The 144,179-nt window shown below is 33.9% G+C and overlaps 11 protein-coding genes across 16 annotated transcripts; 4 read left to right on the forward strand and 7 right to left on the reverse strand.

Annotated features, from left to right (window-relative positions):
• Nucleotides 1-9,117: 9,117 nt before the first annotated feature.
• On the forward strand, nucleotides 9,118-11,929 carry LOC113496750. The gene is made up of 3 exons (XM_026876072.1): nucleotides 9,118-10,154; nucleotides 10,518-10,592; nucleotides 11,558-11,929. The coding sequence occupies exons 1-3, from the start codon at nucleotides 10,041-10,043 to the stop codon at nucleotides 11,849-11,851; spliced, it is 483 nt and encodes a 160-aa protein (XP_026731873.1). The 5' UTR covers nucleotides 9,118-10,040; the 3' UTR covers nucleotides 11,852-11,929.
• Nucleotides 11,930-14,051: 2,122 nt separating this feature from the next.
• Nucleotides 14,052-18,009, forward strand: LOC113496489 (annexin A7-like). Its single transcript, XM_026875725.1, has 5 exons — nucleotides 14,052-14,180; nucleotides 15,660-15,953; nucleotides 16,322-16,533; nucleotides 16,961-17,110; nucleotides 17,770-18,009. Exons 1-5 carry the CDS (start codon nucleotides 14,171-14,173, stop codon nucleotides 17,854-17,856), a joined length of 753 nt encoding a protein of 250 aa, XP_026731526.1. The 5' UTR covers nucleotides 14,052-14,170; the 3' UTR covers nucleotides 17,857-18,009.
• Nucleotides 18,010-19,577: 1,568 nt separating this feature from the next.
• Nucleotides 19,578-46,789, reverse strand: LOC113496490 (solute carrier family 46 member 3-like). The gene is made up of 8 exons (XM_026875726.1): nucleotides 46,400-46,789; nucleotides 35,614-36,545; nucleotides 26,294-26,453; nucleotides 21,613-21,714; nucleotides 20,948-21,085; nucleotides 20,786-20,869; nucleotides 20,202-20,358; nucleotides 19,578-19,852 (listed from the first exon to the last, which is right to left on the reverse strand). The coding sequence occupies exons 2-8, from the start codon at nucleotides 36,526-36,528 to the stop codon at nucleotides 19,606-19,608; spliced, it is 1,803 nt and encodes a 600-aa protein (XP_026731527.1). The 5' UTR covers nucleotides 36,529-36,545; nucleotides 46,400-46,789; the 3' UTR covers nucleotides 19,578-19,605.
• Nucleotides 46,790-48,034: 1,245 nt separating this feature from the next.
• LOC113496423 (angiotensin-converting enzyme-like) lies at nucleotides 48,035-60,290 on the reverse strand. 2 transcript variants are annotated; one of them, XM_026875623.1, is made up of 12 exons: nucleotides 59,982-60,290; nucleotides 58,834-59,247; nucleotides 58,328-58,489; nucleotides 57,691-57,793; nucleotides 57,003-57,338; nucleotides 56,551-56,797; nucleotides 55,576-55,709; nucleotides 55,100-55,222; nucleotides 53,740-53,977; nucleotides 50,808-50,906; nucleotides 49,826-49,948; nucleotides 48,035-48,678 (listed from the first exon to the last, which is right to left on the reverse strand). In XM_026875623.1, the coding sequence occupies exons 1-12, from the start codon at nucleotides 59,991-59,993 to the stop codon at nucleotides 48,303-48,305; spliced, it is 2,367 nt and encodes a 788-aa protein (XP_026731424.1). In that variant the 5' UTR covers nucleotides 59,994-60,290; the 3' UTR covers nucleotides 48,035-48,302. The 2 variants fall into 2 exon arrangements, with proteins under 2 accessions (XP_026731424.1, XP_026731425.1); XM_026875624.1 differs by lacking the exon at nucleotides 55,100-55,222.
• A 429-nt stretch (nucleotides 60,291-60,719) lies between these two features.
• On the reverse strand, nucleotides 60,720-77,770 carry LOC113496425 (glutathione S-transferase D7-like). Of its 5 annotated transcripts, XM_026875626.1 has the most exons (7): nucleotides 66,121-66,683; nucleotides 65,471-65,583; nucleotides 64,559-64,736; nucleotides 62,914-62,972; nucleotides 62,023-62,164; nucleotides 61,436-61,600; nucleotides 60,720-60,964 (listed from the first exon to the last, which is right to left on the reverse strand). In XM_026875626.1, the coding sequence occupies exons 2-7, from the start codon at nucleotides 65,512-65,514 to the stop codon at nucleotides 60,824-60,826; spliced, it is 729 nt and encodes a 242-aa protein (XP_026731427.1). In that variant the 5' UTR covers nucleotides 65,515-65,583; nucleotides 66,121-66,683; the 3' UTR covers nucleotides 60,720-60,823. The 5 variants fall into 5 exon arrangements, with proteins under 5 accessions (XP_026731427.1, XP_026731431.1, XP_026731430.1 ...); XM_026875630.1 differs by lacking the exons at nucleotides 65,471-65,583; nucleotides 66,121-66,683 and adding an exon at nucleotides 77,681-77,770; XM_026875629.1 differs by lacking the exons at nucleotides 65,471-65,583; nucleotides 66,121-66,683 and adding an exon at nucleotides 77,668-77,768.
• LOC113496424 lies at nucleotides 73,544-75,358 on the reverse strand. Its single transcript, XM_026875625.1, has 5 exons — nucleotides 74,792-75,358; nucleotides 74,407-74,703; nucleotides 74,215-74,330; nucleotides 74,032-74,110; nucleotides 73,544-73,856 (listed from the first exon to the last, which is right to left on the reverse strand). The coding sequence occupies exons 2-5, from the start codon at nucleotides 74,701-74,703 to the stop codon at nucleotides 73,560-73,562; spliced, it is 789 nt and encodes a 262-aa protein (XP_026731426.1). The 5' UTR covers nucleotides 74,792-75,358; the 3' UTR covers nucleotides 73,544-73,559.
• Nucleotides 77,771-78,641: 871 nt separating the features above from the next.
• LOC113496760 lies at nucleotides 78,642-84,268 on the forward strand. Its single transcript, XM_026876082.1, has 11 exons — nucleotides 78,642-78,763; nucleotides 78,985-79,332; nucleotides 79,424-79,846; nucleotides 79,951-80,302; nucleotides 80,376-82,436; nucleotides 82,511-82,587; nucleotides 82,660-82,830; nucleotides 82,913-83,054; nucleotides 83,149-83,345; nucleotides 83,560-83,679; nucleotides 84,007-84,268. The coding sequence occupies exons 1-11, from the start codon at nucleotides 78,674-78,676 to the stop codon at nucleotides 84,187-84,189; spliced, it is 4,164 nt and encodes a 1,387-aa protein (XP_026731883.1). The 5' UTR covers nucleotides 78,642-78,673; the 3' UTR covers nucleotides 84,190-84,268.
• Nucleotides 84,269-84,503: 235 nt separating this feature from the next.
• Nucleotides 84,504-87,245, reverse strand: LOC113496822 (chymotrypsin-1-like). The gene is made up of 5 exons (XM_026876184.1): nucleotides 87,139-87,245; nucleotides 86,905-87,061; nucleotides 85,812-86,055; nucleotides 85,136-85,282; nucleotides 84,504-84,908 (listed from the first exon to the last, which is right to left on the reverse strand). Exons 1-5 carry the CDS (start codon nucleotides 87,197-87,199, stop codon nucleotides 84,723-84,725), a joined length of 795 nt encoding a protein of 264 aa, XP_026731985.1. The 5' UTR covers nucleotides 87,200-87,245; the 3' UTR covers nucleotides 84,504-84,722.
• A 946-nt stretch (nucleotides 87,246-88,191) lies between these two features.
• LOC113496526 (DNA helicase MCM9) lies at nucleotides 88,192-97,004 on the forward strand. The gene is given in 18 exon segments (XM_026875771.1): nucleotides 88,192-88,386; nucleotides 88,466-88,598; nucleotides 88,779-88,954; nucleotides 89,071-89,151; nucleotides 89,418-89,552; nucleotides 89,913-90,125; nucleotides 90,357-90,688; nucleotides 91,517-91,788; nucleotides 91,990-92,219; nucleotides 92,494-92,600; nucleotides 92,832-93,051; nucleotides 93,397-93,553; nucleotides 93,885-93,994; nucleotides 94,378-94,524; nucleotides 94,777-94,901; nucleotides 95,071-95,200; nucleotides 95,348-95,493; nucleotides 95,734-97,004. Coding segments are annotated over 18 exon segments (4,005 nt in total). The 5' UTR covers nucleotides 88,192-88,323; the 3' UTR covers nucleotides 96,962-97,004.
• Nucleotides 97,005-97,243: 239 nt separating this feature from the next.
• LOC113496525 (uncharacterized protein C6orf203 homolog) lies at nucleotides 97,244-98,514 on the reverse strand. Its single transcript, XM_026875770.1, has 4 exons — nucleotides 98,261-98,514; nucleotides 97,978-98,117; nucleotides 97,798-97,870; nucleotides 97,244-97,561 (listed from the first exon to the last, which is right to left on the reverse strand). Exons 1-4 carry the CDS (start codon nucleotides 98,432-98,434, stop codon nucleotides 97,364-97,366), a joined length of 585 nt encoding a protein of 194 aa, XP_026731571.1. The 5' UTR covers nucleotides 98,435-98,514; the 3' UTR covers nucleotides 97,244-97,363.
• A 37,555-nt stretch (nucleotides 98,515-136,069) lies between these two features.
• Nucleotides 136,070-139,451, reverse strand: LOC113496910. Its single transcript, XM_026876299.1, has 2 exons — nucleotides 139,171-139,451; nucleotides 136,070-136,259 (listed from the first exon to the last, which is right to left on the reverse strand). The coding sequence occupies exons 1-2, from the start codon at nucleotides 139,360-139,362 to the stop codon at nucleotides 136,104-136,106; spliced, it is 348 nt and encodes a 115-aa protein (XP_026732100.1). The 5' UTR covers nucleotides 139,363-139,451; the 3' UTR covers nucleotides 136,070-136,103.
• Between the last annotated feature and the right edge of the window lie 4,728 nt (nucleotides 139,452-144,179).

Consider the following 144,179-nt stretch of genomic DNA (forward strand, 5'->3'; position numbering starts at 1 on the left):
GATCTTCAATCAATTAAAGCTGCTAACAATATTCAGACACCAATTCTCTTTATTTATTGTCTTGCTATGATGAATTCTACATTTTCTTGATCTCCACTTTTTAAGTAAGTATGTATGTAACCTCTTCACTTCGAACACTTTATACTTATTTTTAAAACTTTTATTATGTTTACTTAAATTAAAACTGGTTTAAAGAGAATAGCTTTAAGATTTAATGCACTTAGTTTATTTATTTGCACTGGTATAGGTATTACTTTTGTATCTATTACATAAGTGTTAATCTATTATTAATATTTAAACTCAATTCGATTTGAATAAATAATATCACGAGGACATTAACTTAAAAATAGACTATTAAGGGGCACTTTCACCAGTATAATTTCTAATTTCGTTTTTTAAAACGCTCTTATGTTAAAACTTTCAATACATTGAGCTCGTATTTACGTTGGTCAGATGTTTTTGCCTTTGCCTCCCGTTTATACCGTTGGAATGCAAATTGAAGCACTGAATTGAGTTCAGAGAGCAATCGAGATTAGCTTCGACTGATGGCCTGAAATCCGATCCAAGTCTTAAAAGTAAAACGTCCTTTCTATTATTTATTTTCTTAAATTGGATTGATGTATGAAGTAAGATATAGTATAAGATTAGTTAAATTATTTATACATTAACGTATACACACTATGTTTATAAACTGGATCGGAGCTAATGCATATACGCTCCTATGACATTTTCTAGGGTAGGATTTGATGTCGATTTTTACCCTTTTTTGATATATTTAAGGAAATATTAAAAAAAAAATACAATTTGCAAATACTATTACGGTTTTGTATTGGAGGCAATGCAAGTCCCTGATTCTGAAAACTCAAAGATTTTATAAATATAGACGCCATGTAACTACGATTCGGAAAAGACAGGTACAGTCAAAAACTTGAAACTAAAAAACTTAAGGAGATTTACGTTGCCTCATGTGGATGAAAACAGATTCAATAAAAGTACATCTAAAAACTTCTTCGTGTATTATTCTGTCCCGAAATAAAACAATATTGACACAACCAAAAATCTTCAAGACATCTGTCAAAATGTTTTCAGAACGAGTCGCACAATGAATGTATTAAAATGAATATTGTTGTGAATTGATCTGAACAGATTGCAAGTTTCGGATAATTTGCTATTTTCCTAGCGCTTATTGCGTATGGTACGATTAAAAATATTTTGTCGAGTATTGACAGTTAAATGTAATTAGGTAAGTGGAGATTTTTACAATGATTTTTGTTAGCAAATCTCATTAACCCACTTTAGCTTCTAAAAGCTAATAATGAAATTGTAGAAGCGAGACCTCGCTTTACGCTGAGCAGATAGTCTTTTTTTCAATAGCAACAGCTCTGTTTTATAATTAGCAACAGGCATTATTTTTCTTTTTATTTAATCACTTTGTCACTGATTATTGACTAAATTTCTCTACCTAAAATTGTTGGCAATTGCATCTTTATGGTGAAACATTAAATCCACTGTCCACAGCGGAGTGGTTGAGGCCATTACGCCAAACCCACTGAGCGCGAAGAGTCACGGGTTCGATCCCCGAGCAGGACAAGCATTTTTGTGATCCACGAATGCTTATCCTGAGTGGGTGTCTTTGTTCACGTGACTTGAACGTTTTTGAAACCCCCGCGACACAAGAATTAAACTTTATGCGGTTATTATATTAAAGCCTTTATGCGGAGAACGTTTAAAATATAACATTAACATTTAAATTTTTCTTTGTTTTCTTTTCATCAGGTTTCTAAGTACGCCTCTCAGTAAATGAATAGTGAATATAATCAATTACGATAAGAATTCAAACTAAAAAAATGTGGTAAGTAAATATTGCTCTGATGAATTATGTTTTGTAGATAACACATATGTATCGTGTATCTTACCTCTGGCATTAACTAATTTAAAGTTCAACGACCTTCAATTATCTCACAAGGAACGCTCTTTGGAGTAAGGCCGTACCCACATAGATACAGAGTTCATAATATTATCTACGTCTTTATATGTAATGTCAATCCTACTACTATTATAAAGGCGAAAGTTTGTAAGTATGGATGTATGGATGTTTGTTACTCTTTCACGTAAAAACTACTGAATGGATTTGAATGGAACTTTACCACAATATAGCTTATACATCAGAATAACACATAGGCTACAATTTTTGAGGTTTCTAATGTGAGGTCGTAAAAAAACACATTTTTTGCGCTTACATTGCAAACGCTGACTGAATCCTACAAGATAGATAGAAGGCAGATAGATAGATAGAAGGCAGGTATAAATTATAACTTATATCTTCTAACCACGCGGACGAAGTCGCGGGCAACAGCTAGTGTAAATATATTTGTACTAAACATCTTTCACATCCTGTCTTAATGAAGTGAAGTCGCTATGACATTGACTCAGTCACGTCCATAGAGGCCGAACAATACCTTGAGAACCGTTATGACGTCATGCGGTAGGTAAACCTTGTATATTCCCCTACCGTCAGTCGATCAGTCCGCACTGAAGGCTGCCCTACAAAAGGAAAGAACAGTGTCACTTGATGCAGAAACTCTTTGGAATCCTCCTATCCTACTGATATCCCAATAATATTATAAACGCGAAAGTTTGTTTCTGTCTGTCTCTTTCATGCAAAAACCACTGAACGGTTTTAGACGTAACTTGGTACCTACACAGATAGATATATAGACTAGAGAACCTAAATTAACAAAAACATAGGATTTCTATCTCGATTTTATGTTCCCGTAGGGAATAGTCTTAAATACATAACCAACAAAATAATTTCAGAACGCTTACCCAAAAATAATTGAAATAACCCGGTAAAATTTATAAGATTGAAACTAAACTACCCAAGTCATAAAACTAACAATAACAGTTATTCTTGGAAATATAAAATACGAGTAGAAGTATACAGCGATACTGTAAATGAATAATATGTAAACAATAGCCAACTGGTCACGGACGATTCTATTTTGAAGTTTTATGCGTTTGTAATCATTCTTTGTCGTGTTCTAGATGAAAATTGGATACAAATTCACTATTTAGGCTTGTAAACCTATTTTAGAATGACTTAGTAATAGTAATTTAAACTATTTAGTTGATAATACGACTTGATTCTTCGACTTCCTAGACGTAGTTACTTACATATTAGTGCATCGAAGAAGGCAAATGTTAAACGTTTTACAACTGACTTAAAAAAGAGGAAGATCTATTTTAATAAAATTCCTTTGTCGAAAATAGGTACAACTTTGTTCGGATACCACATCTTCTTAAATCTTTTATAATAATCTTTAAACCGTACATCAAGCGTAGACGTATTTTTCAATGCTCCCGCCAAAGTCGCCCGTCATGAATTCTCCCTTTCATTTCCCGCCGATTTAAATTTTTTTTCTGTTCTTTTATTTATTTTTTTAAATATCCAGACAGCCTCATTTGCTCACGCACGCGAATTAGTCAAATGACCTTCTAAAATAATTACATTTCATATCGCGCCTTACACTATATTCGCTGTATTTGGTATTTTTTGTTTGTTACCTCGGTACTTCGGTCTAGGTAGAACAATTTTGCTGATTAAAACGTCAAATATCTGTCAATTGGTTCCAAAACAAAACAATGTTTTGCTGAATATGTTTTATTTTTTATTTTCAGTCGTTCTTTTGCTTGTTGTTAAAATAATAATATTAATTTTATTAAATATCTTTGATTATAAAATATCTTTTACTTATTTAAATTAAATTGAGTCAAGAATGAAACGGATACAAATTGATATTAATTGATTTATACAATACTAATTCAAAGTAATGACACAATCACTATATCCAGCAACTCCAATAACCACGTGATTGCTATCATACATCTACAATCTACATACATTGTATTACAATTGGTTCAAATTCCAAATCCGGCTCAATATAAATTGGATAGCGTAATAATTGTGTACCTAGTTACTTGGCAGGAAGCATTGATGACTGGTCATAGCAAACTCTTGGTTTAATGATAATAGAATCATCCCTAAATACTAAAACACAACTAAGAAATATTTATGAATGCATCTCACTTACACCTTGAAGTGAAATGTAGCATGAGACTATAAGATGACTTTAATAATGGTCTTTCAATATTCGTCATATTTAAATTAATTTAAGATGATATTACTAATCGTTCTTCTATCTGTCCCACTGATCCAAAAGTCGCTTAGTTTATTATTCAGTCTAAAGTCATGCTATCTCCAAGTAAGGTAAAGTTATGTGGACTGTAATTCCAAATAGACACTTAAAAAGGTCTGTACGCATAATTTTGTCCGTCGGTATCCTTGTCCATTGAAGTGGACAGAAGTTATGAAGCACAGAAAAAGAGACATATTTACTAATAGAGTAGTATGAACGGAGAGGAGCGGAGGTTTTAGGCAATTTTTTTCTTCTGTTCTCGTTTATGTACAACCAGTATGGTTTAGTGCAGATCTCATCAGAGTCAAAATCGCCCGTAGCATTGAAACGTGGCCCTTGAATAATTCTCATTGGTGCTGGTTTCATAACGATGTTTTCCTTTATTGGTATTGGAAGATAAAATTGTAAAACGCAAGTGAATTTAAAAATCATTGATTTTTGTCGGGATTAGACCTCAAGGCTGTCACTGTTCCACTCCTATTGGTTAGTATGTCCCCATTTCTCTGCTCCGAACTCACTGCACTTTAATGGACTGGCAGCCTCAATCTGTATATTTTTTTTAGCTTGTATTCATTAATTTTTTTTTGTTATTATTGCAGCTGCATATGCAATCTCATTTGTCAAGTACTCAGCTGTGCTTTGGGTGTTGTATGTATTTTAGGTATCGTCGTAGGAGTAATGTGGTGTGTTGGATGGTTGTTCAACTGTAAGTATAAACTTTTTCTCTTGGTGAATTTGGAGGGTCTACCACCACCTCTTAATGCAATATTATCGTATTATTGGAAGCAAGTACCTTATTGTACCTTCGCACCTTCTATACCAATATGTTTTTTTACTAATTGCGGTGGTAGGCTCTCTGTCAAAACACAGAAATCTAAATAATAAGAAATCGAAATGCTTTCCAGTTTGACCGCAATAGATTGTGCCACAGTCTGATGGTTATTAATTTCTCTTTCAGTCGCTGATAACGAAATACCACAGTAAATAAAGTTCAGTTGCCTCCGAAAGGTGTATTAAGAAAAAATGGAATTTACAAAGCTCAGACATTGGTTTTGAACATAACGGCTGCTTATATACCAAGTAAATTGATACGGATTTATTTAATTTAATTTATAAATAGTGTTTAGATGTTTGATTTCATTAGTATTTATAAACCATCGCTATTATCATCAACTTTATCAAAAAATCGTGGTTTAGGTTTGAAGGCATGCAAATTTTTGTTTACTTATTATTTAGATTTCTGTTTTTTTTATATATTTGAAGAAAGTTCATCAGATCATTGTGAGCCTATCACTATCTCTTGTAGCAAGACTGCTACGAAAACATTACGGCATACTTAGCTGCGAAGTCAGTGTACCTCCTTAAAAACTGTAGATCTCAATTTAAGAAGTGGTGAACCCTCTGGCCAGGTCTGTCCCGGCATATGAGCAAGGGTTCTCCCTACCACTCTACCAGTTTTGTGCAACCATAAAAATATAACTTTAAGGCATTGTGGTACACTCCTCTGAACTTCGATGCTATTCCAAAAAGTCTTTCTCGGCACATTTACTATTAAGAAAGTTCATGAATTAATTCCATCTCCATTATAAAACTTATCTGATGACGGTTTATTCACACCTACACTGGAAAGTTTATTTTTGAACTGAACCGGTGGAAGGATTGCGAGCCGAATGCCGCTCCAGCCGGTTAAGGACTCTGGCTGGTTCCCGATCCCAATAAATAGGCGTTAGTAAACCGTTGTCAAATAATTATAAAAGTTTGTTCAATTATTCGAAAAAAATATCTAGTTACTTAGCAACAATATAAATCAATATAATTTTTGCAGGACGCAGAAATTCTATTTAGATTATAAGTCTAAGTTATCTGAATACTAAGAACAGATCTAAAAGATTTATGGAAGCGCTACATCACTGTCAAGATTATACTCCGCGGATATTTTCTTTCAAAAGAAAATGCCAAAAATATACACACTACCGTTGTTATAGTTTTTCTTGGCGTCATGATTTTCAGCAATAAAACTCAAGACTATTTGATGTCCGGATTTGAAACCTATTCATGTGTATTTTTTCTGTCAACCATAGTCAAGTTGCATATTGGGTACTTTCCTATAGAATCATCAAGATTTTATTTCTTATATGTAAAACCACATTATGGATACTTAGATAAGGCAAAACTTTAGCCGTTAGTGGATTGTCTTATACCTTGTAAATAGTTTTATTGAATGTCACGTGAGTCGTTTAGGTTTAAATGAATAAAATGTTATAATATTCTTACACGTTTTTTATTTTACTTAATCTAAATCCATGATGTTATCGAAAGATTAGCAGAATCTTTTCCGATGAAATGTGTGAAAAGTCTTTCAAGGGGAACGTTTTCTCAACTTCCGATATTGGTCAAACTGTTCTTGTACCACTTAAATTTATGGTGACAAGAGAAGTAGTAATAAAAGCAGAGGTATATAATTTCAGTTCTAGTAGTTCAGTTCAAACAATAGGAACGGAACAAGCGATTTGAATATTTCTGAGTGGATAAATTCCAAGTCAAGTCCAAAGTAGTTTCCTTCACCTTTCTTCCAAGTACTTACAAATGTGCCAAATACTCTTTCACTGTCTTATAAATTTTAGTCCAGACCCAGGAAGGACTGGAGACTGTTATTGAATAAGATATTAATTACTACCGTTGGTTGATGGTGAGTTTGATTTGAAGGTAACAGGCGTCGAAGTATAACACTGAATTGTCTACTGCCTGCTCGTTATCTAAGCTATCGCATCATTTGACGTTAGTAATTAGGTCAGTTGGTTGGCACGATACCAGAATAGATACCATATTTCATATTTTAACTCAAAGTTATGGGTCCTAATCTGATTGTTAAATTTTCGTCATTGGTATTACCGACGTTTAATTCTCTGCCAAAAATATGTTACCCTTGACGCAATTGCTATACCTATCTACTATTATTCGCTCAACCCAGCACTTTTTAAAGGCGGACAGCGGTGATTCAGGTCCAGAAGCATCTGCCAGGGACCATCACACATCCTTAGAACAGTCAGGACTCTCCAAGGCACCTCAAATTGAATGAATGTAATAATAATATCATAATTTGGTCTGTATATTAATGTTAAATAGAAGCGTCTCCTTGACAAACTATAAAATATTATACCTGCCTTTTCCCATGGAAATAAAATTGTTAGATGACACGCCAGTTTAAAAAATGCCAACACCAGAAAGGCTAGAGCTTATGTGATTTAAGTAATTTATTCGCTGAATTTGGGATACTAGCTGCAAAAGTTACTTCACTATTTATTTCTGTCAATTACTTATTGACTACAGCACTACCAAAGTCAGTGTTAAAGTTGTCAAAAGTGATAGTCCTCATAGTAAAAGTAGCCAAGTTAGATATTCGTGCGGTCATTTCTCAAGAAAACAACCAATCGTTCTTTACAGAACTAGGAGAAATGTTAACATGGAATAGGCTAGATATTACTAATCAGTTTTCTTTGCAGATTTCGCTATATATGCAATCTGAAGTTTAATCGCTCCAAGCCCGAAATATGTGGTTAGTGATATTTTAAATAGGTTTGAATGTCTTAGAATGTCACCATGCTAAGCTAGCTATTTCAATCCAATGTTGTAAACCGGTTGAGATACAGTTTTTTTTGCCTGAATCATCCTTACGGAATATGACTCTTTGATAATTATATGTTACTGTCGTCAAATCGTCTCGAAACCTATTGATGACTAATATAAATTGTCTTACACACTCAAATCTGTTGGAAACTGAAAGGGTAAGGTTGATGGCAAAAGACCATGAGCATGGGAAAAATTAAAATGGTTAAAGTAAATAATATAAAATAGGTCTCGCAAACTAATTTTACTATCATTTCAGCATATGTCCTAATCATATATGCGGAATATATATTGTTACTGCAATTGTTATAACCATAGCTATTGCTGTTGTTTTGTATTTCGTCATTTAAATACTTTTCGGTTTGTATAATTTATTAAAATTCTAAGTTGCCTCCGCTTCCTAAATACGTACTATTATCGTCCAATCTTTTGTTTTAGAAAGAGAGGGCAAGTGTGAAAACTGAGAGTTCTTGATATTGAAAACCGATGTGGTGTTGAAAGGGTATTAATTGACACAAAGACATTGACTTCGGTATGAGGAGGCTCCGATTTGCCGACCACATCTCGTGAACTCCAGAAAATGTTCTAAGAACTGATTACGACAGACTTTAGGGTACGATTTCTGCGACTTGGTCTAGGATAAAATTAATAACAAACTCAGCAGAATGCAGGGACGAGAAAGATGGGCATTTAATATAGAATGTTGATGATTATAACGTATTGACCTTTTTTTTAAGTTACATTAAGAAAATGGTCTTATTCAAATCTAATTGACGAATATTGTTCTGAATACTGTAATTATAATCTAAATATAAATAATCTCGTACTTACATGTTTTCATTTCATTTTTACCACCACGTCCTTGCAGATTATTGCAGCTGGGAAAGAAAGACACTGCTGTACGCCTTCCAGTACTCTGTCTCGCTTCTTTCAATGTGCTAATATTAACTTAAACAGATAGTGGTTGAGGGTAAGGTTGTGTCATTAATCATCATATAGAATTCTTAAAAAACTTAATAACAATCAATCACAAGCTTTCCAGTTGTGAAAATCAAAATTACTATTATACGACAAGAAATATTACTTACATTAATTTTAAAAACAAAAATTTCTGGGTCTGTCCATCATAATCAATTACTGATTATGATGGACAGACCCAGAAATTCATTTTTATTCATTCACGTCACAGCCATAAGATTATTAAAATTGATAAAAAGTCGGAGTTAACGACTACAATCCATTTTATTATATTAAAAAAAGAAAACACGGTCCCACTGTCATTAATCAACAGACTTTCAAGTAGTAAAGACAATGTTTTACATCAAAGATTTTCAATCTATAAAAAAGAATAAGGTATTCAGTGTCACCGACAAAAACTCGTTCAGTGTTATTTTGTCAAGAAATTCAGTAGAGAAAACTACTTCAAAATACTCCATAGCCGTTGCAGCAAAACCGTTGATACGCTTTGCAACAGTATTCGGATCACAATTGATCAAATACAAAAAGGGCAAAATAGCGAAACTGAATTTGCCAAGCAAGTTGTATTCATTATTATTTTTAATGTTTTACATAATTCTAGCCGCCGTGATAATCAGACCAGCAAGTTGGCGATATACAAATTCTGATGCTCCATTAAATATCTTGACGAAAACTTACGGAATTGTGAACATAGCAGAAGCTATCTACACAGTCTTTTCCGTAGCTATCCTTAACCCTGAATATTATGTCAAATTGTTCAACAAACTTAATTGTCTCGATGAACATTACGGTGCCTCTAAATTACTCTTTACTAGAAGACGAATAATCTCTTCAATAATGATCGTTTTTCCAATACTGCAAGTGCTCTCCACAATATGGCTAAGAAAATTTAACTGGCAAAATATAGGAGCGCATGTTTCATTTTTCCTCATCATGCTGCAAGGCTGGATCTTACTCTTTTTAGTTTTAAGTATTTATATCAAGCATTTAATGTTGAATGAGATTTTAATGAAGAGGATTGAAAGTACAATATCGAAAGAAAAGAAGATCGTAATTCAAGATTCACTGAGTGTTGCGCTTATAAAAGTAAGTATGCGCCATCTACATTTTAGCCGATTCAAACACTTGGAATATCTCTGCTATACTTAAGTGATCTAATATAATTGTGTGTGATAATCAGCAAACCGCATAGTTTTTATTGAAACTATTAATCAAAGTTGTTAATTACAGACTATTTGCATGCCCTCGGCCATAAAAAAGGAAGTAAAACATTACTCTTGGTTTGAACTCATGCAAATGTATGATAAATTGGGAGACTGTATTCACCTCTTCAATAATATTTACTGCGGTCAGGTAATTAAAACAATGATTAAAGTTTAATTTGATACGGAGACTTTTATTATGTACGAACGCGAAATTCAATAATATTAATTGTACAAAGAGAAATGAAGGAAGGTCGTAATAATGTTATTAATATAAATTGTTGAAAGCTGGTTTCGAATAATTTAAAATTTATACATTCAATATCATTGGTTAATGATATAGATTCGTGCCACAAAAAATATTTACGCGTAAAAACCAACAATTATTGAAAAGGCTATTTAATAATGATTCAGATCTATACCTACTTCTTTAAGATCAATGACGATAAATGTTTCAGATGACTATTAATTTACAGACTCATCAGAATCGCCTATAATTGGATGTTTCTTTCAGGTATTCATCATGTATAATTCATGGTTATTATGCACAATGCTGTTAATTTGTCGATCATTATCGCCTTCAATTAAGGTAATGTTATAATGTCACGTAATATGACTGACTGCACAAATAGCGTAGTGGTTGGGGTCACTATGCTTAGCCCATGTGGGTCTCGCGTTCGACCCTAGCTGAGGAAAATTATGGGTGTGATCAACGAATGTTTGTTTTGAGTCTGGTATCTTTAGCTTATCTTACGACTTGAATGTTTCTGACTGCGGAAAATGTTTATATTATATTCTCAAGTCACTTTATAATCCTTAAGAGATTAACAATTTAATTTTGCATTGTTTTCAGTATTCCGAAGTTTATCTCAGCGATTTATTTATGTATTCATCTTTAAACTTTCGGCCCATATTTTTGGCAAGCATGTGTGAAATGTTCATACGAGAAAGAAAAAGAACTTTATTGTTATTGCAACATGTTCTATTATCGCCTGGCAGAGGTATTTTATTTTTTCTAATAAAGTACAGATGTCTTTTAATAGCTATTGAACCAGCACGTCCTTAATATTAACCATAAAACGATCGAAATCGATGAAATAAATAGGAAATTTTGAATTGAACGTTTACTACGAATATGAGCTCTAAAAGCAAAACTGGGGCGAGCCACAGTTACCCATTGAGTAAATCAAAATCTGGGATCAGTTGTACTATAAATACCTAAAATCCAAGAAAAAAACTGTTTTGATGAAAAAGAGTAGTTCTATGTATTGTTTCAATAATTAGAGAAGACAGTGGTAGAAGTTAAAACCTACTTTACCTAAAGTAAATTTGAGTCAAGTTCAAGTTCAGATACAGAGATTTACGTACACATTTATGACAACAACAAAAGTCACTTAACCATTATTAGATCATTATTAGTATTTTTTGTTATAGCGACAACAACTCCTAAAAATATACCATAGATAGTTATTCCACTCTATCTTCGGAAAAAACAAAATTCTAGCTATGCCTGAAAGTGCTGGACGCCCAAACGGACAGACAGCGATGTCTTAGAAATGGAGTTCCGATTTTACCCTCTTTGTACGAACCCCAAAAAGAAAACATAAAAATATTCAATATCCCTTTTTCAATATCAGCGAAAGTTTACAACATGTACTATTATTTCCAGATGCTGCGTACGTCAGCCAAGTGCAAACTATGATAATGTTGGTTACTTCGCGTAAACTTGAAATATCGGCAAACGTGTTTACAGTAAATGTGCCGACAGTTATGAACTTTGCTGGTCGAATTATATCTTACACTGTGTTAATGATCCAGTACTTCTATAACCGCGTGTTTATGCAATAAAAGTTTGGAAAAAGTGTTTTTTTTTATGTTATGTTCATTAGACTTCATCAGATTTGATTTCATAATTTGAGTCACTTCAAAAAAAATTGTTATGGTTACAATAAAAATGACGACTTCGTAAGTAGTTTTGGTTCTTCAGATAGGTTGAGCGTAAGGTCCATTCACTGTAATATGGTCAAATTAACTTTGTGGGACTAAAGAAAAAATACCTTGAAAAAAAAGTAGTCCCTACTTTCTACAATTATTGATCACAGATCTCAAATGAGACCAGAAAACAAAAGCTAAGTAAAAATAAAAAGTTCAAATATTCCAAGTCCGCTGACTCATACTTTCCATACCTACCTATAAACAACAAACTTTAATCTTGTTCAAGACATACACTAGAGGCACATATGAGAATTTCATTGGTATTTAAATTTATTTCCAAGCAGAAGTACCTAACATCGTAGTGTGTCTGTATTTCCTCGGGGAGATATGAAATCCCAGACAAAAATATGAAGTCTCCGTTTGCTTCACATAAATGCAACATTGTCCAACTATGTACACGAGATTGCTCTTTTGTGTATCATGTTTTTATTATGAAACCAGCTTATGCCCTCGAGTTTTGAGGGAGATTTAAAGTTCTGGCTGCTGAAGTTTCGAATTGGAAAGTAAGTGAGATGCAAAGTTCATTTTGTTTTACTATTCTTATTCAAAATCCTTTGGTTCTTACGTTTCCATATTTCTAACATATTCGCTACTGGAACTGATTTCTTCAGTCGATTTATTCTCATTTATTCCCAATAAGAAATATCTTATTAACCTAGTTTTCGTAAATAAACGTCATAATAAATCCCCAAATCAGCGTATGGGAAGAAATCTACTCGACCCACGTCAAGATCATAGCAAGCCATCAAACAACGAACATACGCCTATTACCACCACCGCAGACAGAATAAGTTTCTCCATTTACGATCAGAATAGCACCAAATATTCATTTTCCCATCATGAAACTGTTTTATACAATTCATATGCATCAGCGCCCTCTGTCTTGCTACGTAGGAACTTTTTATGACCCATATTCAAACATTGTTCATGGTTCTCAGTCCTACAAGATTTTCAATGGGATTCAGATAGATTGCGCTGCTAATCCTTCAAAAAATGCCCGGTACATTTTTTTTTTCAATTGGATACAGGTTGGTATGTGTTTCTTATAATATCTACTAAAGCCAAAACAACTTAACCGTCACAATATGGATAATATAATCTTTAGACGATTAACACGTCATTTCTTTTTGAGATTCAGTTATGGTGAAACAATTGAAACAAAGAAAGTTAATCATTTCAGGTGATTAACATTTGCATCTATTTAGCACTTAGTGAGTAATAAATGTTTTTGTTGTTGATAATGTTTAAAACTGTGACGATGTATGAGTAATCGTTGACGTAGTTGAAATGGATGCGTGTTACAAGATTATAGAGCCACGATACTGATTGTGATTTGTGACGTCACAGCACTGTGGTGTGATACAAGTGTTATTATTTGAATCACCTTCAAATCTATTAAAGATATCTAGAAAATAAATCTACAACTTGCTTTTTTAACTTTTTGTAGTTTATTGCATAAGTAATAACGACATGACGCACGATGTATCCCTTATAGTCAGTACATTTTATATTGTAGACACTAGAATCAGCTTATTTATATTGGAACAGTGATAAAGAAGGATGAAATTCATTTTAATTGTTAAGATAAGAATACTTTACATCACACCTGAATAGACATAATTAAATCTTATTACTAAAGTATCAAATATGAGCACCATACCACCTTCCCAACGCAAGTACGTAGATGTACCACAGGGAAGTATTTTTGGTCCAATGCAATTTTTTTATTATAATTACTGCTAATAATGATAATAGAGGAATCATTAGTTTTAATAAACGAGCACAAAAAGTTTATTTTTTTTAACGTGTATTTGTGTAGAAAACCTGGCAAATAAATGATTAAACATTCCTGTCACAACAATGATTCGGTATTAAAATATAAGAGTATGATGTTGAAGCAGATTTGTGTTTTTTATTCTCAAAAAACCATGACGTAAGTACTTGTTTGCATTCCAGTAGGTACTTTATATTATCTGTGAGCCCGCGTCCCTAATCCCCTCCATGCATCCGCCATTTTGAATTGAACGGTAAAGATCGTGCCGTTCCATTCATTCTCTGTGTTTATTTTGTTTCCTACTCGTCTACGCCCGGCCACGCCAGTCGAGAACAGTGCTTGCTAGACATTCCACGTTACTTTATTGTGAATTGTATTTTTGGAAAACGATAGTGAATATGGCTGGATGTAAGTATTACTTAAGCTACTATTATTTGTTTTTAAGTACTTAAGGAGTCTAGCGTTAAATTGCGAGTTTCAGTTGTTTTAAGATGAGAATGATGCTAAAACAACACGTGAGAAAAATACCGGTCGGTAAAAATAAAACACTGATATTATTTTTTGTTGGATAGTCTTCTATGCACCTAGCTATACATAATAGTCTTTGGCTAACGTTATACCTAAAAAAACTATTATTATCGATTGATATTCTATAGTAGATACTTATAGACATCAAAATCGCACGCTTCTTGGTAAAATTAATTATACGCTAAGTAATGTTAATGAGGCCTTACTTAACTATTGTCTAATTGTCACGTAAAGTTACTACTCGTGATTATTATACCATTCATTAACAAAGGAATGTTGAACGAATCTGTCTAAACCATGCAATATCATCGCGGTGTTGATGCGCAGTGAAACTCAGGTATAAAGGGTACTGACCTTGTGTTAACCCTAGCCACTTCTTTATTGTAAACCCATGGGCATTTTAGGGTTACTACAAATAACGGTCAAAATTTCTCGGTCATCAAGTATTGGTTTATTATTTGCAAATTCTTGATTGTCTACCTTTATTTTATCTACGCCATCATAACTATCTAGGAGCGATGGAATTTTTCCAGATTTAATAGTAGGCGATTTCTCTTTGTGACGCTTCGTCGAGTTTCCTAAAATGTTATGTCTAATGAGGGTATATAGAAAGTCGCCAGTCACCTCATAGATGATAATAAACATTTGCCGTTTGTTTCACTGTTAGCTTGTCACTTGTTCAAGTTGTATTAATCCTTAGTTATTAAACTAGACAAAGAGACACAATCATTATTATTTCACTAATATTTTACTTAGTGAATCATTCAACCCTAGTATGACTGGTTTTAGTATTGCACAATGTTAGATTTGTATAGTAAGTACCTCAATTGTTTTCTAACAAAACTTAAGTAGTGGTCCCTACGTAAACGAATGTTCTGAGGATGTCGATGAGTGCTTATAATAGTAACAATCAAACAAGAAATCCATGCAATAATATCCAATGTTGCAGGGTATAGATTAACTCTTATCAAAAACACTAGACCAATGTGACGCACTATCTATATTGTGTACAATTAGATACATAATCATGTGTATTTGTTGCTCTCATTTACATGACACCATCATTGTAACGTTTATCTTACTTGCAACCTTCATTTCTCTTGCGGAAATGGTATTGAACAATGTGCAAATATTATATGAATATTTACCTATGCTTTTGTCCGTTAGGCTGATTTGAAGAACATTAAAAATATGCGACACGGTTAGCTCTGATGTTGCTCAGTTCTATACGTGTCGGTCCATCGTCCACCAAAACAATTCGAAGGTCATTAGCGCGAACTACAAATTAATGACATTAAACATTACTAAATTGAATCTGACTCCCATGACTAAATAATATTTTACGTCTTCGAATTCCAGATCCGTACGGCAACCCGCAGCAGTACCCACCTCCTCAGGGTCAACCCATCTATCCGCAGCTGTATAACCCTGTAAATGCCGGTGCTCCCCCACCGGGGCAACCTGGTTTCCCACCGCAGTTCCAGCCACAGTATCAGCCAGGTTTTGGCTATCCCTACCAGCCGGGGCAACCAGGACAACCGCCGTCTGCTATGTCGTACCCTAATGTGCAACCCACAGCTCCTCCTGGACCTGGCTTTGGATATAATCCAGCTCCTGGATACCCAACTGTTTCTCCAACTCAAGTTTATCAATGTAAGTTTATATTGCCATTTATGCAATTACCAAGATCATAAACTTCTTATTTTATAATCCAGATTGTAATGACAGAACTCATTAATACGTAGAATACTGTCAAGGAAAAATACTATCGTATATATCAACAAAAGGCTTCCGAGACTGATCTAATTGGATGAAATAAGATAACTTCTGGTCATAGACAAAATCTATTAGAAACAACCGATTATTTTTGCAGACAGCCAAATGTTTTTTGTTCCCGATATTCGCACTAATCGCATCCAATGTAAAACGAAAACATGTGTTCTATTATTACGTCGACTGATAAATGAGTGGCGCCGTTGAATTATCGAGCTAAATTAATATAAACTTTTTTCTATTTCTAGCACCCGTCGAATGGATTCCTACGACTCCAAATGACGCGGCTGCCTATACTGAGAGGGCAGTAGTCGCTGGTTACGAAGGTCACGATGGCAGCCCACTTTGGGTGATCAGGGCTCGGTACGATGGAGACTTGATTCCCGGAAAGCTGGCTATTAAGCACAGAGCTGCTTACGTACCTTGGGGAGGAAAGGAAAATCCGGTGAACAATATTGAGGTTTGTGTTTCAAATTCATGATTATTTGATGCATAGTTTGCTACAATTGCGATTAGCTGTATGACCTCGTTATTGGTTTGCGTAGCACAATGGAATTTAAAAGTGTGTTTTATTTCTGTCACTTCAAAAATACTAACTAATCGTTCTCAAGTCAGACTAGTAGCCGAACTTTGTGCGTTACAACATAACAAACATCGATCGTAACGGTTGCCCCCACTCATAATTATTTCGAAGTAGATGGTTGATAAAAAATCAAGATGAACGCAGAGACACTAGTCAACATACGGTTCTGACCGTAAACTCGATCGTGTCCAAACAGAAATAAATGTTGCCATGTATTTAGTAGCTGACACTTCCAGTTTACATAAGGACAGAGATTGCTCTTATTCGTTTCAAACTAAGTTTATCATAACATTTTCTAATTCAGATATGCTGCGCTCATCCTCAAAGCATCTGTTGGGTTCAAAGCAGTGATGGTCATGTACCTCCCAATGCGGTACGCGGTGGCAACACATCTTCTGGCGAACCCCTGTACATTGGCAGGGTTAAGGAACAAAGGTCCCTGACACCTGGCAAGGTAAGAATCCTATGAAGTATTGCTTTTTATTAACAGGTGCTAAAACTTTTAGACCCAAGATGCAAGAGTGGTAAAGGGAAGCACCACTTCTTATTACTGAAAGAGGAAGGAAGACTACCAATCTCGGTTCTGAATATATAAAAATCAACTTTATTAGAGAACCGATGTTGAGTTGATATTATCATGTAATGTCGCATCTACGTGATCATAATAATTCCGAACTCTTCTATAATGGTAGTACAGTCCTTTTTAGTGCCATCTGATGAAGAAAGTCCAAGAAGATTTCCTGGACTTTCTTCATCTTACGGAAGGCATTTTTTTTTGCACGAGTCTTACAGTTCTAATTAATGGAATGCTTTCTCGTTGCCTTTCCACTAAGAGGCCAAGCCAAAATTTTGCAGACTACCGCGAAGAAATAGTTCATACCTATACCAGCCAAAGAGCTCTGTTTGCTTTGTTATAGTTTTAACCACCACGTCTAAGAGAACTCGCCCATAATTTCCCTTTCATACAAAACAAAGTAAATTGATATTGCTCAATCCGTTCAGCAGCTATCCTATCATGCCACAGACAAACAGGAAAAATGACAAACTTATTATTTCTTTTAGATTGGGGATTAAAAATCATAATATTTTACCCTTTCTTTATCGTCTTTTCAGGTCCACCCAAGTCACAAGGCGCTGTACATTTCTTTCGCTGGAAAGGAAGTACCGCACAAGGTATACGAGATCATGTGCACAGCGTAAACATTTACTTTAGTCATTCTACTAGGTTTTAAGTATTAAATTTGTGTCAAGACTGCATTGTCGATAGACAATAAAAAGGTCTGAATTTCGTCGCAAAAATATTGTATTGTGAATGTTATTATGAAATAATCATTCGGTGTCTGAAATCTCGAATATTTTTGTTATATTTTTATAGTTTTCCCTATGAGGTATTATTATTATAATATTCCATGTTTTATACATTTTGCATTTAAAGTTTTCTAAAATATACTCGGTCTACTGTATAAAATAAATTCACTTTTATAGAAGCCTTAATTTTTTTATTGCATAAACGGACTCCTTCTTTTCGCATGGTTGAAATAGATACAACTTGGTGGTGGAAACGAAACAATGAAACAAAACAATAATTTTAAAAAATATTTCTTTATTTTCTTCAAATAAGTACTCACACATAATATTAATATAACATCTAGGTACATTAACTTAATCTTAATATATAAATCACTTTATTAGGTACGCATAATTTTGTACGAATTTTATGCACAAACATTTTGTATTTTTGGACCATGTCATTTATGTATTTATAATATATATATGTACTAACTACTAAATAATAAGAAATGCTATTGATGTGAATATTACTCCATTAATTTGTACAAATTACGATGGCTATTTCAAATGGAAAGCTAAGACGTCCTTAACAAAATTCATAGACAGTATTTTAGACTATTCTACGCATATTCAACTTCAAACAACCAAATTCATCTCACAATCAAATAAAAATTGCGAATTCGTAATTCTTCAGTCAAACCTGTTAAAATGGTAACATAACAATACACCTTTCATACAATATATAGACGAATGTTGGGAGTTCAGAATAAGTTTAAAATAATTATAATCAGATAGTAAGAAAGTTAGAAATTTTGATAGAAACAACGGACGGATACAAGTAGGGTTCCATAGCCAAAAGACTGATCATAAATCCCTAAATATTTCTAAGAAAAACAGATTAACAGCGTTAAACACTCAAATGAAGTCTAAAAATTGCAAATTCATGTGTCATATGCGATCAGCTTAACATAAAAACATCGTCAACCAAATTTTAATATCACAAGGAACTTAAATGCTACATATTACAATGAGACGTATCTCTAGGAAGAATTTGTGGGAACATCAAACTTTCTAACATTAGACGCGCTTAGGCATCGATGCCAGACTTCTTTCTCCATAATGCTGTAGGAGAATCAAGCAGCGAAATGTTGCCAGACTTCTCGTTGGACTACGTGATCACTGGGGAATCTTCACACATACATTGTTGCATAACATAATAACTACATTAACATTCTCGTCGGATAGTATTATAAAAGTACAAGAGTGTCCTCGTAGAAACCATTTGGCACTCTATATGTCACACTTAATCCCATTCACAAGGCAGATAATAGGTCTAGTTATAATAGTCAGCCTATTTGCAACCAAAACAATCAGAGTTTTACGTACTATTGTGATATGGTTGTATAAGGCTTCTTAATTCTATAGTCACTACCAATAGAAACATCAAGAAGGCTCTCTCACGCTTGTATTCAAATTAAGTTAGTACTTTTCAAGTATTGTCAATTTATTTCTCTCTGTGTAGAATGTGAGCTGCCGACACGTGGGTTTCTTCGCGATGTTTTCCTTCACCGTTAAGTTTTCTTAAATACTTATTACATACAGACATAATTATGTTTGTAAATTACATTCTTTTCCCATTAAAATATTTACATTAATATTCTAGTGTTGTACCTTACTATTGTTTACCATGCTTTCTATGAATCCCATTTCGATTTGCGACTGTGTAACACTATCGTTTATATTATTGTCTTCCGTTGTGTTTTGTTTTTGAGGTTTCTTCTCCGTTTCGTCAGTCTCATAAGCTACATTTTCAATACCAGTTTTTTCTGAGGCTTCTTTTGCTTTGAGTTCAGCCTCCTTTTCTAAATTTGCTTGAATGTGCTTTTTGTTGGCAAGGTATAACCACCTGGAATGGGAAAGGTCTCAGTCAAATTCATAAGTCCAAATTGGGTATATGACAAATAAGTGTAATAAGTCAGATCAATAGGAGGGTTTTCTTAGCGCGTAAAAAAACCTAAGCTATTATACTACGTTGCAATTTTGTGAATACTTTTAAGAAAGTTTTACAGGCAGGTACGGTATTAGCTCCTAAGCTATAAAGCTTTTTTATTCTTTATCACCAATTTTATTTATTTTTTCAGTCAAATACCCTATAGCTTTGTTTCTGAAATGGTTATTCCGTATAGACACCCAAGTCACTCAAATTCTGCAAAAATTGTTAACACGGTTAACAACTTAAGGTTCAAATTACTTACAAGAATATAACAACAGCGGGCATGGTCAGTCCTCCACCGAGAAGGAAGAAGGCTCCAGGGAAGGTCTTGATAGTAGCAGTATACAATGTCGTATACATGGGTGCGTAAATTAATGGCATCATTGCTTCAGCCACGCCGAAGAAAGAATTGACTTTACCTGTAATTTATAAAGAAAGCAATTAGTTGGTTAAAAATTCGCTACCTATTATCAAATATTTGACAGCCCGGACAGCTAAGGGTTATCAGTCGCAAAACCACCGTCCGCTACGTGCCGCGGGTTTGATCCTCGCGTAGGACAAGCATTAGTGGGATCCACGAATTCGTACTCTGAGTCTGGGTGTCTGTGTGCATATGACTGGAATATTAGTAAATATTAAATATTTGTGTGAAAACGTTTAAAATAACATTTTTCACTTTTCTAGACAAACGTTTGGCTTTGGAATTTAAATTAATGACTCTACTGCTTCATGATTCTCATCATTAACCAAAAGTATTATGTTATGAATTCATTAAGATAGATGCCATGAACTCCACTATAACTTTGATTAGATTCAATAGATGGCGATACCAGCACTAATTCTTACCTAACTCATGTCTGTCCACCAATTTGGAGACCATTGACCTCATCGCGATGAACGAAGTTCCATTAAATATTTCAATCAGTGGAGCTGAAAATGAGAAAAATAGTTCCAAAGGTTACAACAATATTCAGACTTAGACGGTAAAGTAGTGAAAAAAATACAGACCTATGTATATTTGCCATGTCTTCGTAGAGAAGGCATACATAAAACCGGCTAATATTTTGCTGGTGCATGATATGACACCGATGATGGCGTCGTCGAACTTCAACAGGTGGCTGAACACTCCCACCGAGAATAAAGTGCCTGGAAACAATAGGAATTTGAAGATCATTATTAAAGTATAGATACTAGGCAACAATAGAACGTTAAATTTGATGATAAATACCAAAATTCGGAAAACCAGAACGAATGAAATGAAAAATCAATTATCTGGCTACTCACACAAGAATTTCACAGTGAATTTTAATCGAATTATCATTAATTATTCTGGGACAAATTCTTAATTAAAATAGGCAGACGAAATTTTATTGTTTTTCACGATGGGGCTACAACATGCAAAGTACTTAATTTCTTTAGTTCTCAGCCTCTTTTACTTAGGTTTTGAAACATCATTAATATCATCATACAAACTCACACAGACATGATTCTTATGTGCTTTTTGAAAAGGGTCAAAATTTTTTTGTTGATTTAAAGGAAGGAGGTTTGTATATAGGCCGGTGTTTTGAGGTTCTATCTTATCAGGGAGTTAATACCTCGTGGACGAATCGCTTTTAATACTTACAGGATTGTAACTGCTATCACGAAGAACAAACCAATTAAATAATATTTACCTACTAATGAAGTACACATGGCGTAAGTAGAGAACATGCTGAAATCCACTTCATTCCAGTTGAACCGGTACCTCGTGAAGAGGTACAGCACTGACATTTCACCTGAAACCAGAATATAAATAAGGAATTAGATAAATTGTACTGTTTAGAATTTCTCCGGGCTGTGTGCGAAACAGCTTCTAGCTTACCTATTAGGTTTCAATTATGCTTAAAAGGTTGGCTTATTATAATTAAGTTTTTAAAACACTTGAAAATGAGGTTTTCAATTAAACTAGTATTTTTGTTTATGAATGTACACTGATTATTAGATTACTTATTTGATTGGAAAAGCTGACATTTGCTCCCAAAAATTTCGATTACTTCAGTAGTTTGATTTTTTTTGCAAACCTCATCTCATTCGAATGTACTGATCAGCTTAGTGATATTCTGATTCCAATCTGTATTAAAACACAAAGACTACTTGAAATCATGAACTTTGTAACCATCTGAATGTTCCACGAGCAAGGTAATAATTTCTTGTTATTGTTTGTGACTTTTATCATGTCACATAATCTAATAAAATAATCACATAATATGTAACTATTTTCTGAATAAAACATGGAGTTACATAACGAAAAGAATCGATTACCTATTGAAGCTTAATGAGGTGCAATTAAATAATGTGACTTAGAATCATTTAAGAAATGCGGAATGGAATGAAACTGGTGTAATTTATGTTTCTATACAACTGTGATTAAATGCAGAAAAAATAATAAAATAATGTTATTAATTACTGAAGTAATATGTTAAAGCTGAGTCATTGTTGCTTAGTAGATATAGGACTGCAAGGCAGGACTGTTGCCTACAGAAATGTAATCTCATCTGTGCCTTTGATATAGTTTCTTGAATAGAATGTTAATGATATGACAAGATAGCGCAATTTACTGCTTGTGATGGCATCATGCTGCTACAACTTCAGCACGAGTGTCATCTTTGTACGCGCAGTGTCGTCCACCTCGTTTTCATAAAATACTTTTAAAGAGGCCGGATACAGGTAGTACAACTCTGGTCGCCTCTAAGTCCGGTTTGGAAATCCGCCCGTCATTAGGGCAGAAGCAATTATTCAAAGGATTATTACCGGGTCAGAAAAAAAGTTAAACGGCAGATCTTTGGTCTCCTTTTTACCATTCCTAACGATGAACAATGACGGGCATGTGTGGCGAGCTAGTCCCAACAAAAAGACCTAAGTACTTGATAAAATGGAGTGCTATTCTATGCGGCTGCGTAGCAACAACTATAGTTGAATGGCCAATTAAGGTTGAACAATCAGTGTTGTTGCAAACATTAACCAGTTTGTGTTCTTTATTCAAATAAGACAAAGAAGTAAAAAATAAAGATTGCAATAAAAAAGGACACTTACGACTCGGTGCACATTTTTTTCAGAAACGCAATTGCCTTTATTAACAACAAGGTTGATTATAGTACAACCTTGGTTTAAAAAATATATGGAACTTAATGTCATTTTAATAATATTGTCATCAGTCTTGTCAATAAAACAACTGAAGGATTTCATACAAATGAAAAAGGTCTATTACCTAAGTACATTGACAAGAGCAATTTGTTCTTGTTGCTGTGTTTTTAATTGTTTATTGGTCTGTCAGACGGGCCTGTTGGTCTAGTGGTTAGCGACCCTGACTGCTATATCGTAGGTTGTGGGTTCGATTCCCGCCCATGAAAAATGTTTGTGTGATGAGCACGATCATTTGTTCTGTGTCTGGGTGTAAGTTATCTATAATATGTATGTATTTAGAAATATATAAGTAAGTTTATCAGTTGTCTGGTTACCATAACACAAGCTCTGCTTAGTTTGGAATCAGATTGGGAACCGTAGCTATGGAAACCGTGTGTGAGTTGTCCCAGGATATATTATATTATTATTATATTAATAAGGTTCTTAATAAGGTGTATGCCGGTCATACTAATCGGCAGTAAAAAAAATGCGCCCGCACTAAGAAATTAAATTATTGTGTCGCGGGGGTTTCACAAACATTCAAGTCACACGCACATAGTACTAGGGCAAGCATTCGCGATAACACAAACGTTTGTCCTACGCAAGGATCGAACCCGTCCCACGTTGCGCTCAGTTGCTTTGGCGTGAACTATGTGCATGTGACTTGAATGTTTGTGAAATCTCCCACGACACAAGGACTAAATACTTAAGAGTGGGAATCGTTCAAAATACAGACTAAGTTAGTTTAAAAAGAACTGATTAGCCAACTTTTGTTTGCAGACACATGACTTTACTGCTGTTTATTTTAGACGATGTGTTTCTTTTGTTTATTTTTCCTATTTGTCAATTCACACCTATTCTTATCGAGGACCTACTTCAAACAAAGGTAACTTACATAATGATTACAGTGGCCTACTTATACAATGTTTACTAATATCGGTCGTGTCATGCTTTAGGAAGCAACAGTCATCTGTTTTTACATTTCCGTAACGAGAAATTCTTTAGAAACCAAACAAACAAAGAATAGTTTTAACTCACTTATTAGTTCCCATATTAGATACAGTACTAAATGGAAGTACGCACTTTGACTGCGGCTAGTATTAGCAGTTCGAAAGCGAAACTAAGAGAAAGTTGTGGCATAACTAACGCGTAACTGCAACCAATGGAAACGTCAGTTCATTGCCAAGGGCATACTGTAAAGACATAAATTTGATGCGAGATTGTTTTGCTAAAGATACTTTCACTGATGTATTGTGGATACTAGGTACTGACTGACTGATATGAAGACTGATTCGAAATAAAGATATATTTGAAGTTTTCAATGACCTTTCCTGATTTAAAGTATACTTAAATACTGTATTTTTAAGCCCAATTTTTACAATTTCACAAAAATTATCCTAAAATAATTAAAGTAATGGATTTATTGAACCTTTCGACCAATTATTTTTTAATATTGTTTTAAAAACGATTTAATCCTTGTTTCACAAACATTTAACTACAAGTTACATGCACAAACACACCCAGAATCGGGACAAGCATTCGTGGATCACACAAATGCTTGTCCTTCGCGGGGATCGAACACACGACACGTCGCCTTCAGTGGGTTAGGCATAGTCCCAATACGGATTATAAGAACTTCATAATTGTGGTGTAATTATATGTCAGTATTTTTATATAATCCCTATCAACATTTAAGTTCAAATTCCAAGATACTCGTAGCAATCATGTTCTAGATACAGTCACTATAAAAACTAACTACAGTTGTATACGCTGAACAAGTTCAAATGAATATAAATACTTTGAACTTTAGAACAAGGAAGAAAATAGTTATAACCTGAACTTGAACTAACTAGAATTAACGGTAAAAAAAGTAAAAAAGAACTTATTGGTAACAGACAAAACTTCATTTGTCTGTTTCCGTTATTGAAGCGGGACGATGCACGACACTGCTCATAGCGGTGTCTCCCTTCCACAACGGCCTTGGATCTGCATTAAGTTATCATAGTACGTGCATAAAACTGGTTTCAAAGTTAAAAATAGATTTTCAGAGTGGACGGTAAAGATAAAAGTAAATAAATATGAAGCCGGCATACTTTGTATGAGCAGTTTTGCAGCAATTGGATTAACTAAATTTGGTAACAAATGAAAACAATCATAATTTGCATATAATACAATTAATTTAATTACCAATCAAGAGTTCAACTAAATCCAAATTATTATGATTTTTGAATTGATAAAATCCGTGTCAATGTTACTTGCAATCTACGTGATTAATGTTGTTAAACCTTATGCAAATTAGAAAATAAGGTGAGACTTCATAACAATTATAGTAGAAACAGTCAAGGGGGCTGCTTACACAGCCCGTACTGTTGTTGTGGATTTAATATTATATACGTATTTTATTGCAGGGATAGCCGAAAGAACTGTACCCGACGTGACGGGTTTGTCACTAAAATTCGTGTCAAACGCTTGTCTCGAGTCTTGTACTCTTTGTGCATGTGACTCGAATGCTTGTGAAACCCCCGCGACACAGAGAATAAATTTCTTAGTGAGGGAGTCGTTGAAAAAATAAACCTACATGTTAAGTTTCGCGGATTTTTCATGCCGTCTTTGTGCAATACCAGAGAAAAAGAGGATAATAACGTTTTTAATGTCACCATTGCCATTCAAATTTTATCAAAATCGGTCCACCCGTTTTTATGGTTGAAACATTGTATATCAGCCTATATCATCAGGTTCAAACAAACAAGAAAAGTGAGTGTATAAAGACGTCGGAAAAATGCTAATGTTCATGTACGACTTCCTTCAGTTCGTGTGGTTTTTGTACAAAATGCTGGAAAAATATTAAGCCATAGTTGTGGTTTTTAACACAACTTTGATAAATTACTAGAAGAGTTGGTTTCCTCACGATGCTTTCCTCCACCATTTTTAATAAGTGGTAACACGCACATCAATTCGAAAAGACCATTGCAATTAGTAAGACCCTACAACCTTTGTAATGTCCTAGTAATGTAGACAGTCCTAATGGAATGGAATCTAAAATGATATTTCTATAGATTCCATAGGGATAACATTTTAAAGTGCAGCTATCTAGTTCTCTACCTTTATTTATACGTATAGTACTCTTGGCTTTCATTGAATTGTGATTCAAATCTATACCAACGTAACAAAACCAAATTTCACTTTACTCACCATAAATAGGTCCAATGATAACACACATGACGACCACCAACATGATAACTCGAAGTCGCCTGTTGTTCGGACCTCGTTTGAAAGCCACCATCAGCGTCTCCTTCACATATCGGGTGTCGAAGAATGTTCGGAGACGCTCACAGCAGTTTTCTGGCGGTTTCTGAAAGTGTACGAGATATCTTGTTACTTTAAATAGGTAAAGTAACTTAACGCTATACTGTTTTATGGGCCTAAACAATAAAATCGGTGAAATGCGAGTGGAAACGGCGCCACAAAAAAAAGGTAAAAAGAAACATGCAGAAAAATTATTATTCCATTTTTATGAACCTACCAACCCTTGTTTATCCTCAATCATTATTGCTTGTTCGAGACAACAAAAACATCATATCTTTAAAAATTGAACTTTCTAGCAATCCGGTTCACGGTGTAAACTGGTAACAGACGGATAAAGGGTAGCCTTTTAACCTGTTGGGTATAAAACCTTGAAATTACAAATATGTATCTAGTTGTGACCTAATTATCACCATCTATCAAGCTTGTTGTATCGCAGTTGGGCAGGCAAGAAAACGTTTCACATCCACGACTGTAACGTTTTTTAAACCATTATTTTAAAATGTACAATTTAGTGATGAGATCTGCTACAGACTTTAAGTGTCCTACGACATATCTGTATCTATTTAATTCTCTTGTGCGACCACAGGTAGAATATGCCAGCATGATTTGGGATCCCTTCTATGCAAAGTACGACCATGCAATTGAAAGAGTGCAGCGTAAGTTTCTGCGATCAACTCTATTTAAATGTCGTCTAAAAGCCCTTACATACAATGAGTCCCTAAAAAAATTTAACTGTCTTACTCTACACTCGAGACGACTGTTACTTCAGGCTATGATGCTCTATGACCTTATTAGCAATAAGTATGATTGCACAGAAATTGTTAACGCCTTATATTATATTGTACCCAGAACTGTTATAAGACGAGAAGCGCGTGCCTACCCACTATTTGCTACGACTACTAGTCATACTAACGCGGGAGAGCGAGCGCCCCTCTGTAAAATAGTCAAGAATTTTAATAAATTTTTCATTAATATAGATATCTTTGCCTCTAATCGGAACGAATTTAAAAATAATGTTATACAAACACTACGTCATCAGCAACAAATAATATAAACATCTGTGAATCTTTTTGTAAACACTTAGATTTAAGAATTCACTAGTTTTAAGATTCGAATAGGTTTAACTATACATTTTAAGGTAATATGTGGAAACGCCGTGGATTGTACATTTATTTAAGTTGTTATGTATCTAGCAAGTAAGACAAATTGTACAATTGTTTGTTTTCCCTAATAAAATAAAATAAAATAAAATTATTTGATGCTAAATCTGGCCAGAAATTAAAGAATATCAATGCGTACAGATCATCACAAAGATATCCTCTAGTGAACAAAACGTACCAAACATGATACTTAAAAACTTGACTTTCCTGTTGGACTAGTGGTTAGCGGCCCTGACTGATATAATATGTACCTACCGAAGGTCGCGGGTTCGATTCCCACCCAGGACAAATATTTTAGTGCTGAACACGATTATTTTTTTCGCATCTGGGTATAATTCTATGAGTATGCTTTTCAATTATCCAGTACTTATAATACAAAATTGAATGGAAATTATGAATGTTCGACACAACTTGATAGCTTACCAAATTTTATCACTCAATAATTTTGGGAGCAATATTTGTTCGTCCTGGTGGGAGATCAGTAAAAAATATTAGTGCCCACATGTTTCAAATCTAAATAAAAGTGTTTTATATATACGGAAATAACGTAGTTTCAACTACATGAAAATGTCAAATGAAAGGACACACGACTTTAATATTTTTAGTTACGCAAACAATTTGTTGAAGTAACTGAAAAATAGTAGCATAAAAATATATTTCCTCATTTATTTTCCTTTGTTTAACATTCTCACATATATTATAAAAAATAACAATAATTTATTCCTGAGAAAGTATTTTATCATAATTATAATGTGTTATCGCTATTGGACAACAATCGATGTTCACAGGAACTTTCCATACAGCGAAAGAGAAAGCAGTGACTATTTGAAAGTCAACTATAAATGAGGAAAGACGATTAGTGCTTGGAACTTAGTCTTCAGTAAAAGGATCTTATTTTATCTTTCAAAATCAAATCAAAATCAAAAGTTTTTTTATTTCAAGTAGGCCGTTTTCCAGGCACTTTCAAAACGTTAAGGTGATGACTCTAGTTGCACGGTTCCAAAGTGTCACTCTTATGGTGAAGAACCGGCAAGAAACTCCATAAGTTACTCTTTTTAAAAGTAAATGTATACAATATAATTTTTACAAATATTATGTTTATGCAAGAACAGCGTAAAATAGTAAAATAAAACCAACAACGGAAGGATTTATGGCCTTTTTAAGTTTGACCATATACTGTATGGTGACTATTAAACCTTCATAAAAATATAGGAATCTATTTAGGAAATAAATGTCGGCTTATGACAAGTCAAACTCGCGTATTCTTCTCAGATATTTATTTGATCTTATTTTTGGGAGTTTTTGATAGAGGTAACAGAAATACACAATATGTAAATTTATGTTCTAATTAAATATTAAGCTTTCACTTATTATTTTCTACCAAATAGAGAAAAAATATAAAATAGTAAATAGGTATTAATGAACAATCTGATTAAATTAAATATATCAAAATAACTCGAATCGGTTCTAATAAACAAATGGAGTATTTTTCGGATACTTGATATAAAATTATTAAGCTATTTTATCTATTTGCAAAGAAAAAATCGAATAACTAAGTATTATTTCTAAGTATTACGTCTTTAACAGTATACAGACAACAATAATTATATTTTCTGCACAAGTTTATAATGCCACAGTTTATAATTCTGTACAATCTAGATGTCTTCAAGGATGTGGAAAAAAACTAACAAGTGCCTTCGTTCTCCTCCTTTCAAGTTTACGACTGTCAGTTTAATTCTATATTAACACGACACTAGACTGTGTGTGTATGTAGTCATTCATTGTTACTATAGAGTAAGATTTGCATCTTTTTCTTTTAAAACAGTTGATATAAAACCTGGTGACAGAGTTTAAGTCGGTAAATTTTTCTAAATTTATACAAAGAACACACAGAACTGAATCATCACGCAAACGCAATGTGGTTGCGCTATATCCAGGGTGGGAATCGAACCAACGACCTCTGGTATAGCAGTCAGGGCTAACAACCACTAGACGACTTAAAGCTTCAAGGACGTTAGTGGCGTTCGTCCTTCAATCTACGGCTCAAACCCCGATATGAATTTGCACGTAGACCATTTGAAAAGAAGTACTCATTTCTAGAATGAAATTATCTGGTATCAGAGACATGGCGTTAGTAACGTTGTTTTATTAAGAACACCTATGTGTACATTGTATATCCTAGTAAACATTGACCTAAACAGATCAGGTAGGTTCTAAGAAAAAATATATAAATGTATCTGTTACACCCGTATGCAAGTTGTTAATAACATTGTAATGACTTGCGTAAAAACTAACCAGTATTTTTATAAAGTCTTGAACATAGTTCAGACCAATTGGTTTGAAACAGTTGTGAATTTAGAATTAAGATTGGTAAATATGTAATTACGGATTTTGAAATCTACATTCTGTTTGTCTATCAGGCTCAAAGTCACGCTACGTCTACCATTAGTTTATGTATGTGTATGTGTATCATGTACGCATGTTAATATATATAAACAAAATTAATAACTTTCTTTTTAAATTTTTCTGTTCATCGTAAAGTATTTTCTAGTCTTTCTAAGAAATTGCCAGCCGAAGGTCCTTCCTTGCATTGGAGTGTGACACCAATTTGGGTCAAGTTGACGAACTTTTTGTACTGTTACGCACGAATAATCTATTTTAGTCATTGAACTTGAAAAATGTTACATAATTACGATACGCCCATTTCACGGTCACTTCATCAATAATTCTTATTATTTTTATTTAATTTATTATACAACATTGCATGCAAAAAGTTTGGTTAAAAATGGCTTGTTTTTTTGTCGTGCTTATGCGGAAGGCTTCGTTAAAAGGGTCAGTTAATATGACGTGGTCACTGCAAAAAGTAATTTGGCTAATGAAATAGAATTGCGAAAGTTGGTTTTACAAGGTCCCCGTCTAAGTAACCTTTATCTGTAAGGTTTGAATTGTAATTAGCGTGTTTTTATTTTGCATGTATAATGCTATGATACTTTGATTATCTTAACTAAACTTAGCTCATAACATGTACATTGATTGAATTAAAATTTCAATAACAATATATTTTGAGTACATACTAACACTACTTCTTATTGCTTTTCGACACAGCATAAAACCATTTTATGCATATACATTTTATGCATATAATTAATTAATTAATAATCATAAATATTAGAATGTAATATTTACGGCTTCATAAAAAACTTTTAAAGCAAAACCCATAGTCAAGTCCTTAAACATTCGAAGTACAAGCACAGCAAAAAACGATCAATTCAAGGCAACACAAATCCAAACATCCTAAAACAATTACAATGAAAAATAACCCCATTTAAGAACTATTCACTTCTGCCATTAAGCCGTATTGTAATCCGAGAAATCCCTTCACTAGCCTATTTTCTGTGGCCATGTAAACAAGTGCATGTGTATCTCAATTGCTCATACAATCACTCTACATGAACATTACATAATCTTCAATGACATACACGCGTGGAATTCAATTTATTCATTCAATCACGTGTTATTTAATACTAGCAGTTTTATATGCGTTGCAATGCCACGATAAAAAATGTTTTAGTAGCACTTGTTTGGAGTTTTTGATAGGGGCTACAGCCGGCTCTCGGAGTAATATTTTTGTAGTTGTGGAGTAACAGCGCATTATATTACGTAGAGCAGATTCTCTTTTTCACATGTGCAATAATATAGCTTTAAAAGGTGGTAGTCCCTAAAAATCCTATCGGATTGTCGTTACATGAACCTGACATTTTTTCATCACAATCTGATGGTTTGAATTGGATTTGTTTAAATGGGTGAATTTCAACAGGTCCAATAAAATCTTCATTTCCGTGGATTTTTTATTCTTCAACTTTAGAACAAGAAAAAATAGTGTTTACTCAAGTTTTAGATCAGATATGCAGTTTTGCTTAATATCTAGCAGATAGCTTAAAAAACTAACGAGATACACAAGATTGAAAATTCCGTGCCACGGCGATGAAACATGCGTCCATAGCAATGAAATGTTATTATAGTGTACAAGAATATTTAAATGATAAAGTTAAAAATTGAAACAAAAATAAATACTATTAATTTGTACGCAATAATAATAGAACATAATATGTAAAAATCCAGTAACACATGGTAGTATTTTTAAAATATAACTATAAATAGATACATCCCTGTCCAGTGGCGATGAAAACATAAGTCACGGAAATGAAACACGTGGCCACGGCAATGAAAGGAAACTGTTTTACAGGGCACGGCGATGAGGTTTTTTTCATTTCCGTGTATTTTTTTTCATTACCATAGCAAATTTTGTCCACGGAAACCACGGCAATGAAAGCACGGCGATGAAAATCAAGGGATATAATTCAATTTACTAAAAAACTGGTAATAATTCACAGTAGTGAACACTTTACAAATAAACTAAATGCCATTTGCATTGTATTGAATGCTCAATCGAGATTAAAAACTTATTGAAATAGAAGTTAGACCTATCCACGGCGATGAAAGAAAAAATGTCCAGTACCGAAAAAATCTAATACTTTTAATTATAGCTCGAAAACGCAGGCACGTACACACGTCGTTCCTTGTCGAGCCTTTCGACGTTACTTATATGCAACATTTAACGCATAACGGGAGCGACGCAAAACGTTAGAATATGCAATATTCTCAAATATGTTTAGGACATGGCGATGAAAGGTCGTTCTGGGACAAACGGTTTTTTATTAACCATACGTTGTATTGTTTAAATATTTGAATAAATGTATTCCGAGACAATACTTTAACTATTCACGAATCAAATAAAACTAAGTTTTAATATAAATAACGATACATTTTTGATCAATGATGTATTTAATACATCAAGGTGACGTGTGGACAAGCACGGCGATGAAAGATTATGTGGTTTAACTTTTTTTTTTGGAAAACCTATTAATTCTATTAACAAAATATTTAGTGCTACAGATAGATTTTTAAGTCATCTACCTAAAAAAAATGATAGAACATTATAACAATGCTTTTTAGTACCGATTTCATCGATGCCACGCAATTTTTGGGTCCGGGAAATTCACCCAAATACATGAGAACAAACTCGAAATTTAAATTTAGAATACTTGCTTTTCCTATTTTTCATATCTCTTTTTGGTGGGATTACGATATATGTAAAAAAAATTTTTTTTTTGTTTAAATTTCCTTCATTTTTACGCATATATTTCACATCAATCTGTCATGCATTTATTTGAATACGTAACATGTTGTGGCTTAAAACATGTGTTGCAAAAATCGTAAGCTTACACCACACAAAAGTGAAGGGGAGATTATATGGATGGAGCTTCGATGAAAGGATTGCAAAGTTGCGGTTGGTCCTTAAAGGCGAGACAAGAGGAATGGCTGTTAAATAATTAATTTTAAACGTAAATTATTAAAAAATGTTTCTTTTTCAGTTTGCTTACGCATATTTTTGTCGGGATCGCCCGAATAATTTTTGGAGTTCGTATATCTGCCTAAAAATTTCAAAAAATTAAGGCCGTTATTTTTTTTCGTTAAGAAATGTAACTCGGCTTTACTATACTAAGAAGTCAGAATACGTTCCATAACAAATAGTATGCATTATTAATAAAAAACATATTTATAAGTTGTTGATAACTAATCTATATCTATATCTATACTAATATATAAAGCTGAAGAGTTTGTTTGTTTGTTTGTTTGTTTGAACGCGCTAATCTCAGGAACTACTGGTTCAAATCGAAACATTATTTTTGTGTTCAATAGATCATTCATAGAGGAAGGTTTTAGGCTATAAACCATCACGCTGCGACTAATAGGAGCGAGGATACAATGGAAAATGTGGAAAAAACAGGGTAGATAATATAAATCATAACTTATATATTCTAACCACGGGAACGAAGTCGCGGGCAACAGCTAGTTTTATAATAAAACTCAATCTATTAGTTTCTGCAATAATATAGTTTAGTCAATTAGTTACTTTAGTTTGTCAGTCTTTTTTATGTCTATGGACAGACTATGCAGATATTAATGTATCAAAATCTTGTTTCTGAATATTCTGTCAAAAAGATGTTGTACAAAAAGACCAACCATTTTGCTACCCCGTGACTCATACGACCATCGTCAAAGTTATTTATCGTGACGTCGGAACATAGAAGTTATTAAAATAACAACTCTATAATATGTTACAGTAATTGTATTTTTTCAAGACTAAATTTAAGCCTCAATTTTCCTGAACCAAATTTTCCCAGGCTCGTTTAACATTTACAAGAGCGTATAACATTTTGTTCAAGCGGAAAATTACATCTATGAAAAAGGTAAGTAAGGTTAAGTATAAAGGTTATATTAAAAATAAAATCTCAAGTACTTCCCCGCAAAATTGACAGCACTCTGAGGCAGTGTTTTGTTTATGTCAAGTAGGGCAAAGGTGGAGGTAAACCGCATCAAAGATTACTTAGGTTAAACATAATTGTAGTAAGAATCCTTGAAGATTCTCAATTTATGCGATAGATTATCTTACAGACGAAAATAACAAGATTCGCATTGTACGGAAGAGATGCTAGTGGGTTTCCTGGTAGGAAGTTGTCAAAATTAATTGCCTGAGTTGAAAAGGTTAAATCGTATACAATATTTGCATGCTTAATGACATTAACCCGGCAAAAAATGTACTTTGCTTTTTAAATATTCTTTTTATCATTTCAATGGTGTTTGCTTTAGGGTACCGTATCAAAAGGTATAAATGGAACACCTAGACTCTATTGCCTGTCCAACCGTCTTTTACTGGGTGCATATTTTATAAACCATGGTTCTCGTATATATGATAGGATATTATAATATTCACACATGCTATATTTGCTATAGCAACAAATAACAAAATTTATCGTCATTTTGATGCGTTACTGAATTTTTTTGTTTATATTTAGGCATTTTGAACGTTTTTTATTTACTTACGTATCCTTAACTGCATATGAAAGGTGGTTTAGGCATTTTTCAGGTTGAATTATATTTCAATTATTATTACAAGTAGGTGTATAATACCATTTCAGCACTAAGGTTAAGCTTTCAAATAAAAATAATTATTAAATATTTTAAAGGTGACATTTCTACAATCGTTGTGACCAATAGAAAATATAGTAGGAACACTTTGTTTTGTTTCGATATTTGGCATGACTTTTCAATCGAGGGTTTGGGGGTAGTAGGATTGAATTGTGGAATTGATCTTTTTATGTTACCATCGGTAGAAAAAAAGTTTTTGGTCCAGAAATCCTGTTGTTCACACATCCTGTTAGGCTAAGTTAAATTGCATACTAAATATATGAGATAAACTAACAGATCAATGTCAAATAAGGCAAGGCATAATTGCTTTTGTAAACATTTCGTGATTCCCAAAATGACATTGTCACCATTGATAATAACAAATGTTAATGTGTGTTGTAACTTAAATTTCAAAATCTCACAGCACGAAGTAACGAATGCAAATTCTACTATAATTAAATCCCGTTAAGAATTCATAAAATAGTCATTTGCATAAAAAAAAAGATAATTAAAGTGTAGTAACAAATTAAATTAATGAAAATGAAGGTTATTCAAAAGCTGTTAAATAATTTCATTATATAACAATCGATAATGATGGAGGCCAAGAAGGTCCTTGCTGTTGAAGTGGAAATTTTGTTATCGAACAAGCATTCAGTTACTAATAAGTCCATTCATGATAACAATGTCTCATTTATCTCAAAGTGCGAAGGCATTATCCACGAGTAGAATTATTCAAATTAAGCGCACTGTAATCTATAATTAGTTGCAAACATCAATTGGACCGTAAACGTCTATCTTATCGATCCAGTAATTACGATAACTGCACAAAGCGTCTTGTTTCGTTCAATGAACCATTTAATCCACTTACCGCCAAGGTGTCTAATTTAAACTGATGAGGATCTTACCGGACGCGATAAATATTGACAGTCGTTATTCAATGAATAGTCGTGTAAAATAAAACATGTCATCACGATTATGGTAATTAAATGTCTAATATAAGTGATTTATACTCACCACTGAAGGATCCTGCTTCTTCACTTCCTTGATGCGGACAAATCCATAGATGAAGCTTAATACGTACAGCGTCGCACTAACTGAGAACACACCGTATAAGCCGATCTTTCGCACCAATATCCCACTGAGAGCTGCACCGACGGGCACTCCTACAGAGTGGAACAGATTCACTATCCCTATCCGCAACGTCCTTTGTTCCTCTGTCGTTATATCCGCTATGTAACTGAACACCCCCATGAACATTGTAAACCAACCACCCGTCATGGCTGGAAATATTGCTTCCGTAACTGCCGCCACTTCCACTGGTAGTTCATAGAAGAAATACGTATTCACAATCAGACCTATACTCGTTAAGAATTCTCCAACGATTGGTAGCAGCATACAAACTTTCCTCTGTCCGACTCTATCACTATACGCTCCAAGAAATATCAATATTCCACAAGGTAGAAATGATTGTAACACAGTTTTCCATCCAGTAACTGATGCTACTAGCGTTTGCACTGCTTCTTCTTCTGCCGTATAGTTTGCTGTTTCTCTTCGAGTCAAGGCATCACATATGTGGTGGTCAAACTGAAGGTTTACTCGGCACGCTTTCTCCAAGTAAAGATTTTGTGTTGCTAATACAGACAGGACTGAGGGCATTACATAACAAGCTAAAATAGGTTCTACCGTAATAAGAGAGATCATACGTCTCAGTTTTTGAAAATGACTTAGTCCTTCCCAAGGATCTTCTTCGTTCTTCTCAATTTTCGCTTCATGTTCTTTATCCAACTTTATATTAGTCATATTGTCGAGTTCTTTAACTTTACTAAAACTATTCTTAATTACATTAGTTCCGTTTAAGTCACCACCATTAACATTAAGAGTTTTATCAGTAGTTTTGTTATTCTCCGCATTTTTGCTATCCACAGCCATGACTACGTCACGCGTATCTGAAACAGAAACATTAATTATTTTTTACCTTTACGACCAGACCAATCGATAGAGAAACACGATTTGATTTTTACAGCATCCCATTAAATTTATGACAATTTACGTCTGTTTAGGAGCGAATATCGCGGTTTTCTCATTGGGCTTTTGTGCGTTTGATTGGTATATGAACTACCGGACGCGGTAATCATTTCATGATTGCCTACATGCTTAACGTAATCGTCTCCAACTGTTGAGCTAAACTTTTCCTAGGTAACAATTGTTTATAATTCTGTTGCATCCTTCTCATGAGACGTCATAGAGGACGGTAACGTGAGCGCAGTCGATAAAATATTGTGTAGGAATCATTGTTTATTAAACTTTGACAGAACTGTCCACGTTTGGATATTCGACTGACACGGTATGACACGGAATTTCTGATCAATTGAAAGAACAAAATTTTTAACAATACAATTCAATTTAACGGTTGGGTACTGTTAATTGTGTTACGGAAATACTTTTTTTGATCCTTACTACTACTGCATTTTTTGTTACGAATTAAAAAGCAATTATTTATTTGCTGTAGAATGATTAACTTGGCTTTGATTTAAATGAGTTTTGATTGAAATTACAGTTTTCCAAAAATCGTTTTTATAATATTTTCATCCTATTCAATGTTACTTGCGCAAACAAAGAAATTAAGAGTCCTGCGTGTCACGCGACCTGGATTTTATTATTGCAATCCTTAGCCCCAACAAGTTGAGTATCGTACGATGCTACAATTGGTATACCTGTTGTTAATACTAACAGTAACTCCATTAATAAAAACTAACATTTGCTTGGAGCAAATACAAAATATTTATCATCATAAATAAATTGCACTTGTATACACAAAATGTTTTCATTATAATCTTTATAGAATACCGTTAATGGCCTCATAGGTTGATGTTCTATTGCCTTTTTGTATTCAATTTTAAAGCTGATTCCAGTTAACAAATAGGACATGACTTATGCACAATACATTTGTGAATTCAAAGTCTGACTACTAAATAAATTGGTACTATAATTCCGGTCCATTCACAATGGATATAGGGAATAGACGCCACATTTATTCATTCATACTGTAGCAAAGAACAGAAATGCAGTCATGACGAAGATACACACCTATGAACACAAGCCTATGAAATGTGTTCTTTCCAATGTCTTTTTATCTTTTATGATAAATTATTATTAATTTTTAACACAATAATGAATTATATTCTAACAAAGATCCAATATCGTTGACTTTTAATCGTTGTTTTATTTAACAATGACCATTTTTTTTATTACAGTTCAATGCAGTTCTATTAAAGAAATAAAATAATAAAAATGACTAACGAACCGTAAACAAAAGATAATATTCAATTTGTATCAATACTTCATTGTTATTTTTGTACTTCAATTAAATAATTAAAGTAAACAATTATTCAACATTTCTAACATTATATCAACTTAAAAGTCAAGAATTAAATTCCGTCTCGAAGGACCAAGATTTTGACTGTTGGTCCTTTATGTACCATTACGGATTCAATAATGATAAAATGCACATTTTGTCTGTCAGACTGATACGAGTTTTTGTCATGTACTCGACAATACACCGGGGCCGTAACAAAAAGTCGACGGTGTCATCACACTGACCTTGTTCTGCTGATTCCGCATCCACAATCAAGGTTGTGGTGACACTGGGTAGAATTTAAAATTTCAAGTGTAACCTATTACATCACAGTAAGGACCAGTAATCATCTCTTACGTTGTCCTTTGTGACATATTCTGCAATACAGCGTCTACACATTCTATTTACATAAAATTAAACATATGACGTGTGTTTACGTTCATGGCACAGTATATTCATAAATCATCCGGAGTACAAAAACGAATCTCAACTTTTTTCTTGTTTTGTTTTGTAACAAATTTATAAGATACAATTAAAATGTAAGGTACTTATAATATTTAATAATGATTAGATAATTAGGAAAACCCATCCTAATTTCCACGACGAACGCGACAAAAAACGTAGGTACTACGAAATTCTTTGCAATTTTTTTACAAGTCCTTGAATACGCGTTAATGATTTTAATTTTACCTTTTTATATAGAATAAATAAAAACCTGACCTTTAAATGTCCTTCCCCGATTGAAGGACTGTTCTAATCAAAGATTTTGTATCACCATTTCTTAAAATTGGTGACTCAAATCGAAAGCCGACTCATAAGTTCATAACTTTTCATTGGTTCCCATGTTTTGCTCTCCATGAAGTCATTACTACCATATTTAAAAAAAAAAAACTCTTAACAGCAATTACCGGCCATTATGACAAAACTGTATTTTTTCTCAGTAAGATTTATTTACTTTTAGTAATACATTTTGTGTAGTCGAGTAGGTTAAGCATATTATAGTAATTTAAATTTTACACTTTTCGATTTATAAAAGTGTTATTTACTTCCGTATACAATTTTACTAACCAAAAATTTTATTTGAAAAATGCTTTTTTTATTACATTTAATTATACTAAGAGCCTGAATAAGTGTCCATTTTGCCGAGTCCGTTAGCTGAAAGACTCTGTCAGGATACGGGATTCAAATGTATGTGAAAACCTTGCGACACAGATATTATTCCTCAGTGTGAGATTTTATCAATCTAAAAATATTGTATCAAATGTATTTAACTGACGAGTCGAAGTCAAGTCACCTGTTGAATGTTGTCATACCTAGATATTAAAAGTTTTCCATTCGTGACTACGCCACTAGGCTTTTACGATTTGTCAGTATTAAACAGACATGCTGACAGACAGCGGTTGCTTAGCAATAGGCTGAGATTTTTCAATTCTAGGCTCTTAAAGAAATTCGGCTTAAAACCTTGCAATGGCAAGAAACTTGCCATTGAAATGAGCTAATAATAAAAACTTCTTCTTTTCGTGCGGTTGATTTACAATCTGCTTTCAGAATAGTTAAAACGTCAGAAGCCTGTAACTTGGCTGTGGACACATCCTTGTAAAACTCAAGTGTGCTAATTTCAAAGCTATGTTTAAGTTACCCTTTATACCCAGTTATCATTACTAAGTAATACGCACATGATTTCAAAAAGATTATGTTGCTTACTGGGATTCGAACCTAGACCCTTTGACTTAGCAGTCCAACCACCATACCACTAGACCGTCCCTGCTGTAGAAACTGATATGTTTATTCCCTTAACTGCCTCTCGGAAGCAAACACTGTTCTTAATGGGCATGATTATGCTTTCGTCAAGTGAACAAATTTCACAATTACCGGATAACGTGGGACCTTAATATGACCTGATGAAGTACACACTTCACATTGAATGAACGGCTAAAATTTGCCGTTTCCGTTAATGCTGATGACGTGGTTAACATTGCTATGCGCTAACCAACCCATCAAGCATAGCAAATATGCTGGCCACGGTAAATTAGTACCAACTAGCTTGTTGCCTTACCGATTAGTGTTTATAAATAGCTTCGGTAGCCGCAAATAGTTCAAGATATGAGAGCAGTTCGCAACCCCTTTTTTTGTCCAGTGGAAATTCTCATGGACTTCCTTCGCCCTGGGGAAGGCGAAGGGGTGTGCCGGACTCCTACCGGCTAAAACCACAGGATTGTTTCCCCATTCTCTTTAGTCGGAGGCCAAGCGGGAGTGCTTTTGCAAACTACTGCGAACAAAGTTTGCAACCCTGGATTTATCACTTATGGTTATTCGAAAGTGGTTAGGTACATGAAGTATATATTTACTACAAATTCAATGAATATTGAGATTTTCTACGCTTCGCATCTGTGAAAAAACCTGAACAAGAATGTATTGTGTTCAGTCTGATTCTAGAGGTTCGTAAAATAAACTCGAAAAAACAACGAAAAGAAACGAAATCCATCTCATTATAACAGAATTTGTTGCTACAGCGCAACATAATATATGTAAAAATGAATTGACTGTATAGCTATTACCGTTCATGAGATACGGAGGGAAAGAGAGCGAACCTAAACACTAAACACGCTAACCAAATTTTGGATGTTCAAACTATCTACTTTTGCATAAAAAAAAATCATCTAGATCAATGTTGTTTAGCGTTTTCAAATTTAAGTTTTGAATTAAGTATTACATGTTGCTTGTGTTCCTATTTCCCTTTGAGGTATTGTATTGTCCTAAAATATGTTAAAATTTTCATAAATTCTTCAGATATAAAATTAATGGTTTTCAGTTTGAAAAATAAATGGTTTTCCCAAGTTTAAGTTTTGATACACAAGTGTCAATTAATTTACAGTAGAATACAGGTTAAGGAAAATCCGCGTCGTCAATTGTACGACATATTGAATGATCATCATCAACATCTTTGGCAAATAATAAAAAAAGCGCTGTTTACGTGCGTTTTGTTACAATTGGTCAAAGTTTACGTGCTTGCGTCGTACGGAAAAGCGTTTAAAACATTGTTGCGTTACAATGATGTTTTGCAATCGAATCCGCTGAAATACGAAACCGTGAAGTATGCGTTTTCCGTGAGATCTTCAGTTTGCGATGAAAAAACGTACTTGATGTTTGAATATAGATTGTTGACAGTAATGCATTATTCAGTTGTTTTTCACACGCTTTGTTTTTACTTCAGAGTCTGTCGTTAAGGGTTTTCATTATACATGATGGTCTATTTATATAACGTGTTTCGCAAGGCACGTTAAGTTGTGGGTGCCAAAAGCTATTTACAAGTCTTTCACAGTCGGTACGAGGAATCAGATGTAAGTTAAGTAGCTTATCTAGCTTTGTTCCTTGGGTTGACGAAACGTTTCCATTTTTTGTGAAAAGTGACTTGTCAGTAAAATTTTAGCATAAATCTTACTTTATGACAGTAAAATGTAAATTATTTGTCTTTGTTGTGATCAAGATATTAACATTTAAAGAAAGATAGGCGTTTATGATGCCGCAACTATTATTCTAAAAGAACAGACCATTAAATGATTTTTTTGCTTTCTTTTTAGATCCTTTCAAATCATTTTAGGTCATCTTTATGCTGAAGTTATTGTTTTTGTCTAGCTGCGTATCCTAAGTTTAAAAACTGAACTCTATTGCTGTGTTTTGCTGTCTCTTCGTCTTTTTGTCCGTCTTCACCAGACTGAATCTCATGAACTTAGATAGCTAGGCAGTAAATTTTTCACAAGTGTGTATTTTTTCTGCTGCTATAACAAGTAATAAATCATAATTTTGAGTTAAACTAGTTACATTAATTGACTTTGAATTATTGAACGTCTACTTTTTTGAAATATAAAGCTTTGTTTAATTTTCGGTAAGAGTATATTAGAGTGAGTCAAAGGCAGTTTACGTTTAATTTATGTAAATATTAACGAATCACTAAAAAGCTAAAATACATTAAGAAATACACAGACTTTAAAAACATAAGAAAAGGACAGTATGACAAATGACAGTAAGTAAATATACCATAGCAGTGTAATATATATATATAGGCGGACAGAGAGAAACTTATTAGTACTTCATTTTTTACCTGTGGGTACGGTACCCTAAAAAATATACTAAAGCTTTGTGCATAAAATTCCTATTCATATCAATTCGGGTAAGTACCTTAACGCGAAGTAAATAAAAAGTTAATTAACAAACATGCGAAATAAATGATGACATTAACAAATGGAAAAAGGGTTACAGGGCATACAAATAAACCCACTTTTTGTACTGAAATACGTAACGTAACGACAAGAAGCGCATTAAGACAGGGAGTTAAATATCAGGCGAGTTGCGGATATAATAAATTGCGGATTTGTGTAACTATGGGATCAAAACTGATTTGTCACTGCACACAAATAAATCTGCTCTTTTATAAAGTCGAGGAGGGGAGGACTGAGAAGTGCTTTTGAAAATGTATCCAACAAGAATCCGCCTAAATAATCCCTAAAAGTAGGTTCCACCCTAATGAACTCTCGAACACTCCCGAAGGAACTCCTCAAAAATCCCGAAAAACTAGGTTGCTAAGTTAGTATGAAACTTCGTCCCTTTAAAGATATTCATTGAAAATACTGGAAAATCATTCATTTAGGGACTTACAGGGGTATACCGTTACCATACTGGATTATGCTAAAAAATAAAGCGAAAATCAAACTCTATACTAGCGGAGCCGCAGGTGACTGCAATTATTAAAATAAAACGTTCTCACAATAGAAAAACTCTGGTCTTAAATGCAGACATGTTGCAGGAGCTGATGGTATCTTTTTTAATGGTGGTTCGACCTTGCGAGGCCTGTCATTCTATTGTTGCCTAACTTAACATACCATCAAGTTATTGTTCGGAATAATTACTGGCCGGATGATATAGTACTAGTTATTCAAAGAACTGAGCGCTGGAGTGCTTTGTGCATGCACTCCCACTTAGCTACTGGTGTATTTTGTTTCGTTGAACTTTGAATAGTATCTATGAATGACATGTTTCAAATAATAAATCCGTTCAGCCAATTTTGTGGCAATTTTTTTTTCAAAATTTTAATACGTAAATTAGTTTGGCCATTTTAAAATATGTTTCTGTGGAAATCAAAAATATAGAAAAATAAACACTGATTATACTCAAAAATGACATAATTTTATGAAAATATTAGTTTTATCCACGTCCCGTTGTTACGCCTACGATATATCAACTTATTTTGCTAACATTCTATAGAATTTAGTTCTATTCGTAGCCGTTATTAATCCACAATTTTATCTAGTTAAGAAAATTGTCTCGATTGAATGTAGTTTACGCTGTTACGCATTGTTGTGTGACCACATCGATTAACCCTAAATAGCAAACATCGCGTTTTTCTGTGAGTATTTTCTGGTTTCTGCCGGTACTCAAAATGGGATGGTTTAAAGATGATTCAAAAATCCAAATCATGAGATTGATAATTCCGTGTACATAGGTTATAGAAAACCTATATTATTGTATTTGAATATGTTCCTTACCCAAACCGTTAACTGTTGCTTAACCCCGATGAGTCATTGGTCTAAAGAAAACAAACAAAATTGCTAGTCACTTGCCCATACATAGTCATTATTATCACAGATTTATTGTCACTTGGTGACACAAGCATCTCATTAACTCGTTCCAAGCCGTCGATTTTTAACCATTCGTATTAAATTCTTTACTATTAAAATATAATGACTTCATCATCTGAAGTTTCCCATTACATGATTTTTGGTGCGAAGAAATGCATTTCCAGGTTCTATGATTCGTAGATAGCCGTAATCGCGCACCTGGGATTTCAAAACTTAGTTATGACTAACCATTGCTCACGACTCCAATTTTTAAATTTTAATTAATTTATTTTCTGGTTTGATGTCCTACTAATAACCTTTTACCCTTTCACGCAAAAACCACTAAGCGGATTTAAATGAAACTTGGTAGATAGTTTTTATCCCGATTTTATTTTCCCAAGGGATCATCTCATTTTATTTGTAGCGAGCGGGCCCTCAGTCAACAGCTAGTCATCATGAATTAGAAACCTTGATCTACTAGAGACAACAAATGTAGAAGACACAACCCTGTAATCGGTTAAAAATCTGACAAACAATAAAATAGTCACACCATTCAAAACAAGTTGATGTTTGAACTAAAATAGTGAATGTGTTTAATGTATTTTTATCTCAATTCGCATACTGGCCGTGACTGATCGTCAGCTGTTATTATATTCTAGGCCCAAAGGTGTCTAGAAAGGATCGCTAGCGTGTCTTACGTGAACGTTTTCGAGAGTATTAGGTCATTTGTTAAGTGTAGAGAATGGAAAACTGGTGTGCAATCGTTAACAATCTGGCTTGTAAGAACTGAGAGATCGGCTAGACGTAAAACCTTTTAAGCAACAACTCTTTAGAGTCTCTATCATAGGCAACAAAACAAATATTTTTGTATTCGAATATTGCTTTTATTTCCATTTTTTATCTCTAAGGTTTTTTTGACAATTGCCTTATATTCTAATCCTTGTAAGGCGGGGGTTTCACAAACATTCAAGTGAGATGCGCTAAGTCCCCCAACTTTAGAACCGTTCGTGAATTTCATCAGTGATCGCGAGAGTCGAACCCATGACATGTCGCGCACATTGAGTTCGGCGTGGTGACCTATACCACTCGGCTATACGTGCAGCCAGTTATGCGGTATCACCGATAAATATACATACAACTATCTACTATTCTCGACGTTGTTGGCGCATGGATGCGTGGTGTTTCTGTACATCTTGTATTTTAATGCCTCTCAGTATAAATTATTATTTTTATATTCTTTTCCGTATCCAAAGTTTAAGGCTCCGTTCCTATCACTTCTCTTGTCACCAGGCTTTATCTCATGAACTTTGGTAGGTTTGGACAGGTGTAATTTTTACAGAAGTTTTTACTGCAGGCAATGTAAGGCAATTTTTGGGATGGTCTTAAATGTGATGGAGGGTCATTTACTTTTGCAAATTATTTTTCCAAAGCCTATTTGGTACGGAACTCAATGTCCCGAGTGTGAGTAGCCGAGTAACCGATAAATTTGCATAAAATCAGCTTTTCAATATCTATGTATTATGGTAAGACAAAAAAAAAAACGAGAGCGCCTTCCCTTTTTGGCAACCAGTTGGTTTTTTTTTTTTTGTAACTTGCATACCGAACTGCATTATAATATGTTAATATTTTTAATAGTATCTTAGTAACTGATAATACTACCTTATTACATTGCCCATTTCACGTAATTATGTGAAAATATTTCTCACGTAGTTTCTATTAATATTGCGAATGGCGTTTGTATAGTAAACAAATAGGCGATAAAATAAACATAGTTCAAGTACTTTATAAAGAAAATATTTTGCACACAGAACTGTGTATGTGTTAAGTAAATGAATACGTTTAAACTTCTGAACGGAACAACCTTCATATATTTGTGCGTATGTCACTAAACTTCTCCTAAACCGCTAGACCGATTTCTATGGTATTTTTGGTGCACGTTTGGGTAGCGCCCTGAATGTTATTTTCACAAATCAGCCCGCTAGAATGAAGATCGCCGGATCAGCTAGTTTTGTATTGGATCTTAAATTTAATTCGAATGCGTAACCAATGAATCTCAAGCTTTCACAATTAATTGCTTTGGAAATTAACATATGAGCAGATTTGGCAACCAACTGATATATAAACGTTTAACGAAATCACAACTCCTTTAAAACGTTATAAGTATTTTTTTATGAATTTACTTTCAAGTTCAAAAGAAATTGATAATCTTTGAAGGTTTAATATCTACTTTTAGAAAAATTAATATGTAATGATTTCAGTTATTATTCCAACTTATATAATATCAAGAATTAAATTATTCTAGAATGTAATTTTATCAAGATATAATGATGATAACATGTCAAAATTAAGAATAATTTAAAACAATGAAGCAATAACATAAATAAAAATCTTTGTTACCTACAATTTGCCATTTTGTGAGCAAACAATTGAAAGAAAATAATCATTGACTGTATTGCGAAAACTGGAAGAGTGGAGAATGACAAGAAAATCTAAATCTAAAAGGATAATACAAAAAAAATATATCGGCTCATAAGTGATTCAACAAACACATGTTTTTTATCAGTAAGTCAAATGTAGGTATCTCATAAAATAATTGTAGTAAAATTTGCTAAAAATCTTATTTCATTGTTGTTGTTAGTATATTTAATTATTACGTGTATGTATCTAAACGTATACCAACAAAATTTTACCGTTGCCGAGTAATAAAACTGCATTTCAGGGAAATTGGTTTCTCATGTTACGGCCTGACATTAAATCATAAAAAATAGTATTTCTCAATTGAATTTTACATTATTTTTAATGAATTAAAAGAAGAACTAATTAAACTTACCTTTTCTGTAATTAAAACTTATTCACAACCATGTATCATCACTTCACTTAGGCTTCATTTGCTGCCTTAGTTTCATTTATTAGAATTTACCAAAAAAAATATAAATTAAAACGCTTTTGATTAAAAAATCTAAAATAGCATTTAAATATTATTTGGGGATTCTATTAGGAACGTTCAGACGCAATGTTCGATTTTTGAATATACGATTCGCGCGCGAACTCCTGCGCAGCGCTCCTAGTCGCGCGCGTTCGGCACAAGCGGTAACAGTTAGGTGATTGCAGTTAGTTCACACCGGCTCACATTCTTAACCATTTCGACAAGTCGGCTACGAGCGGATGTCCACAGCCAGTCGCAGACATCGTTGGCCGTCAATAGCAATCATTGCTTATACGAACTCGAGGAACGATCGATTGTTTAATATCAAGTCTTGCAACAATAACTTCATTCAATAAATTCGGAAAAGTTCGATTCCGGGTACGAAAACAATTAAGAGGGTTCCGTGAGCCGGGTAGATATGTACTAGTTCAGGTTATAAGATTATTTAATACAGTTTGGTCATAAAAATCTTTGGGCCATGACCTGTGTGCATGAGGTTACATTCACATTTTTATTTGTAACTTGAATGGCGCAGGTTCTCACAGCTCTGACATTATATATAATGGACATAATATTGAATCTACGCTGACAAGCAATTTAAACATTAATTACATCTCAGAATGCAACTAGTCCATGCATTTGATAATGCATTAAGTATCTAGTATGCCTAGACACGAAATGAATATTCAACATGATCTAAATGGATTGTGGAAAGGATAATACTCGTAGGTAGGTGAAAGCACAAAACGCCAAAGTAAATAAACAGTCAAATAGGCATCATTTTAACCGATCTCTTTTATATTGAAAATAGAATAAGTTTAATATTCACGAAACCCTACGAGAGCAGTCCATAGAAAATCTCGTACTTTTCGGGACAGCATACTTCTCAAGCATCATTAACTAAGTAACTAAATAAGGCTGTTAGATAAACTGTCGTTAAAATCTATCCATTATTGATAAACGTTCATCACTTACCAACACTGATCGCTGCACGGGAACTGCACTCACCTTGCTTTGAAACATTTACGGTATAGGAAATTAAAGCTGTTGATAATTACGTCCATATAACCCAAACTATACGAACAGACCATGACATATTATTGTGCTGTGACCGTGTCCCTGCTAAGTGAATTGTTATTTGATAACAAGTCACATGGCTCCACTCTATTTAATGTTTAAGGACATTGAGAAGTATTTTGAACCTATATTCGTCTAGCTGGCTAATTATTAATCAATTTTAGTCATTGATACTGAAGCCTTTCGAAAAGTCAGAATGTAATTTTGATCTCAGGCGGCCAGTGGAAGGTAATAAAGACAAAAAAAATGAATCAGTCACAGGCAGTCGACTTAAATAAGTTATTGAATAGATCCCTTGTAGTCCACTTTAAATCCCAGTCCCAGCTTATAGGCTTTCATTAATCATACTGATACTTTGCAGATTTTTGATATATTTAAAGGCAAAGAACAAAAAATCTGAAAAGGCTAGAACAGCTATTTTCCCATAAATTTTGTGCAGTTCAAGAGGATAAATAAAAGACGATCAACGATGATAAATCAATAAAGTTTATTCGTAATAACATACCCATGGCAATTAGAACTTATTTATAAACAATAATTCAAAACTTTCACACAAATATATTTACCTTATTATGTAATCAAATCATAACTTGTTTATAATCACTGTCACGATAACTGCTAAATAATTGTTTATCTTATCTCTATTGGTCCTGTCCTAGATTTCTGCAATACTTTCACTTATAAAATAAACATTAGTGTAATCACATTCAGATTTATTCTAGCTTACTATTCAAACCTTATCTTCACTAATCCCATCTACTTCGTTGCTCTTACCTTGTGGCAATTCGTTTGTCACTATGTCCAAAGAGCCATTTTTACTTAGACCGCAAACGGAAAACACTTTGCTGCCAACATCGTGTTTCTTAACACAGTATAGGACTATAATAAGAATTGTCAATAACACTACTATGGCACCCACAATGATTGGCGCGCTCTGGTCCATGTCACCTTCGCCTATAACAGCCATTTTGACATTCTCTTCTTTAAGGAATTTTTGTAGTTCGGCGAAATATTGGAGAATACCATCTGTGGATAGTTCTGTTTCACCAGTGATCGCGTGCAGGACTGTTCTCCAATCCTCGCTTGCGCCGAGAGCCATGCCGTCACTGAAAAGACAAAAGGAAGATATTAATCCTTACACATGATGTTAAATTTAGTTTAACCTGGCTAATTTCAAATCTTTTTTCTTCTTTTCTTTTCTTCTATCTTTTAAAAAAAATGCCTGAAAGTAAAATTGCAGATAGAAGGAATACATTAAAAAAATGAAAAAGCTATCGCCGGGGACCAAATGCTTTAGAATTCATTCCATTTGGTATTTCTATGTTTAAAAATGACCCGAAGGAATAGAGGAAAATAAATTTAAATGATAGTAAAGTCTATAGGATATCATAACTGAATTCTTAGTCGTATCGGCAGTTAACAGTGAAACCTTCGCGAGCAATAAACATCAAAGATCAAGATCGTGCTTAAAATAAATAGTGAAGGGTAATTTGCTCATGGACGCAGTTACTACAGTAAAGTTACAGTAGTCTTTTTTACAACTGGCAACCAACCTGAACGATTATAGGTTTATGGACATTTATTGAAGAAAGAACTCACATTGAGAAAGAACAGTAAGGGAAAAAATCCCTTTAGACTTTGTAAAACTTGCAAAATCTATACTAATATATAAAGCTGAAGAGTTTGTTTGAACGCGCGAATCTCAGGAACTACTGGTTCAAATTATTTTTGTGTTGTATAGACTATTCAGTGAGGAAGGTTTTAGGCTATATACTATCACGCTGCGACTAATAGGAGCGAAGATACAATGGATAATGTGGAAAAAACGGGGAAAATTATTCATCTCGAGGGCTTCCGTTCAAAAATTCCTAACTTATATCTTCTAACCACGCGGACGCGGACGCGAACCCATATACATAAACTAAATTACAACAAAAGTAGAATGATAGAAATAAATTATTAATAATTGATATAAATCAGAAAACAAAGAAACATGAACCGGAAAATTTTGGCCAGCCGTGACAAAACTTTGACTAAACTGGAGACAAAAAAAGAAAAGCTGTTCTAACAGACGTAAGTTCGTAAATGACTAATCCCGGTAGCTAATCATCGAACACAATGAGAGTTCAATTGCTCGGATTGTATGACAATTTTATGTGAACCTAATTAGTACCATCAGCGTCAATCCATGTATCTTCTTAGCTAACAAAGAGCCACTATAAATTTTCCCATGCATATTAATTGACCAGATACCTTAGAAGTTTTCCTGCTTCCTTAACTCCATAGATAGAACATTCGTGAAGAGGTCCCGTGTGGTTCGCTCTCTTGCAAAGCGATAACAGGATTTGGAATTCCAAAACATGCGATATCAGGTATCTGAAAACATAAATATTTATATTTCCGCGTTCATCCGTGTGCAAATGAAAAACAAAGAAGGTTTCAGTCGCTTATCGGCTTACTGGTGTTTAATAGCGTGGGTTTAGATTCACGTAAATCATTTTTGCTAATGTGGGAACTTAGATTGTCAAGTTGAAGTGGGAGGGTGTAGGGGGCAGAAGTGCTGAATGGTCAGGTGGGACAGATGGGTTACCGAATGGGTATATTTTGAATGGACCCTGAATGAATTTGCGAGGTCAACCGAATAGATTCATGTAGTAATGGCCAGAGACGCACACGGAGCCCTGAAATTATGTAAAACGATAATGCTTTTTTAACCTATTAGATACTGTACTACATAGGTTGAACAAGCATTCTCACTTTATTATTCAATTAATGTAAGATTTGAGTACCTTGACATAATAAAAGACTAACCGTAGTATCAGATTGGCACGGCTAAAGCTGTCAGATTACGACAGTCTCATTCTACCTCGTGTACTCTCATAGCCAACATTCAAGTCTCATGCTCAAGACTTCCCACTGCCATTTTTGGAAGCTTGATCTACAGGCCAAGTAAAAACTTGGAGATATAAAATTAAAACCAAACCATAACATCACTCTTTCAAAAGAATGTATTTTACATTCATTATGGAAAACAATGTTTCTAACCCTCTACAAGGTTAGGAATTACGTTAATATAACAGACTGGATATACCACAAGTTCTATAACATTTTAGATATAAGGAGCCATTGTGTACTGCATAAACCTAAGCAGCTGACTCATTCATTTTCTTCCCGTAAGCCGTGGCGCCTCATTAATACTTTCACCGTTACTATAGTCATGCATAATTCAACTTACGTAATGTACTGGACGTGTGACACTACATGGTACTTCGCAGCCGGATCTAGGTCAGTCTCGTTCCTTGGAACCGGTGGAGAAACTCCTGTTTCTTTCATCCTGAAATAAAGTGGCGAGGTAAATTATTTTGTACATTTTTATGGACATTACTATCGGTAGTTTTCAATAAGATTTGGCTACTACTGAATCGAAATTCCACCCCTAGAAGCAAAGATTCCTGCGCTCAATCCTTCATAGCTTGTAGTCATGCTGACAAAACGGCTCAAAATTTTTAATCGAACTTTTTTGCGCAAAGGAAGTCATCTTATGACCTCTCCCGCTTTGGGTGGAGCGGTACGAAGTGTAATTTGTAAGACTAACATGGCTAAACCCATACATGTTCCTTCTTTTGCCTTTTGGGTACCGGAGCATTGGTAACCCTTTCGGAAAACTCCGTTACCTATATCTAATGTACTTAACTATAATTTATTCAATAAAAAATACAGTAAAGCTAAGTACATAACAGGATTTAATACAACAAAAACGAATTTCCATAACTTTAAGGAGTACACAGGTTCAATCACCTTGTATTGTTGATCAAGCTTTATAATTTTGATACTTAATAAACACAGCTGATCATTCATTATTTGTTACAACTAACTGTTCAAGTAGAATGCAAACATATAGTACAATAGACCACACATTAATACTTATAAATATATGCAAAATCATCTTTACTGTGAAGACATAAGGTTGAATCTTTTAATCTATTGTAAAGACTCATGTGGGGTTCATTGTATAAAAGCACATATTTAATCCTCATTGCTAACTTGAAATATATGTGGAAATATATGTAAGGATATAGAACGCGAAGGTTATTGACATAGAAACAGGAGTACGCAATGATGCCATGCTAAGATAAGTGAATAAACAGGTAAATACACAGTTATTTTGTGGCTTTAAATAGACGGTTCAAGTCACATGAATTGAATAGCTAATGGCCAATCACTGCAAAGATGTACGAGTAATCATTACCATAGTTCAGACTAGGAACTCATTACTGGAAGATTCGAAGTATGGATTGTAGGAGCTCGTGTTTTTTTTTTAATAGGTTTTGTGTAAAATGTATGTTTAAGTCAAAACTTGTAACATAAATAAAACCATTTCGTATACTACATGTACAACTTTCGTGGCATCAGTAAAATTATTGTGGCAGTTAATCGTAGATTGATCTGATAACGCTAAAACTGCTGTTTGAACTCAGTTTCATCAACGCAATCCCTTAATTTCCAGAAGGATAAACTTAATATTTTAAATTTTATTAAAGTCAAAGTAACAACGCAAGGTAAATTTATGACAAAGCTGACATTTCGATTTCAATATAAAAATTTGGCATCATAATTATTGTGTAAACGTATTGAAGTATCGAAAACATTTCCGTGATTTTAAATAAAAATTACTTAACACCTTAACGTAATGAAGCAATCTTAAACTGGGTCAAAAAATATTTAAATGAACCTTAAAACAAGTATTCGAGAACATTTTAAGCAAGCATTCATTATGTCGAAGAGAATTAAATTGACAAGATACTCGTACATTTATATTGAAATCTTCATTTATGGTAATGACATTACGTTTACTATTATTTGATACAAGGTAAATATGGTCATGTATCTGTTTACTCGTCGATAAAATAATAGACCTTTTTGCCAAGTAAATTTCGTCAATCGTTAGATTGCATAGAAAACGTTTGAGGATAAAAGGTCAAATTAACCTAATAAAAAAAGACAAACGAAATATTATCTCCATAAGGACATCGGATGCAGTGGCGGATTTTCAAGGTGTAAGCTGTAAAGCTTTTGCCGCCCTTGCCTTTACGATACGTCAAACTGTCATATCCCAGTCAATATAGAAGATTACTAAACGGATTCACGGAACGTACAATGACGAATGATAAGTGAGAAGAGAAAGTCGTCGGCAAAGTTTGTAACAGACTTATTATATATCTGTAAAACATTAGAAAACAGTCAACATGGTAGCAAAAAAAAATCAGTTCCTCAAATTTACCCCCCACCCCCCAAATCTGTCGCTCTAGGCTCAAGCCAGCTGATAAATCCACCACTGATAGGACGGAGTTCGGTGATACCGACGTTTAAGTTAAGGCAATTTCTATATCGTAATTGGCTAGCAAATAAAGTCATGTGCCTATATAGAAAACAGCAATACGTAATGTAGTGAGGACACATCTTAAAGGCTCAGACTCAATGTCATTACAAAATAAATGATCTAACAGCGAGTTGACAGATCCATGTAAATCTCTCTTGGGTCTTGATTTGCAATGATTCGAGTTAACCTAACGGTATTTTATTTATCGAAACACAAAATGATTTATCTATTCAATCAACGGCTAGACCGTAGCAAGAACTCAAAACGTCAGTTTAATTACGTCCATGGATCAAGACAAGTAACTAAGTTTATAAATATTCATAGCATTGAATCTAGTGACTTGATAATGAAGTGCCAAATTGGCGATTAGTAATTGAAGGGTGCCCGAGGCTTACAAGAAGCCGCATAGCATTAAAAGCCGATATCCCATCTGAATGCATAAGTGACCAATTGAAACCGACTGGTTCTTCAATTAAATTAACTTAATTTTTCCATTTGCTTTTCATCAACATAAACTAAAGACGTAAAAGCATTTAACTTATCTCTTTTGAATGTAATGGTAAAGTTCACATTTGATGGAAAATCTTTTAAGAGTGAATAGCGATAGTGGTAGAATCATGTAAAAAACCTAGCTGTGAAATGTGATAAATAATAGCGAAACTGTATGAAATCTAATGTATTTGACAAATATTCGTGCGGCATAAAAATATTTCGTAAATTTTAGGATTCATTTACTTAATAAAGCTTGAAAGTCTGCGATTAAATATACTTTTTTTTATATATTTACCTCAAATCCCACCAATGTTGGTTCCAATTCTCCAAACTGCTGTTCCCAAAAACATCCCACCGCCACTTATCCAGGACATACGCGAAGGCCATCAGCGGGAACTTCTCCAAGGCGACCCAAAGCAGATGGTTCAAAGTCACCTCGGGACCAGTCTCAACCTTCACCAAGTTCAGGGTCTTCAAGTGCTCGGGCGAGGTTAACTGAACGGCAACGATGTCGGAGATTGCATCGTGAAACGCTGATAAATACGAATCTCATTAATATTAATAAACTACACTTCACGCACGATTGACAGCGCTTCAGCTTATTTTATGTCATTATGTGGTTGTAGACTACGTAAGATATAATCATTCTCGTGATATTTTAATCAATCGATTCTGTTATTGCGTTTTTGAATATAAGTTTAATCGCGATGGCGCTACCTGAATCAGACAGTAGAGTTTGGTAAGATCAAGTGAAATGAGATTCACCCAAACATTCAGTAATATGATAAATCATTTTGCTGTATGTTTGGGTCGTGAAGACGTTAAAGTTAAGCTTCTGATCTGCAACCACACAGCAAAGGTGTTACATCCAGGTTTCTAATTTTATTCATTCGTAATAGGAAGTCTATAGTAAACATGATTTGAAATAAGATTAGATTACGTGTTTATTGTATTGATCTGAAACTATTTGAGACCGTGACTCGAGCAGTCAAAGCACTAATTTATATCGATCTATTTAAGTCTGTAGTGACTATACATATTTTTTGCTATTTCGGAATAAACCGCTTGATTTAAATGTCGTGTACATAATATATGTACATTTAAGACGTCCCGTCCAGAGCCTTAAGTTTTTTCACTGGAATAATCGCAGTTTTTTTTTTGTCACGCCTTTTTGTATCACCTCTCTGTTTCCAACGCAATAATTGTTCAGATTATGTTATATAATCTAAGCTTCACAAGCGTCGTTGCAACAAAGCAATCCGTTTCACTTTTCAACTCTTACTTTAAGTTTGAGGCGATAAACAGCAATCAACTGATCCAATACGTTTTCTCTCGATACTAACAGTCATAAACCGGGGGAAATTATAAATGTTTTCATATCCGATGGAATATCCAGTACCCAATCAAAATTATGCATGAAATATTTTAGCCTTGTCTTAGAGCCCAAACATATATCTTTTTGGTCTAGGGACAAGCTATTACCAGACTTAACATAATAGATGAAAGTAGGAACGTAGCTATTCGCATTTTTTTATCAGTCAAATGTTTTTAGACGATTTCGCATCCAAAAGTACATTATCAATTCAATCCCAATTTGCAAAAGACGATAGATAGAATTTAGAATCCAAATAATTTAATAAAAAAAAATTAAGTACCGAATTGTGACCGGATTATGGAGGTAGGCCTTCGACCTACTACAAGAGACCTGACAACGTCAATCGGCATAGGAAGGGCCTTTGTGACAGCCGGCTGGGCACTGCGTTGATTACTGCTATTCGCTGCGATTTAAATACCCGAGTAAGTGAATTTGATAACGTAAAATTAAATTTTGAAGTCGAGACTTCAAATACCTATTCATCATCATCATCTGCTCTATCCCAATTATAATAGAAGATATACGATGTCCGTTAAGAAATATTTGTAACTTATGCAAAGTTTTACACACAGCATCCTTTTGACAATTTTCCTCAAGTATATCTGACTTCAATGGCAATAGGTGGCTTCAAAAGCGTCTTAGTTCCATGCTACGTACTATATACGATTTGATTTATAAAGTCGATTCAAAGCATGAAGCCTAGGATTCCGTCTCAGCTTGTGAGCTCTCAGTGCTTGAATATAATGAACAAATTACCTGGATTCGGCCCATCCCTGTATAACGGGGGAAGATTCCTGTAGTGTTTGAAATATTGGACGTGTCCCAAAAGTCTGGCGGCTCGCGACAGGCCAACAACCACATCCGTCACCTTCTCACCACACCACTTTATCCTTGAAAAATATGAATGTCGTTCAGAATTATTTAGCATAAAACCAACACAAGTACCGCAGTGCTTAAGGTATTGATTTGAAAATCACTTCAAGACTTAGCAGTAATTATTATATTCATTTAGTTTTTTGGGGACCGAAAAATATCTTTGACCAAAATGCATGGACATCACTCAATAGTAGGAAAAACGAACTTGTATGAAAACGTGATTAACAAAATAAACTAATTGGAAAATACTAATGCAAGCTGATAAAGAAAACATTCAACAAACTAGAGTGTGTGTTGAAATCACGTACACCGAAAAGAGAATAAATACTCTTTAATCATAATAACATGGTAGGTATCACAGTTCTCTTTGTAGCGAACAAATGAAGGTCGGATTAAACATAAGAGTCGTCTATAAGAACGCACGTTAAAGAAAAAGCAAAACAAAGGTTAATGGCTTAATAACAAGAAATAATCTCACCGAATCCAAGATCGGTTTCTTAGAATCTCATAGTAACAGTAACAAATCATTTAAATAATGACAAATATAAAGCGATGATTCCAAGTAACTGGAAGTTTGAATATGAAAATGCTATTTGAAAGTGGAAACATTTATGGACAAATTATCTTAAAGAAGTTTCATTAGCAGAAGTATTTTATTTAAAGAAAAGCAACATGATGACAGAAAGACAATGGAAATTCACTTTCCTCTGTCATAAGTGACATGACTATGGCTTAACATTCCAATACATTTGAAATATTCGTCAGCATTAGAAACCGGTGAAATGTAACTTAACTACAAGCCAGGAGTATAAATTAACTCATTTCGAAGCAGAAAATTTAAAAAATATAATTTACTTGTAACTAACTCCATCGCACATGTCGTGACTGGACGGCAAGCAATTGGCGGTAGTCATTGTTTCTTTAATGTCCTGATAAGAATCCTTCGCACTTTCAAAACCAAGTGATTGGTGGAATTCGTCAACTGCATCAAACAAGTCCTTTGAGTGTATAGTCTCATTTGCTGGTAGCTTTGGCCTCATATGGTCAGCATATGCGACTACTTTTGGATATATAGATTGCCATTCCTGAGCCCACAGATTTCCTGAAACGTGAGTAACGTTTAAAATTTGATGACGCTGTTGTTTGAAAAGATATTAAATTTACTAATCGTAATGTGAATGATGCAGCTAACGACAACAATGAAAAGCAATAAACTGATAAACTACCATAAAATATGATCATAAACGTTACGTTATGAACAGATTGCTAAGTTGTATCAATCAGGCGTCACTAGTTTCATAACTCACCTAATATATGGGCTGGAATCATTTTGTCATTGCTTTTTAGAATATCCTTGTATATAATTTTCAACTTTGCTCTTACATAGTCGTGCAATAAATCATAGAATGGCTTGATTTCCTGCCATATCCTATCTACAGTTTCAACGAAATCGTCATCTTCAAAAGCATATCGCCACATATCACCGGCATCAGTAAAGTTTTCAGATTCTGCCACTCTATTCATTCTAACCACATAATCTTTGAATATGGGACGTATTTTCTTTCCGGTCGTATCGCGATAAACTTTCCAATAATACGCCAATTCCTTTGTATCGTTGCTTGTTTTAAAGATCGTTATTACGTCTGGAAAAAATGTTTCTATTGTTTACAGAAAATTCGATTACGGTTCATGTTTGTACGTAATGATACAAACATCGGTGTTTATATGCAAAATAAAAATAGTGTCACAAGGTATTGAAATTGTATGCAAACATATATGACACCGTGAACATGAGCAATAAAAAATGAAACTATAAACTTAAACAATTATAAATCCCACGACTAATGAATGATAATAACTCATAAAAAATGGATAAGGACTCGTTTTTTTAAATAATCTATTAAGTTCGAAGAAAGAAATTTGAGATTTAGTAAGAATGTTCCTTAAAAGTGTCATTCAATTTGTTTATAATAAAAATAAATAATACTGACTGACCACTCATCGTTCGTACCGAATCTTCCGAGTTGCATGATGTGTTATATGCACAAACTGTCACACGACTCCAAATTCTCTGCATTGTATCAATTTCTTCTCTTTGCTGAAATTAAAAAACGTTTGCCATTTTACTTATAATTCTCAATAAACATTAATATGGTTCCACGATTGGAGTTAAATTTATGTGGCAAAATTGAACCTTATTAATCTTATTTTTAATAACTGGAAGTCATAAAAGTAAACAACGAAACATAATAACAAAACATCCGAAGAGCAATTCCATAAAACGTTCTCATAGTAAGAATCATTCAGCATCGTAGTATTGTGACTGACTCACATTTAAATCAAAGCCACAGAAGATGCCTCATTGAGATTTCTATTCTTTGAAACTATAAATATCAGCATTATCACATTACGTGATATTATTATAATAAGTTAACTTTGTTGATACAAGATGCTTGCTACTTGCTACAAGATAATTCACTACAATAATATGTATTGCATTCAGTTACTCGTAATCCGACTACAAATCGATACTTGTAAAATTTTGGATATAATATCTAAATTAGTAACTAGTATTATATTATTGTTGTGTTTCTAATTTGATGGTCACTACAATATTGTTTAATACAAATACCTTGCTTTGCGGCATCTGCACATTGGTCCCTCGTTCTTTTATTATTCTTATCTTCCTCTTCATTTTCGGATCATTCATAATCTGTTCGTCATTCAAGTATTTCTTTTTCAATATGTTCCAATATTGCTTTTTTATTTCATCCTCTTCTGCAGCTATTCGAACCTGTAATATATGGAGAGATATGTTGAAATGATATGAAATATACATATTTGAACACTAGAATTTTCCGAACAAAGAGAATATTATAGAGCCTATTTGAAAGAAGACGTATGTATGTGTATCATTAGCATCACACTGAGGTTACCAATCTACTTACGTAAATCTATCTTTAAATCATTTTACATTAGAGCTTTCCCAAAACGAATTGTTATGTAAGTGAAAACATTTATCATACTCAATTTATAGGCTATTGTTAGCAGCGATGATTCGCATCATTTCAATAGTCCGATGAAACGATCAAAACATGCGAGCAGGCTAACTGCATATATGTGTCAAAAATATCTTACCATTTTGTTCTTCTTAGCTTCATTGTTTATATCAGTGACGTAGGACCACAAAGCATCTTGTGAAGTTTTGCAAACATCCAAACTTAATTTATCCATTTCGTCCATAAAAACGTCAAGAGTAGTATTAACCTTATCTAATTCTTCTAATTGATATTTAAAAGTTTCGACTATATCATTGGTCTTTATAATTAAGGTATTAGGATCTAGTACTGTTCTCATAGCGTCATCTAAAAACTTTTTCTCTTTTCCTTCATCGACATCCGTTTCTATTTCATGACCGCTTTCCTCCGATTGTTCAATAGTTTTATTGGCCTTTGGAGTTTTCTCATCTGCAGACATATCTGACGTGGGATTCGGAGGAAACTGGACGGCTAATGATGACATTGATGCTATTATTAGAACGCATGTTAATCGCTGTAACAACAAACCCGTAATTATTGTGTATCTTCTAACAGGTGCATTGTTTAACAATACAAGCGCCAGTGTGTTAAACAACACTTCTTTGAAGACAGGATGTGTGAATGATGCAATGCTATTTAGTACATAGTTAGTGGCAAGCTTTCAGGCCAATGTTAGATATAATAGACGTGCTAGATAACGCGTGAGAGCAATTTAACAATAGACGAAGTGCAGCAGGTTAGTTGAATAATGGTCATATCCTTTGCCTCCTTTGCTTATCATATAAGGTTGCCTTATTGTCTCTTAGATTATAGATCACATCTGTATCAGCAACTCCAACAAATGAATATTATTTTTATCATTTTTATTACCACTTCCTCTAAATTGCGGTTAGTAACTATCGTTCCCCTTTGGTATCAATCAAATAAAAAGTTCGGTCACCTCTAAGTGATGACACAAAAAGTCTACGGTAGATAAGATGAGCTCATCCAGATAATCTTAAGTTCTACATTCCAACCATTATGACTACAACCTACTTATCAATTAAGAACAGCTTACTTTGACTTATCAGGAGGATATTATGTTGTAAACTAGTAGTGCACTATAAACGGAAGTTTTAATGGCAATCAACTACCTGCGTTATCACGATTTGAACACACTGCGGAGTTAGAACAAAATAAAACAAATCCTTAGATTTTCTGAATCGATTAAGTAAAAAATAATAATGTACAGCACAGAAAAATACCTACTATGAATATCATCGTGTTAATAAAACAATCCACAGCTGTGTCAACTTGTACAACACATATCAACCGCAGCACTGCACCCACCACATTTTCAGTTCAAGACTTAGTTGTAGAATGTTGAAGCTATCGTGTTTCGCGAACCAGCGCTAGGAGGCGACAAGACGAACACGGCACACTCTCTGTTTCACTTGTTGCCCGTTGTTTGTGAATACTGCGATGTGTTTGATCGTTTTGTGGTGGATTTTTCAAATTGGAACAATCGAACGGCTGTTTTGTTTTGAAAACGTACAACGGTAGGAGCGCGGCGCGCGACCCGCTTGCATGCGCTGGGGCATTGTTATGCCTCAAATAGAAATGCCTACCTCAATTCAATAGCTCCACGGTACGTTCTCGTGCGACCGGACGTCGGACGCTCCGCGCTAACACCTTATTATCCTCGTTTGTTGTCGTACGGCAACAGCATTCATTAATTATCGTGACATATTAGCCGCAGCTCAGGAGAAATGTTACTGATCAAGGTTCAATCTAACCATGAGAACTAGAAATGCTCTTGTAATGTACATACATAAAAAGACTTTATTTTTATTTAACCTCAAGCATTTTACATTTTATTTGTATATTTTTAAATGATTATAACAAAATAATCAATTTTGATTGTATTAAACATGGAACAAACTAAATTTCAAATCGAATGTCTACTCTCGCATCATTACAAAACAAGGATAAAAGAAAACTCTCAAACAGTTACATAATATCTTTATAATGTTAATAAACAAACAATAAAACAACGAATAATAAAACCTGTGTTTCCGTGATATTTAATGTAATCGATACTAATATCTACGTTACTCTTTCTTTAAGAAAGATGCTAAGATCTGTGCTCCAGCGACATCAATTTCTTGATAGCCATAAGGTTCCAACGCCTTCTTGGTCCGCTCGAACCATTTCGAGACGTTTTCATGGGCGCTGTAGTCGTAGCCAAACGCCTGCAAAGAAATAGACAATTAAGCTTATTAGACTCGCGTAAATTTTGCTAACAAATGTTTTTTTTCCCAAATCAGATCATCAGTAGTTCATCCAGTCCGACTCGAGATGCCGACGTCGCATCAGCTCATGATTAAGAACTGCAATTATGACCGATACTAGTCGGGCAATCCCGATAATTACGCCTTAATAAACCATTGTTAAATAAATAATTAAATTAAGTGTATCATATGATTTCTATTGCAATAATCTTAGCTCCTTGATGCTTGTGTCAGTCCTTTATTCTGTATGTGACTCTTTAACTTAGTAATTGAGTAATTACTCATAAGTAAAAGAGTATTAAATGAGTAATTCTCGAATTTTCTTTAAAAAAGTAATTTCTTTGTGTCTTTACTTATTTTCCAATTTCCGAGATTACACCACAATATCGCATCACTCATCTGAACTGTAACATTTACGATTGTTTTTCTTACCTCTAAATTAGTCATGGTGACAACTATAGAAATGTCTGCTATAGTCAAGTTGTCCCCAGCAACAAATGCTCGACCATCCAGGAATGCATCTAGCCATCCCAAAGCCTCGTTTAACTTATTAGCACTTTCCTCGTTATATTCTTCACCACGAAACAGCATAGGCATCTGTAACAGACACAATTGTGAAAGGCTGGAAATCTTTAATTGACTATCTGCCACCTAATTAAGACAAAGAGATAAGCTGTATTCCTACTGGCTAAAAGGGTTATGACTAAAAAAGTCAGGATCATTGGCGCATTTCATAGACAGATTTTCAATACATGACCCCAAAAATACTGTGTGGAGTAACTAGAAGATTGACAAAAAAAAACGAATTATTCCGTCGTGCACTAGGATTTCTCTCAAAATAGTGAAGCATTCCACATAAAAAAAAAAAGATAAATTTCCAGAAAAATATCGGATACTACTTATTTTATCACTTAAATAATAAATGAAGATGATGCAATTAGTTGAAATTTCGTATGACATTACTTAAGTAGTCTTTTTGGAGTATCCAATATTTCTTATAAATGTTGTTATAAACTTACGTATAATCCTATGTATCTGGCATACAGGGTTCCAAGATCAAAGTTAAGTCGCTGATCAACAATGGCGCGTTGACGAGGATTCTTAGGGTATAGAGAGTCGTCGCGACCGTATGCGTTGACCAAGTATGCTAAGATTGCGCGACTGAAATAAAAAAAATACGAAAATTTTACTATCATCTTCAACCGGCCAGGCAAGTCCAGGCCCCTGAGTAGCGCTGAGCATGCGAGAGCGTTCCAGTGGCTCTGGCTCAGGCAGTTCAAGGGGCCCGGAGTGTTTTTAGTCAGTGGGAGTCCAACATATACTCATACGTCGTGCCCTCGGCGTGGGTTGAAGTAATTAGAGTTCCAGGTCTCGGCCATACCTGGACATTACAGAACCGCCCCGGGATATTTTTAGTCTGTGTCAGTTCGACTGTTCCCCATGCGCCGTGCGTGACAATGAAAAGACACAAGACTAGGAGGATTAAAATTTTCTTTATTTCATGCTACGATTTAAAACATGTTGAAGCTTGAGTTTGTCATATTATATTATTCTCATGTACCTCGTGAATTTTGTACACACAGCTGTCCTACAGTAAAGGTACTTAGCAGAGTCAATACTAAACTGCCATAACCACTACGTCATGAGCATTCAAATTTATCGATAGTAGTACCTATTTTGTATATTAATTTCTTGAAAGAATAAAATAATACATAGGATACACGAAAACGATTATTGCCGAAAAGTATGTATTTAAAACAAAGCTATGTATATAATATTTACGCTAATCAATAAATAGAAGACTTCATAACTTATCAAAAAAAAAGTATTATGATGATTAAAACTTAACTTATAGAAATAATCATGACCAAGTAGTATTTCGTTTATTTATTTCAAGGATCTAAGCTTACCTCTCCCATAAAATAAACCCGCTGTCATCCATAGTCGGTATTGTGTGTTGCGGATTCATCTATAAATAACAAAACTAAATATAAGTACAAAGTTAACCAGCCATAAATATATTTGGATACAGCCAGCATTTTATGTGTTTTAGTCGCAGGCCACATGAAAATGTTAACCCTGAAATGATTTATTGGTAAGACAAATAAAAATGAGTTAGTAGCACGCGATGTTGACAATCTTATTTCTTTCTGCAGTATTGCAATTCGTTTTTAGGTTTGACATAACGTCGTTCGTAACGTCAGGAACAGAATGATGTATTAAAAATTAAATAAATTTAAATTTCAACATGTTTTTATCAAGCTCTTTTGTTTGATTTCTCGCACTTAGATAGAATCAAAGTATTCGTCTTGACTAACCAAACGAATGTAAGCACGATTGGGTTGTATCATTTCTAAGTGGCTCCGATGGACCGATGTTCATATGATTTAACACTGGATCTCGAATATTCCAGATCCAGCATCAGATCAGCTTCATGTATTATAAGATTTTGCAACGTTTGATTAAGTCATAAGGGTATATCAATGTAAATAAAAGCTTGAAATTAATATGCTTGTGTAAAGTATATCAACAGAGGTTTGAAATGAAAATATATTGAAGCAAAAAAAGGTTGATTGCTGTATGGCATTTTCTTTGCAACTGTGTAGGTAAGCGATACTATAATTATACCTTACATAATGACAATCATGTCATATATACTCGCGTGCGATATCCAGCAACAATTTACTCTCATTACTACAATATAATTAAATAACACAATGGGATCTACCTATTGTTGTTCGTTAATAGTCAATGAGTTATTTCACACGACGCCGCAACGTACAATAGAATAGATTTCGCATCACAGTATCATATTAATGATGTGAGTCAAGATCCAATATAATAACTATTTAATGTTTCTTAAGCTGACGAATAACAAGACACATGGTAAGTCATTTGAATTATTAGTTGATGTGATAAATTTAGCACTGGAATATCCAACTGCAAATATTAAGTGGTGTAGATCAGAAATTAATATAATTACGCAACCTTTAGATGTTCATCACTGATAATATCTTTGGTGGGCAATGCCAGAATATTTTGTAAAGGTTCATAGCTCTTGTATAAAAAAAAATATTAGCGAAGCATGACTTGTGGCCGGCGGAGCCCTGAATTTGTTCGACCTCAAAACTCAGTTTGGAAAAACTGAACATTTTTTGGCCTACCTTCCTCAACCAATACAACAAGTTTTAATAAATACGACATGAACAGAAGTCAAGCTGCACCTCGGATCGCACTTTGGGCTCAACGCGAAAAGAGAGACATTTGATGATTTTCCAACCCAAAAAAAAGCCTTCAGAGAGCGAGAGTACAACCGCCTCATCCATTTCGCTTTCCCAATGCTTATCTTTTTTAAGCTCTAGTAAATGATGAAGCTCTCTACCTTCATGACAGCAAGAAAGTAAATTGCGATAATTGATGCAAAAGAAATACTTCAACCCTAAAGCTTGCTAAGTGTTTGTTTGCTTGCTAAGTAAGTGAACACTTAAATGTACCAGTTTTAATTTGGCATAGTAAATCCAGCGCGTTACATATTTAATACCACCTCCTATTTACCTTAAGGAATTCCGGTGTCATATGCTGCCCTTCCATGATGTTCGTCACGACCAGATCTAGATCGATCCCCAAGACTCTGGCGACCATCATCACGGAGCGGCATGGTGGCGAAGGCGGCAAGTAATACAACTTGATCGGTTGAGTCGGCATCTTGCTTTTAGATCGAGCGGCCGCGTTGCTGTTAAACATTTTGAAAGGTAAATTAAAATTATAATTTAACGATGTCTTTGTTTCGGGTCTGTGGATGTAAACACTGTTGGGTAATATTTATGTTTTGGAAGCCAGATGCATAGTGTGTTATACTACCAGCTTTAAAATAGTATTAGTCCAGTCTAAACAGACAAAAAAATATTTCTTACTCGCCTACAAATCGAAAAATGATCCCACGGGAACATACAATCCAGCTAAAAACTATCCCACGTGTAAAATGTACTCTATTTGTCTGTCTTTTACCAAAGGTTTTTTCGACCTTACTGGAATAACACCTTTACTTACAATAATTAAATGGGAACAGTAATATTAAAATTAAGAGATATTATAAAACAATAATCACATTTTCATTTGGCAAAATTATTTTTGACTTTGAATATTAAATTTCAATGCTAATTGCATACAGTAAACAAAAAGGTGCACTTTGAAGTCTGAAACCCTTTGACCTTTCATGCGAATACTCAAACATTTAATTTGTTACCTGCAGTGAATAATTACTTTGCATTTTTATTATAATGTACAAGTACTCGTAATAACATAATATATTATGTTAAAAAAGTATAATAATTAGTGGATTTTTTTTATTAGTTGTGCAATAGAATATAATTAAGACATATATGTGTGATCTTAGACTGCAGCTAAAATTATTATTCACTCATGTTAATTTCCCACACCGGAACAAGAGTAGATATTTAAACTTACCTAATAATTAAACACAAAACGATTGAATTTATAAGCCATCCCATTGTGAAAAAAATGTTATACAAACGTCTTGTATATTGGTGGCTTAATGCTAATGTAATCAATTATAACACCTAAAGAACAAAAAAAAGTCAATCAAACATAAATCCAAGTACGATTTTGTCACTTTTTTGGTTGCATACAAATAAATTTCGCCATAATCCCTAACCTCGTAAATTCATTTTTATTATTTGTTGTTGTGGCGGCAAATGAAAATTCCCACGGGCAGACTTTCCGCAAAAGTAATCAGTTTTTACCCTAACCCTAGAAACTTCGGTATTTAATCTACAGTATGGCAAAATAATGAGGAAATTAATTCAATTTTAAATCATGACCAAATCATCAAAAATTAAATAAAGAAATTAGGTAACAATCATTTAAAAGCCTTACAGACTGTTTGAGCAAGTAAATAAAACTGCATGTAGAATATAAATAAAAAAACAAAAGGAAAAAAACTAAATTTTGTAACGATAGATAATAGATGATCAAAATTAAGTATAAACAAGTATTAATAAACAACACTAAGTACAAAATAGTATGTGAATAATTAAGAAACAGCATTTTTATCTAACCAAAACAGCATGTGAAACTGCAGAACGACAAAAACTTACTTCGCTTTTTGAATTTTTTCGATAACAGTTTTGTCCATGCATTGGCCCAGTTTGATTCTCTATGTTTCACTTTCTACGAAATAATTCAACTACAATTCAAAAAAAACAAAACACGAACGAGTTTAATAAAGGAGTAAAAGATGAGCTTAATACCGTTGAGAGATTGATAAATTGAGCTTGTTATTAATATGAACGTCGAAATTTCAAACAAACCCAACGAGACCAATCCACCAGTCCGTTCACAGAAACACTGATTTATAACAAGTCTGTTATGATTGTGAATTAAAACTGTTATGGCTATGGATGCCATAGTAACGTGGGGCGGTCCCAGTATAACCACGAGTCATGGTGACCATCAAAGTGCGGTTCGACATGATGGATACTTATGCCACGGTATATGAAATTATGGCGTTGTTACCTGTAATCAGCGAACTATAATGATTTTGGAATAAAAATAATATTTGTGCAAATTATGGAAAATACTGCTCTTACTTAACAAGAGACTTTCGTATACGATAATTGTTTTTATTCTCTTGGCTAAAGAAACATTGAATTTGTTTAAAAACTTCTCCTGATTTCGATTTTTATACTTATTATTATTATTTAATTTTTTGGTATTTTTTTTTTTTTATAAAATCAGTAATATTACAGATAAACAAAAGTGTAATTCAGCATTTAATCCAAGTACCTAATAGGATTACTTAGATTAAAAGTTAAATCTTTAATCGACCTCTTCATCATCCGTACTCATTTTATAACATCATCAAAAAGGTTGAATCTAAAAGTATGAACATTATCCAATCTATTTCCTCTGATTCACAGTACAAGTACATATGACACACACTAAGTGTAGCTACAGACTGTATATTTATACGACGTCTACTTAAAAGTTTATCTGATAGTGCAGGTAACTATGACTCATCTTCATTAGCTGTTCAGTCAAGCTTAAGACTGATCCATGAAAACAATGGCTTAAAACAAAGGACGATCCTCTCTGCAAGTCGCTAATGACAAGCGATTGTGAACCTTATTTCTTGTTAACAAGGTTTATGTTACTAATAATCTTATTATTGAAAAGTTTATCTTTATGGTGATACTGTCATCCTAACCCTAGACGATGTTCGTCAAAGGACTTGTTCATGACGTACTTAAAACGCTTAAAAGTATTGTTAGTTCAAAAACAAATTTGAGGCCCTTCCAAATTCACCAGGAATCCTACTACTATCTCATGAAGAAATATTGTGGCAGTTATAGAAAAGAGACGGTGTTCTGCGATGTGTAGTGCCATGTTGCTTACACACATACAACAGTTTTATTAAAATAAGTAGTGGTTGGGGTATTCGCATGTTTTAGTTCAGATGCTATTTTTAGAATTCAGTATAACGCCCACCACATGACATAATTCGTTCAATCAAATATAATGCCTGTTGCGAAGTTGATATTAATTCTCCTTTTGTTTAATTCTGACTATAAATAGCTGTTTACAATTTAAGCCTCTACCGGCAACAAAATAAAAAACTGTTTAGCAAAATGAGAAACGCAACAAATCTTCAGAACTTTGGTTAAGTGGCAAAAGGGAAAAAATGTCAAAAAATTGTTCCGAATATTCGAAGTCGTTTTTGGCTTATAAATAGAATAGCAAGTCACCAATTTCTCCATACTTTGCCAGTCACTCATCTACATAACCTATATTCAAATTACTTACTATTTTAGAAAAGAGCGTCACAGTAAATAATTTTGTCGTAATAGCCCTCCAGAGTATCATCGTGAGATATCGTCAGATATCGACCGAGTCTCTACCCGCTAGGAAATATTTTATGACCTAACAATACTATCGACCTTATTACTAAGAAAATAAGGCCTAATTTTTTAGTTATTGTCAACAGATTTTTCAGCAACGCATACTAATGATTATTCTGCTGCACAGACAAGTTGAATGGAAGGTTCTTTAATTTAATAACAGTTCAAATAATAGTTCGTCTAGTGCTGCAATAAACATGAGAATGGCAATAGTGGTGGGAAAAATGCTGAGAATAATACGAATAGTGTCAATTTATTGCAGATTCATTCATCGGCCATTGTAGTAGTAGCAGAATTTGGGCCCAGTTTAATGTAAACCAAGAATCACGTAACACAAATAATCCCCGCCATGATAAATGGGCACTGCATAAATTGCATGTTATGTGTATGTACCAGATAACTTCATAACATGTTATTTATGCCAATTGTTGTTAATACATGATATGTTCAAGGTTGTTCTGATTGCGAACTTAATGAAATATAAATTGCAAAGGACAGGATTGTTTACATGATACTTATAAACTAATCGAGTACCTATAAATGAGTAGCACGGGAAAGTAAATTTCTGCAGCCTAATTAGTTCAGAAGCATTTTTAATAATAATCATGGAATTTGATGGATGATGGCGGTCTCCATCTTGGACCCCTGCTGTCTCCATCTTCATTGATGGGAGTGGGTTGAGAAGACTGGTACAAATAGCTGTTCCCCTGTTTATTGTGCATGCAGAAGTGAGATGCCGTTCTTCGCCGTATAACAAAGCAGTTATGCTTTCACAAGCATAATAATACAACTTAAGGACGTGATAGTAGACCCTCGGGATACATTAACGAAAAGAAAAATTACTGAATACTATTAATATAGTTATTTTATGTATCTTGACCCAAAAAAAATATTAATTGAATTAAATGTCCTTGCTGATATGAATTTCTATGGTAAAGGAGCGACCCTTTTTAGAGGGTTCGTCACTCAACAATAATTAGTGTTTGCATTCATAAGGTGACACAATAAAGATTATTAAGCATAATTTATAGAGTAACATTAAAAAGTAAAAAAAAATACATGAATAGCTGATAAAATTTTGACAAAAAATATTGGATTTAAAAGGAATACAATACCCTCTTTGTATCATTTATTACCAGGTTAAGCTAAGAAGTCTTCTGGTGAAAAGCTAGATGCTATGAAATTTAAAATCACCAATTTGCAAGTGAGCAATTATGACGAATCGATATCTTAAATTGGCACTTGCACAGAAATATAAGAAAAAGAGGAGTTAAAAAAAATCTGCTTCCCTCCACTGTTGTTAATGATACTTCATTCTTAAAATAGCAAGATGCCTTTATCCCGCTGTAGGGCATTTACCGGCCAGTATTATTTATTAATATCCCCTTATCACCTGTTTGTTTCTACTTTCTTATCCGTAAGGTCATATCTTAGTCCATACGACCTCTACGCAGATCTATCAATGTCAGTAACCTATTGTCTTATCATGTACTTCAGATGACTTAATCAACTTTCTAAAGACAGGGCTACTATCTTTTGTTCACGTATACAAAGGCGAAGTATCAAAGGAACGTTTATTTTATACATTAATATTGGATATGAAATTATTGTTCGATATAACATCTGTTTTGTTTCACATAATTAATATCGGTGGGTCGAAGTTAGTTTGTTATTTCGACTTCTGATTAATAATTTCTTCAAGGTCATCCGCCTGTGCGTATGAAAGACGTATGACTCAAAGGCTGCGATGACACATTTATTTTTATAGAACAATTAAGATCCAGCCTTTGTTCGTTTAATAAAAAGTATTTTTTAATATGGTCATCAAATAACGAATTTTAAATATTATTTCACGGATTGCCTTATATGGAAAAGAATTCACCAAAAAACAATTGTCTGGTTCACAATAATGTTATTCTAAGAGACCATCGAATTTGATTGAGATTAGATCATTGAACTGTAACCTACGTTTTATAATTCTATCCATTTATCAATCAGATTCTGGACACTAACAAGATAACAACAACAACAAACAACTGAAATGTAATCCGATAGCTTATCAATTATGTCAGCCGGCTTATATCACCGAACTCTTTACTCTCACAAGTTTATTGGCAGCAGTAAAACGAAAAAAACACTATAAATAAAATTCAATTAGAGACAGTTATTAAAAAATATATTTTATTCGATACATTTATTACAAAGGACTTACGTTAAGCATTTGACTTGGTTACCATTAAAACTATGAACTTCCTTCACAATAATTTACTTTTCATCAAGCACTTCCACTGTCGATGCACTACTCGCATTGTCCCGGTCTTTATTCTCTCCATTGTCAAATCCCTCATTGATATTCTTCGAGCCAACATCAGATATATCAGTTTTCAAAGAATTAATCCGTTCACGAGATTCTTCATTGTTTTTCGTAACGTTCTGCGTTTGTTCATCGCTTATTTTCACTTTCTTACTTTTAGAGTTACCCATTTTGTGTCTGAGATCTACTGGTTCACAAGCGCGAATGACGGTATCAAATATGATGTTCACTTGACGAAGATAAAAGTCCTGATAACGGAATCTCTTTAATTAAATGTACTGGCACTCCCACTGATAAGTCTGTTTCCAAATAAAGTGAAAATGAAACTGCAGTTGGGTTGTTGGCGAAAGATATTTCTGCAGACAGAACATTAGTACTGACATATAAATACAAGATAAGGCCACGGTGACACATCGGGCGTACATGTGTTTCATTGACCGGATGTTTGTATGTCACTTTCAGACAATGACGGAATCCTTGTGGGAATAAAAGATTCGTCTCGTTTGCAAATTTAAGATTATCATGCTGCTATTAAAATGTAAATATTTGGCAACGGTGATTTTTTTTATTTTCTCAGTGTATTCTGTATTAAAGAGAAATGTTTATGAAGAATAAATGTTTGATGTAAATAAACTCGCCATTTAAAATCCATTCGAAATTAATGTCATAATGGGACCACTTAAATTAATTAAGAGCCGTTCAAAGTAATTCCATAAGGGGTTAGCCATGTTTTCTTTCTCATATATTTAACTGTACCTCGACGAAAGTGCATATTATTTACCAATTGTTCTTACTTTGAGATGATATTTCACATATTTAATTTTAGCTACTATTAAGTGAACATTAGATCATGATCTCATCATCTTCGTATATTCAACATTCCATACATAGACTTACACTCATCGACTGCGTGCCTGTTAGTGACTAGACAAAACAAACAGCAGACAAAGCGTCTGTAAGAATACTCTTTATTTTGGCGGGCTAGTAGAAAATATGAATTTTAAGTAAGTAATTCAACATTGTGATGGGTGAATTATGTTCCATAGCCTATTTGTACGGAACTCTCTGTTTCGGAAGTCCAACTCATATTTTGCAAGGACTTCTAGGAATAATCCATAATTTTCAATTTACCCGTTTGCAGTTCATGATCTAGTTTACTTCTAGATTATCTGTAGTACCTACCTAACTGAATATTTCGGTTATTTCAGACTTCATGTTGTAGGATAGCCACGATTGATCCAGAATTAGTTTTTCCACTACTTTTGGATTCAACTACTCTTTGTGGTATCTTGGGGGATTGAATAGTAAAGAAAGCAGTCGGATATTAGCAAAATAGCACATTGCACTACAATGAACCTCGACCTGTAACTTTATACTTATAGTTCCGGTCATTACACTTAGCTATAGGCATTAAGTCAGGAAAAATATAATATTTACAGTTACATTAGCTACCCCAGTTTTATGGTGTTATGAAATACATGTAACTTTTATAACACACCATTATTTTCTACTTATTGACTTTGCCAGTCACGCAATCCACAATTTAACGTGCTTTCCGAAACACGGAGAAACTTGTTATGACAATATTAACACTAGAAGGCGGTTATAATACCTAATTAGAATGTGCCCCTAGCTTTCAGTAACGTATAAGAAATGTTTCCAAATGTAGTTACTAACAAGAAAAAGAGTAATTCATTGGATTTTATTGTGTGTTTTAAGCGTTTTTTGTTTCTGACTGTACCACAAAAGCTTTCATGCAAAATACAAATGTGTTTAGGCCTTTATAGTCGCTGAGAAACCGGTAATTTGGACAAATACAACTAAATATAAATTAATTTTACTATTTTTTATCGATCACCTTCTAACAATATGTGTTAATCTAATCTATTAGGATAATCATATCAATAATGCTACTGGTTTGAAAATGATATCTGACTTAATGAATTAGATCTTTGTTAATACCCTTATACAGCGATGCCGATATACCGATATCAACTATCTAATTAATCTAAGAAATCGTTGATTATCTGTTACCACAAAACAGAAAGCTGAAAGATCATGTAAGCTTCTCAGTAGTAAGAGGGAGACAGCACTAAACGGCGTAATACCTACTCTGTCTTTTACAACCGAAATAGTTTTACCTAAAGATCGAATCGACAGACCAAAGAATGAAGGGAATCTTTTTACAAAAATGTGACCTAATAATTATGCAAACATAGAAGATATATTTTTTTAAGAACAAAAACGTACAACTTTCTGCAATCCAAAAAAAATGTCCGAACTTTATGAAATTTTTATGGGACCAAACGACAGCTATATTACATTAAATGAAAACACAAAATCCGTCCATACATTCCGACGACCAGGTTTAAACAAAAAAAAACAGACGAAGTGAGAACCTTCTTCTTTTTAAAGTCGGTTGAAAACAAAACAGGTGCATCTTCATTGTCAAAGTCGACGATTATTCAACAGTTTACATCTACTTCCAACTAGTAGCTAGCTATTTTAATGTCTTATTTCCGCAGCAGGTAACATTAAATAAACAAAGCTTAAATTAGTTTGATAACAGGTTGTCTTAATAAGCCAAGACCTAAGTGATACTTGTCAACTGACAGCCATCAAACATAATTTTAATAGTAACTTAATTAGGTAGTTACTCAATCGTTGTGCTTTGTAAGGTTACATATCGTTTCATCAGTAATTTCATGGTAATATCAAACTTGTCATTGTGACTTCAATAATTCGTGGTCACAGATTGATATAATTTTACGGTAAATTAAAACGAACCTTCGTGCTATTACCGAGGATGTGCGTCAAATTGTAAATGTAGTCAAATTTATAGACCTATGGAAATGTAGAGACCTTAATTATGCCAGATAAAATTGACATCATTTTACATACAGGAAAGTGTAGTTCAAAATTATGGTCTGCACTAGTCTGCTATGACTATCAATTAAGGCAATATTGGGCAATTTAGTCAATTCATATCATAAACTTTAAATACATTTTGGTTCGGGTCGGTAGAAAACATTGCAACAATATTGTTCAGAATCAACGGATGCAACTGGACAGTTCTACTTTGGTAGGAGGACCTTACATCAGCACTGACTGTTGCAGCTGTGGAAGGGAGAGACCCTCAAAAGGGCGTAGAAAGGCATCTCGCTTCAACTACTAATGAATTCCTACTTTAAGAAGACGTGGTGATAGGCCCTGAGTGTTGTGTCAGTGTACGTGTCAAACAAAATTAAATCCATCTATTAATATTATATTTTTTGACTTTAATAAAAATATTCATAAAATAATTTCAAAACCCATCATTAAAAGATTAGTAGTTAAAAATAGCGCGGCGCCTTCTCATGCCAGCAGCGTCGGTAACTTTTTGAATCTTCTGATATTTATCAATAGCAGTCTTCACGAAGTCAGCAGCATGGCTGATTTTCTCCAATCTGTCGGGAGTCATCATTGCTCTCATTTCCTCATGGATAGGTCCAACGCCGTGGAACGCAATGCTGCATAAGTTCGTGTAAGTACAAACGCCGACCGTAAGGAGAGATCCGAGGATGAGGATAAAGATGCTGTTGAAAACCCAAACGAATGTACGACCTACAAAGCCAGCCATAGTCTGAAACAGAAATATAGTGTAAGTAATATTATAATCATTATTTTACCATTCTTCTTTTATGATGTCTTCATGTGTTCAAGAACGATAAGTTTGAATACATGAAGGAATCTAAATTTTTGAGGGAATATAAAATCACCCCGTAAGAAAGTTTAGGTAGGACTAAAACTATACTCACTCTAGCATCAGGAACTTGGCTCCACAAAAGGCCGAAGGTTGACAAGTCAGGATCTATCATGTAGTTGCTGACATCATAACTGTAATGACAAATAAATTAGGAGAAAATCTAAACATACAAGTATTTTTCAAACGGATTGATCTGAACATGGCAAAATAAATAGAATCTCAAAGCAAATCTTACTGGTTGGATGCTGAGTATCCAGTGTCATACAAGTACGCTGGCGCATAAGGAACATCAGGGTATAAAACATCAGAGGCCCCTGGAATGTAGTCTTGCTCGAGAATGCCGACTTCCTCCTGAAATTTACAAGATTTTAAATACAAGAATTTTTGAACTTTTCGAATCAACTATTATAACATTTTTGATACTTACGCCTCTTTTGATTTCAGTGGGAGCTGGTTGGTCAGCTAACATTCCTTCGTGTTTGATCACAGGTCCAAATGATCTCACTGGTGCGATCCTCGCTCTACCGCGATGGTTTTCGTCACCCCTATAAACAGGATGTTCTGATTCTATCTTGCTTTCTTTTACCACCGCATGGGTTTCCACAGGAGGAGCAATGATTTCAGGTTTGAATACCGCATCGTTCTTCTGTGAATATGGTGAAGATATTTCTGCTGCAAACGCTGATATGGCTAGAGCCAAGACTAGTGGTGCTAGTTTGTACATCTGAAATGTCAAAAGCAAAATAGAGAAAATAAGGTGTCTCAAGTTACTCCCAGGCAAGTTCTAGATGATGTTATGAGTGGAGACTTACCTTAAGATTTTGTATATTTTGATCCTTTACTGACGAAACCCTTGAAGGAACTGATATCTGTTGGTCCGTGTCCAGCACTATTTAAGGGAATTCTATCCCGTGACGACTCATTGTAAACAGTTATATTTTTATCTCTATTGTTTTGCAATAATGACAAGGAAGAGCCCACGATAAGGATTTGTCAAAACATAGGAATGTGGCCATTGATTTGTTCCCATAAATACTTTTCATTTTTGGCAATCTTTTGTTTTTGAAAGCTTTTGTTTTGTTAAATAAGTATGGCGCCAGAACCTAGACGGTAAAATAGAAGACGATAAAATGTTCGACGAAAAATATCTTTACAAACTTTTTAATTCAAGGATGTCACGAAATATGATGTTTACTTATTTAGATAGTATCCTAATCTATATTAATAAATTCGTGCAGGGCTACGGTAGACTCGATCGAAACATAAAAGAAAAAATAATTTTGAGTCGACAACATATATCCGCAAAATTCGGATTGTGGAGATTTTCGTTAAATTCCGATGGCACTGACAAATAAACCGCTGTCACCATCTTTACCGTTGACAAGTATTTGTCTTAAATAATACGGTAGATGTAGATAGACATACTCTTTTTTTAGTTGCAGCGTGCTTTGATAACTGTAGTAACACTTGAAGTTGTATTGGCAGGTCTGATGCGGGTCATGAGAACATTTCTGTTGTATTTATTGATTAAAAGAAGGAGTAGGCACAAGGTATTCGTCAACTTCATTCATAAATAGAAATATATCTTCTCACAGACGATTGATATCACAAATAGATAGAAACTTGCTTTTTGCTCTTTTGGGTTTTAGTAGTTTTTCGTTAATAAATTGAAAGCGGTATCGTGGGTACCTAGGTATGGTTATGTGACGCTACTTTGGGGAGGACCTATGTCTTGCGGTTGATCGCGATAGGTTTGTTGAGTTGTTTGATTGACTTAGGTATATACCGAAAATATCTTTATCTGTCTGTCTCGCTTTCACTCCAATCCTACAGAACCGATAGGCTACATTTTAGCACATGGAAACGGGGACCAAAGCACCCTGTAAACTGAAGTCTACGCCGACGGAGTCGCGGGCAACAGCTAATTATTTTAATAAAGCAAAATGTTTTTCTCGTGTCATATTTGATACTGAAAAACTTCAAAAAGTAAGGCTGTCCAAATTAGGCTCGTGAAGGATTTGAACCTCCGACCTCCGATGCTCAGGTATTAAAACCTGGATATCGACGCTCTCGCCCTCTGAGCTAACGAGACCTGTAAGAGGGTTATTCAATTTATCGACCAGTACACTCAAATGTCGTCACTACCATTTCAAAATCGACCTTACCGCTTAAAGAATAAAGCTGCTATTCATATCTAAGTTACGTCTGACTGTGTACTATGAGATTTCGTACACCGACACGCTTCGGGGTATAGGGTGGTATACGCCATGGTAGTAGCCGTAGTAGGTAGGTAAATACAGTTCATAAATTATCAAAATTTGAACAAATAGTGACAGCGTGCTACGCTTTATGCCCGTTCTACACTCCTTTTATTTGCATAGTTTTTCTATAAGTAGAGAATATGTTCCCCTCAAATATTTAATCAATTTGATTGATTAATGTATGGATGTTGTTCCACTTTTACGCAAAAACTATTGAAAATATTTTGACGAAACTCGGAAGGGAACTCATAGGAAAGTTTTTATTCCGGATTTATGTATCCGTGGGATCATTTTCTATTTGTTTCGGGCGAAGCCGCGGGTAACAGCTAGTAATATTATAAACGCAAAAGTTTGTAAGTATGAATATTTGTTCCTCTTTCTCGCAAAAACTACACAAAGGATTTAACTCGGATGATTAAACTTGGTACACATATAGTTTATAGCCAGGATTTATACGTAGTTAGTTTTTATCAGGAGTTTTTGTTGCCATGGGATTATTTTTTTATTTTTAGCGGGCGGGCTAATCGGCAACAGCTAGTTCCTAAATATATTTTTTTAAACTTCACAAACCATCATAGTCAATTGCTATAAACAGTATTGATAAGTCATTATGTAAGGTACGTAGTAAGAAAATTGGTAGTATGAAGACATGAATAAATAATTCAACAGGCGGCTTGGATCACGAACTTCTTTCTGTGAGCCCACTTTGCGGCCATTTGACATCGTTAGTGACCTCATTTTCATTTTATCGATTTCCCATTTTATAGAAGGCATAGTTGTTATTTACTGGTAACTACTAAAATTTATTTTTAAGTTGCTCGCATGTGACTATGTAATATTAAAAAGTCATTTATCATAGGGTAGGCTCTTCGACTTGTATATGTTCTGTTTCAGAGTGGGTTCTGAAAACATTTTAATAAGTTTCATGAAATTAAATGTGTGTTCGCGTTTTAATTTAGCAATATTCAGTAGCAAGGTTTAACCTATGGTTTTTATTATTTTACAGAGATATCATCATTATCAACATTATTACCGGAGCTATCTAACTATTCTGCATACATTTTTAAGTTAATAATCTTTCTATTATTCTTAGATTTTAATATTATATATACCAGAAAAAAACTAAATATTTAGTCATAAAACATCAAAGCGAAAATTCCTTGCAATATCAGTTCTACGAAGTATATTTAATCTTATCCTATCACATTAAGAAGACGTAAAATTTACATATCTGAAGTGTCTTGGTACACAACATATCTATTAGTCATTCGGTTGAATCATCACTGCCCATTGTAGAACATAATCCCTCACTCAACCTTCGGGTTGATACATTTCTAAGAAAATGCAATAACAATAAGACACTAAGCGTTCTTGCTATCTTTGTTTTCAAATGCGTAATGTATTATGTCAAACACACAATGACCTACCTGGTATACTAACCTCCTTTTTTCCAAACTTTTTCGTTCAATTTCAGCCACACTTTAAATTCCGAATATTGCTAGTGTTAAAACACCAAAGAGTATTTAATACCTACATATGAAGTTCTACTACCTACAGATGACGTTCAATAGGTGCTGTTGACATTTATAATCTGTGGTGCATATTTGTCTATGAATACTGCAATATTTACAAAAAGTACCAATACTTACCGTTTGACGTATTCCCAAAACAGCAGTATCTCCTTTTCAACGTAATCACTCATAATTCAACGAAATTAGTATTGAACAAACATGACTATTGCGATTATGACATAATAGCTATCGAAAATTACTGAGTCCTCAAAATAATTCATAGGTCAGTCGAATAAAGGCGACATTTAAGTTAAACACGATATTGCCATTGCTTTTTCAACGGCCGAACTTTCAAAAGTTATAAAACATAAAATATCTGTTTCACGCGGTCAGTCATAGGGGGGTCCGTACTACGACTAGTAGCCGGTCGGTACTTCAAACCCATCGTATGTATTCCAAATAGAGTTCAGGGTTAAATACTAATCGATTCCCATTCATTAAAAACTACTTTCGAGGCTAAGCTCCCAATACCTTCTAAAATATGAATTGGAAAAATTGAATAGGACTCTACAGTCTACTACTTTTCTATTTTGCATGATAGGGTCTAATTTTCCTTTCATGTGTAGGTCGATGTATCATGTTTGTTCTAGGTAATTACCTATACTAAACAATTATGTCTTTATATTGTTGTATTTTTTAAACGGTAAATGTCATTAAATAAATTAACTACAATTTAGACAAACCTTCATGGGAGAATTAATTATTGTTTTTAAGATACTGTAAATAAAACTCATTGGTGCTAAAACTACGTGCCTTTTTCTTTACTTTAAATAATCGAAATTCAAATATTTATTACTTATCATGTTAATTAACATAATATGTCAAAATGTGATCAACTATTTAAGTTTTAGTTTAGCATAAAATGGCTTTGAAAAGGTTACCTAACGATGTTCAATCTTTATTAAGCGCTTCAACTCAAATTAATAATTATAAAAGAGCGGTCGAAGAATTGGTACGTAGCTGTTTAATCAAAATATAATATTTTGAGGAAAGCAACGTAATTTTCCTTATAAATTAAATATAATATGCAAATATACGATGATATACAAACATGTGGGTTAAAAACATGTCTTATTTTCAGTTTTGATAAACATTGACCATGAAATCATGGTTACCGTTTTAAATGTTACTAAGATTTCGATTTGTTATTAGATTAATTATCATAATTTTTAGGTTTACAATTCGCTAGACGCAGAATCAACATCAATAGCGATAAGGATAAACATTCAAGAAGGCACATTACAAGTCATTGACAATGGATGTGGCATTACGAAAGTTGATTTTCACGAACTCGGACAAAGGTACATGACAAGCAAAGTAGCTAATATTTCTTCCCTACAAGCAGCTCCCAAAAAGTACGGATATCGTGGTGAGTTCCTAGCTAATATAATAACAGTTTCACAAACTGTTAAAATCACATCTCGACATGAAAGTGCAGAAGAAACATGGGCTAAAACATTTTATAAAGGAAAGGAGAAAAAGTTCTCAAAAATGACAACGAGGCCTACAAATGGGACAACAGTAAGTTAATTCATAGAAGAAACTTGAAGACTTTGATATGGTAACTTTATTTTAAACGCTTATTAATTTGAATAATTAATGTCATCTACAGGTTGATATAAAAGGCTTTCTTTACAATCTACATATTCAAAAGTCTACAATCAATCCTATTCATGATCAGCAAAATATAAAAACGCTTCTAGAACAACTTTCTTTAGTGCACAATCACATATCGATAAGTTTAAGAGATGACTGTAAAAACGAAATCATATTTAAAATCCATAAGAAAAGAGATATTTATCAAACTTTGATGACCTTGTTTGATATTAAAAATACTGAAGTAGTAGAACTTCAAGTAGAGAAGAATGAGTATAAAGTAAAAGGTTTTATTGGAAAAACAGATAGTGATCTTGATGTGCATTGGATTTATTTAAATAGAAAATGTATACATAATAGCAGCAAGTTACATAAGATGATTAATGACAATTTCAAAAAAGTATTACCGATAAAGGATCGCCGAAAAGTAAAATATAAGGTAAATTACATTCGTTTTACAAAAATTGTATTTATAATGTTATACGATGTATTTTGTGACCGTATCTTTAAGGATAAATTAATACTTTAATTATTTATTTCCAGAAAGATGACGACGAAAATAACTTATTTAAACAAAATATTCCATTTTATTTTGCGTTCATCACGTGTCCATACATTGATTATGAAATCAGTTATACACCAAAGCAATTAGTGATAGAATTTAAAAACTGTCACCCAATAAAAAAACTGCTAGAAAAGCTTGTTAAGTTTTACGCTGGTGATATGAATTTGAAGGAAATCAAAGTGCCTAAAATAAAACCAAACTCTTTTACAAAGGTAGATAGTAAAGATGACAATAAAGACACTAGAAATCAAGTTGAAATGATCATGAAGAAAATATTAGGAAATAATACTAAAAATATAGATGTCTCACAGTTGCAAAAAGGCGTCAAAGGTAATAACGTAAGGTAAAATTAAGTAAGATTTGAGAAAAGTGTATTTTTTTTGTGATGTATGTATAACTTCAGGTAAACTGATTAAAAGAAAAAAGAAACTTGCCCAAAAAATAATACCAATTTCGAAGTTGCTAACTGAAGAACAAGCAAATATAAAAACACCGGATCCTAGACATATTGTTTTAAGAACTGATAACAAAAAGTCCCAAGAAGATGTACAGGAAAATTCAAAGGCAATCAAAAAACCCATTTTTGTTGCTGATCACATTCGAACGGAAAAGTTGAATGTAAAAGAAAATAGAGTTTTGGAACTCAAACAGAATAAAACTTACTTGAAACCTGAACATAAAACTCGACAAAAGAAAAACGTTTCTAATCCCAAAAAGGATCCAGATAAACAAAAACGCAAACATAAAATCTCAAATATAGAAAAAGTAAAGAAAATAAAGCAGCAAAATAATAAAGAGTATGGCCAAAAAAGGCTAACAGAAACTGATTTAATGTATGAAAAAAGCAAAATGGTCGCACAAAGAGCTGAAGAATTCTTAGGACGTGATAAAAGAGTTGTTGACACAAGACACGGACTAAATCCTTCAAGGAAATACATGAATATCCACTACGATAAAATATTTTTGGTTCCTAAAAACGGTGAGATGGACAAACGCAAAGTAATCACATACAAACCGAAACTTTTTCAAACTACTTATGATCTCTTACAAACGATCGTAACAAGCCAAAGAGAGTTTTTAAGTAGTAATCGGAATATTACAGAAGAGTTTTATGGTGAAAATCGTCATTTTGATTATAGGCATAAGATTACATCGATGTTTAAGCATGAACTCCCAAAGAGATATCCATTATCTCACACATTAAAATCCAACGAATGTATCAATATTCAGACGAGTGAACAAAAAAAATCATCTCATATTACGTACAGCCCAAACATCAATGAATTATGTGATAGTTTTACCAATGAAAATTGTTATAATCAGTCCTCAAGAATTCCAACATATGACCCTGTATATTCAGGCAACATTACTAACAATGAAAATTTTGATATCAGTTACAACCATACCAAAACCATACAATGTACTTCAAGTGATTATTTAGAAAGTAAACTGACATACGAAAGTCACAATTACTATAGAAACGAATTTACCGAGGAAACTGAAACGACGAGAAAGTCTCTACCGCGAAAACAAAATATTCGATTCATATCAAAACAATCTGAAGAAAATTTTACTTCGGTTAATATTCACAGGCTCAAGTATAAAAAACAATCTGAGTCCAAAATTACAACTAATAAAAAGAATCACACAAAACAAATTGTGAGTAACTCTTCTTTTACGATCGAATATTCTGACAGTAATGTGAATGAATTTAATTCAGTTTCCAAAAGTGATTTTGCCGCTAATGGAACATATTGTATTAAACACACTTCTCAAAATCATAAAATGGATCAAGGATTTGGGTTAACTTACCCAGTATCGCCCTCTATTCTGCAATGTAATGAAATAAGAGAGCCACATCAAGCAATCAATAAAAGTTTAGTCATTCAATCAGATGAGCTCTTTGACAAGTGCTCAAATAACGGAAATTTGGAAATTGCCACTACGGCGGCAAACAAGAGTGAACCTGACCAAAACAATTTAAACATTGTATTCGTTTCTAAATCACAGTATTTTGATAATGATATAGAACCATTGAACGTGTGTGAAACAGTCATGCCTGGAAGTGATTCAGTAGAAAATGAATTTAAATTACCGTTTCATGAAAATAATCATCTGAATGACACCCTTTATAATAATCTGGAAATGATTCACGACACTAATATGAATAACGAAAACGAACTAAGCCATACAATTGCAAATCAGGATGAGGTAATTGAAAATACTGAGAATGTTTCCCGTCACTTTTCAAGTAAAGGTAATATAGACCCAAATATGGCCTTACAAGGTACTACGATTAAGTCACAAATGGGTGATAAAGAAAATCAGAGTAAATATACTGCACCCGATGATGTACTAATCCAAGGCATAGAAATGAGTTTGGGTAATGAAGTTGGACTGCAGAATTGTAATATGGAAGACAAGAATTTTAATTTGAAAAATAGGCCCCGGTTCATGCCCAAAGGTAGACAATATAATTATATATATATTTTTATGTTTTTGGTGCCTGCGCTTCTTTTCAGTTATTGTTCTTTACAGGTATGTCTCAAATATTTGAAAATTGCCGCACCAAAAATGCTTGTAATTATATTCTGGACAAGGATTACTACGAAGATGTAAGATCAAAAAACAACATTTTATGCGTGGCTTCATTAGCAAATAATAATATTTTTCTTGTTCACTTTCAGAGTATTTATAACAATTTTGTACATGATGTTCATGTAAACACTGAAATATATGAACCAAAGATACAGAATGTTGAAGATCTTACGACTAGAGATATTCATAAGTTTCAAAATAAAGTTAAAAAGAATAATGCATCCTTAATTTTTGATGAAAAGTCTTTGAGAAACGCCAAGGTGACTTTACTCACCGCATACAATATATCTTACAACATCAATTGCAATTTTAAAAGTTATTAAACATCTCGATGATTTCTAGGTTCTTGATCAAGTTGATTGTAAATTCATTGCCACAATCGTAGCAGAAAAATGTTTGGAAACTGAAGAGCCAACTGAATATTTAGTGCTCTTTGATCAACATGCTGTACACGAAAGGATACGACTAGAAAACAATTTAGCAGGCAAGCGTTTACTTAAAACCTATGTAACTTAAACACTTCATATCAAAATCAGAACTACATGGCATAATTTAAATAAAACGAGTCTTCTTTGCAGAATACATACAACAAGACACATGGAAAAGTACTCCTCTTGATAACGTCTCAATGAAACTATCAAAAGATGAAATCCTTTACTTACACAACTATAAGGACAAGTTTAATCAACTTGGTCTACAATGGACAATATTAAATGAAAATGAAATTATGGTCAATTCTATACCTAAAGCAATTCTTGGGAAAAACCCGCGGGAGGTACCTATTTTCTTACGACATTCTCATTATTTTTCAAATCAGGATGTTTTGAACCCATCTTTCATGCTTATTATTATGTCTGAACGTATTAGTACGATAGTACGTCATGAAACTTTTATATTGTTATCACAAAATACTGCAAATCATTCACTTTAATGATCAATTGACAATTGATAAAACGATAGTAATTTTACAATCATTTCTTTATTCTCAGGTTGAGAAAGTGATAAAAGCAGTGAAACATTTAATCGTTGAAGAAATCAATGCGATAAAAGTGCAAAAAGGTTGTTTAGCTTTATATCCAAAATCTATAATGGATTTGGTTTTCAGTGAGGCAAGTCAATATATTTTTTATTAATTCTCTTAAAACATGTATGTTGGAGGTCTATTGTCTATTCTGTTTTTAATTTTCCCAACTTGATTATTTAGACAAGATTTAATTTAAAGACAAATGACAGATTATCAGCCGCGTTCAAAAAGGAGAAGGTTCTTAATTCGTCTGTATTTTCTTCAATGTTTCTTACCTCAGAATTTTGGCTTGATAAGATAGCTGTCATTTGATCCCATGAGAATTGCCTCAAGTGTGGATCAGTAGCTTTATATGGAGTCGAATGTTCATAAAAAAAAATATGTTCTAAAATATTGATGTTTTATTTCCTAGGCTTGTAGATACGCCATAAAATTCGGAGACCATCTTTCGAAGAACGATTGCGTTCAGCTGATACAGTCTTTGTCTGCCTGTAAGACACCGTTTCAATGTGCTCATGGCAGACCTGTGATGGCAGTTATAATGGATATTAAAAGCAATAAACAAGAATATAAGGTAAAACCCTGTTTTCATTAAATACAACGTCATTGTTATAAATCTATCAACATGAAAGCCGTATCATGCAGTAGATTCACTTTTTAAATTGGAAAATATACCGAAGGTCTACATTATAATGCATTAGAAATTAAATTATTTTACTAATATGTTTTTTGATCAATTATTAATAAATTAAAAAGACATCACTGTAGGTTTAACCTTTGCTTTCTTTGTTCCAGATAAACAAAGAAAAATTGAGTTGCTTTCGACTAAGGTGTACAAATATTTGTTAGGATAAGGAAAATAGATAGATAAGTAAAAGTAAATTTACTGTTTAATGGCACCTGTGTAATTTATTTAAGACAAAATAGTAACAAAAACAAAAACAATACAATAATAATATATAAGTATCTGATTGAAGACATTGAAATAGATTCCTAAAATAAATCGAAGCATCTATGAATGTATAAAACTGTAATGGAAACCACACATAACTTTTTACTTCATAAACTTTATCTGTTATACCATATTATTGAAATCTCTTCTACGAACAAAACATGGATCACAAATAGCTATCCCAAACTTATTATTTTTTTGCGTTTACTAACGCAAAAATTTTGCTTGGTATAACTTTTAATCCATTTAATGTATGGAGCAATCCTGGTGTGAACATCTGGGAAGCCAACAGCACATGGAATGCCCCATGACGCCACGCCAACGAGCTCGTCGCCTTTTATCAAAGGACTGCCGGAATCGCCCTGAAAAAAATTAACATATTGCCTGCATTACAGAAATTCCTGTGTATCTCAAAGTGTTTGTTCCATTAGGTATCGATCAGTTTAATAAGATAAATCCTTCAAAACGTTCGAGGAGCAATGTACAAGAATTAAGTTATGATATCAACTGTACTGTAGATCCGACATTTCTTCAATCTCTATATGAACTGGGTCTGATTAACGTGCTTCAAACGAATGACACTACTTACATGACAGCTTCCCTCTCCGTACTTAGTAAATGTACAAAACATTTCTCTAGTTATTTCTCGTGTATATCGCATCGCAAACTCGCAAATTTTCTGGGAGAAAACTGGTAAATCCAAAACGTACATCCTGCGGCTCGAGAGACCATTCGGCTGAAAATATTTTTGACTTAAGTTAATAAAAACGAGAAAGTTTACAATCAAACCCGGACACCGAAGCGTTAACTGTCAACAGTTCGCTTTCTCATAAACTAGCATTTCTTTTGTATTGTCGATGTAGTTTACAAACAAAAATCTTGCACGAATACAATACTCGATTCAGATGAAATAGAACATAATCTGTTTTTTCCGTGTGGTGATCGTATCTGACAAAACAAAAACATGAAGTTTGGATAAAACTTCCTGATTTTTCAAAAGATATCATTGTTGCCAAAATACTTGTGTCAAAACAGAACCATCAAAAGGTGAAATCATAAGTGAATTCTCCATTTGTGTAACGTGGGGTTCTTTTCGCCTTGCCAGGAACACACATTTTACTTGCCTTGCCTTGTTATCTTTAAACTTGTGCCTTAACCTAAAAAATAGCTATGCGTAATAATTGAGTCCCGGATAATCGAATCTGGATGGAAGTTACCAATAAAGTATAACCTATTACTTAATTCTACGTATTCAAGACACCAACCTCGTCTGCTCCAAATCCGACCAGAGTTACTTCGTCTCTTTCTCTTAGCTTTGCTCCTCTAAGATTCAAGACCCGTATCTTACGCAAATCGAACGGCTTCTTTGTTTTTATAATTGCAATATCGTGTTCTTTGCTTGTGGAATTATATTTAGGATGTACAATTATTGATTCAACCTCATTTTTTACTCCTCCCACGTCCAAATCGTGCGTACCAGCTACAATATTCATATATTTAGGCTCTGCTCTGGAAGAAAATATTTGGTATAAAATCAACTTAATTAATTGTAGTTGTATTTTTTGTCTAGAGTGAAAGTATTCACGTAAAGAATCTTATGATCTTTTATATAAAAGTTAGGAGAATCCTCTTGGATCCACCTCCTCGGGAGGAAGTAATATTAGTCTCCTACTGACTAAAACTGAACCGCCATGCTACGTATGTCTCCAACCACCATCAACCACTCCACTGGTGCGAGGCAATGCGTTGCAATTTTGTTTATCACGCAGCCATACCTCTAAGTTTTCCCTGTAAAGTTAAGCTGTGTAGGAAAAACAAAGCCTGTGTGTGGTAAACACTTTGTAAAGCTTTGCAGGCTAAACACGGTCCGGAAAATTATTTCCTATATTATCCATAATAGTGATATTTCTTGTAGGTAAGTCTCATTTAGATTAGTCCGAAATATGCGTTGTTTGTCACAAGAATTTGAGAATTCCCTGTTTACTCAAAAAACAGAGAGATAAAAGTGCTTTATGTACCTACAATTAATGATTGGAGTTGATTGAAATCTAATTACGCATAGGAAGCAGAAATTGACACGATGATTTCAACTATTTACCTACTTGTAACCACTTTCCTATAACTTTCCGTTAAAAGGTGATTCAAATCTATTCTTGTATTTACGTAAATGCCTAAATATTTAATCAAATTGTAGTCCATTTTGTAACTCAAACTTTCGTCTGCAATATTATTTGCATAGCGCATACCCAGAGTTGGATATAACAAGAAAAGGACGTAGAACACTGAAACTAGGTCTCTACCTAATATACAAAGATAGAGCACATAAGCCTTAGTCAAAAAAACTTTAACACTACTTACTGGTGAACACAATGAGCACATGTAACTATATGCCACTTGGAAACCACAGCCCCGCCACACACATGCTGCCCAGATAGGTTCTGCATGGACGCGTGAAACTTTCCGTAATCCGCAGGCGCTTCATAACCGCCCACAATCCGAGACTGCGTTCCTGAAACTGTTCACATACCTGATAAAAACGTAACTAATTAAATTTTGTATAAGATGAATTTAAAGAAAAATAATAGTAGGTACCACTTTCGACAAAATTGTACGCAAAAATTGCAATCAAAATAACATAAAATAATTTTCCCATTTTAACACCTACATAACACAAGTATTTTTGTACACTGGTAGCTTATTTTGTGTTGTTTTACATTAGTATTTATCTAAGATCTTAATCGTTTTATTGTTATCTATTCCTAAGTGTAATCATTTTGATTAAATCTGTTTCATACAATTTCATTTATCATAACAAAATCAAATTCAATAAGGATAAACCATCCGACATAACATGAGATCCGGCTACAAAACAGATTTGGTATTGAATTAAACATTACCAATGTATTATGGGAAATATTATAAAAGTGGGTGGGTATGGTATGGTTTTTTTTTGTCGAATACATTGACCGGGCTGCTACAATCCCAACGATTATGTTGTGGTCACTCGTTTTTAAATTACTCAGTGCCATGCAAATTATACTACATGGACTTATTCCTCCGTTGCGGAAAGGCGGAGAGTTAAGAAAGGTTCTTTTTTTCCTGATGCCAAGGCTACGCGAAAACACTTTCCCAAACTATCACGACCCTTGGTACCGTTATAAACAGAAGAACCGTTAAAAAACAGTTACTGATTTCCGAAATGTTTTTAAAAATAGAAGGTATTTTGAATCATAATACCATTGAATTAGCTTAAATTATTGGTCTTGTCCATTTCAAAACACAGTATTTTTTGTGTTGTGGAACGTAAAGAAGAAAGATAGTATTGCAAAATATATTGCCAAAGAGATCTGCATTATTATTCTTCTTCTTAACGTATTTATGGACGGTACTTAATATTTTATTATTTTATCATAACTATTATTATAACGGCTATTTCTTTACGTAACTTGAAAAGGGAAACAATATCACGTTTTTTTAAATAACACAAAGCGTAGTGGTTTCGTGAATGTTAGACATTGAAATGAAACTACTTTTACGGTAGGGAACTAAAATCAAAAATGATGAAATCCGTAAAAGTAGTTTCATTTCAATAACACAAAGCGTTTACATTTCTGCGTTTCTTGTGTTGAACTGGCAATACTGGTATTAAAAGTCATTTCAGCGTGACATATTGTTGAAATTGTGTCAATTGTGTTTTCGACTCTTCGTATGATCTTGATGATATTTTAGCCAAAACATTATTTTGTTTGTGTATTGATAATTTGATACTCTAGAGCTATGGATATTTTGAAAGCTGAAATTGCACGTAAACGAAAACTTCTTGAAGAAAAGAATATTATAGTAAGTAGAATCGACGTACGATGAAACATTTTTCCCAGTGTGAGGCATAGATGTGAACAAACTTATTTCGTAATTGCAGGACCCTAACACGAATAAGAAATATTTCAAGAGAGGGGAACTTTTGGCTAAAGAACAAGAAGAATACTTAAAGAAATACGGTCCTCAAGTTAGTGAACCAGAAGACAACAAGCCAGACATAAACAACGAAAAAGGTTACAACTGCTTACATTTTTTTTTTATTAATTGCTCAATTTTGATGTTTGAGTAAAGCAGATAGATAGTTACTTATTGAAATTGCAAAGATACTGATCGTGATTATGTTATGAATAATCAAAGTAATGTTTTCTGCAATAAATCGAACTTAAGCAATTATTACTGTATCATGTTTACAGGTGACAGACAAGCAAGAAATGATGCAGAAAACACAGAGATAGTTGGACTGCCGAGAACAGAGGTGATAAAAAGGTTGAGGGAAAGAGGTCATCCTATTTGGCTGTTTGGTGAAAATGAACTGCAATCATTTAAAAGGTTGAGACGGATAGAGATTCAGGAACCGGAAGCCAATAGAGTAAGCAAAAGTCAACTAATCACTTTTACATGTTATTGTATCTGATACTTGTAATGCCAATACATTTCTTCTGATACACATGATGGATAATCTTACTGTACTACTTACATTTTCAGGGTCTCAGGAATGATTTCCAAGAAGCTATGGAAAAAGTGGATGAAGCTTATCTAAATGAAATATTGGCACTGGGAACACAGGTAAACAGTCTTAGTATATTTATATTTACTCTTTCAAATCTAATTGCATTGAATTTTCTTAGAAAACAAATGAATAATACTTAACTACTACTTACTTTTAATCAATGAACTCGGCCAAACATAGTTCACTGTCAGCTGAAGGTTTCCCCAGGAACCACAATATCCATTAACTTGGATTTTGTGACAAAATAGGTTGTGAAGTTAGATAAAGTTGCAACATATTTGTGTAGTTTGATTTTTTTTTTTACTTTTTCTGTTATCTCTAGATTGACACTGAGAAACAAATAAAGGAAGATGCTCTAGATGACTCTATCACATATGACTTTATTCAAGAGATGGCGAAAACTATGGGGCAGGGAGACAAGAACCATGATATGAATGTTATATTAGCTTTGTTACAGGTAAGTTTTAAATAAAACCAGACTGATTATAAGAGACTTATAGACTTGAAGAAACAGTTCAGCAAATAAAACTGAATGTATTTATTTTTCCTAATAGTGATGCAGAATAATTAAAAGCCTTAAGCCTAAAAGTTTTTTCACATACCACTCAACTTTATCGTATTTTTTGTAAACACTGAAGTTTTTAATAAGTTTGAAAGTTTAAAATGCACAGATGTTTTAGTAAAGTTTGAATATGATTTGATACTTAACTGGTTAATATTTCACACATTAAAAACATAGTATACAAAAAATAGTCCAATTAATTACTACCTTCATAATTTTTTCCACCAATAAAAACAAAAACATTTTAAATTTCAGTTTCTCTTAAAACTATGGGGACAACAGCTGAACTCTGCAACCGGAGCAGAAAAGACAGCAGTCAAACACAAAATGACAAGAGCCACATTCACACAAACACAAGTGTATTTGAAACCGCTTGTAAGGAAACTGAAAAAGAAGAATCTTCCAGATGATATCTGTGAAAGTCTCTGTGAGATAACTAAACATTTGCTTGAAAGAAACTACATAATGGTAAGTTATAAAGAATTTATTTTGTAGCCTTTTCCAATGCTTTGTTGAGATTGATTTCTTGTGTAACAACACTGGATTCAGTTACATAAAACTATAACTTTTCTGATTGCCACACACTTTAATGCTTTGGTTTGTATTCCAATTGAAAATAAAACATTAATATACATTAATTTACATAATTATACATTAATTTGCCATTGTAGCAACATCAATCTTTGTTTTTTTTTTCAGGCAAGTGATGCATATTTACAGATGGCAATAGGTAATGCACCTTGGCCTATTGGTGTCACTATGGTTGGTATCCACGCTCGTACTGGACGAGAAAAGATTTTCTCCAAAAACGTAGCTCACGTTATGAACGACGAAACACAAAGGAAGTACATACAAGCATTGAAGAGATTAATGACAAAATGTCAGGAATACTTTCCAACTGACCCTTCACGATGTGTGGAGTATACTACGACTAGATAATATTATAGATCTTGTGAAAATTATTGTGTTTTTTTTTCTACCCTTAATGTGCGCTTTAAAATTAATAAATATTGAGTTGAGTTATGATGTAAGTTGACTACCTAGCCGAGAGAAATTAATTATTTTGGTGAATTAGTAAGAAAAAACTATTGTTTCTTTGTACACATTACATTTGCATTGGCAGTACAGTGCGGCATTCCGAAAAGTAGACAGGTGAACTCTAAGGGCCGATTATTAAATAGCCAGATAACTTTTAACTGACGAATATAATAAACTAATTTAATAAAAAATAAATAAATGCGGCCAACATCACATACATTGTTCTGAACCCAAAGCACTTGTATTATGGAATTCAGATACAACGAAGGTTACCGCAAACACCCAGACCCGAGACAATGTAGAAATGTGAATTTTTACATTGACCCTACCGGGGATCGAACCCGGGACCTCAGAGCTAGCGACACCTTGAAACCGGTGCGTACGCCACTCGACCACGGAGGTCGTCAAAATATGTTTTGTTTTGGCAGCTTTTGTATAGAAAATATGATATACGGCCATATTTATTCCTCAGGTAGGTAAAACTTATCTGACATTTGAAAAATCGGGCCTATTATAAATTAAATTGAGGAGTTTCGCATATTTTTCTGTTGGCAACTCTGCAAAGTAATGTCACAGAGTTTATTATCAGCTGTCAACAGTGATTATAATCAAAGCTGTGTAAAGTTTATTTTCAAGTTTAAAATCATGTTAAAATGATCTTAGACTATGTAATCAAGTTTCACTTAGAAGACTGTATTAGCATTTTATCTGAAACAGATAACTTGGGTTACTACAGCATTAAAATCGAGTAAATATCAATTCAAAATGAGGTTGTACCGCATTGTTTGTTTATGTTTTGACTGTTTGTTTATATCTTTCAGCTTTTTGAAACTTTTTGAGTCGTACCCTGATATTGGAGATAAAGTGCTATGTAGCCCTATCGAGAGTTTGCCGGCTTGTAATAGGGATTTAATTAAGGCCCAACAAACAATCTTGGAACGGGACGAATATAAAGCCGATGTAGCAAAGTTAGAATATTGTTTCTTAAAACGTAACATCCATGCAAGGTTTTTTGGTTTACCAGTTTGCCCCGAATTACATCGTACGGTATTCCCAAAAAATGTGGACTTGGGATGTTTTTTAAAAGTTACAGGTAAGTTTCCATTCAGCCCTGCTACATTTTCAACTTTTTTAATTTTAACTTCAAACTCTAAATAAAACAAATTATTTATTTAAATATTTATCAGAAAAGAAACATACAGCTTAAATATTATTCAATTAAACTTTTCATCAAATCAACAATCAACAACATTATAATTATACTAATTACTAATTATTGTGATATTGGTTTCAGGTACTGTTGTAAGAGTAACGCAATCCAAGATGTTGGAATATCAGCGGAAATATGTGTGTGTCAAATGTAAATTTGAAAACTGTATTGAAGCTGAATTTGAGAATAGATACATCTTAAAAGCCCCTTCTAAATGCGCGAGTGATGTCAAACCTTGTAGAAGTTCTACCTTTACTCAAGTTCCCCTCGTTTCTAGAGAACATTGCAAAGATTATCAAGAAATTAAAATACAGGTATAAATTAAAATAAAGAGGAAGGTTTTCAAGCCAGACAGTAGCAGTTCCACTTGTTGCCTCTCTTAGAAAAATCTAGTTGTTCAGCTGTTGTCAAAATTTTACAAAAGATATTAGTTTACCTTACTTAGTTTTAAATTTAATTTACATAAGTTATACCTCAAAGTCTGAATATACAAACATTAACTATGTAATAGTTAACTACGTAATGTTTTGTTTTTTATGGCTCAATTTTTAAAAATCAAATTATTAACTGGAATGTTTCTTATTACAGGAGCAAGTAAATAAACTAAGCATTGGTACTATTCCCGGGTCAATGTGGGTAGTGTTGGAGGATGATTTAGTTGACTGTTGCAAACCTGGTGATGATGTCATCATTTGGTAGGTTATAACGAAAATATTTGAGTATTTTATTTTGTGCTTTTAAGTATATCTTATGAAAATAGGTATTGTATTTGCTTCACTAAAAAAATAAGGAAGTATGGGATTGGTTACTATATTTTCTTATATTTTGCGTGTCATGAAACATACACAAGATCTTTCACGTAAGACAATAAATATTAATATCTTTTTTATGTATTTGAATTAGTAAATAATCCCTTCTTTTTCCAGTGGTACATTACGGAGACGTTGGCGACCATCCAGCCACAACAAAAAATCAGAAGTTGAACTTGTACTACAAGCAAACTTTGTCGAAGTATCAAATGCACAGAGGTCAGAGGTTGTGGCATCTGCTCCCGATGTTAAGGACTGCTTTGACGAGTTCTGGTTGAAGTATGAAGCTTGTCCTTTGAAGGGTAGAGACCGTATACTAGCATCTGTTTGTCCTCAGGTAAAATTGTTTGTATACAATTTTATAAAGTCACAAATAATAAACAAATCACCTACTATGCGTCTTCTGCGCAGTTTGTGGGCAATCTTGGTTTTACAGCAATGGTTCTATTTTAAGAACTCGTAATACAGACACCCTCAATGCAGAACTCAAAAATTTCTGAATCATTAAGGTGGGATTTATATTCTGTTGACTGCTTTATGAAGCCTACAAAAGAACACGGACCCTTGCTGACTGTTGTTATAAATTATGAAAAAAAAAGATTCACTTTCCAATGCCAGACTCTTCAAATTCATGCCTTAAGTGTCTATCAAGTCAAATCAGAATGCATTAATTTCATTTCAGGTTTATGGACTACATTTAGTGAAGCTTGCAGTACTGCTAACAGTCATCACTGGTTCAAATCACGTTGTTGAAAATGATGCCAAAAGGTCTGCCCAAGATGAAAAACATGCCACTCGCGTAAGAGGGCAGTGTCATTTGCTCTTAGTAGGAGATCCAGGTATGGATTTATAATTAACTTAATACAGTTTGTTCAAGATACTTCTTCTATTGTTTACAAAAAACTGTATAAATTGCAATGCCCTAACAGGCAACTAAGTTCTAAGAGCCTACCCAATATTAACACCTTCAAAACTTGTACACCTACACTTAGATCGCAATAAAGATATTTGAATTTCAATTTGATACTTTGAACTCTATTTGTTAACTTGCAACATTGGTTTTGCTTTATAGGCAAAATAAAAATAAAAAATCAAAGTATACGATCAAGGCAATTTGAATCCTATTCATTTCGTAGTAAAGTTGTTTTTCATAACAACTCACTTTTTAAGGTACAGGAAAATCACAGCTGCTTCGTACTGGATCAGAATTGACTGCGCGTTCGGTGTTCACGTCAGGAGCCGGAAGCACTAGAGCAGGGCTCACCTGTGCTGCACTCAGGGTGGGTACAATGTACTTGATTACATCTCGAGAGTTATTCAAATTGAATAAGGGATTTGACTATTATCTCATAATATACGTGCTTTTCATTTTGTCACTTCATTAAACTATTAGGGAAGATTAAAAGCATTTAAGATGATGAATTGTTTGATAATTGTTAGTGGGGGCAGTAAAGGGTAAAGTGTACTGGTAAGTGACGTCATACGAGATTCAAAATCACTGTATCGTTTTCAAGTTTTGTTTACGAGATAAAATTTATAGCATATATTTTGTGAAAATCTGTCAGACGGACAGAATTTTTGCTTGTTTGCTTCTCAATAATTAGTGCTTCTTGCTACGAAAAAGATACTGGAGTATTATTAACTCAGTTTACGTGATTTACAGGAGGATGGCGAATGGCAGCTAGAGGCTGGCGCTCTTGTATTATCTGACGGAGGTGTTTGTTGCATTGACGAAATATCACAGCTACGGGAACACGACCGAACTGCTATCCACGAGGCGATGGAGCAACAAACAATATCTGTAGCTAAGGTAAGTAAGATAAATATTGCCAATCTATTTTGGCTAACGGTTGTATTTGGTTACATTTGAATATTGTTCTTCGTCGTTGAATGAATTTTGTTATAATTTTTGAAGTGAAACTTCTTTGTCGGCGTTGGAAAAAAAACCATCCCGCTTCTTTTTTTTTAATCTTATTTTTTAAATGTAGACAGAGCTCGTTCCTCGATTGCGATTGAGGCGCCATCTTTAATTATTTTTTATCATAGTGTTATATATTTTTAGGCTGGCATAGTCTGCAAGCTCAACACAAGATGTGCCATAATAGCCGCGTGCAATCCAAAGGGGCATTACGATACTGATCAACCACTGAGCGTCAATGTGTCTCTTGGTACTCCTCTGCTAAGTAGGTAAAGATCAATTTTATATTTATGTTTTATGACAAGTTAACTAACTACTGCTTTTACAATAGCAATTGCCATTGCGAAAGCGAGATAGCGCACGGCATACATCATAATCTAATCTAAGTTGTACTTTAAGATGTAATCATTAAAATGCGATTCGTTTCTTGTACTTCAGGTTCGATTTAATATTTATACTACTAGACTCTAAAAACAAAACCTGGGACAAACTTGTGTCATCATACATACTGTTTGGAGATTCCAATGCGGTTAATACTAAGAAAAAATGGACTCTCGAAAAGTTGCAGGTAAGACATATAATAACTGGGTACCAGTACTTTATTTGCTCTACCAAAGTTGTCCTAAAACCTGAATGAAAATGCTGACATAATTCACCTTAGATAGCTTTGACTATGTTTGACCTTTTGAATCTTTACTTTTATGCTTTTTTTTAGATGTATATAAGTCTAGTCGGACCAAAATATACTGAAATGACGAAATCAGCTAACATGATACTTCAAAAGTATTATATGGCGCAAAGAAGATCTGAGCATAGAGACCCTTCTCGCACCACAGTCAGAATGCTAGACAGTTTAGTAAGGTATGTATCTTTTGAATGTTGAACTTATTCTACTAACTATAGCTACTTCATTCGATATAGAAGTACGGTTTAGGGAAAAATCATACCGAATTAAAATCAAGTTTATCACAAGTCCATGAAAATCTGTTCAACGCTTTGTCAGTCAAAATGTAATAGACAGCCAAAGTTACGCTGCGTTTCTAAACAAATTTGAATTCACATTTATATTTGAATGGCTAAATATTAAAATTTTATTTACAGATTGTCTCAAGCGCATTGCAGACTAATGTATCGAAAAACAATCCTGCCAATGGATGCAGTAATAGCAGTTTCACTCGTAGACTTATCGATGCAAGATTGTACGCTTAACGATACGGTAGACGCTTTACATTCTACAACTCCCAAATACCCAGACTTTGATTACCTATGCACAGCTAAGAAACTGCTGACTCGACTAAATCTCCTCGACATTTGGAGAAATGAACTTTTATACTATGCTAAACTAATGCAAGTTGACCACAAAACACTTGAAAGCGATATAGAATCAGGCAATTGTAAATTATTTGCCAAACACGATGACGTCACCGATGACAATATACATCTTTCTTCAACACTTATTACTAGTTCTTACTTTAATAATAATAAGAAATCAAAGAATGATACTGATGATCAAATTGAAGAGAACAATGGTAGAACAGATAATAAATTCAAAGATCCAGATATTCATGAAAAGTTTGCAGTAACATTGAAGAAACATTCGACGTTAAATAAAGCAGCCAATGACCCGTCAAATATACCAACTAAAAAGGCCAATAAGCGAAAAAGGAAAGAAGTAGTTGTAGACTCTAGACCCGTTAAAAATAAATTGCCAAAGAAAAGAAAGAAATCTAAGGACAAAATGAATCATGACGATGAACAATCCAATAGTGAAAATGAATTAGAAATATTAAACGCTGTGCCTAGTGTAAACGACGCTTTAGCTGATTTAGGCCTTGATTTCAGTTTTATGAAAGAAAACAATAAGAATATTGTCGTCAAGTCTGAACCTAAAGATTTGGAGACATCTGATGAGATTCTTGATATTTCTATAAAAAATAATGATAGTATAGTTAACAAAAGTCCTAAAGAAGAATTAAATAAAAGCGCGTCAAAAGATAAAACTATCAATAAGTTGAAAATGTTTCAGTTTTCTAGTAAAAAGGATTTTGATAAATATGATGAAAAGCCAGGGCAATCAGCAGATAATAAATCAAAGAGTTTAGTAGTATCAAAAGAAAACAGAGCAGATTTGTTGGAGAATAAACCATCTACATCAAAATCAAAGATTTCTATGTTTGAGAATCTAACAAACTCATCACAGAAAGACAAAGTAACAAATATTTCAGAATTGAAAGGTAAAGAAAATAGCAATTCTTTACAAATAGTATCTACTAGTTCTCAACTATCAATATTTGAGAGTTCCGATTGTGATATAGATTTTGATATTTAATCATGAATTAATGTATTTTTAAATAAATCAAATTTAATTTGAATGTTTATATTTTCTATTATAATAATCACTATTGACATATTTACAAATTATAACAACTTATAATTATGGGGTAAACTGAAAATTGCTTCCTCTATATTTCATTTTTCTTTATATATTCTGATGACGGAGCCTAGATATTATTATATATTGCCCATTGCAGGTATATTATTATAGGAAATGACATTACATCATTTAATTTCTTTATAGGATTTTTCTTTGAGACATGGCAACCTCACCTTCTGCAAATGCCAATCATATTTATTTTTGGGTGGTATACAGATATTAATGAAAACGATCCCTCTAAAAACTATAAGCTGTTGTTATCAATTTACAATAATTTACTAAACAAGTAATTTATTACTATCCTTCAGCTGCAGATACCTTATGAGGGTCTGCCTCATAGTTATCAATTAACAGGTGTTTGAACCTCCTTGCTGTTATTTGGATACTGTCCTCTTTGGGTGTAATGTTCATTATTTCTACTCTTGCAACATATAAATGGTCTGGATTATTTGGGCTAACCATTTTAATAACATCCACTTCATCACCTAGTTTGACCTGTAATATAACAAAATATTATGCAAGCTGTATCTACCTTTATTGTATTGTGAATCTGACTAGCTTTAGCTTTCTAAGAAACACTCAGATAAAGATGTACACAGTGAAATGGGTTTTCAAAGTCAGGGACGTGATTACTGTATAAAGTACAAGAAGTTGAATGAAGTACCTGGTGGAGTTAAAGGTGAAAAAAGGCTGTTAGCATTGATGTGTTAACTAAATAAATAAAAACTTACAGAAGCACTTTTCTTCAGAACTTTCTTGCCGTTCAATCTTATTTTACTTTCATAGAACATTTGCTCTATTTTACTGAAAGGAAATAAATGATTTAATTCACCATTCATGTTACTGTATTTGTAATTGAAAAAAAATCAAAGCATGTGAAAAATGAAAAATAATAGTAATAATATTCTTACTTTCTAGATATAGTTAGCGCTGACTTCAAAACTACATCAGTTCTCATAGAGGTTGTAGAAAACTTGACAACTTTAGAGTCCCTTGATAGCGACGAGTCATCATCCGGCACTATATCTTCGTCGTCAGAATCGTATTGGCTCTAGAATATCGGTATAAAACATTTCAATTAGGAATAATCTCTTGAAACAGTTGAAAGATGAGGATTGAAACTAGACTTGCTGTTACATTAACAACGGCACGGATTGAATATACAGTTTACACAGTATCTCCCAATATACAAACCTTCTTTGATTTACAACGAACAGAGGTAAATAAATGATTGGGATAAACACTTGCAAGTTTTGAGGTTATGTTTACATCTTTGTACACACAAAGCTGTATAAACCTTTTGGTTGTTTCTTGTCGAAACACTCTGCACATAAGGGTTGGATTTAAAATTCTTCGATAAAGACTCATTGTTTTAACTACAGGGATCTTTATTTAACCTTGATTTACATTTGAAAAAAGGATTACAAAACAATACTTTTCGTTGCACGTAAGATTAGCAAATGTCACTTTTAGGTCAAATCTTTTAATTTGCTCAATTATTGTTTTAAAGACTTATAATGACTGTGCGTAGATCCGTTATTCTTTAAATTTATATTGTAATACACTGTATAATAGTATAACACAAATTAGCAACCATTGCATAAGAACCATTGAGATCGAATCCTTTTTAGATTGTGTTAAACGAACGTGAAACGAAACGTTAAACATGTTTAGAAACCAAATAGACATATCATTCTTCGTTTGGAAATAATTATAAAAGACTTATTTATTTACCTCAGAGGTAAAATATTAGTACTTTGTTCTATGTTGTACTTCTTTGATCTGGAACAAAACAAACAGCTGAGCTAGGTTAAACATGTCATAACAAACGAACTGTGTCTCTATCACCAACCGCGACTTCTTTGTAAGCTTGAATTATAAATGACGAGGCGAGCGTTGACGATAGCTGGGTTCTCATAAATTCATAATCATATCCGTTTACAGATTAGCCGCCGACCGACGTGTGTGAGAGCAAACACCCCACTTATGTTTGTTTACGACATTTGGTTAACATCAGACTGAATATAGTTTAGATGTTACGCCTTAGTTTAAGTTTAGATGTCCACTTATAGGTATGTAACTTAGCGCATGAGTTTGTATATCAACCTATAGAAGTCGAAGATTTCTTTGTTCCTAACACCGAAATGCTGTCGTAGGTACTTAAGAGGTAAGTAGGAACTAAAAAGAACCATAATAAAACTTTAACTCTAGTATGAAATCTTGTTTAAATAAAATAATTATTTCCTCGCCTATTCTATTAACTTATCAACATACCATCAATCATTGCCCTAACGAATGTCTAAAACAAAATAACATCATGAGGCTGCAATCACAATACAATACACTCCCGACTTTCAAGATAATTAACGATCATAATTCACCCTTCAAAGCGATAATGTCTTAAAAAAAGGACTTAACTTACAAAGAAAACAGATATGATATCCATATTGACTTTGGTGTCGGGGTGCGCGTGTCAAGCCGTGGGAGAATGGAATATGGACCGAAGATATATCTCGTCTCGTCGACGCGACTGAGAGGCGCATCAGAATAAACACCATACAAGTACAGACGGCAAAAAAGTTCTTTAAATTTCTCAGATGTGCCTAGGGGTTAACAACCACCCTTTCTTAGTAACATTCTGTAAATGTGAAAGAGACGTGTTGTGCACCGTCACGCTTCTACATTAATAATATTAGATACTATAGGACCTATCGGTAGGCCCCTGAACATAACCGAAATAAGCTAAAACATCGAATATCTACTTGCTTAAACCTGGGTAAAAAACGCAAACACGCAATTTCGACAAACCTAGGAAAAGCTTGCACTTTGAGTACTAGACCACCCAGAAACTTACTTTTTTTTTTTTAAAATTAATATGGATACAAATATTATGTCAGTGCCTTCTAATAAATGAAACTTACTTAAATACATACATATTAGATATCGACAAATTTCACCCAGACAGAACAAATGATGGTTTCTACTGACAAAGATTTGTAATGGGTGAGAATCGAACCCAACCCAACTATAGCAAGTCAGGGCCTGTAACCACAAAATAATTTCACCAATATTCTTGACGTCGGCATTCATTGTAGTTACGTAAACCTGTCTTGGTTTACCGACTTTTATTGCTGACCTTACCTCTTGATAAGAGTGATAATGGATTCGTGAACATTTTGCGGGAATTCAGGATAAGCTTAGCATAATGTTGAGTATCTAGTTATGTTGGCTGTTTAATGGCGCAATCTGTGGTGACTAGTGCTTAAGTTTTATGTGATTTGAATATGTAAAGTTAGATCAGCTGATCTCTAGTAGGTGCTTACGGTATGGTTCAGTATTTGAAGTTGGTACTTACCTTACCTGCAACCGAAGGATTGTGATCTAAGTTGATTCCTAGATATTACAGTCTCTAAGTATGTGTTATGAACCGGAGAGCAAAGAAGTCTGTAATTAAAATAACTACTGTTAATCCTAAAAGGGATTTTCCCTTGAATAGATTGCATGTGATAACAAATTGCTCAATCACCGTTTTGGCTGTTAACTTAACTATCTAAGACAAGAAGTTCAAAGCCATCCAAACTACAAGTTCAAAAATAAACTCCCGTTATTAAAAGTAAAGATATTTAATGAGATAAGCAATCACGACTGTGACTAAACAAACACACCCCGCTTGAGACTTAAAAATAAAGCAAACTTTTTCTTTCAACACAATTATTGAGGCGTTCGTCATCCAAACGGTATCCAACCACTTTATCACATTATACACGGTTTGTCTCTTAGCAACATATGGACACATGTCTGTTCAAAGATCTTTTTTATTTTAGTACATACGATTATGTTTACGGTGAGTTCAAAGGGTTTTTAATTTGACACAGTTTATGGCTTTGTCCTGTGTTGATGGCTGGATGGAAAAGTTGTGTTGTGTCGTCTCGTCTATTAATTTATTGTGAAGACAAAATAGTGTAATGGAATAAATTGTGATAGTATGTACTGTAGTGGATGATACTAATAAATCTTCTTGCACTTTAGCTCTTGTCACAGGTTACTCGCTACTTTGCTGACGAATGGGCTTCGGAGTGGTCTTAAATTACAGAACGAGGTATCGGTAATTAATAGTTTCAAGTTCTATAGTAGCACTACTAATGGTAATGGATCGGTAAAGTATAAAGTTCGGAGAAAGAATAAAGGAGTAAGTCCAAGCTGAAGTTTTGTAGAGAGTAGAGATGAAATTAAGTTCGAACTATTAATTTCACAAAAGCTGTTTTTTTTTTTGCGAGCAAAAACTGGTGTTTTTTGTTACGATATTTTTGGTACTAGCTCTGAAATTTGATTAAGTTTTTTGATCTTTAAGAAAGTGTGACAAGCTACTTCAATTATTATTTAACAGATTATTGTTCTCGAATGTTCTGTCTTATACCCTCCTTAAATTGATGTCCGAAAGACTATTATCGAATTTAAAGTTTGTTTCAATCTAAACTCATTTGAGACAGCTTAATTATTATATTGCTTCCGTACAATTTAATACAACAAAGACTGAAAGTATAACAAAGATAACTAACGAAATGATCGATCGACACTTTCTTTGTAGGCGACCAACTTCGAAACAACTGCGCTTATTCCCAGTAAATTGAATGACCATTTCCTAAGAACAAGTGTAGTTTTAGTTTTTATCTCAATAGCTTCAGTTCTTACTTCTTGTGAGCTAGGCGGCTCCTACATTCCACATTTTATGGCACAAGACCCGATAAAGTTTCTTTTATATAATTGCATTCTTGAACAATACGCGTTTACGATCCTTTATGCCGTCCACAAAGGAAGTTATGAATACATCGGTACTCGAGTTTCGGTGCTATAATGTTAACAAACATAAACTTTGCTACTCGACCGTGTGGTCTCAAATAAATCAATGGACCATTCGTTTTAATGGCTCCTGTCTTTCCAGTGTTGCGATACGACTTTTTAGTACTTAATTGGTAAACAATAGACTGTGATTTTGCAGTAAATCTGGTTGCTAATAAATCATTTCTTATTCTCGTTTTTGATTTGATTGTTTCCTTTATCAGAATTTACTTATTAGGTCGTTTTTTCTTTAATACAAACATTGTTTCGATGTTTTCAGTTTTTGTTTTAATTTAATTACGAAGTCAACGGATAAATGATTTTATAGGTACCTTTCTATTCAAAATATTGCAATTTCGTTCGTTTTGAACGCTACGTCGAGCGTGTGGCTCTGCCAATGAAATATTAAGCACGTTTCCCACCTAGCGCTTGTAAATTAGCAGCTTGACGAGCTGATCGAATGTACGTTGCATAGAGTTTTGCTTGTATTATGAATGCTGTCCAAATTAATTGGATGTTGCTGTTGTTTGCAGAGCTAATGCTCTGCTGCAGGTTAATATTTGATACAACGTTTCATATTATCAACTTGTAACGGATTTCTGTTTATTAACCTATGTGTTTTGATACCTTAGTAATAAGTACGTATTTATAACATATTTTGTTAAAAGGGTGATTCTCTAGAAAAAATAACACAAGTTAACGTCGTCATTATATTAGTAGTACTAAATTGTTTAAATTTTTGAGTCATCTATTAATAGCCTGAGTACTTTACGAACTCGGATAAAAATAATATCTATAGAATACATTAATCTGCAGTATCAAAAGTGTGGTGAGGATAATGACGTTTTTAACTTGTTTTACTTTTTTCCGGAGAATCACCCAAAACTAAAAAATATCACATAGGTACCCTATTCATTTTTCCTAATTTCTTTATGTATGAGCAAAACCGACACAGGTACCTATGTTCTTTATCTGATAAACCTAGCTGTCAGCTTAAAATTAGAAACGTCCGCGTCCAAATCAAATTCTGTAGGAAGTCTTACTGACTGTTACCTACATCTATAATTGGACTAACCCCGAGAACGGCTTACAAAACCGTCTCTCTTTCTAAGCTCGAAGCCCTTTATCCACGCCTTTCAAATAACAAAACAACATAAATAAAATCACCGTAAGTTTTGATTGATCTTAAATATCACCCGGCAGCTAAGCGAAGTAACGGGAGCGAGAAATTGAATTTCTCATTTGACGCCCGAGGTTCAGTATCGTTTATCATTGAGAGGTGACACTTCATCATGTCATGGTGTCCAGGCCCCTTTGTGCAGCTATTGGACTGTAAAACGCTTGACAGCCAGTAAGGAGTTGTATGTAATTGCGGATTATGTGGTATAATAGGCTGCAATTACGCTTGTGTCAGCTTGAGGAGGCTTCGGCGTTTGATGTTTGGATCCGTCTAGTATTGTATAGATAGCAACCATTCTATTTACTATTAGAAAGCCTTGTCTGAGTATCCATTAAAAATAACCAACTGAAATTCTACATGAATTTAGAAGTAAGTAGTCATTGCCATAACGATGCCATGATCTTATTTAATTGTAAGCTAAGGAACTTTCTGCAACAAGAGGTAAATTTTTAATTTATTATAGACTATGGAAGACGTTATGTTAGTTATAAAAGACAAATCTTTTTAGTAGTGCACTATATAAATTAATTTATGTTGTACCCTTGTTAAAGGTATAAAAATAACATTACAGCAGATATGAGACCTTCTTTTAACACAGTGAAATGGCGATGATAATAACGTCCTATGTTTATGTTAATCTGCATCTGTTTACGCAATGGAACTACCATTTAATTAAATTATTTATATGTTTTACTATTTAAAAGGATGCCAATCGAGGCAGGAAGAATTTAAAGGCAAAATTTAATGACATTATTAAACTAATATCGCTATTTATAACCTCAATTTCGATTTTTATCACTGCGGAGACGAAACTGTCTTAAAGTCTTAAATGTATCTTAATATTTTTTGTGTGGGTTTATGAGTTGGCCACATGGTTCATCGGTTATAACTGCCGACTAATGCAAGTTTTACGAGTAATTTCACGGCTATTCATTATACCCCGGCAGGGGGCACCGCTGTCGGTCAGTTAAGACACTCGCTGTCTGCACTAACATTGTATATGAGGCTCCTTTTATCGTCGTAATGAATACTTAACTGACTTTAATAAATTACTGTTGTTATTCGTGTGGCAGGTTGTTCAAAATATTTCTTGATCATTGAAAGTTGGCGACGTTTAGTGCTTAAGCATTTGTAGGGAATTAGAGAGATTGTTTTGACTGAATGGTCATGATACATGAACTGGGCTACTTTTGTAAGACGACTAACAAATCACCGTGTATAGTTAGATTAGATTTTCCACAGGCATTCTGTATCCGCTAAAACTTATGTTTCTATTATAATTATAGATTTAGAAAGTCACTACAACTTTATTGGTTAAAGACTAGGGAGTTCTGAAAGTTATTTTAGTGGAACAGAGGAGGAGTCTTAGTTGTTTTCGAATTCATTTAATTAAATTATGGTTATAGTTTATTTTATTTTGCTTATCTATACTCTATACTAATATATAAACCTGAAGAGTTTGTTTGTTTGTTTGTTTGAACGCGCTAATCTCAGGAACTACTGGTCCAAATTGAAAAATTCTTTTTGTGTTGAGTAGACAATTAATCGAGGAAGGCTTTAGGCTATAAACCATCACGCTGCGACTAATAGGAGCGAAGATACAATGGAAAATGTGAAAAAAAACAGAACGGGTATAAATCATAACTTACATCTTCTTCTACCCACGGGAACGAAGTCGCGGGCAACAGCTAGTTGTTGAATAAGCAGAAAGTGAAACGTACCGGACAATCGTTGCAGTCAAGAAAAAAAACATGGAAATATTAAACACCAGACAGGACTGTTTTAAAGTGTAACGGGTAGCTCAAACTAAGAAAACTAAAATATTTTCGGACGAAACTTTTGTTTTAATTTTCTTTATAATGTGGCATTAAAAATACATACAACTAGAAAAAAAAATATTAGGCAAAACAACGTTTGCTGGTCAGCTAGTGTAGTTATATTAAGTTCCAAATCCTTGGTTCCAAAATTAATCGGGCAGGTGTTTAACACATACCGTTGAAGGGGAAACGCTTCCTGTCAAATTCACAACCAAAATATTTACTTTCATTAATAGCTAGACACTAGACAATAATCCCAGTGTTTGTTATCCACACGCTTTGCCATTATAAGCTCATTTTGTCAGCTAACAGGTTGATGTGAGTTTAATTAAAATTCAGCGCCATCCATCACCGCCATATTGATTTTGTGTCACGTGCATTTGCTGCGTCCGTCCGTTATCAATTAGCCCGACATCGTTTGACGGGACTAAGGATTTTAGATACACTGTTAGAATTAGTATTAGGTAGGTGCGCTTATTGCATTTGTTTGCATTCAAGTACAGTATAAAATTTATTGTTGGAATCGCAAGTGTACCGTAACAGTTGTGAATTATTTAAATGCTGTAATTGATTGTACAGTATTCCATTAGGAATAAATATTCTAGGCCTTAATCTTCTTTGTGTGGTGCTTCGAACAAACGACGATCATGGATTTCCTGCTACACAGATAAATACCGTTTACCTACTCCAAAATCTTCAACTATTGCAATATCTAAAATGAAAATTATGAAATGAAAAGTATAAAAAGTAAGATCTTTAGAATCCCTCAGATAGATAATTGAAAAATAGACTTGAAATTAACAGAAAAGAGAGTTGAATTTTCTTTAATCTGAATAAATTTTACAAAGTGTATAAGCTTTTTACATAACGACTTCTAATCATTTATATACAGCCGTGATGTCATTATCATCATCCGTTATTAACTACAGATGATGAGTTACGGATTAATTGTGATTCCATTAGTATAATCATAATTCCTACATTCCTATTCTTATGATCTTCTACTTTACCACTGAAACAGAAATATACAACAGTGTCATAAGTGTTTGTCTTGATATAAAGATATGTTGGTGTGCCCAGCACGGGGCATACCTCGGCAACAGCCATGAACATTCATTAGTCATAATTACGGTGCAAGTCTTAGGAAGTCTCGCACAATCATGATTAAGGGCCACCAGTGTGAGGTTACTTGTTCAGTTAGCAAGATAACTACAATTAAAGTTGAGTTAGGCTTGGTTGGATTGAGTATATTAGAGTCTTGTATTGTTTATGAAGAGCATAAACTATTGAACAAAACGATAATTGGTAATCTTAAAATAGAAGTCTGATTCACGACTCTAAAGGCTAAATAAAAGAATGGGGATCCATCAAATATTGTACCAATCGGCAACGGAAATGCATAACCTGTAAAAATTAAATCGTCTAGTTATCACGGTTCTTGAGAAACAAACTCGTAATAGATGGGCGGATAGACGGACAAATGGCAGCGGCCTTGCTAAAAGGGATTCGTATTCACTCTTCAGGAATAGAATCCTAAAATCTACAACGACTTTCTACAGTTTATGTTGTTAGGTTTGAAGCAAAACAATCTAACCATTTCACTAGGTTCAAAGTAAAATGTATAATAACTATAATAATAAGAATAGACAAATGATAGTGTTCTGTATGAACAACAGTATAATAAAAATAAACTACAACTTAGCGAACAATGTCTTCCCATTCTCTATAGAGCGAAAGCTTCAAGATTACCTAACTTTCAATACACAGAAATAGGCCCGCCTACTATCATTATCTAAAGGAAATAGCATCCATTTAGAAACAAGTATCATCCTTTCGTAAATTGAACGGTTTATCAAAACACCCTACGGAATGTAATGTGAGATAGAATAACTGGGTTGTCTTAATACGATAAACGGTGTAAGTCCAATAAAACTAAACAAGTTAAACTACTCCGGCCAATAAAGCTCCCGCCCTAAAGATACACCAAATCATAACTGACTTACCTACTAAAGGACAGTCATGTTACGATGAGTAATGTGCCAGATGAATCAAATAATTGACGTAAGAAAGCATGCGATCAATAAATTGATATTCCAATGTCTTTTTTGTTTCATGCACATTATTGTAAGGAAACACAATTTATTCTCCTATCTTGTATCTAAGAACGCAGCCAACGATTCTTGAATGCGGTTTATTAACTTTTGCGCGGTTGCCAACATGAAAATTTGAAATTTAAAATTTAAAAAACGGAATCAATTTTAAAAGTGATATCAGCCAGTACATAGCGCAGTTCCTTAGTCTTTATGTTGACAAGAATGGCGTCCACCGTATGCCCCACAAATATGGAAAAGCTTTTATAAGATGCTGTTTAATTTTCGACACAATCTGAGAACTGGAGGCTGGCCAGCTTATAACCGCTGCATTGCGGGCAGCTATAATAAAAAGTTTTTTTATTGAATCCGTCTCAAAGACATCCATGTAGGTACAAAACAACTTGAAGCGAAAAGGATACACAATTAAAATGCGGGAGATATATGAAAGGGATCCTATTCACATCGGAAACCATTAAAAGTATCGTTATTTACTTTTCTATACTTGAAAGGTCCCAACGTTTTTATTCGTACATTTGAATCGGTATTAAATTATCGAGTGACAATAAAGTTCCTTGGAATTATGCCTGGGATATTCTTTATACAGGGGCAGAGGTCAGAAGGAATATCATGGGTGTTACATCGCGTGGGCGGGTTTTTACTGCACATTTGAGTGGGAACAGTAAAATAAACTTCGTCCAAATGTCCTGGGCCGACCGCCGTCATTGTTGCGACCGCCGTCCCATCGACTTTTTTATGGATCCTACGACTAAACTGTTCGACGCTTAAATTTTATTAAATGCCTATAATAGGTAATAATAGGTACCTTTTGCGCTGTTTGCTCAGTGTTCTGGAACATCGTTACATTATTTTATTCGAGTTTCAACTATGAAATTGTGATCTTGAGAATCACAGCTGTTTTGACGACATTCCACATCGTTTTTTGTACACACCCTAAGTGGGTCTACTACTACATTTTGAATTCTTCATTGTTTTGTTCTTTAATTTTCTTTTCGTAGAATTCACTCTAGCCATCCAGCTTGTAATCCATCAGTTTCGATCCTGACGGCCTTAGATGGCATTGTTAATTGAATTTTTGCCACGACAACGCCATTCATTAATTCTGTCACATTTTGGGGGACAATCTGCGGGTTCGAATGTATTGTGCGGGATCCAAAGATTCTTATCACGTAATATAATTTATACCGTTGGGATTTCTGTTTTCTGCTAACTTACGAAATTTATTGTTGTTTTTAATAAGCACGGTGATACTTTTTCTTTGATCTCTTCATTTGACACATATAATGGAATTCAGTCTTGTATTACATGACTCAGTTCCTGGTACTATGTGGTTTTAACCATAGTTGAAAATCGATAGATATAATATCAGGTATTGATAATACTTTCAGTTATGTTGTCTTCTCCTTTTTGAGCTATGAGCATCAGGACAGGACTAGCTAGATAGCTATTTGTCAGGTGTTACTGCAGTCTTGCGTAAACGCATGCCAAACAAAAACCAATGTTGAACACCTACTTAAGATGACAGAGCCAACTTGTATTTGAAATGTTATAATAATTAGTAAATTATATTAACTCTAGCTATAACTACTTGCAAAATACTAAAGTCTTTTTACTATAATCCTTGTTTGCCTATTTTTTAAGCTGAACATGCTTTTTTTTCTGGGTCGCGCGTTTTTAGGTTGTTTTTGTTGAATCCAGTTGATCTTTCAAAGCTGTTCTGGTATTGACAGCATGTCCTTATTCTGATCTCACAATTACAGCAACCAGCAGAATCATTAAAAGGTACCTACATGCAAAACCACTTTTTATCTTTCAACTTTTAACATGTGTCAATCAACGCGATTAATTTAGCGCCATTTCGTCCCTCGACTGCAGAGCATTAAGATAAGCGCTTAAACCTACGTAAAATCCTACGCAGCAGTCTGTGCCAACCATTAATCATCTTATCTTCGCGTGCAAAAGTGTTTTACTTACATTTTTTTCATGACTCATCAACGCTTATGTTTCTCGATAACTTAATTACCGCTTGGCTCACATCGATTAGTTTCATCACATTAAAGTTTAACAATAGTGAGGTGGGCGTACGATAATCGTGTTAATTATCGCGCCCCTTTGGACCCGCATTCGGGATAACGTTCACTATAATAACAGACAAACGAATGACATTCTTGCGTTTCGCGTTAATTTTTATATTCTGTGGTTAATTTATTTATGTGGGCACAGTTTTACGGTTGGCTGTAAAACAATTTGTTCTATTTTGAATGGAGTTGGATGTTTATGAATATTATCTAACGTGGTAACATTTTTAATTTGACTTATTTTTAACGGTTCTTGGACGAAATTAAATCCATTGATACACACTTTAATTATTTTATGTTTTATGCAAATATGGTTTAGGCCTCCGCATGGACTACAATCACGTTGGTTGGTCACATTGTAGTGGACATAAAATTAACTTTTAGGAATATTGTTTAGATTGAAAGTTTACTATGAAGATCAACCATTCCATTTTTACGAAAATTGTCAAATCAGTAAGTAAATTTAAATCACAAAAGAATTACCACAATCTACACGACTGCCTCGACAAAAAGTCACCCTTATTTATTCAATACACTATTTACCTCAAACATTCAATACAATTTGTATGACGTACTTTTTTGCTAAGATTTTTTTGGTTGATAAGAAATCTAATCTTTTTGGGCCCCTCGTTTTCTAGTTTTGTGTAGTCCATTAAAACGGTCCCCTGGTTTTAGCTAAATAATACAGGGTGGGGTGAAAAACAAAAGACTCCACAAGTACCGGAACTAAACCGCGGTAGTGCACCTCGGGGAATAGGTGAGGAAGCGCTGTGGTACGTTACTGGGACTACTTTAGTTTTACTATTAATTAGGCAATTATTTTAAGACGAGGTAATTAATGCTGGATTATAGTAATTTTTCCGGAAGTTCCTGGGTCGATTAGGCATATAGTTTTTTGACCAATCGTAACATTTACTACTTCTCTTTTCAGTCGAAGTTCTTGCTTAGCTGTGTTAAGATCGGCTTTTAGTCTTACCTTCTTCTGTTTATTCTACCAATCACAGCCCTTTGCCAAAAAAAAAAGTATTCTAGTCTAAGGTAGACTGGTAAACAATTGTAAACGAGCAAACGACTGTCAACGAAGTACACAGTAAAAGTTATCTTTTCCATTTCCGATTCGTCATAGTTCACCCAGCTACATACATCAAAGCGACCGTAAGTACTAGCAGCAGATGTGTGCCGGGCTTGGGTGACTCACGACGACTCAATTACACATTCGATAGTTTTTGTATTCACTCCCAACAGTCCCAACTTGAGTTCTCGATACAAGAGTCCTTTATGGGGACGTTCAACTATATGTATATGTGTATTTTAATTTTAATTTTACGGCTGATAAAGAGTGGTTAAGACATTTGGTGCGTACTAATTTTTGGTCAAGCTAGTATGTTCTTCAAGGAAAGGAATATGAGTTTGTTTCGTTACGGTTATGATTTAAATGTAAATTACAGGGGCAGTGTTGGATACTAATCAAACTGAATTGTTATCCTAGTACCCAATGAGAATGAACTATAACTTCTTGGGTTCCTAAGTAAAAACAAATACTTTATTAAGTACTTATCGTTTTTCGATTTCGCATTTTGAATTATTTAATAAGTACAAGTATTTGTTATAGTTCAAGGTCCAAGTTTCCGACAAAGCTTAATTCATTGCCATTCACTCCGTTGATAGTTGTCAGTATAATAAATTGTTTTTCATAGTTTCCTCTAACTTTATCCACATAAAATAAGAAACTAGCTCCATAAAATAAAACAGCGCCGCGCAACATGTTAATGCATGATGTTTTACAAGTAACTCAAGTTTTACAAGCACAAGTCGGACACGTTGACTTGGATTTATCGCCAAACTTTACAACTTTCATACATTTCGCTTTAAATTTAAGAAAGCTCGTGTAGAAGATATATTTTCTAATTTAATACATCCTGTTTAGTCGTAACTAAGTGTGCGCCTCGAGTCTCGGTTTAGAGGCAAAGTTATTACCATAATATACCGTGGCTTGTCTTGTCAAACATACAATGCTTATCTAAAAGTTCCTAGTGTTGCATCTACGGCGTCGCTAAAAGGAAATACTTGTACAAATAAATAAAGTCGGCCCTTAAACGCTTGTCATTGTCAATCCGTTGATCCAATGTTCTTTTTATAGCGCGATGTATGCGCTGCAAGGCGTGTTCTTGAAACTGACCCTTATCTCGAGTGATTTTTTTTGTCACATATGTTTCGGATTAGCACTTCACGGAACGTTGTTTCGATTTGTCGTACACATTCACATTAAACTAAATACTTCGTGACATTTTAGACGATATTTCTTAGAAGATAAAGAAGACAATTGCTTGTACGGTTTTAATTTGGAGCGATTCGTATTGGATGGGTGTACGACCTACCGCAGAACTATAACTTTCGGCTTTAATCCCATGTAATTCGTGAAAGTTTTTACGAGTTACACATGATCCGTAAACTGGATTTGGATTTAAAAATATTCCTAATCTTATTGCTTTCATTACCTATAAGAAGTGTTGAAAATACTCTCAGCAGTATTATTTAAATCTATTACGTTCTATATTCGTCGCCTCGTGTAAACGATCAAGGAGATTTTGAAATAAATATTAAGAACGCAAAAGTTGGGTAAGAGAAAGAGATTTAAATTTTACTACGTACTCAAATATTTTTATGAAATTTGGTACAGACAAGGAACTTAAATGAGGAAACAGACATACATAAAGAACTATTAATCTCATAGAGTTATGTTTTTATTAAGACAGAGATCGTTATACAAGAATTGATGTCACGTTGCTTGCCGTTGATTTATATTTAAGCTAATATATTCTCTGAGTATCGCTTGTAATAAACTTTACAATGGCTTGCCAACACTACAGAGGTATTAGAATTACATCACATTAGAATTTATAAGTGATATTTTGTTAAATGCTTTCGTGTGGGTAATATTTAATATTTACTCGGTAAGTATTTTACTGAAGATTTTACTATTTTACTAGACTAAAATGTAGAAATTGTAATAAGATATTAGTGGAATAATAAAAAAATATCACTAGCCTATAATAGTTCTATACATAGATATCTACAATTTGTGGTGTTGATCAGAAATTTCTTCCGAAGTGTTTCGCTTAGCAGTGTGATATTTATTTAAAGAAATTCTTAAACAAATATTTTTGAATTATAATTAATTATTTGATATATCCATATTAAGAGAGAAAATATAGAGTCAAAGTCAGTAGGAATAAAAAAAAAATTGCACAACAAAAGTTCAAACTCAAGTCAAGCAGAGAGCAAATTTCATTGGGATTGAAATTTGCTCTCTGCTTGACTTGAGTTACAAAAACAAAACAAACACATTATAACACTTCAGCTACAGGAATGATCTAAGTGTACTGTGCACCTTCTTCAGAGAGCAGATTCTCAAGATACACCTACGTGACTTATACAGGTGCCTCTCGAATTCAAGCAGCCATGACAGTGCATTTAGTCTGAATGCAAATTCAACATTGATACAGAACTTCACAAATATGGTGCAAATTTTAACGTTGACTTTTGAAAATATATTTTTGCAGAAATTCACGTGTGATAGAAGGTCTTTTTGAATATTTTCACAGATCCCTAACTAACTCTTTCTTAAAAGTTAAAACGTATATTTCAATAAATTTTATGCAATTAATTTTAAGGAGGTAAGTTAGGTGTGTCACTTCTGTTATGGCAACTGTAGAACTGCTTAAAATCCTCAATGTACGCCCAAAGATCCATTTCCATTTCCAATACATTCTTCCTCAAACAAAAAATTCCGGAATCTTCTTCATGAACGTCATTAGATGCTGGTAACATCCGATTTACATTTTTTATACTGAAATATTACACCAAACATATCCTAATAGCAACTCAAACAGAAACATAATATTACCCAATGCATCACGTACAAAGCTGATCCTTTTCTCGCTAAACGTTGTTTCTGTCCGTTTACGGGCCATTGTTGATTGTCACCTGTTCGAATCGTAAACATTGTCTCCAGACATTCAAACAAGCATTTAAGCAAACAAGTAATGGTTACACAGTGCAGTACAAGGAATCTACTACGAAAGAACGATACAAAGTTTCGTATTTCCTTTTGCGATTCTCAACTGTTTGTTTAGTGCGTTGTGTCTGATTGCAAGTGGTAAATTCCTGGTTGTTTTTTGGTCTGTAAAAAATGTTATGGTTATATGGTTTTATGTTTTCTTGTGTATATTATTCAACAACAACTATAATTTTAGTTCAGTCAAAAACAATGGAAAGCTTGTCCGGATTTTCGTTTTAAATAAATATGGTTTTTGAACGTTCGTTTATTTCGCTATCTAATTTCTATGCAATCTTTTTTTTGAATGAGCTTTCTCTAAAAAGCCAACTTGGAGCATTTGTACTAAAGTTCCTGAAGTAAAATTCCGTTAGTTGTTTCCTCAGTCACATCTCTGACGTTGTCTTATGTGACATTTTGCATAATGTCATCCGCGTCGTTTGTGTGCGAGCGCGAGCCTCGTAATTTATAAACATTCGTCATTTGTTTTATCTTAGTTTACATGTGCGTTTTTATCTGTGCATTCCCATAACTTATTATGACCATCGTCGGTACTTTGAAATGGAATTAAATTGCTGGCTCCAGTGGGAATAACGATTCTTTATCATTACGCTTTGCGTTTTGTGGACATCCTGATTACTTTTTTACAATGCATGATTTTATAGTAATGTTAGACTGGGTTGGTTTTAGAAGGTAATGATAATGAGCAGGAAGTAACAGACAGCTTACATCCTCAAATTAAGTTCGATTTAAATTTTAATACAGTCACCTTTTTGTGACATCAAAATAATCTTGCTTGTCACCTAAAACATTCCCACGTCTCTACCCGAACAGCGATCTCAACTAAAAGAACACAAAAATGTGTTTTTAATTTAACAAACCGTATCATAATATTTGTTTAAGGCGTCCACACAGCCAATATTATTTTCTATCGGTCGGTATATTTTGGAGAGGCGGTATAAGCCCGGTATATTTGTTTGAATAGTTGTACGTATGTATAAGTATATTTTCTTGGTGTGATGGGGCGCAGCCGGTTGTAACAGCTGCTCATTGTGAGGGCCACTTGAGATTCTGCCTCCTCTAGTGGTTTGACGTGAAGTTTTGCCTCTTGCGAACCTCAAGGTCTCGATTTGTTTTGTTACAAAATGTTTTGTGTTCGCTGTGATTGGCGAATGATTGCTTGTTGGTATTGTTAGGTGTTCGATTTTACTATGTATAGGTAGTTGATTTGTCGTAATTCTTGCAAAATGAAAACAAGTGGAGAAATAGTATTTACCTAGGAGTACTAAATAAGTTAAATATTGAACTTCCAACCAAATAATATTAGACCCCATACAACTTCAGTCTTTCTGAAAATGTTTTATAACAGCAGTTATAAAAAAAACTTCATATTTTACTAATATTCTCAAGGATTTAATTGGCAATTAGATACAACCGTTAAGGTTTACTTTAATTTTTCATCGCAAGCTTCTGTAAGTATGTTTTCTTGTCTTGACATAGGATGTATTCAACCATTAACATATTAATTTCAATTACGCACGTATCACAACACGTACCTACATAACTTATTAATTATGTAACACATTTGAAGCCTAATAAACCATTACCCGGCTAGACTAGTTCCGGATTGACGGTTTTGTGTCGGACGGCCTCATGAAGTTTAACGACCCATCACAGCTCAGTCGTCGATTGACTGCAGTATAGTAAGTACGCATAATGCGAGCTTTATAGCTATGTTCCCATACACTGCTTTAATGTTTACGTATAAATTTTGTCACGCCCGTTATTTCCCGTAATGTATATTGTGTTATAAAGCTGATTCGTTCAGCGTTTGTTAGTTGGTGTAAGTTTTGTAGGTGGCTGTTATTTTTAGTACTGCACTAGCTTTCATGAGTAGTTGACTGCGCTTTTGTTGGTTCCCAGTTACATTCGTGTAGATAGATTTTTCTAATTGCTTTACTACACGAACAAAACCAACACCTCCTAAATATTTTCGAAAATTCGTTGCAGATAAATAGTAAAATTGGTTGTGAACATAAAATTAGATTTCGCTGTATGTTAATAATATCCTATCTTAAATTCAGCTGTTTGTTCTGGCTGAAAGGTCCTGACGTTTGAAGAGACTACAGACCTCCAGCAAGATCAAAACGATGAAGCAGTCAGTTTCTGAGCAGAGGCTAACAACGGAGTCTAATAAAAAAAATATTTTCAATATGAAGGAAATGCCAAACCTATTACGCAAGACGTATTGTGGGTTCGATCCCTGCGTAAGACAAGCTTTTGTGTGATCCATAAATGCTTGTCCTGAGTCTTGGTGTCTTTGTGCTATGTAACTTGAATGTTAAATAGGTTTTTTTTTTCAGTACATTCATACAGTATTCTTCTTTTCATATCTTTAAGCAATAGTTGTTCCGATGAAGTTCAAAACAAGATAAACTCCACAGTACATAGTAGATTCTTGAATTGTCCTCCACTCTCAATTCATGTTAAATACCCCAAAGCTCCATTACCAAATTCACCGAAGTTCCCAAACTCATTTAGTTATACGAATATTTACTGTACAACTTAACCTTTATTGGGATTATTTCGGATAGGTTTCCGTATTTCGAACTTCACCGCTCGGTTTAATGGTAATTGAAAACTATATAGCCTGTTAGACATCCTTTGTTTTGTAAACGAGAGGAACCTTATTGAAAGGGCTTGGTGTTTGTGTCAAATAAGTTTAAGATTATCTTTTGTTTTGTGATGGGATTTGATGCAATATTACTCAAAAAGTTTGTTCCAAGAGGAGTGGTTTGTATGACCTCGAGGCTTGTTAGACGCTGAATGCAAAACGCAAAAGTGACAGGTCACACATAAACCTAAAATATTGAAATGCTTCTTGTATCAGATACCGGAGAAACTTCATCATACTTAAAACTCTGCCCAATAAATCAACACAAATTACGCATACATTTTAAGTATTAATGAAAACAAAAGAGGGGCTCAAACAAAATTTAATAACATTCAAATTTTCATGGAAACAGGGAAAGTTAAACATATTTACATAGGTAACATTTTGCCGCAGTTTTGAATTCGCCGGCGGCTGTCGCGTCTGCCTAATTACGTATCTATATCCACTATATGGATACTTTAGCGATAACACTCCATCGAACAGGTTATGTATCGGTGTTTATGTTATTGTATGGACACTGCATTGTACCAAACAATGTGACTTTATTGCCTTTTGTTGTGTGAAGGCGTGGTTTCCCTGTTAATATGATAGAAACAGTTACATTCCATTTATCTTTGTATGTTTTGTAATGACGTTGTTGCCTTGTTTAGGACGTCGAACCCACTTGTAAACAGATGTGTTTCACTTAAGATACGTCACTGTTGGTTAAGGGTTTAGTTTTATGAAAACGTAAGTTCCTTATTTTATTAATTACTTAGCTGCAATGATGTCTATTTCCTTTATTTATAATCACATAAGTTAAAATTTGTGACTTATCAAGACAAAAGGGGAAAACAATTTTACCCAAATGGATACTAGCATTTTAGTGTACGGAAATAATTGCCAGTCAAGCTAAGTAATTTACGTGACTTAAAGTAATTTACTTAACAATTGATTACTTATTAACAGAAATTCATACAATACAACAAACTTGTAAAGGAAAACAATTGTTAATTTCTTTAATATACCCAAGCAAGCCTTCGGGCGTAATTACCCTTTGACTAAACGGGAATACTTAATCGAATGTCAGTCAAGACAGTGTTCACTCATTCAGTTTATGTTGACACCGCTAATTTATGCGCGACATGACAGGTAAACCGTCTACCGTCCGACTAGGGGGGTTTGTACAATTTAAACAGACGGTCTATAATTGTGTACAGTGTGTATGGAAAAAATGTGTTTTGTGTTACTTCTAATCTTTACGTTTATGTTAACATTTTGAGTGGAGGTTATTGTGAATTGGATCGGAGTTATCGAATAGCCAAGTAAAAAAAATGGAAATAGGAAGGGTGTGTAACTTTAGAGATATATTAATTTCACGGGATTGTGCGAAAGAACATGGGTGGCTTCTAGTCACTTAAAGTCTGATACTTCCTTCTGCACCACCCAAAGTGGGTAGTGTCATATTATGATGATTTCCAATCGGAATAAATGAGGTACAGTAAGCAACTTTATAAATCCAGATATGCTAGAAATAAATTGTCTACACTTATTAGATCAGGCAATAAAACAGCTACCACGTTCTTCTCTGCCCAAACAATTACAGAATAAAATCAGTTTACAACTCGCTGGAAACACCGAAAAGCTTTGGTCGAACCACAAGCAATCAAGCGAACGGAACTAGATCGCGACGATAACTTTTCGAATATAAATTCAAATAATATTCACACAAATTCAAGCGATTACGTGCACGTTTGAATGTACACGTCAATAACAATTTACTTGAACTGTTTTTGCCTGTATTTCGGAACACTCGTCTCGAACCGTGAAGTTTAACGGTCTATTACGAACCTGTACCGTCGTATTAGCGTTCATGTTGTTCAGTTACACCAATTGTTATGCACCATGTGTTGTAGAAATGTAGAAATTACTTCGAGCTTTTAAAGCAATCTGAGTTTCAAGTTCTCTGTTCTAAGCTGCAGATGTTTGCATTCTAATGTTTGGAATTCGAATGTCTTGGGACGTATCATCTAAATGCACAACCTAAAGAGTTTCTTGCTGGATCTTTCCTAAGAGTTATATTTTCGAACCGCAATGCTGTCTCTAGTTTAAAAATTTAAAGTATTCATTTGTGTCTAATTAAATTCTACTTTTCTCCTCCATGGAGCTTGACTGGGCTTGAATTTTAGTCATTATCGTCCTAAAAAGGAGTTGCATGAAGAAGTTGGATTTTTTAAAATTCTGGCCAATGTAGCCTGAAAGCCATTTTTTTTCAAGTGGTTTTAGATTAATTTTATCCCGCTGCCGTCCTTGGGTGTCTGCACGAGATGTCGGAGCAAAAATAATAACGTTAGGTTGCAACGATTCTATTTAAAGTGTACTGTTAGTTTGCTCTGTGTTATGACTACAGCTGACACAGTGAATCAAAGACACAATAACATCTGTTATTATATGACTCACTTTATAAATAGCAAACGAATAAAACCTGTTTTCAATTCAGCCGCTCCGAGTACATGGCTGATATTTTAACATTTTAATATCGCTCCCGGTTTTCAGAGGAAAAACATTGAGCTGTTTTATTATTTTAATACGGATTAAACAACGTGTTCGGGGAAAATTTCAAAACAGTGCTGAATGCACGGTGCGGACCACAAAGGGGGTTGCCATGGCAACCGGCGAGTTTTGACGGCAAGGTGGATACCTACGCAAATTGTGGCACCATTCGGTAAAATATAAACAGAGTTGCCAGGATTAAAAAGTATAAGGCTTTTTTGTAGTAAGGTAAACGAGATAGGATGAAATACAAAAACATACCTAGATGTAAGCTGATATATAAGAAATGACCAAGCTCAATATTGTGTGGCAGTTATAATCATTCACAAAAAATGATTTTGAAATTTTGTTCATATAACTTGACCTAGTTATATAGAACGATAAGCTTTAAAAGTAATTTTGTAGCCATTTTTCATCAGAAGCCGATATTACCTATCATGTAATAGAAGGCCAGGGTATTTCCCAGGGGAAAAATCTAATAACACGTTGTCCTAGAAAACGGGTTCAATACCTCAAGCTCGACCACGGAGCGACACGAGAAAAATGAGGCTAAAACCTCTTTACAGGGAAAATTCTTTTACAAAACATGAGGAAACTTTAGTACAAAAAGGGTAACACCACACCGATTCCATACACACATTTTATAGCTCGTGTTATATTATGGTGCCAAACTGTACCCGAGTGGGGTCAGAAAGGGTTAACATAACGAGTCTTTGTTTTAAATTTTATATTCTCCCTTAAAATGTACTGAGCCTCGGGCAGTTTGCGTCCATTTAGCAAACGCATCGAACAAATTACACGTATCTTTGTTTTGACTAAGTGAAAAGCATTACTCGAGTGTTTATGCGAGTGTGGGCAGATACTGACAGCATGTTGATTTTAACTTAAACAGCTCTAAGTGGGTTTTAGCAAATAATTTGTGTTGCACATTTCCTCATAATTGCATTTGTGTACCTTAGCATTCTTTTTAATACATAGTCATTTCTTCTGCTGGCTCGGTATTAAGTGCAAATATTTTGTTAGTACCGAAGCTAATCAGTTACATCCGTAGGTAGAACAAATTGTGCACATACGTTGGAGATTAAATACATTCTACATTCATTTTAGCAAGATGAGTCTCTAGAAATATTGAGCTGGAAGTTTTTTGTAAAACTGTTGTTTTTTGGTAGGAAAGATTTCAATATAACGACAAAATTTTTAACACTAAGTAGCTACGGTGTAGATTTAAATTATTTTCCTTAGTTCAACAAAATGCATTCCCATTAAAGACGAAAAAAAAAAACATTCCTTCGAATGTAAGTAAATGAAACAAAATTAATAATTCTCAAAACTGTATTGTTATTTGTTCAGAACCTGACTCGCATAAATCCACACGTATTATTCAAGTGTTTCTTAGAAATACATCTCAAAACTACAAAAAGAATAACGGAACATATTTGCAAGAGCTCTTGTACGCCTGTGTTAATGCTGGAATCTCAACGATTAAGCCAAGAGTACTTGAATTAAGAGCTATCGAATCTAATGTCTATTCGACTTTGAGGATGGCCATCAATGGTGAATTTGTCGACACGATTAATAAGTGTTTGATTGTTGGTTAAGTCAGGATTGAATAGGGTTTTCAATAGTTGTAAGTTGGTCGTAAATCTATAAGAACTTATTAAAGAAGTTTTCTCTTTGAAACACACATTACAGAATTTAATCTTTGTGACGCGGGGGTTTTACAATATCAAATTACATGCACAAAAACACCAAGACTCAGAACAAGCATTTGTGGATCACGCAAATGCTAGTCCTACGCGGGGACTGAACCAGTGTCACGTCGTGCTCAGTTCGTTTATCGTGTTGACTTCAACCACTCGGTTATAGGTGCATTCAGGTAAAGATAAAGAAGCTTTATTTCGAAAATAAGTAAAATGACAGAATTGCCCATATTTAGATAAAAGGCATGCAAAAGTTTTTAGTACACACGCAGAGGTACAAGTACATAAAATGCTTATCTAAAAAAAGAGTTATTTTGCAGAGTTGACTTAGTTTAAACAGGTTAAACACTAAAAAGGATAGCCTAGATAGTAAGTACATTACAAAGTACAATAGAGGCAAACGATTCCGTTGAATATTCTATAACATTTAGTTTTAACATAAAATGCGATAAAATTGTACTTGAACGTAACAACTCGCGGTCGGCGTTTTAAAATAAAACGGAAAAGTTTAAATAGGAAAAAGTGAGTGGAGGGAAAGATAGTGAAAAAAGAAGAGGGCAATTTAAACTTGGTCGACTGGCCGAGGGGAGTTCACTTTTTATAAGTTGGACGAAGGAAAATTGCATGATGCCGTAACTTTGGAACTTTTCGCACTTAAAATTTAAATTGTGTATTGATTGTTGAGTTTCACTGTAACCTTGTTTGATTTATCAAGTATTGAAGATTTTGTTGAAGGAGTGTTTTATTGGTTTGTTTTAAATTAAATTACGGAACTATAGAAAGAACAAAGTCGTGGTGGCTTTGCGGTTCTATGCGTGGCTTTGTATTCACCAGGTGCAGATTCGACCCCAAATCAGAAAGATTCAAAAGTAATACGTACTCTCTTTATTCTTTTTATGCACCACTGGCTAACGGTGTGGGATAACATCCTTTGGAAACCTGGATTAAAAATATTGGAATCTGAAATCGCCAACCCGAAATGAGCTAGCGTACTGATTAATGCTCAAACCTTCTCTATACGGGACGAGGCCTGTGTCCAGCCGTGAGATATGGGTTAGTCTTGTATTATTATGGAAAGAACAACTGAGTGGTCGATAAAACTAAAACTTACGTGATAATTAATGAACATTTGGGAAGAAAAGAGCATGCAAGCTCGTGGTGTTGCCAAGTAATTTCACGGACAAAATATGAGACCAGCCAATAACTGTCTACTCCAATATGAATAAACTCAAACCTAAGCAAACTATCTCACTGTTTACTAAAACAAAACACCAATCACGATGGCGTGCGAGCTCAGACAATGCTGCATTTTAATTTTGTACACGCTTCCCCAACAATGGATCGTAATAGGTCCGTAGATGAGACGGCAACCCAACTGCTTTGTTCCGTTGGCAACACTAAACAATACCTGTGCCACGATGAACTTGCATTATCACACACCTAATGGGTTTTGTCTGTTCGTGTGGGGGTCCAAAATGAAAAGTTGTGTACGTAACAGTGTACTTGCGCGTGACAGATGCAAGTTTTTTCCCACGAAAGGGACAAGGGTGTATGGTAATCTTTCATTGTAATGATTGTGTATTTGGGAGACAAAAGGAAATGTATTGATAATCTATACCGGGATAAATGTCCTGTTTTGTAAACAAATATGGAAATGGTGTAAACGTGTTCGAGGAATAGTGTTGAGAATTGAACTGGGTCTGTTTTGTCTATACATCATACATATATATGCACATATATACAAATGGAGTGTCTGTTTGTTATATTGAAATAACAGTACACTCACCAAAAGAGCATTTATTAAAAAAAATGTCTATCTGTCTGTCTATTTGTTTCGGCTTATCTCTGCATTGGCTGAAATGATTTTGATGAGACTTTCTTGGTTCATTATTATACAGCTATTGTAATGAGAAGTAACTTTGTTTAAGAATAAAAGTTAATGAGATAATTTCTGAAGTCACGAAAAGACCTATTGAGTAAAATATATTCTAACTTCTATTCAAATTGTTTGTTTTCGAACCTTCTGCATTTATTCGTTCAACATTGTCTTCTCGTGCAACAAAATATTCATCTTCATTTCCTTACAGATGGTTGATTGTGAGACTGTTTCTTACATTGAACTTCGAGCAGTCATGAAATTGAAAAATAAACACTGGTCCCAAAGTTAAGTTCTATTTTACGACTGTCGAAAAACTTCCACTCGTTTTAATTCCAGATACAAAAATAAATAGTCGAGATATTAAATGGACATAAATCCAGAAGATATATAGAGGAAATTTGAGCAATTACCGTTTCTATCCAAGGAGTTTATTACGCGATAATACGTAGTTCGGAACTAAACGTTCTTAAAAGCGTTAAGGGGCTTTATCTAGTGTTAAAATGTTCCCACTATTTATCACCAGTCCTTTTAAGTGAAGTAACGTTAGGTTATCGGTATCAGTACAATGATTTCGACTTTCACACGTAACTGTTACGCAAACCAGCACGTTTTTGTTTCGTCGTTGTTTGGGGAGCCACTTAGTGACTCAGGCGGAGTCAGGCGGGTCTTCAGTGCCCGCCCACGGTTCGGCGGCTTACTTAAAACGTTTATCCTTGGCTTCGGTTGCCATATGTCTGGACTTAGTTAATATTCCAGATCTATGTGCATTTACATGCGCTTTTTATCTGCTGGGATTTAAATTTTATTCCAGTTTGTATACACGATATCTTTCTTGTTCATTTTTGAAAGTTCGAATTGTTCGATTAGACCAAACCTCACTCACAACTTATAGAGCAAGGAACGTAATACGTGTAATTGTGATACACGCTTATCAAATTTTGGAACAAGATTCCTCTTTAATTAGTCAAATGTGGCCTTATATTTGGAAGTACCATCATATATTTCCAATTCCCTTCGTTACAGAATAACTATCCAAAACTATCTCACCGTATCATAATTATATCTATTGCTAACTAACTCGAACCTATCGAATCAAATTCTCATCAAAAGCTTAATAACTTCAAAACTCAGTATCCCAGCTTACCGTAATAGATGGGCGCCCTAAAATTTAGTTTGAAGTTCCAAAGGACCTACCACCAGATCTGAAAGTGATATTATTTCATTTGTGGGAAAGTGACAGCACTATACACAATGTAGAGCGGCGTCTCTCTACCACTATAACACTGATGCAGCTTTTAGAAGTGGAAGAGGGCCCCAGTATCGTAGGGTGGGTCTGTCCGTAACAGTATCTTCGTATCAGGGTGACAGACGGCCTAATGACGCCATGTGTTCGCTCGTATACGAACTCCGTCAGAATGCATCTATTTTCAAGCTCTACATTTACATACTAGTAGAGACTGGTTTGCAAATTGGACTTGCAACGTCTATGACGAATGGTTTCGAAACACGAAGGCCAAAATTTGCATTGTTTTTGTGGAATTATCTGAAGTTTGATACTTTGGGGGAGTTTTAAGTACTTGTTATCTGATTGTTAAGGAGGATAAGATAATGCTAAAATAAAAGGAAAAGTGATATGCAAAAAGGATTATTAGTTGGTGGCTTAGTCATGAGTCGCAGTAAAAGAAAGGTTTTAGAGTGTTTTAACAAGAAGTTAGAACAACTAAACTTAACTGAATATGACGAACTGAAATGTGTTTGTGGGCTTTTAATATTACAATGTCTTTTGCTGCTGTACAATTGAAGCCTCGAAAATGGTTGAGTTTTTCAATATTTTGGTATTTATAACCATGAACGTATTAAATACAGAGCGAGCACTGTAAAAGTGGTGGGGAAAAACGAGTTAAATGTGCAAGTCAGACTAGCGGCATAATAAATTGGTGATCCATAATTTTTTTAAATATAATTTTTTGTCATACAACATTATCAGACAGACAGATTAGGCGTCCCTTTTTTAACCCTTACGTAAGAAATCGTAATTATTTTGGAAACATAAATAAAATTTAATTGCGGTTTTATTATACAAAAGTGCTAACAAAAAATATAATAATAAATCTAATTCAGTATCAAATATAGGGCAGCTTCTGTCTCATTATTTGTCAAGCTTGAGGAATCGTCTCCGAATTCTCTCGCTTCCATAAAACTGTCTGTGCGTCATCGCAGGCGTGTTCGTGTAAGTTTTATGGCTCGACTGACGTTTTGGGGCGATACGATAATACAGGACTGCTGCATTTTAATTACCACTCAGGGTTGTCAAAACTTGAAATGGGACTGAATGTTGAAATTATTGCTGAATTTGAAAACGTTTTGGTCGTTATTTGGTTATTTGAAAAAAAAAAATTTGGGAATAGAGAATAATTGTTAAAATAGTTAGGTTTGTGAATATACTCCAGAGAAAATATCGACGAACATTGCAGGATTATTCATAAACTATTGCTTTTTGAAATCATTTTCATAGAAAATATAATAAAGCGTATAGTGTACACGTGCATATAAAAAAATATCTGATAATTAAATTTGCTGTTTTCTTGCAAAAGCTTACAATACACAAAACAATTTCACCATACATTATTACCATATTTTTCATTCGTTATTGTTTAACCAATCTTCATTTTCAAAGATTATTTACTGATTAGTAGAAACTGTGCTTTTTCTATTAGTAACCCTATCACGCATTCGACAGACAGAGCTTGGTCTCTCCGACTTTTAATTAGCAGTAATACTTACGTTCGAACTGTGAGGGTGTCCTGATGATTCATGGCTTGCAATACAGCATTCATGGACCTATTGTTTACCTGCACAAGCGCAGCTGTGAATATATTACCTACGCCGGCTTGCTCAATTTGGACGACGATTATCATAATCCGTCTTTTTGCGTCGTCTTAAAATCTTGACATCCGTCGCAAAAAGTTTTTAACCCACGCATTTACGACATCAAGTACTCGGTTAGCACATGCGTGTAAATGGCTCTCTAAAGATGGAATTGACAGCTCGATGCAATAAAATAAACAAAGAATCAAGTAAACGTTATCGGGCACAATAAATATACAACAAATCAAAGATAAAACGGGAGATAAATTTGACTTTTATAATAATTTTATTACGAAAAATCTCTTTTATGTATGCGTGTTCAATAAACAGTCGTCCATTGAAAAATATTAACTGACCTGTACAATAAATCACAGGCTGCTTCCTCTGTTACTTCCCTTATCGCAAGTTTAAAAAAAAACAAGGCAGCGCATACGATAACCCTAATAAATCATGCGGCAACATTTTTATAGAATTCCATTAAAATGAGATAGAACGTAATGAATTAGTGACAGCTACGTTTTGTTAGTGCTCCGAATAATGAGCACTTTGATATTGAATTACTCTATGTTCCAAGGTTATCAATGAAACGTAGAGACAATGATTTACGAGTGAAATGTTTTAGATAAATGTAGAACAAGAATTTTCTTGTTTGAATTCATAAACTTTTAAATTAATTGTTCGATAGTAGAATTTAAATAATGTAAAATAGTCTGATATAGTCATTGCCACAACCGAAGAAACAATAAATATTTAATATTTTGTTGTGCCAGTATAAATGAAAACTTTGACATTAAGTAAAAAATCATTTTGTTTTATACTCCTAACCCTACTCTCTGAACAAATGTGAACAAGTTAGGTAATATCTAAAACAAATAATTTCATTAAAGTAAAAAAGCAACAACTACTTGCATCGAAAACATTGCAAGCATTTTATAAAGCTTAGATTTCTTATTAACAAGTTTTTCTATCTCCTTACTATAACCATACCTTGTTTTAATGGCTTGATCGTTTTAAACTTAATAAAAACCTTTTAAGTGAATCGCAATTGCCTATAAAACTTGTATACGTAATATGGCCAACGATGTAATTAAGCGATATCAAATAAATAAATAATGCTACAACAGAGTGTTGTCCAACAAACTTTACTGATAATTGCTAATTACAACTTTGGTGATATTTCCTGCAACGCCAATAAAGTTATGGATAGTATTGACGTACAATGTTTCATCCAGGGTTTTCAGATAATCTTTTTCTTATTTTTTCACCGCAAATTTTATTTTCTTTTCCAAAATTTTAAATTCGTAATAATGTGTTCCTATGATGTTAACTTTCATTTTTTATGGGGTAATAAAATCATTTGGCATTCTTTCTTTTTTAAGACCAAAGCAGCTAAAAAGAAATGGGAATGAAGTAGACATTTTGCTTGAGCAGTTTAGAAGACTACCTTTAATGTTAAGAGCTTCATCACCCTTGATAGCACCATCCTATTTCCTTTCTAAGTTGGATCGCTAATGAAGTACTAATTTAAAACAGCAATACTCTTAAGTTTTACAGGCCGTTATCCAACTGCAAATGGTCTAAACAAAATAAAAACTTCATGCTGTCAGATAATTGCACACCATTATCGAAGTACAGTTTACAATGATGGTAATACTGCAATAACGATTACTTTATAAACTGCGGAGGCCGACTATAGCTGGAAATATTGTCTAAGCCTTATTACCAATTGATATACTCTTTCCTTAAGCTGTAATCAACGAATAAAATATTACCTGCTGAACGGAAACAACATCTACCAATACGTCTTCAAGTAAGGAGGTTAGAGTCTTAGAAACGAGATAGCAGTCTATAAAATGTAGAGCGGCATCTCTTTCCATCATCTGCTATATTTTTATTTCGAGAGCTAGTGTTATTCTCTCAGGGTCCCGTGTTATCGGATATAAAACTTTTACAATTTGCTTAAGCGGTTTATAACAAGTAGTCTTAAGGACAACTTGATAAGTACGGCCATATCCCTGTTTATTTATGAGTTTGGGCCCTTGTTTAATGAGGTGGCAGAACAAGATAGTTTTAGTGGGATTGTAAAACACTCCTACGTGAGAAGTAAATGCTGATTTTATTGACGTATGTAATCCGCATGGTGTAGGAGTGACTAACGTCGAGTTTCGCAAGTACGACGAGAATTAATCTTCATTTGTTATTTATGAGTTCACTGGCTTAGGCTTTTGTAGTGGAAAGTCTGCTCTATTTTATAGAGTTGTTCTTATGAGGATCTTCAAGCTAGAAAGCTATTCGAAGTACTAAATAGATATTGGTCTATATTGTCGTTTAACACTACTCTAAATAAACAAACCAAAACTAGAAATAATAGCTGCTACTAAAATTATTTGAAACTAGCTGTTGCCCGCGACTTCGTCCCCGTGGGTAGAAGATATAAGTTATGATTTATATCTGCGATGTTTTTCACATTTTCCATTGTATCTTCGCTCCTATTAGTCGCAGCGTGATGGTTTATAGCCTAAAGCCTCCCTCGATGAATGGTCTATTCAACGCAAAAATATTTTTTCAATTTGAACCAGTAGTTCCTGAGATTATCGCGTTCAAACAAACAAACTCTCCAGCTTTATATATTAGTATAGAGGTATAGATTACGAGCGTAGTCCAAAATTAAAGAAGTTTTGAATGTTCATATCCTGCCGAGCCAAAACTTCGAGATGCAAAGGTTACAACTTATTATTTAAAATATTATATGTTGATGCATTAGCTGTTTCCTCTAAAATAATAAATGAGCTTGGTCAAGAAAGCTACTTGATGCACATTAGCTTTTAATTATTAAAAAAAAAAACTTATTTGCCATTAAACGATGTTCAATTTGTAAAGGAGAAAGTGCAATCAATCAAATATCTAAAGTTTCACTCCTATTATAAATTTCTATTAAGACTTTGTTCGTCGATCTTTACAAATAGGAAATATTGGTAAGAACTTGGACGAGTCAGTTACAATAATTACCAAATTTTGGGTATAATAATAAGTTTTATTTTTTATGGACTCTACACTACACGTAGTTATGAAGATTCCAAAATTGAATTTGATCGCCATTCTTGAGAATGCTACATTGTTTATAACCAGGACTTGAACATAAGTAGATCATAACAATCTTTTTTCTAACATCTCTGCAGTACTCGGTAGTGCTATAACTAATGTTGTAATCAATTACTCTATGGGAAAATCCACGTTTGCAGTTTTTCAGACTTGCGGCATGGCACGCATTGCGGTCAGTGCTCGCGACAGTTGGCCTATGACATGACCGCAGCTATTGAATATGAAAACAATACTGATTAGTTATACATTGCATGAGTGAAGAAATATTTGCCAAAAGTTGTAGAATATTACAGACTTATTTCGAGATGAGTTTTGATAGCCACAGAAGTAATTCATGAAAAGATTTAAAAATATCCATATTTCTCAGTGTCATTTTACATATTCTGCTCCCGGTGTCTGGTCTTAGGGTCAATCCCGAAGTCAAAACTTTTAGATCACGCCAGGAAGATTCAAAATTATTGAAATATTTCTGCTCTTTCCTTAGGTCACCTAAGGAGTTAAATCGTGTGTTTTCTTTGTAAATTATTCTAAGTCGATTTGATTTCCTGATGCCACATAAGCAATTTTGTTTTGGAAATCTGATCGTATTGATCGATTTTTGTTTCTGACCGTGAGATAATTAAATAACACCAGTAAACGTTACATAAGACTTTAAAAAAATGTAAATTCAATTTAAAATTTATTCGGAAACATTTCCTTTTCATTTACGTCTTTCGCCAGTTTTGCCACAATTTAATCAAAACAAAATCCACTTAACGTCAATCAATACAAGATTCAAATAAGATTCAACGAAATACGAACACTCGCCACTGATTCCTGTTTACAGAGAGTTTAGACAGATATATAAACATGCGAGTGAGAAGATCTATTCTCACGTTTGCTAATTCAATCTTTCGTGATTGCAAAAAAAATGTATATTATATACAATTTATTGTGCTTAAGTAGGTATATAATATAATATATATTTTGTGACACTTTGCTAGAAATTGTATACTCAGTCCAGAGTATCTAGCAATGGATCACTGAGTAGGTTGATTGAATAATGCATCTAATAAAACATTGAAAGAAGGGAGGAAGACTTTCGGTGCTTTTTACAAGTTTAGAGAAGTCAAGACAAACCAATCTAGTCCGGACTCGATGGTTTTGTGTCTATTTCTTGTGGAGCTCCTTCCAGCTTCACATTAGCTCATTAGTATCCATATCATTATTATATTCTGTTACATAAGCATAAACATTTCAGATCAGTTGGAATTCAGAAAGTCCAATTTTTATTGCAAGATTTGAATACAGTTGAAAGACATGTGAATGTAACACAAACAACGGAGCAAATTAATGTTTATTTACTCCGTCAAAACTTGCAGAAGTCGTTACAAAACTTCTCTAACTAATAAGGTTACCCTTCCCTATTGAATTACTGTAGTTTATCACCCTTTCCACAAAACAAACTAGTCGTAAAGCAAACCTCTTCAAACGATCCTCCTTGATCACAACTGGACTATTGTTAAACGTACTATGTTTCCTTTCTCTGTTGTCGATCGATACACTTGAGTAAATCTGTAAGGCATACACGCACGTATCGTGTAAGCACCAACACGGGGTGGAAGTAATTGGATTTAGATTGGATCGAATTAGAAATTTTCTTGGCGGCTTTTGTTTTCATGGGAAATTACTTTTTGATGAGACGCATCAAAATCGAATTTCCTCAAGAATTCAAAGTTTAGTTCAACTGAACTTTAGGAATATTTTTTTGGGGTAATTTTGACCGTGGTACATTTTCTGGTTACCTAAATGAGAGAGGGCTAACTACCATGTATAACATAAATGTTAGAGCTTTTCTTCTTCCACAATCGCATTGTTTAGCATGAACCTCAAAATACTAAGTTTCTAAAATATTTTTTAGAAACTTACGCTGTAGCGATAGTCATGAGTCGAATGAAATTAATTTTTTTCATTATATTATTTCTATTTAAGTACAGAAATATTTCTATTTAATTGCACAAATATGCCTACTTATTGAAGTTATTGTGACCATGGCATTTTTTTAACATCACTTACCAAGTCTTAGAGTAATCTTATTGCAGTTATAAAAGCGTGACAGCATCCCACTTTCTTTAGTAGCGTCTCTCTTCCCGTCTAAAAGTTTTCATGTTAATATGAGCAGTCGTAGTTCTAAACAATGAACAACTTTTGTAGAAATTTTGACCATGGTACATTGTGAATGTCAGGGTTTATTGTAATATTAATGCTAAGTTAACGTTATTGCAGGTACTAAGGGAATTTCAAGGGGTTTAGAATTGTGACAAACCACCGTCGAGGGCTTACCGCAGAAAGGACGATACATTAAACCCTTAAACGTTAATGTTCGTAATTATTTACGATAATTAATTTTAAAATGTTTACGTTTGTTTTGGTTTTAATATTAAATTATTCTTGCTTTTGGTACTTATGAAATATTTGAGGTTATCATTTTGCATTAATGTGAACGGTGTTTTCAACTCAGCAGTTAGGGTTTAGACGTTTTCTAGATGACAGTTCATTTATTGTGTTAAAGACATAATAGTTAATGTTAATTGTTTTTACCATTTTCTGAAAATTAAGCCATTTTGAGCTTTGACGTGCTTTGACAAAATAGTAATAATAAACTTTTATAAAACAGTAAACTTTACTGTAGTAATATTTTCCTTATAAAATCCACCCTAAACATTTAAAATCCGAAATAGAATTTAGACATTTCGTTGTAGAATTCCAATTTCTGACAAACAAATACGTAGGAGCCTTGGTCAAGCGATAAAATCGCTCTAGTTTCAACATTTAATGATATTCAAAGCAATGCATTATACAGACAATCGTAGTTCGTTAATGCTTTAATAATGCGTAAACAGAGTCTGTCTATACCCTATGAGTCATTGTAGAATTGAATACGTTAGTATGGGTATTGTTCGTACGACAATTTTATGTATGTACCTGTATAAATTTCTAAAATGTGTGTTGGCTACGGTATGCTTGTCTAGGTATAGTATTTAAAAGGTTCCTGAGGCTGCGATATCTATCCATTTGTCTGTCTGTCCGTCCGTCACCGTAAGACGGTTAAAATTCTCACAGATTAGCAGCCCTGCAGTGAAATACGTACATTTAACTGCAGGGCAGAACATTCTGTGTAAATGTATTATAATGTATTTTATTAATTAATAATATTTTCATACTTTTCAACAAACAAATAAAAGCTGAAAAAATGCGTCGTCATCAATTTATCATACTGAAGCCTGATTACATTCATACTTGATGAGAAAAACGAATTCCATTATTTATTAAAGTTGCTGTAAGTACTAAATATTCAGAGCTCGATTTCCGCTTGGACGTCGGAACTAACATTTTTATGACCAGAATCGAGCATGTACAATTTACGTTTGGATACGAGCACTGTGGGACAAAATTATACCAAGCTGTAAAGAGTTGTTGATAAATAAATGAGAATGTTTCGTAGCCAAAATATACTTTAGTTTTTTTTTGTACTTACTAAGACTATCGCACTAAGGAATTTAATCCTTGTGTCACATGCACAATAACACCCAGACTCAGAACAAGCATTCACATGAATACTTGTGCTACGCGGGGATCGAACCCGCGCCACGTTGCGCTCAATAAGTTTGGCGCGGTGAACTCAACCACTCGGCTATCCGTACATGCTTATGAAAAGAATATTAAAGTTCAATCAGAATTTAATCCAGACTAGTACGCTTTTATGTCTGTAGTAAAACGTTCTATCAGATCCTATTCAGCAATCTCTATAGTATCAATATGAAATGGGGAAACGGCTTTACTAGCAACGATACACATAACGTTTTAGCCGAATATCTCGTAATATTTGAGGTAGAAAAGAGTGCATTGTGGGGTGGCCATAGGTTTTGGTGTTTGCGGAAAGTCCAGCAGAAAGTGTATTTAACAGTCTTTGTATTTGAACCTTTAATTGCATATTAATTATCAGGTGATTCTTTGATTGAAGAAAAAATCAATAAGAATCATAATGAATCGTAAATATTTTGTAAGTGTAAAATAGTTCGGGATTGAAATACCCTGTTGTTACCCTTTTTTAAACCTTGGTAGGTTTTTCTGGCTGTAATATTACGATTATAAATTAACTACAGAAATCACTAAAACTTAATCAATCATTCAAGTCCAAGAAACATGAATACTAAAATAGTCTGAACACCATATCTGCCTGCAAAATCCATAATAAAAACTTTTGATTGATGTCCGTTAATATTATTTTAATGTCATGGTCACCATTACTAGTGTCCATGTTTTATTTATACGAGTGTGTCTACCACAGGAAAGTGGTTGCTTGCATTAACGTCAAAATTCATCTCTGGGGTATTGAAACCTTTTTATAAGTAATTCTGTTGCAGTTGTGGAAACGAAAGGCCACTATCTCATGTAGTGTGCTATATCGCTCTTACAATTGCAAAATTATTATTTCAGTAGTTCGTGGTACAGTTTTTAAGCTCACGAGCTAGACTAATGTAAAAGGCCAAGACAACTCATTGTTCGTTAAACTGACATCTTCTTGCTTTGATAGTAAGTACCAACGTACTTAGTGTTATTTTTACAGTAAGTACTGTAAGCAGAAAGTTCAATTACTTAAATTTTGCAGCTTTATTATTTGAATGTTTGAACGAATTATACTTTTATTCCCCTTATTAAAACTACATTGTTTTTCGTTGGTTTTAAATATTATTATTTTTAATAGTAACTTACGTGCGTATGATTTGTCCTTAATTGGTCATTCATACTTAAAAATGCGCGAGTAAACAGTTGTATTATTTAGGTATGCATATTGGTTCCTTAAACATTGTTATCACGATTCAAGATATAGGATTAATCCATTTGTATGTTAAGGTAACCTTTTCGTAAATGGACCATTTAAAATCATTTCAAAAATTGCTTCGTAAACTGTATAACATAAGCAAATCTGTAAACAATGTTCATTATTGCGTATATTTATTTTAAAATATTCGCTATTAGTGAGACACCAACGTTAAGACCAATAAGAAATTTTGCATAAGCACAGCCGATAAGGTTTCAGAATTTATCTAGAACTTTGGCTTTACAATAACTGTTCTGGTATTGGCTTCGTGTTTCCAACTCATTTTACTGTAGCTATCCCGCTGTTCATAATAATGCTAATTGCAATGAAATAAATGTTCTATTTCTATGTCAAAACATTGGCAACCCAACCCATTGTGGACGTCATAAGGATCGTAAAATTAGCGTTCCTGTTCGAAACTCGATAGTCAAGTCCCAAGTTTGTTATCACCGCTGTACTTAATTCGTTTAATTTATATGGACCGATAGTGTAACGTGGTTGTGAATTAATTAAGCTCGCATTAATAAATTGGACGTTTCACGTTCAAACCACCAGCGGACACGGAATTGAATTATCTAAATGTATTAATGTAATGCGTTGGTATTGTAATTGTCGGCAGTTTTTGATCCGGGGATAAAAATGTGAAGGTTAGTGCCACCCTACTGGTCGGGCCACGGATGTAGAATTGTCTGGCTGGAAGCGACGCGGCGACGGTGGTATATCGATACCTCGAACAAATCATTTTACTGCTTTTCGTCTTTGATTTTTATATTTCAGTATATATCTTTGTGATTCTTTGTCTGATTTGGAAGTTATTTGTTTTAGATAAAACAAAAGCTCATTTTGCTCTCCTACCTGTTATAAAAAAGTTATAACAAATACTCTAATAAATTATTATTTTAAGTAAAAATACAAACAAAAAAAACAATCTCAAACTTCAAAGAAATATGAAAAAGTTTTTATCTCCTATTATCGCCTCAATACAATTTCGCTACAATCTTATAAAATTACAATACAAACACACTCTTTGAAAACATTCCTGTTCACTATCAAACACATTTAACCGTCTCAAATCCTTTACACATAGCTTAACATCCAAAATACGTATAGGCACCCAGACATGTGCTATACGGTATACTAGCTACACATACACGGGTCAGTTCCCATATTCTAACATCCCTGACGTCCATCTCCAGGGCGCCGGCGGCCGGAGGCTTAAACTAATTAGGCCCCCTAGCCTACGTCAATGTTGTCACAGCACGCGGCCCGGTATAATGCGTGTGTCTCCATTAGCCCACCCTCACTTTAAACACCCTGTGTGCACTGACAATTCGCTAAAATTGATTTGTGTGCGAGGGGAGATGTGCAGTACTTTGTTATTCGGTTTTCGGATGTTATCTTGTTGCAAGCAAACAAGGGTAGTGTAAAAATAAGAAAGTTTCTCGTTAAGTAAATATACTCGTACAAGCCAACATAGATAAAGTTTATTTGTAATTGTATTGCGATGGTTTTTTGTTTTGTTGATTTTTCTTTTCTGTTTTGTTTTTTTTTTTTGTTGATTTAGATGATTTTCTGTTAATATTTTACTCAAACTAGGCTTCAAGAGACTTTGTTATTGTAAGTTAACAAGCCGTTTTTCAATAAGGCTCTGTCTACAAAACAGCCCCGAAAAAAACAAGTCGTTCAAGTAGCGTCAAAAATGAAGTGCAAAAGCATTTAACTTACCATTATTACGGTGGAATTGTATCGGCCGGCGGTTGACGGTACACTGCATTTCGCGGTCCGCAGCAGTTTTCGATAAATGGTTTTTTAAATTTCCCGATTTATACACATCGTTGGACACAAACCATGGCCGTTTTGGTCTCTACTTGTGACGTAATTGAATTTTCATTTTATCGATATTTTTAATTATCGTACGTACTTAATGGCAGTAGGCAGGTACTGTCTGCTTTCAGTCTGTTATAGGTAGCATAATGATTAATCGTTTTGAGTACATTTTAACGTGGTCATTAGATTTTGCTACTGAATCTGGACAATGAAAAAACAGCTTAAGGAATATATGTAAAATTCAAGTCAAAGACACCCAGTCTCGGATCAAAATTCGTGGATCACACAAATGTTTGTAATTCGGGAGGATCAAAATATAATGTGGTGACCAATACAACTTGACAAAATTATTTTCTATTATAATGTTAAATCCGCTATTGTACATTGTTCATGTATTGCTTTTGAAATGGAATTAAATATGTAAATAACATACACTGTAATGACCTGTGTATAATTCTCTTCCATGGTCCTTTTTGTTCTATGCTGAACCAAAAAGTTTGCGATACAGTTGAAAATTATCATTCCCTAGAGATCGGTACTCTGTGAGATTGTGTTTTGTTTGTCAAGTTGTTCTTATCATATCTAAATTGTAAAGCACTTCCCCTTTGTCTCTTGTTTTGTAACAAGTTCTTTGAGTTATCGCGACAAAACAAGAACTCTCCTTTTATGTATTGTTAAAGTAAAAAATGAATTATTTTGTTGGGTTTTTGGGTCTTTTTAACCAAATGTAAATCTTCCTTCGTCGAGTTAATAAAAAAATAACGAATATAAAATTGCGGCCTTTGCCTAATATCAAATGATAAGGTCGTAAGTATAATGGCTGGCATTTTTTGGACTTGTTTGTCTATTTGGTAGAAATAAAATTTTAAATTTTCTCAATTTTCATTAGTTCCACATTTAGATCCACATTTAGACAGCATAAAAATATATACCATTTCATCGTAGTCATTTTTTGTACTTAGGCTATGTAATAGTTTAATTTATTTCGTTTAATAGATTATAAGACAGTTAAACATGTTTTTCAATCCAATTATTGCTAGTAGGAAACAATGTTTTGCTGCCCTACTTTATTCGAGATATTGTATCGATCTAAAATACCTTGTTATAAGCTTGTTGGTTTGTTAAGCAGTCAAATTAAATACTAGGACTGTAATAATTTAATCGGTTAAAGTATGCAAACCTAACTCTGTACTTGATATTGATAACAGGTATTTTAGCTTGCTTTCTTAACGTTCAAAGATTATGACCAGACATGTCATAAGAGTTCAAGACTTGATGGGGTTGTTTCGTTTAATTGTGGATCTGCTACGCCTATCTTCCAAATTCACTGTCACCTAAACTCAGTATCATAATATTGGATATCCACACAATATACACATGTTAGCAATATCTCAGATCGTTCAAAAAATAATTAAAGGAAGAGGTAAAAATAGCCTTTGTAAAAATACTTAGTACTCAATAAAATACTAGACCTGATACTTTCAACTGTGTATTAGATAAATATACGTGTTATATATCATTGTTCCGGCTGAATATTAGTATAAGGTAGTTGAGTTCTTCTCCTCTGCCGCTAGTGAGGTGGAGGGTCACGTTGGTTGCGCCCACGCCGCCGGACACCACTGATACTTCCGTATCGGTCCGCGAGAGGTCGCGAGCGATGATCCCCTGGGGACAATAATGTGGGATGTTAGTTTTTGATGTTTTAAACATAAATAATGTTTTTTACGTAAATTTGAAAGCAAAAGATATAACATGACTCAATTGTTTTGCAATTATTTACCGTAAAATTGAATTAATATAATGTTTTTTGTTTGTGGATCTAGGAATGATTATTTTGAGTCTAGATATCTTTAAGCATGCGAATTGAATGTTTGTGAAACTGCCCGCGAAACAACATTTTTTATTTTGGATTTTTTTTTAATCGTTATCAATTGTAGATCAAATATCTACAGCAACTATAATTTTCCTTCAACATTAATGCTTGTATTTCAAGCTGTATTAGCAAATGTTAAACATTAAGACCCTATTTCAATGGACCAGTCCAATACGATCAGATCGAATATTAATTTACATTATTCAAAGTATTTCAAAGGACTATTTATTATTGTTTATTTATAAGTACGGCTGGCGCCTGACCTCCGTAGTTAAGTTAGTATTGGTCGGAAACTGAGTCGATTTATAAATAAAATATTGATGTTTATTATTCATAAGTCGTGTTTAATATTTATGGCCGGAATAGAGTTAGATTTCTAGTGTTAATTGAAAGTTCATTTGCAAACATTCTAGTTCTGTCAGCTTCTGATTTAGTTACGCAGATTTTGTTGCAAGAAGAATGCAATATTTTTTTCGAGTGATTTGCGAAACCTTTGTCTTGCTATTTCTAAGCTTCGACAGCATTATTTTTTTTTTAGTTAAGTGACATTTGAAAACGTGTCTGTGAAGTTTTTTTTTTAATCTATTAATTATTACCTGGATTCATTTACAAAAAGCACCATTAAACCATGTAATCTACCCATAATTTTTGTGTACACAAAATGCACGCCATTTTTTATCATTTCCAGCTATAACAGATGTAACCAAGTCCTCTTTGCACGTCCTTGTATAAAAGACAAGAGCGACTTACAAAAGCGCCTATGGCGTTATAAATCCTTTGACACTTTTACGACGAGAACCACAACAGCTGAATTCTTTTCCCAATCCCAGATTAGCATGGGACGAAAAAGACGTGGGCTTGCACGAGATATATTATTCCGGAGGTCGTATTCAATATGCACACGCGACGATTTCGAAGCAATTTGCGACACGCCAGCTATCCGTGTATGTCTGTTTTCATCAAAGTTTCATCAAAGCTAAGTGGGATACGAGTGTAGTTTTAGCAGAAAAATATTCTCGTTTTACAACTCGTTTGATGAAGTGTTTGCGTGCTATTTGGGAGTGCGTTATCGAATTTCGGGAAGTTTTTTGTTTGATGTTAGTTCAGTTGATTGATGATCGTTGCTTAGTTTAAACATGTAATTGTGAATCTCTTTTTGTAGAGGTTAGTTCTGCTAGTAAATATAATAAGGAAAACATTTTAAAGTTATTTGAAACTGTTGAAAAGCGCGATAAATAATGTTTAACAAGTATCTCAAAGTAAGAGACGGGATATTGGACAATTTTTTATGTTTAGATTTTATTACATTATCTAGCTTTAGCAGAAGCCTTACACAAATAAACATTACATAAAACATGTAAAGGCAAAGCATCGTGAGAAAGTAGCCACTAATCTGGTGTAGGTAGCGGTTTCGTGTTGGGCATAAACCATCCCTGTTACGCGGATAAATCAATTGCTAACCAATTACCCGAATGAATGAATCTCGATTAAATGACTGTTTATTCCGTGATACAAACGACGTATACAAAACGTACGTAATCTTTAGCAATCGTATTTCTAAATAACTCTCAGACGTTACATTCAAATAGATTGTTGCTGTAAATATATCGATTAAAGGAAATAAATATTGAAATTGTTTTCGATATTAGCGAGAGATTTGTGTGTAAAAACGTTGTTCTTGTTTTAATCTCCGAATAATTTTATATGCTCGTTAAGACAACGCTGAACTATTTATGGACAGGTAGATATTTGGTTTTAATTATTTCAAACATAGCGAACGGTTTTGAAGGAGAGGAAAGAAAATGTCATTTTCTCAAAATGCGCTGAAGTTTATGAAAGTCGTTGGAATCGTTTTAAAGATATCTATACTAATATATAAAGCTGAAGAGTTTGTTTGCTTGAACGCGCTAATCTCAGGAACTACTGGTCCAAATTGAAAAATTCTTTTTGTGTTGAATAGACCATTCATCGAGGAAGGCTTTAGGCTATAAACCATCACGCTGCCACTAATAGGAGCGAAGATAGAATGGAAAATGTGAAAAAAGACAGGGCAGGTATAAATCATAACTAATATCTTCTACCCGCGGGGAAGAAGTCGCAGGCAAACAGCTAGTAATTACATATATATAATGCAAGAATAGCTCGATGAAAGCTATAATATATTTACAAATATCAGCTGATAATACCAGTACTCACAGGTCAGTAAAACCTGATGATTTGTTTTGATTGTTCTCAATGTGTTTCGAAACATGTGACCGGCATTTCGTTTGGCAGTTTAATAGTCTGTAATATGCATTATCATGGCATTCTACTCACTAAAATATAGAAGACTAAAATACACAGAGATACAAACGTCACCGCTCTGCATATTTACATTAGGTACACATAATTAATATTGAATATGCGACGCAGTATACGAAAATAAAGTGGGAAATGTCTTTGAGCATTCTAAATCATAACTTTTATATTGTCACGATAAATAGACGATTTGGAATCGTCTAGAAATTGTTCGTGTTTATTTTTACTCCGACTATGAGATCATGTTTCGCTTTATTTGCAATGATAATTGTATTCATGTTTTTGTTACTCCTCGGTATTGTCTTACAATGGTTAATAAGTGATACGTGATGAGGTGCTAAATGAACTTCCTTTTTCATTCCTCATAAATAGAAAGTATGTAATATAATGAATATAAATAAGTACCTTAATGATCCTCTCCTTTGGGTCGATGTAGGTGTAATCCTTGTCTCTCCTGATCAACGGTAGTCCTCTATATTTCACCTTTTCCGTAGATATCAACAAATTGTTTGCTCTAGTACCCACAATGAAGTCTTTCCCTTCATTAACATACACGCACAGTAAAAACACACACACAAAAACAATTACACACTTCATTTTCTTTTGTTTATAATATTAAAACATTTTGAGGTTAAGTATGTGTGCACTCGCCGCATTCGCGGAGTAGAACTGTGATGTTTATGAGGAAAATTATTTATCTGAGTAGACGCTAGTTGACCTTGATTTGGCCTCAAACTAAATCTGAATACGACTAGTGTATATTCGTCCGTGATATGACTACCTGCTTTTATTTGCTTTGGAACTGGAACGATTTAATTTATTTGTAGACAAGGAATAATTGAAATAGATTTGAATTTTATCGACGGAATGGGGACGTTTTGATCTACGGCATTGCATGAAATATCGATACTGATATTTATATCGATTATTAATGAATTATAACTAGAATAATATTCATCGAATAATTGAAAAATCTTTTATTGATTTTTGAATATTTTGATTTGGGCATATATTAATTCAGGCTCATATATCTCACTTAATTACCGACGTAAGTTTTGCAGAAGTAAGTAATTTGCATCCACATGCGACTCGAAGATTAACTGCTTACACGATTCCCAAGCTTTGCGTTTAAAATAATTACTCGCAGTACACCTACAAGACTCTACAAGTCTTGGGTACTAACCGAGTTAGAACTCGCATGGATTAAGTACAGCCGCAAGCAACTGACGAGATGTGGCTCCTGACCGCTACCTCACTTGAAAGATAAATATCGATGTTATTTTATGACGTATAATGAGTTGTACCTTATCAATGCCAAGCTAGTATCTATCGCTTATTGCATTTAATTGTAAAGATTTATACTTTGATATGATATTTCTAACTTGTCACGCGATTGCGTTGATTTATTTACATCATTTAACTCACGTTTATTTATTAGCAATCGATTACTAGCTACTTGTTTAGAACTCTACATTTCATGTAAAAGGGCTTAGAATTTAATGCGTCCGACATCATAATTATAGAAGTTAGTTTTGAATACGAGTTAATTACTGACGTCATTCAAATTTTTGGGACAGAAGTAAGCGTAAAACGATTTCTATACCAAACGATTTCGAACAAAATAATACGGCTAAATTGAGCAAGATTGAGTTATTCAGAAATTGAAATGCTATCAATTAAATTGAACATTGATTGACGCGTTTAATTTAAATTGAATATATTTGAATATAAATAGAGGAAGGGAAGTATCTTACGGATGGTTGGCGGAATGCGAAATGACTCGGCACTATCGTGACACAGGCTGTTTATAAAGCTGCATTGTCTCTACATTTATGCTAACACTCCGCTCGTTATTCATGCGTCTGAAGTATGAAAGCTTACACGTACCTACGTACGCGTATCATTCGGAAGCAATTTTCATTATGACACGCAGAACGCTGATTGCACAGTATAGTGTATATTTATCACGTAATTCCAAACGCATACGCCGAGTGGGTTTGTAGTGATATGAGTAATTTTAATATTTCCCGTTAATTATTTTGTAGCTGTTATGAAGTATGATTTTATTTGTTTGGCTTAGTAACTAAATACGTCTTGCCAACATGTTTAATGGAAACATTCTAAGCTGTCTATTCACATAAGTAGATGTGGTTATTTCAATTAATTTTCGACTTCAGGAACCATAAATCTAAAACGTTGAATAAGGTCTTAGATCGTGATAAGTTGCTTTAATAATTAACGGCTCAATAAATAAAGCTTAAACTAAAGTTCATCAAAGAATATTCGCAGGACGACTTCCTTTCATTTAATTACCAGATGTAGATACGGAGTGGTGTAAATCTCGCAATAGAAGTACGGGTTTCGCGTGCTCGCTGACAAGAGCGTGCGGTTGGGTGTTATTTCAGACTGCCACGTCATCGCTTTGATCTCAGTCGACTTTTTGCCGAACACTCGTTTAATGTGACGACAAATAACTCAAACAGGAACGCGGTACTCTTTTTGATTTTATCAAAAGTGCACAAGATGTTCTCGAGTTTTAAATGCGAACACTTCATTAGTGAGATCACCCGTTCCCGGTTTGTTTGTAAAAGATCTCCGAGATTCGCGTTTCATGTTTGTTTTGGACGATATGAGAGAAACTTTTAAAACATTCGAGGTATAAGTTACTCAAACCATTAAGTATTGATGTATGGTTAGTTAAGTAACACAAATATATAAGGCTAAGGTATCCATGGATTAATCCGGATTACAAATGTGGAAATTAACTTGAATGAATATTTTATGCTTTAGATTTAGATGTTGATGTTTATTTGAAGTAGGTGTTCATCGGATTTATTATAATTTACGGTGATATAAATTTCGATATTTCAATAATCAGATTATGTCATTGAATTAAATTTAAGTTTCTATCGAATTTCATAAGTCCGTTTATATTAAAATGTTGACAACTCTAGCTACCAAAAAATATCATGTAACGCTCCCATCTGGTACATTATGGAAACATATTTTTACATGCAAATGGTATGGACACCTACTTTATTATAACGTCCGACAAGCATATAATCGACACATAATCGAATAACTGTTGAATCGATACCAATGCGGTTACGGTGTTTGAGCTCAGTATAACATTGTTGTTCACTATTTAAATTAAATCGATTGTGAAATCGTTCTGATAGTTCACACATACGTATTCACGCATCAAGTCATCCATCACTTAAAACCGAACGTTACTGAATTATAAGTGGGTAGGTGTGCATGGTACGGCCATTACCTTCCATCCCTATTTCCGATAGTCGTATCTCAGTTGAAACGGCGGTGGAATGTGAAATCGGGTAAAATGCATACGTTGGGCAGCAATTTGGCATGATTGAGCCCGGGACAATAGAGCTTGGCTCGTCACCGTCAGACGGGTGATTCCCGATAAATTGGCGGATACACTTTCGATCCGTGGATAGATGAGCTCTGCTAGAGCCCCGGCATTTGTTTCAGATTTAAAAATAAAATGGAAACGCTTTGTCGGGTACAACTTTACTTGTTCTCTTTGCAAAATAATGTTCTGTAGTTTTGCATATTCCAGTACCATTCCACTCTGTAACACATCAGATTTCTGGGAGTTTTGTTCTCAAATATCGGTGTACGAAATTGAGCTCCTCCGAAATCGCTCGACCGATTCTTATGAAGTTTTGTGTGCATATTGGATAGGTCCGAGTATCGGACAACATCTATGTTTCATACCCCTCTTTTTTGTATACTAGGACTAATTTGTAAGGCAAAACAACGTTTGCCGGGACAGCTAGCAGTGAAAAACCCTTGGCACATTCGGTTCGTATTTAGAATATATATTTCAATTACAAGTTCTCATATTTTTTTTGTAAAGTATCAACTACGCACACAACCGCTGCTCAAAATATCACTCCTCATATAATATGGGCATAATTGAGCCGACTGTCCGTTCTGTTAAACTAAACGCATCAACCGATCCCCTCTGTACAAAAGCGAATTGATATTTCCTCTTTCCAACCAATACATAGTTAATTACGTTTCCGGACGTCAGTCATTGTTTGAGGGCCAATCGGTGAATGTTAATGCATTGACAACTATAGTTCATAAAATTCAGAATATTTTTTATGGATCAAGGAGTTTTTTAGTTGATATTTTGGGTGGCTATGAAATGGGTGGTAAATTGGTCGCGTTTATCCTGTACCCATGTTTGTGCTACGCTATGACATTATTTCCGTACCATTGTCTTAGCATGTATTTAAAGATGTTCTGAAAACGTAATGGACGTTATCGCAGTCATGATATCTCTTGTGTATTTAAAGGAAGAGGCAGGTAGGGTGCTCGTTAAGGTATTAATCATAGAATAAATATTATGCTAGAAAACGCAACATTGGTATGGTATCAAATGGTACGAAGCTGTATTCTCAATTGTTAGAATAACTCAGAAAACTTCTATGATTTGTGGCAGGGCTTGTATACTCAGAATCATAATCGGAGATAGCCATATGTTAAGTATTTTTACTTAAAATATTTGTTATCAAGCATAAGGTATAAGGCATTACAAAGATTCAGTTTCTTGCTCAAGAATACAAATTCTACAATCCTATTTCATAAAATTAGATTAGGACAATATACAATATTGTAGGTGGACACGGGAATTTATTTCCTTACTTCACCTTACCTTAATCATTGGAAGTAAACAATGAGGCAACTTCATAATGTTTAATTATAATTCTATTCGTATGCAAGAATTTTTATAGCAGCGACACCAAACGCACGCAAGCAGTTAGCGACAGATTTATTACGGAGCGTCTTATTGCTGCTTTTTAATATGGCGGCTACGGCTTTTGATATACTTTGTTACTTTAACTGCCTATAAGATAATTTGCCTTATGCTGATACTTGCAATTATTAAAGGAAAAAGCAAGAAATTCGACCTAATTACATCGTTATTAAATTATTTTTTTTATACATGTTAAATTATCGACGTTAGAATCTGCGAGTTTTAAATTGATACTAATAGGCTTTTTAAGCTAAATTGTGTCTTTTTTTTCAGACAGCAATAAACGACACTGGATTACAAAAAATGAGAATAGTAATGTCTGATAGTAGAGTTCCAAGAATCACTGTAGCGGGCTAGTTCTTTAATATTACCTTTGAATCCATTTTGCATTTTAGTTTTATCAGCCTCTAAATAAATGATATGATAATAATAATTATTCCACTACTTTCGCACAACGCCATCTAGCCTCTAATTAAGGAAAGCGTGAACAATGAGTACTAGACAACTGACAAAATTACTTATATATTTCTTATGAATGATAACAGAACAAATGAATAGAAATAAGAAGACTTGAAAAAATGTTTACACACACGTAACCAAGTAACAAATCGAAAGTCCTTCAACAATT

The sequence above is a fragment of the Trichoplusia ni genome, chromosome 8 (assembly GCF_003590095.1).
Source record: "Trichoplusia ni isolate ovarian cell line Hi5 chromosome 8, tn1, whole genome shotgun sequence".
Lineage (NCBI taxonomy): Eukaryota > Metazoa > Arthropoda > Insecta > Lepidoptera > Noctuidae > Trichoplusia > Trichoplusia ni.

Coding starts and splice junctions, on each gene's coding strand:
- LOC113496490 (XM_026875726.1), bottom strand. CDS start 36,528: ATGGCTGTGGATAGCAAAAATGCGGAGAATAACAAAACTACTGATAAA. Junction 21,086..21,612: donor CATGTGTACTTCATTAGTAG/GTAAATATTATT, acceptor TATTGTTTCCAG/GCACTTTATTCTCGGTGGGA. Junction 19,853..20,201: donor CCCGCTGTTGTTATATTCTT/GTAAGTAATTTG, acceptor TTCCCATTCCAG/GTGGTTATACCTTGCCAACA.
- LOC113496425 (XM_026875626.1), bottom strand. CDS start 65,514: ATGGGATGGCTTATAAATTCAATCGTTTTGTGTTTAATTATTAG. Junction 62,165..62,913: donor GGGTTTATTTTATGGGAGAG/GTAAGCTTAGAT, acceptor TTTTTATTTCAG/TCGCGCAATCTTAGCATACT. Junction 60,965..61,435: donor TCACCATGACTAATTTAGAG/GTAAGAAAAACA, acceptor ATTTCTTTGCAG/GCGTTTGGCTACGACTACAG.
- LOC113496910 (XM_026876299.1), bottom strand. CDS start 139,362: ATGAAGTGTGTAATTGTTTTTGTGTGTGTGTTTTTACTGTGCGTGTAT. Junction 136,260..139,170: donor CAAAGGAGAGGATCATTAAG/GTACTTATTTAT, acceptor TATTGTCCCCAG/GGGATCATCGCTCGCGACCT.
- LOC113496489 (XM_026875725.1), top strand. Junction 15,954..16,321: donor TCCAACTCAAGTTTATCAAT/GTAAGTTTATAT, acceptor TTCTATTTCTAG/CACCCGTCGAATGGATTCCT. Junction 17,111..17,769: donor GGTCCCTGACACCTGGCAAG/GTAAGAATCCTA, acceptor TCGTCTTTTCAG/GTCCACCCAAGTCACAAGGC.
- LOC113496525 (XM_026875770.1), bottom strand. CDS start 98,434: ATGAGTCTTTATCGAAGAATTTTAAATCCAACCCTTATGTGCAGAGTG. Junction 98,118..98,260: donor TTCGTTGTAAATCAAAGAAG/GTTTGTATATTG, acceptor CCGATATTCTAG/AGCCAATACGATTCTGACGA. Junction 97,871..97,977: donor GCGCTAACTATATCTAGAAA/GTAAGAATATTA, acceptor ATTTCCTTTCAG/TAAAATAGAGCAAATGTTCT.
- LOC113496750 (XM_026876072.1), top strand. CDS start 10,041: ATGCCCTCGGCCATAAAAAAGGAAGTAAAACATTACTCTTGGTTTGAA. Junction 10,155..10,517: donor ATAATATTTACTGCGGTCAG/GTAATTAAAACA, acceptor TGTTTCTTTCAG/GTATTCATCATGTATAATTC. Junction 10,593..11,557: donor CATTATCGCCTTCAATTAAG/GTAATGTTATAA, acceptor GCGATGTCTTAG/AAATGGAGTTCCGATTTTAC.
- LOC113496822 (XM_026876184.1), bottom strand. CDS start 87,199: ATGGGAAAATTATTTTATGTTATTTTGATTGCAATTTTTGCGTACAAT. Junction 85,283..85,811: donor TCGGATTTGGAGCAGACGAG/GTTGGTGTCTTG, acceptor AAATATTTTCAG/CCGAATGGTCTCTCGAGCCG. Junction 84,909..85,135: donor ACGGAGAGGGAAGCTGTCAT/GTAAGTAGTGTC, acceptor AATTTTTTTCAG/GGCGATTCCGGCAGTCCTTT.
- LOC113496423 (XM_026875623.1), bottom strand. Junction 57,339..57,690: donor TTCGGTACGAACGATGAGTG/GTCAGTCAGTAT, acceptor CATTTTTTCCAG/ACGTAATAACGATCTTTAAA. Junction 55,223..55,575: donor CAGGGATGGGCCGAATCCAG/GTAATTTGTTCA, acceptor TTTAAATCGCAG/CGAATAGCAGTAATCAACGC.
- LOC113496760 (XM_026876082.1), top strand. CDS start 78,674: ATGGCTTTGAAAAGGTTACCTAACGATGTTCAATCTTTATTAAGCGCT. Junction 78,764..78,984: donor AAAGAGCGGTCGAAGAATTG/GTACGTAGCTGT, acceptor CATAATTTTTAG/GTTTACAATTCGCTAGACGC. Junction 79,847..79,950: donor GCCGAAAAGTAAAATATAAG/GTAAATTACATT, acceptor ATTTATTTCCAG/AAAGATGACGACGAAAATAA.
- LOC113496424 (XM_026875625.1), bottom strand. CDS start 74,703: ATGTACAAACTAGCACCACTAGTCTTGGCTCTAGCCATATCAGCGTTT. Junction 74,331..74,406: donor CCACTGAAATCAAAAGAGGC/GTAAGTATCAAA, acceptor TGTAAATTTCAG/GAGGAAGTCGGCATTCTCGA. Junction 73,857..74,031: donor GCCAAGTTCCTGATGCTAGA/GTGAGTATAGTT, acceptor TTTCTGTTTCAG/ACTATGGCTGGCTTTGTAGG.